The sequence below is a fragment of the Salmo salar genome, chromosome ssa20 (genome assembly GCF_905237065.1).
Source record: "Salmo salar chromosome ssa20, Ssal_v3.1, whole genome shotgun sequence".
NCBI lineage: Eukaryota > Metazoa > Chordata > Actinopteri > Salmoniformes > Salmonidae > Salmo > Salmo salar.
In genome coordinates this window covers 1,575,258-1,719,436 of record NC_059461.1, presented here as the reverse complement: position 1 = coordinate 1,719,436, position 144,179 = coordinate 1,575,258, and the positions used below count along the sequence as shown (strand labels likewise).

The following is a 144,179-nucleotide window of genomic DNA, read 5'->3' as shown; positions in this document are numbered from 1 at the left end:
TGTGTCTGTGAGCCCGGCCATCGGAACAACCTTACTGCTCTCTAGCGCTATACAGTGCATTCGGAAAGTGAAAGGCTGGTCATGGCTCACATCAACACCATCATACCAGAAACCCTAGACCCACTCCAATTTGCATACCGTCCCAACAGATCCACAGATGATGTAATCTCTATTGCACTCCACACTGCCCTTTCCCACCTGGACAAAAGGAACACCTACATGAGAATGCCATTCATTGACTACAGCTCAGCGTTCAACACCATAGTGCCCTCAAAGCTCATTGCTAAGCTAAGGACCCTGGGATTAAAGACCACCCTCTGCGACTGGATCCTGGACTTCCTGACGGGCCGCCCCCAGTTGGTAAGGGTAGGTAACAACACATCTTCCATGCTGATCCTCAACACAGGGGGCCCTTGGGGGTGCGTGCTCAGTCCCCTCCTGTACTCCCTGTTCACCCATGACTCCAACACCATCATTAAGTTTGCCGATGACCCAACAGCGGTAGGCCTGATCACCGACAACGATGAGACAACCAGAGAACTGTCAGTGTGGTGACAGGATAACAACCTCTCCCTCAATGTGATCAAGACAAAGGAGATGATCGTGGACTACAGGAAAAGGAGGGCCGAGCACGCCCCCATTCTCATCGACTGAGCTGTAGTGGAGCAAGTTGAGAGCTTTAAGTTCCTTGGTGTCCACATTACCAACGAGCTGTCATGGTCCAAACACACCAAGACAGTCGTGAAGAGGGCACAACAATGCCTATTCCCCCTGAAAAGATTTGGCATGGGTCCTCAGATCCTCAAAACGTTCTACAGCTGCACCATCGAGAGCAAACTGACTTGTTGCATCACCGCCTGGTATGGCAACTGCTTGGCCTCCGACTGCAAGCTACTACAGAGGGTAGTGCGTACGGCCCAGTACGTCACTGGGGCCAAGCTTCCTGCCATCCAGGACCTTGTTGGGGTAGGTTCCTTGTTCCTTGTAAATCATTGGTTTATTGGTGAAATCAGCAATCAGACAATATCTTCAAGTAAATAAATCAAACCTTTATTAATAGTGATGCAACTGCCTACGTCAACACCTTCTACTCATGAGACCAAGCCCATGCATATACAGTTATACAAACTTGCAGGAGAGAACAATAGTCCAGTGTTTTCTAAGGGCTCAGCAGTACTTTTCCACTCCTGTGTGGCTTACAGTGGTATGTCTGACTTGCTTCTTATCTCTTTTACTCCCCTGCAGGGTTCTGTGTCTATGAATCTCTTTTAGCCTTGAGGTGCTTTCTCACAGACACCCTGTTTTGACTGCAATAACTCACACATCTCTCAGACCGTTTCTTATAAGAGGCAGAGACTAGAAAAGAACTGTGGAACAGTATTTAAACCTTATAAAGCATACAATGCTAATCTGTGGTCCAGGACCCTATAAATGTAGTGGGGGAGGGATCTTATAGCCCTTCCCCTTCTATTAATACAACATAAGCATAATCAATTATTATAACGCTTCAATCATTTGTTGCAGCCCCTATCATGACCCCAAGGTGGCCCCATCATTTCCCCTTTGAGACTAATTAGTCTCACAGCTTCAATCATAATATTCTCCTCTGAAATCAAACAGATTTAGCAAATCTCCGGGATCCATTTGATCCCAGGGATGGCCTGCTAAAGGGAGAAACAACTCCTGAGGTTCCTGGAATGCTGGTGGGGATGGGGTGAGTCTGTCTTTATCCCTATTCCTCTGAGTCCTGGGAAGAACCACACGAGTTGGATAGACAATGGGATTAATAGAAACCAGAAATGCACCAGTCTCACTTTCAGCACAATTTGTATCAGCTTCCACCAACACCATCACTCCAGCATGTCAAGAGCAGTTAGTCATTTTCATACAAATATAAACAGAGACTAGAAAAGAACTGTGGAACAGTATTTAAACTTCATAATGCATATATTGCTAATGTGTGGTCCATGACCCTAAAAATGTAGTGGGACAGGGGTCTTACAGCCCCCCCTTCTATTAATACAACATAAGCATTATCAATTATTATAATACATCAATCATTTGGTGCAGCCCCTATCATGACCCCAAGGTGACCCCATCAACCTCTATAACAGGCGATGTCAGAGGAAGGCCCTAAAAATAGCCAAAGACTCCAGCCACCCTAGTCATAGACTGAACTCTGCTACCGCACGGCAAGTGGTTCCGGGGTGCCAAGTCTAGGTCCAAAAGGCTTTTTATCAGCTTCTACCTCCAAGCCATAAGTCTCCTGAACAGCTAACCAAATGACTACCCGGATTACTTGCACTCCCCCCCCCCCCCCTATTTTTATGCTGCTGCTACTCTCTGTTTATTATCTATGCATATTCACTTTACCTCTACCTACATGTACATGTTACCTTGATTACTTCTGACTAACCTGTGCCTCTGCACATTGACTCTGTACCAGTACCCCCTGTATATAGCCTCGTTACTGTTATTTTATTGTTGCTCTGTTAACTATTTGTTGTTTTTCTTATTTAAATTGAAAATAAATTGTTGATGAAAACCTGCTCCAGAGCACTCATGACCCCAGACTGGGGTGAAGGTTCACCTTCCAACAGGACAACGACCCTAAGCACACAGCCAAGGTAACGCAGGAGTGTGTCACGATTCCTACCGACGGTGGCGCCCCCTCCTGCTCGGGTGGCGCTCGGCGGTCGTCGTCACCGGCCTATTAGCTACCACCGATTCCCTTTTTGTTTTTCCCTTTTTTTATGTTTTCTCACCTGCCCTGAGTTAGGCAATTAAGAGGGCTATTTAGTTCAGCTGGCCCGCACCCTATTGTGCGGGATTGTTTTTCTGTGTGTCGACTGCGTTTGTTCGACTGTGCTTGTCTATTGTATTTTTCCCTGTTGTTGGGAGACCTTTTATTTTGTACAGGTGGTTCCATTAAAATGACCACACAGTGTTCGCTGCTTCCTGCGCTTCTTTCCGTCACACTACAGACAAGACATTACAGAATCCCGCACCACCAGAAGGAGCATGGAATCAGCGGGAGCAGCAGGCACTCCACTACCCTCAATGGAGGAACGTGTCCAGCACAATACATCGGTCCTGCATCGCATCGGATCCGCCATGGACCAGATGATGGAGAGGATGGACCGATGGGAGAGGAGTGGTATCCTCTCTCCACCTACACCCCCCCCGATACAACCATCTCCTCCTCCTACGACGTCTGGCTCTGGCGCGCTTCGCCTGGCACTCCCGAGGGAGTACGATGGGACGGCGGCTGGGTGCAAGGGGTTTCTTCTCCAGCTAGAGTTGTACCTGGCCACCGTCAGACCTGCTCCTACAGGAGAGGAGAGCGTGAGTGCCCTCGTTTCCTGCCTGACGGGCCGAGCTCTGGAGTGGGCTAATGCGGTCTGGAACGCTCCTAACTCGGCGAGGGACCACTACCCAGAGTTCACCCGCCGCTTTCGGGCTGTTTTCGACCACCCCCCCGAAGGTAGAGCGGCGGGTGAACGGCTGTTCCACCTCAGGCAGGAGACGAGGAGCGCTCAAGACTTCGCGCTGGAGTTTAGGACCTTGGCTGCTGGAGCGGGGTGGAATGACAGGGCCCTCATAGACCACTACCGGTGTAGTCTCCGGGCGGACGTCCGCAGGGAGCTGGCCTGTAGGGACACCAATCTATCCCTGGACGAACTCATTGACATGTCCATACGGTTGGACAATTTGCTGGCTGCCCGCGGGCGTTCGGAGAGGGTCCTGCCCGTTCCACCCCCGTGCACCCCCGCCCCTACCCCTATGGAGGTAGGGGGGCCGTGCCAAGGGGCACCGGAGGAGGTGGCTCCTCCTGCACCAGCTGTGGTCGGAGAGGACACACGGCCGACCGGTGCTGGAGGAGCCAGTCTGGGAGTCGAGAAGGCAGGCAGAACACTTCTCGGTCACCTCAGGTGAGTCAGCACCAGATTCGCCCAGAAACCCCTGTTGGTCATGTGTTTTTGCCTGTTTCATTTTCTAAATTTTTTCCCTCTTCCCAGCATAGGGCGCTAGTCGATTCAGGCGCAGCTGGGAACTTTATGGACCGTGGACTTGCCATTAAGCTGGGCATTCCACGGGTGCCGATAGATTCCCCCTTCCCCGTGCACTCCTTAGATAGCCGACCATTAGGGTCAGGGCTAGTCAGGGAGTCTACGGTGCCGCTGGACATGGTAACGCTGGGGAATCATAAGGAAAGCATTAACTTTTTCCTTATTCATTCACCTGCGTTTCCAGTGGTGCTGGGGGTCCCCTGGCTGGCTGGCTGGTCACAATCCCCTCATTTCATGGAAACAGGGGGTTCTCCAGGGGTGGTCGGAGGAGTGTTCAGGGAGGTGTCTAGGAGTTTCCATAGGTGCCACGTCGGTGGAGAGTCCAGACCAGGTGTCCACCGTGCGCATTCCCCCTGAATACGCCGATTTGGCGATCGCTTTTTGTAAAAAGAGAGCGACTAAATTACCACCTCATCGACAAGGGGATTGTGCGATAGATCTCCAGGTTAACACTGCGCTTCCCAGGAGTCACGTGTACCCCTTGTCACAAGAGGAGACGGCGGCTATGGAGACATACGTCACGGAATCCTTGGGACAGGGGTACATTCGGCCCTCCATCTCACCCGCTTCCTCGAGTTTCTTTTTTGTGAAGAAAAAGGAGGGAGGTCTGTGTCCGTGCATTGATTATAGAGGTCTAAACGCGATCACGGTGGGGTTTAGTTACCCACTACCTCTTATCGCTACGGCGGTGGAATCATTTCACGGAGCACAGTTCTTCACAAAATTGGATCTCAGGAGCGCGTATAACCTGGTGCGTATCAAGAAGGGAGATGAGTGGAAAACCGCCTTTAGTACCACATCAGGCCATTATGAGTACCTCGTCATGCCGTATGGGTTGAAAAATGCTCCAGCCGTCTTTCAATCCTTTGTTGACGAGATTCTCAGGGACCTGCACGGGCAGGGGGTGATTGTCTATATCGATGACATTCTGATATATTCCGCTACCCGCTCCGCGCATGTGTCCCTGGTGCGCAAGGTGCTTGGTAGACTGCTGGAGCATGACCTATACGTTAAGGCTGAGAAGTGTGAGTTTTTCAAACGAGCCGTCTCCTTTCTGGGTTATCGCATTTCCACCACGGGGGTGGTGATGGAGTGTGACCGCGTTAAGGCCGTGCGTAATTGGCCGACTCCAACCACGGTGAAGGAAGTGCAGCGGTTCTTGGGCTTTGCCAACTACTACCGGAGGTTTATCCGGGGGTTTGGCCAGGTAGCGGCTCCCATTACCTCACTGCTGAAGGGGGGGCCGGCGCGTTTGAGATGGTCGACGGAGGCGGACGGAGCCTTCAAGAAGTTGAAGACCCTGTTCACCGACGCGCCCGTGTTGGCGCACCCGGACCCGTCTTTAGCGTTCGTAGTAGAGGTGGACGCATCCGAGGCTGGGGTGGGTGCCGTGCTAGCTCAGTTCGGCGGAGCGTAACTACGATGTGGGGGACAGGGAGTTGCTAGCGGTAGTCAAAGCCTTGAGGGTGTGGCGACACTGGCTTGAGGGGGCTAAGCACCCCTTTCTCATCTGGACCGACCACCGAAACCTGGAGTACATCCGGGCAGCGAGGAGACTGAATCCACGTCAGGCAAGGTGGGCCATGTTCTTCGCCCGGTTTAGGTTTACCATCTCATATAGACCGGGTTCCCTTAATACTAAAGCCGACGCGCTGTCCCGTCTGTATGACACGGATGACCGCCCCATCGATCCAACTCCCATCATTCCAGCGTCTAGGCTGGTGGCACCAGTGGTGTGGGAGGTGGACGCGGACATCGAGCGGGCACTGGTGTTGGATCCTGCGCCTGCGCAGGTGCCCGTGGGGCGCATGTATGTGCCGCTCGATGTTCGCGATCGGTTGATTCGGTGGGCGCACACGCTACCTGCGGCGGGTCATCCTGGTGTAGAGAGGACAGTGCGGAGTCTAAGGGGGAAGTATTGGTGGCCCACCTTGGCTAAGGACGTGAGGTCATATGTCTCTTCCTGTTCGGTGTGTGCCCAGAGTAAGGCTCCTAGGCATTTACCGAGAGGGAAGTTACAGCCCCTCCCCGTTCCGCAACGGCCATGGTCGCACCTGTCTATCGACTTCCTGACAGATCTTCCCCCCTCTCAGGGGAACACTGCGATTCTGGTGGTTGTGGATCGGTTTTCTAAGTCCTGCCGTCTCCTCCCCTTGCCCGGTCTCCCTACGGCCCTGCAGACTGCGGAGGCCCTATTTACCCACGTCTTCCGGCACTACGGGGTGCCGGAGGATATTGTCTCTGATCGGGGTTCCCAGTTCACATCCAGGGTCTGGAAGGCGTTTATGGAGCGGCTGGGGGTCTCGGTCAGTTTAACCTCCGGTTATCACCCCGAGAGCAATGGGCAGGTGGAGAGGGTGAACCAGGAGGTGGGCAGGTTCCTGAGGTCGTATTGCCGGGACCGGCCAGGGGAGTGGGCGAGGTATATTCCTTGGGCAGAGTTAGCCCAGAACTCACTTCGCCACTCCTCTACTAACATGTCACCCTTCCAGTGTGTGCTAGGGTACCAGCCGGTCCTGGCCCCATGGCACCAGAGCCAGACCGAGGCTCCTGCGGTGGAGGACTGGGTTCAGCACTCCAAGGAGACCTGGAAAGCAGTACAGGACTCACTGAAGGAGGCCAGTGCTAGGCAGAAAAGGAGTGCTGACCGCCACCGCAGTGAGGCGCCGGTGTTCGCACCGGGTGACAGGGTCTGGCTCTCGACCCGGAACCTGTCTCTCCGCGTGCCCTGCCGGAAGCTGGGGCCGCAGTGTGTGGGGCCCTTCAAAGTCCTGAGGAGCATAAACGAGGTGTGTTATCGGTTGCAACTCCCTTCCTATTACCGTATTAACCCCTCGTTTCATGTGTCTCTCCTCAGGCCGGTGGTGGCTGGTCCCCTACAAGAAGATGAGGTGCCGGAGGTCCCTCCACCCCCCCTGGACATCGGGGGTCCCCGGCGTACAGCGTAAGGGCCATTCTGGACTCGAGACGCCGGGCGGGGGGCCTGCAGTACCTTGTGGACTGGGAGGGGTACGGTCCGGAGGAGAGGTGCTGGGTGCCGGCGGAGAACGTCTTGGACCCATCCATGTTGAAGGAGTTCCACCGCCTCCGTCCGGATCGCCCTGCGCCTCGTCCTCCGGGTCGGCCTCGAGGCCGGTGTCGGCGCGCTGCAGGGGCCGCGCGTCAGGAGGGGGGTACTGTCACGATTCCTACCGACGGTGGCGCCCCCTCCTGCTCGGGTGGCGCTCGGCGGTCGTCGTCACCGGCCTATTAGCTACCACCGATTCCCTTTTTGTTTTTCCCTTTTTTTATGTTTTCTCACCTGCCCTGAGTTAGGCAATTAAGAGGGCTATTTAGTTCAGCTGGCCCGCACCCTATTGTGCGGGATTGTTTTTCTGTGTGTCGACTGCGTTTGTTCGACTGTGCTTGTCTATTGTATTTTTCCCTGTTGTTGGGAGACCTTTTATTTTGTACAGGTGGTTCCATTAAAATGACCACACAGTGTTCGCTGCTTCCTGCGCTTCTTTCCGTCACACTACAGACAAGACATTACAGAGTGGCTTCCGTACAAGTCTCTGAATGTCCTTGATTGGCCCAGCCAGAGCCCGGACTTGAACCCGATCGAACATCTCTGGAGAAACCTGAAAATAGCTGTGCAGCGATGCACCCATCCTACCTGACAGAGCTTGAAAGGATCTGCAGAGAAGAATGAGAGAAACTGTCACGACTTCTGCCGAAGTTGGTGCTTCTCCTTGTTCGGCGGTATTCGTCACCGGCTTTCTAGCTGCCACCGATCCATGTTTCTTTGTCGATTGGTTATGTCTTGATTGTTCACACCTGGTTCCCATTTTGTTATGATTACTTCCCTATTTAAACCCTCTGGTCATCGTGATGTTTTGTGCGTCATTGTTTTACTGTTGGTATTGTTCGTTGTGTTTGTGGTTCTTGTTTTCCCTGCGTGGATTTTGTATGCTGTATTTTTATTTGAGTTAATTACTTATGTTTTACTCAGTTTGGTGTCCTGCGATTGACCCCCTTTATGGAGTCAGCAGGCGCATCGGTTCTTCCGGACCCAGTCGAGGAACAAGTCCAGCAGCACGCGACAATGTTACACCAGCTCGGATCAGTACCTCGTGGATTGGGAGGGGTACGGTCCGGAGGAGAGAAGCTGGGTGTCGGAGGATGACATACTGGACCCTTCCTTACTGCAGGATTTCCACCGTCGCCGCCCAGATCGCCCTGCGCCTCGTCCTCCGGGTCGTCCCCGAAGCCGGTGTCGTCGCACTGCTGGAGCCGTGCGTCAGGGGGGGAGGTATTGGCACGACTTCCGCCGAAGTTGGTGCCTCTCCTTGTTCGGGCGGCGTTCGGCGGTCATCGTCACCGGCTTTCTAGCTGCCACCGATCCATGTTTCTTTGTAGATTGGTTATGTCTTGATTGTTCACACCTGGTTCCCATTTTGTTATGATTACTTCCCTATTTAAACCCTCTGGTCATCGTGATGTTTTGTGCGTTATTGTTTTACTGTTGGTATTGTTCGTTGTGTTTGTAGTTCTTGTTTTCCCTGCGTGGATTTTGTATGCTGTATTTTTATTTGAGTAAATTACTTATGTTTTACTCAGTTCGGTGTCCTGCGATTGACTCCTTTTCCTCATCACCTGTACACCACTCTCCAATCCCCCATGATCTCTCTCCCTCTGTTTAATACCTCCTTCCTCTTCTCTCCCCTCTCTATCCCTTCTTTCTTCTCTAGCTCTCTATGTGAGCTAGAGTGTTTGATGGCTCTGCAGCAGTAGAGGGGAAATGCTGCAGCCATTGAGATCCCTGATGTATTAATGTTGAGAGGAGGCTGAAAGAGACCCTGTCTCATTTTGAGCTCTCTATATCTCTCCTCTTTCCACACACACGCACTTAAGCACATACTCCAGTACATGCTTTCTACATGCTATTTAGTTGTAATATATGTACTTTTATTATAATTTACATTGGCCTGGGATTCCCTAATCGTGAGGGCCGTCATACAAAAGGTTGCTTTCTATTGGAACATTGGCGTGTTCTGTGCTGTGTGATGCACAGTGCTATTCATCACATGATTGATAGTATACTCCCATGTGGCCTCCCCATGCAGTCCAATAGATAAACAATTTAAGGTGCACAGCCATGCAGTCCTGCATAGCCATTCTCTCTCTCGCTCTCCCTCTGTGCAGAGTAATGATGAGTGTATGAGTGTGCGACTGAATGGTGGTGCTAAGTAGACCTCTTAATTATTTACAGAGCTCTGCAAATGGACTCGCTCACATGGGGGAGAGCAGGATGGCTGCGCTCTGCCTCAAATACTCCCTCCATCCCAGTTGGAAGTGGGTCTATCTTCACCCCGGTCTGATAAAAAAGTTTCAAAAACTCTTTCCTATACTAATTTGTCTCTTCGTTTTACCAATAATCAATGGAAATCTTAAAGTGGCAATCAGCAGTTGAAACAACAACAAAGTGAACACTCTGCACTGTTTTGGTTAAAAGGTGAGGGATAGGGCTGGAGAATTGTAACCACTCAAATTCATAGACAGAGTTATAGATGCAAGGACTGACCATCCTTGATATCAAAATTATAGTTTTAACCATGTTTTGAGGCTACATTTACTTTGTTTACAAACATTGGAGTAAACAAGTAGATTTTTTGGGTTCTGATGGGGTACGACAGTTGAAATAAGCTCATGAGTCATTTATAAGTTATATTCTTCAAGAATCAATGGGTACATATCATTAATTTATAAGTCCAAATATAGCAACTGCTGACTGACCCTATAAAGGACTATTGTTTTCTTGATAAATCTATGGCACAAATCCTCTACTCCAGTTGTTAATTTTTCTTATATTGTTTTTGTCTCAATATAATTTTCACCTGGGAGTGTTAGTAGGACTCCCACTAAACAAATTTTGGAGAATGGCAAACACGCAAATAAATATTTACACTTGACCTATGATTCATTCTGATTACGCATACAACAACACCCACGTTAGGCCCTCCTGCAGCACTAAGTATGATTAGTTGCAACCAGTGGCGACCCGTCATTCAGGGCAGGTGGCTGTTGTTGTATGCGTAATCACAATGAATCATAGGTCAAGTGTAAGTATTTATTTGCGTGTTTGTCATTGTCCAGAATTTGTTTAGTAGAAGTCCTACTAACACTTCCAGGTGAAAATTATATTGAGGCAAATACAATTACATTTTTGGGGGGAGGGGGGTGGGGACTTGCCAGTTTTGCATGTTATTTTGGTATTAATAAGTGTCACAAATCAGTTTGCAAACAATGTAAAAAAATATATCATTGAGTTAATAAAGCTTCATATTTTTGTTTTGAGTTAAGCAGCTTCAAAATGCAGGTGTTTCAGCCTAGCTCAGTGCTTTCTGTGGGGGTAGGGCAAGCCAGCAGAAAATACAGAGCGTTGCGCCGTGATTGCCTCAGTGTTCTGTCACTCATGGGGACACTACGTCACTACGAAGTCTAAGGGGAGATCGGGAAAATTCTAGCCCTTTGGGTGCTGCCATAGTGTTACATTAGAAGTGCCCATCCATGAAGGCTCAAGGTCATTGGCCACAGATAAAATTACGTCAAATCATGTTATATGTACAGTAGCTTTGATTGGACTGATCATGTCAACATTATACTTTCAAAATCTTAGCTAGCAGTCATCATCATGAATCAAGTCGGCAATCTACTGGCAAATCCATTTTAATCCCTGTCGTATGAAGATAAATAATTAAGAGAAATTATAGATAAAACTAATCGGTGCTCATCAGCCATTGGACATAAACATTACACAAGAAGTTGGAAATTGCAAATTCAACAATGAGTGGTTTGGAAGCAAGTGAGCACAGCACAACAAGGTGAGTCCAAAAATGTCTTGTATGCTGCTGCATAAATGATGTAATATGCCAGGGAGATATGTATACTGTAGCTAAGAAAGTAATACTAAGTGTATGTTGTGTAGTAAGCTGTTAGTAGCCCATGTGACTCACAATAATAATTTGGTCCCTTTTCCCCTCTTACTTTCGCCTACTGTTCTGACTTGGTGGTGCACATGTAGCTTATAGCCTGTTTTAGAGAAATGTAATCATCGAATATTTTAAGAGCTTTCATTGTCTGCTTATATGCCCCCGTTATTTATCCTATGGTTCTGACTTGGTGTACAGGGAGAATGCTGTAAGAACGGCCCATGTTCTGAATTTTGTCGCTGTACATTTCAAAAGTGCTGTACAAATAGTTATATTGACAACGTCCATCCTAGCTCGCTAATTAAGCTCATTAATGTCTTAATCGAAATTACGGATTGCCTCTTATCCGCTCGTTGTTCCCTTATGCCATAGTTTGTACATCTCAATTGTCAGTAGAAACCACATTTGTTTAAACAAGTCAGCCACATCAGCTATGTTTTTTAAAAAGGCAGGAAATGAGGCTGAATTAACTGTTTCACTGGCCAGCTGTAGCAGTGGTAAGATATTGGGATTGGGTCTGTAAAAAAGCCCTTTTGTGGGGAAAAACTCATGCTGATTGGCTGGGCCTGGCGCCCCTGCTCATGTGAAATCCATAGAATCATTTATTTCAATGGACTGAATTCCTTATATGAACTGTAACTCAGTAAAATCCTTGAAATTGTTGCATATTGTGTATATATTTTTGTTCAGTATATATTTCATGCAGCTGTCTATTACAGTGCATTCGGAAAAGTATTCAGACCCCATGACTTTTTCCACATTTTGTTACGTCACAGCCTTACTCTAAAATGGATGTAATCAAAATATTATTCATCAATCTACATACAATACAACCGAATGACAAGCGAAAATAGTTTAATTAAATTTTTTTATTTAACTTGGCAAGTCAGTTAAAAGAACAAATTCTTATTTACAATGACGGCCTAGGAACAGTGGGTTAACTGCCTTGTTCAGGGGCAGAATGACAGATTTTTACCTTGTCAGTTCGGGGATTGAAACTTGCAACCTTTTGGTTACTAGTCCAACGCTCTAACCACTAGGCTACCTGCCACCACTGTATTAAAAATATTGTATTAAAAATATTACTTTTTTTTTTTAAACAGACATATCTTATTTGCATACAGTACCAGTCAAAAGTTTGGACATACCCTACTCATTCAAGGGCTTTTCTTTATTTTTACTATTTTATACATTGCAGAATAATAGTGAAGACATCAAAACTATGAAATAACACATATGGAATCATGTAGTAATCAAAAAAGTGTTAAACAAATCAAAACATATTTTATATTCTTCAAAGTAGCCAACCTTTGACTTGATGACAGCTTTGCACACTCCTGGCATTTTCTCAATCAGCTTAACCTGGAATTATTTTCCAACAGTCTTGAACATTCCCACATTTGCAGAGCACTTGTTGGTAGCTTATCCTTCACTCTGCGGTCCAACTCATCCCAAACCATCTCAATTGGGTTGAGGTCGGGTGATTGTGGAGGCCAAGTCATCTGATGCAGCACTCCACCACTCCTTCCTGGTCAAGTAGCCGTTAAACAGCCTGGTTGGATCATTGGTTGGGTCATTGTCCTGTTGAAAAACAAATGATAGTCCCACTAAGTGCAAACCAGATGGGATGGCGTATCGCTGTAGAATGCTGTGGTAGCCATGCTGGTTAAGTGTGCCTTGAATTCTAAATAAATCCCAGACAGTGTCACCAGCAAAGCACCCCTACACCATCACACCTCCTCCTCCATGCTTCACGGTGGTAACCACACATGCAGACATCATCCGTTCACCTACTCTGCGTCTCACAAAGACACAGCAGTTGGAACCAAAAATGTCAAATCTGGACTCATCAGACCAAAGGCCAAATTTCCACTGGTCTATTGTCCATTGCTCGTGTTTCTTGGCCCAAGCAAGTCTCTTCTTCTTATTGGTGTCCTTTAGTAGTGGTTTCTTCGCAGCAATTTGACCATGAAGGCCTGATTCACGCAGTCTCCTCTGAACAGTTGATGTTGAGATGTGTCTGTTACTTGAACTCTGAAGCATTTATTTGGGCTGCAATTTCTGAGGCTGGTAACTCTAATGAACTTGTCCTCTACAGCAGAGGTAACTCTGGGTCTTCCTTTCCTGTGGTGGTCCTCATGAGAGCCAGTTTCATCATAGCGATTGATGGTTTTTGCGACTGCACTTGAAATTTTCCGTATTGACTGAACTTCATGTCTAAAAATAATGATGGAGTGATGGATTTCTCTTTGCTTATTTGAGCTGTTCTTGTCATAATATGGACTTGTTCTTTTACCAAATAGGGCTATCTTCTGTATACCACCCCTACCTTGTCACAACACAACTGATTGGCTCAAACGCATTAAGAAGGAAAGAAATGCCACAAATTAACTCTAAACAAGGCACACCTGTTAATTGAAACACATTCCAGGTGACTACCTAATGAAGCTGTTTGAGAGAATGCCAAGAGTGTGCAAACCTTTCATCAAGGCAAAGGGTGGCTACTTTGAATAATCTCAAATACAAAATGTATTTTAAATTAACATTTTTTTGTTACTACGTGATTCATAGTTTTGATGTCTTCACTATTATTCTACAATGTAGAAAATAGTAAAACAAAAGAAAAACCCTGGAATGAGTAGGTGTGTCCAAACTTTTGACTGGCACTGTATGTATTCAGAACTTTTGCTATGAGACTTGAAATTGAGCTCCGGTGCATCCTGTTTCAATTGATAATCCTTGAGATATTTCTACAACTTGATTGGAGTCCACCTGTGGTAAATTCAATTGATTGGACATGATTTTGGAAAGGCACAAACATCTCTATATGAGATGCCACAGTTGACAGTGCATGTCAGAGCAGAAACCAAGCCATGAGGTTGAAGGAATTGTCCGTAGAACTCCGAGACAGGATTGTGTCGAGGTACAGACCTGGGAAAGGGGACCAAAAAATGTCTGCAGCATTGAAGGTCCCCAAGAACACAGTAGCCTCCATCATTCTTAATTTGATAAAGTTTGGAACCACCAACTCTTTTCCTAGACCTGGCTGCCTGGCCAAACTGCGCAATCGAGAGAGAAGGGCCTTGGTCAGGGAGGTGACCAAGAACCCAATGGTTACTCTAACAGAGCTCCAGAGATCCTCTGTGGAGATGGGAGAACCTTGTTGAAGGACAACCGTCTCTGCAGCACTCCACCAAATCAGGCCTTTATGGTAGAGTAGCCTGACAGAAGCCACTCCTCAGTAAAAAGCACATGATACCCTGCTTGGAGTTTGCCAAAAGGCACCTAACGGACTCTCAGACCATGAGAAACAAGATTCTCTGGTCTGATGAAACCAAGATTGAACTCTTTGGCCTAAATGCCAAGCGTCACATCTGGAGGAAACCGGGCACCATCCCTACTGTGAAGCATGGTGGTGGTAGCATCATGCTGTGGGGATGTTTTTCAGCGGCAGGGACTGGGAGACTTGTAAGCATCGAGGGAAAGAAATGGAACAGAGAGATCCTTGATGAAAACCTGCTCCAGAGCGCTCCGGACTTCCGACTGGGATGATGGTTCACCTTCCAACAGGACAACTACGCTAAGTACACAGCCAAGACAATGCAGGAATGGCTTCGGGACAAATCAAATCAAAATCAAATCAAATGTATTTATATAGCCCTTCGTACATCAGCTGATATCTCAAAGTGCTGTACAGAAACCCAGCCTAAAACCCCAAACAGCAAGCAATGCATGTGAAAGAAGCACAGTGGCGAGGAAAAACTCCCTAGGAAAAACTCCCTAGAAAGGCCAAAAACCTAGGAAGAAACCTAGAGAGGAACCAGGCTATGAGGGGTGGCCAGTCCTCTTCTGGCTGTGCCGGGTGGATATTATAACAGAACATGGTCAAGATGTTAAAATGTTCATAAATGACCAGCATGGTCAAATAATAATAATCATAGTAGTTGTCGAGGGTGCAACAAGCACGTCCGGTGAACAGGTCAGGGATCCATAGCCGCAGGCAGAACAGTTGAAACTGAAGCAGCAGCACGGCCAGGTGGACTGGGGACAGCAAGGAGTCATCATGCCAGGTAGTCCTGAGGCATGGTCCTAGGGCTCAGGTCCTCTGAGAGAAAGAAAGAAAGAAAGAAAGAAAGAAAGAAAGAAAGAAAGAAAGAGAGAAAGAGAGAATTAGAGAGAGCATATTTAAATTCACACAGGACACCGGATAAGACAAGAGAAATACTCCAGATGTAACAGACTGACCCTAGCCCCCCGACACATAAACTACTGCAGCATAAATACTGGAGGCTGAGACAGGAGGGATCAGAAGACACTGTGGCCCCATCCGATGATACCCCCGGACAGGGCCAAACAGGCAGGATATAACCCCACCCACTTTGCCGAAGCACAGCCCCCACACCACTAGAGGGATGTCTCCAACCACCAACTTACCGTCCTAAGACAAGGCCGAGTATAGCCCACAAAGATCTCCGCCACGGCACAAACCAAGGGGGGGGGGGCCAACCCAGACAGGAAGACCACGTCAGTGACTCAACCCACTCAAGTGACGCACCCCTCCCATGGACGGCACGGAAGAACACCAGTAAGCCAGTGACTCAGCCCCTGTAATAGGGTTAGAGGCAGAGAATCCCAGTGGAGAGAGGGGAACTGGCAAGGCAGAGACAGCAAGGGCGGTTCGTTGCTCCAGCCTTTCCGTTCACCTTCACACTCCTGGGCCAGACTATACTTAATCATAGGACCTACTGAAGAGATAAGTCTTCAGTAAAGACTTAAAGGTTGAGACTGAGTCTGCGTCTCTCACATGGGTAGGCAGACCATTCCATAAAAATGGAGCTCTATAGGAGAAAGCCCTACCTCCAGCCGTTTCCTTAGAAATTCTAGGGACAATTAGGAGGCCTGCGTCTTGTGACCGTAGCGTATGTGTAGGTATGTACGGCAGGACCAAATCGGAAAGATAGGTAGGAGCAAGCCCATGTAATGCTTTGAAGGTTAGCAGTAAAACCTTGAAATCAGCCCTTGCCTTAACAGGAAGCCAGTGTAGGGAGGCTAGCACTGGAGTAATATGATCAAATTTTTGGGTTCTAGTCAGGATTCTAGCAGCCGTATTTAGCACTAACTGAAGTTTGTTTAGTGCTTTACCCGGGTAGCCGGAAAGTAGAGCATTGCAGTAGTCCAGCCTAGAAGTAACAAAAGCATGGATTAATTTTCTGCATCATTTTTGGACAGAAAGTTTCAGATTTTTGCAATGTTATGTAGATGGAAAAAAGCTGTCCTTGAAACAGTCTTGATATGTTCTTCAAAAGAGAGATCAGGGTCCAGAGTAACGCCGAGGTCCTTCACAGTTTTATTTGAGACGACTGTACAACCATCAAGATTAATTGTCAGATTCAACAAAAGATCTCTGTTTCTTGGGACCTAGAACAAGCATCTCTGTTTCGTCCGAGTTTAAAAGTAGAACGTTTGCAGCCATCCACTTCCTTATGTCTGAAACACAGGCTTCTAGCGAGGGCAATTTTGGGGCTTCACCATGTTTCATTGAAATGTACAGCTGTGTGTCATCCACATAGCAGTGAAAGTTAACATTATGTTTTCGAATGACATCCCCAAGAGGTAAAATATATAGTGAAAACAATAGTGGTCCTAAAACGGAACCTTGAGGAACGCCCGAAATTTACAGTTGATTTGTCAGAGGACAAACTGATATCATTCCGACAGATAAGATCTAAACCAGGCCAGAACTTGTCCGTGTAGACCAATGTGGGTGTCCAATCTCTCCAAAAGAATGTGGTGATCGATGGTATCAAAAGCAGCACTAAGGTCTAGGAGCACGAGGACAGATGCAGAGCCTCGGTCTGACGCCATTAAAAGGTAATTTACCACATTCACAAGTGCAGTGTCAGTGCTATGATGGGGTCTAAAACCAGACTGAAGCGTTTCGTATACATTGTTTGTCTTCAGGAAGGCAGTGAGTTGCTGCGCAACAGCTTTTTCAATTTTTTTTGAGAGGAATGGAAGATTCGATATAGGCCGATAGTTTTTTATAATTTCTGGGTCAAGATTCGGCTTTTTCAAGAGAGGCTTTATTACTGCCACTTTTAGTGAGCTTGGTACACATCCGGTGGATAGAGAGCCGTTTATTATGTTCAACATAGGAGGGCCAAGCACAGGAAGCAGCTCTTTCAGTAGTTTAGTTGGAATAGGGTCCAGTATGCAGCTTGAGGGTTTAGAGGCCATGATTATTTTCATCATTGTGTCAAGAGATATAGTACTAAAACACTTTAGTATCTCCCTTGATCCTAGGTCCTGGCAGAGTTGTGCAGACTCAGGACAATGGAGCTTTGGAGGAATACACAGATTTAAAGAGGAGTCCGTAATTTGCTTTCTAATGATCATGATCTTTTCCTCAAAGAAGTTCATAAATTTATTACTGCTGAAGTGAAAGCCATCCTCCATTTGCGAATGCTGCTTTTTAGTTAGCTTTGCGATAGTATCAAAAAGACAAGTATCTGAATGTCCTTGAGTGGCCCAGCCAGAGCCCGGACTTGAACCCAATCAAATATCTCTGGGGAGACCTGAAAATAGATCTGCAGCGACGCTCCCCATCTAACCTGACAGAGCTTGAGAGGATCTGCAGAGAAGGATGGGAACAACTCCTCAAATACAGGTGTGCCAAGCTTGTAGCTTCATACCCAAGAAGACTCAAGGCTGTAATAGCTGCCAAAGGTGCTTCAACAGAGTACTGAGTAAAGGGTCTGAACACTTATGTAAATGTGATATTTCTGTTTTGTATTTTTAATACACTGACAAAAATGTCCAAAACAATGCTTTGTCATTTTGGGGTATTGATGTAAATGAGGGAATAAAACAATTTAATCAATTTAAACATAAACAATTTAAACATAACAAAATGTGGACATTCCTCAACAAGCTGTATGGTGCCATGAGCAGAAATAAATAAATGCACAGCCGGAGGCAGCGCTTCTCGTGGCCGGTGATTTTATTGCAAGGAAGCTAAAGTCTGTTTTAACTGATTTTTACCAGTATGTCACCTGTGCAACTAGAGGCGACAAAACTCCTGATCACCTTTACTCCACACCCAGACACGGATACAAGACTCTCCCTCCCTCTTCCTTTGGCAAATCTGACCATAAGTCCTGCTTACAAGAAACACAAGCAAGAAGTACCAGTGATGCGCTCAATAACGAAGTGGTTCGATGAAGCGGATGTTAAACTACAGGACTGTTTCACTAGCACAGACTGGAATGCAGTTGAAGTCGGAAGTTTACATTTACATTTACATTACATTTAAGTCATTTAGCAGACGCTCTTATCCAGAGCGACTTACAAAATGGTGCATTCACCTTATGATATCCAGTGGAACAACCACTTTACAATAGTGCATCTAAATCTTTTAAGGGGGGGGTAGAAGGATTAATTTATCCTATCCTAGGTATTCCTTAAAGAGGTGGGGTTTCAGGTGTCTCCGGAAGGTGGTGATTGACTCCGCTGTCCTGGCGTCGTGAGGGAGCTTGTTCCACCATTGGGGTGCCAGAGCAGCGGACAGTTTTGACTGGGCTGAGCGGGAACTGTGCTTCCTCAGAGGTAGGGGGCCAGCAGGCCAGTGGTGGATGAACGCAGTGCCCTTGTTTGGGTGTAGGGCCTGATCAGAGCCTGAAGGTATGGAGGTGCCGTTCCCTTCACAGCTCCGTAGGCAATCACCATGGTCTTGTAGCGGATGCGAGCTTCAACTGGAAGCCAGTGGAGAGAGCGGAGGAGCGGGGTGACGTGAGAGAACTTGGGAAGGTTGAACACTAGACGGGCTGCGGCGTTCTGGATGAGTTGTAGGGGTTTAATGGCACAGGCAGGGAGCCCAGCCAACAGCGAGTTGCAGTAATCCAGACGGAATAGATACACCTTAGCCAAATACATTTAAACTCAGTTTTTCACAATTCCTGACATTTAATCCTAGTAAAAATTCCCTGTCTTAGGTCAGTTAGGATCACCACTTTATTTTAAGAATGTGAAATGTCAGAATAATGGTAGAGTGATTTATTCCAGCTTTTATTTCTTTCATCACATTCCCAGTGGGTCAGAAGTTTACATACACTCAATTAGTATTTGGTAGCATTGCCTTTAAATTGTTTAACTTGGGTCACAGGTTTCGGGTAGACTTCCACAAGCTTCCCACAATAAGTTGGGTGAATTTTGGTATTTTCCTCCTGACAGAGCTGGTGTAACTGAGTCAGGTTTGTAAGCCTCCTTGCTCGCACACGCTTTTTCAGTTCTGCCCACACATTTTCTATGGGATTGAGGTCAGGGTTTTGTGATGGCCACTTCAATACCTTGACTTTGTTGTCCTTAAGCCATTTTGCCACAACTTTGGAAGTATGCTTGGGGTCATTGTCCATTTGGAAGACCCATTTGTGACCAAGCTTTAACTTCATGACTGATGTCTTGTAATGTTGCTTCAATATATCCACATATTTTCCATCCTCATGATGCCATCTATTTTGTGAAGTGCACCAGTCCCTCCTGCAGCAAAGCACCCCACAACATGATGCTGCACCCCCGCGCTTCACGGTTGGGATGGTGTTTTTCGGCTTGCAAGCCTTCCCCTTTTTCCTCCAAACATAACGATGGTCATTATGGCCAAACAGTTGTATTTTTGTTTCATCAGATCAGAAGACATTTCTCCAAAAAGTACGATCTTTGTCCCCATGTGCAGTTGCAAACCGTTGTCTGGCTTTTTTATGGTGGTTTTGGAGCAGTGGCTTCTTCCTTGCTGAGCGGCCGTTCAGGTTATGTTGATATAGGACTCGTTTTACTGTGGATATAGAGGTCCTTTGCTGTTGTTCTGGGATTGATGTGCACTTTTTGCACCAAAGTACGTTCATCTCTAGGAGACAGAACACGTCTCCTTCCTGAGCGGTATGACGGCTGCGTGGTCCCACGATGTTTATACTTGCGTACTATTGTTTGTACAGATGAACGTGGTATCTTCTTTTGATTTTCCCATGATGTCAAGCAAAGAGGCACTGAGTTTGAAGGTAGGCCTTGATATACATCCACAGGTACACCTCCAATTGACTCAAATGATTGCAATTAGCCTATCAGAAGCTTCTAAAGCCTTGACATCATTTTCTGGAATTTTCCAAGCTGTTTAAAGGCACAGTCAACTTAGTGTATGTAAACTTCTGACCCACTGGAATTGTGATACAGTGAATTATAAGTGAAATAATCTGTCTGTAAACAATTGTTGGAAAAATTACTTTTGTCATGCACAAAGTAGATGTCCTAACCGACTTGCCAAAACTATAGTTTGTTTACAAGAAATTTGTGTAGTGGTTTAAAAACGAGTTTTAGTGACTCCATCCTAAGTGTATGTAAACGTCCGACTTCAACTGTGTGTTCTGGGATTCATCCAATAACATTGAGGAGTTTACCACATCAGTCACCGGCTTTCATTAATACATTGAGGATGTCGTCCCCACAGTGAAAGTACGTACATATCCCCACTAGAAGCCATGGATTACAGACAAAATCAGCACTGAGCTAAAGGTGAGAGCTGCCGCTTTCAAGGTGCGGGACACTAATCCGGACTCATATAAGAAATCCTTCTCCAATCAACAGCGAGCCATCAAACAGGCAAAGCGTCAATACAATACTAAAATCGAATCCTACTATGCTGGCTCTGACGCTCTTCAGATGTGTCAGGGCTTGCAAACTATCACAGACTACAAATAGAAACCAAGCCACAAGGTGCCCAGTGACGCAAACCTACCAGACAATGTAAATGTCTTCTATGCTCGTTTCGAGGCAAGCAAACCTGAACCATGCATGAGAGCACTAGGCGTTCCGGAAGACTGTGTGATCTCGCTCTCCATAGCTGATGTGAGTTAGATCTTAAAATTCACAAAGCCACAGGGCCAGACGGATTACCGGTACACATACTCAGAGCATGCGTTGACCAGCTGACAAGTGTCTTCACTGGCATTTTCAACCTCTTCCTGACCCAGTCTGTGATACCTTCATGTTTCAAGCAGACCACCATAGTCCCTGTGCCCATGAACGCCAAGTTAACCTGTTTAACTGACTATCGCACCATCTGTAGCCATGAAATGCTTTGAATGGCTGGTTAAGGGTCGTATCAACACCATCATCCCAGACACCCTAGACCCACTCCAATTCGCATACCGCTCTAACAGAGAGGGCAGCATCCCACGCTGCCCTCTCCCACCTGGACAAGAGGAACACCTGTGTGAGAATTATGTTCATTGACTACAGCTCATTGACTACAGCTCACAATTGTTCCCTCCAAGTTCATCACTAAGCTCAGGTCCCTGGGACTGAACACCTTCATCTGCAACTGGATGCTGGACTACCTGACGGGCCACCCCAGGTGGTGAGGGTAGGCAACAACCTCAACACGGGGGCCTTCATGAGGTATGTGCTTAGTCCCCTCCTGTACTCCCTGTTCACCCACGACTGCGTGGGTGCACACGACTCCAACACCATCATTACGTTTGCTGATGACACGACAGTGGTAGGCCTGATCACCGACGACGATGAGACAGCCTATAGGGAGGAGGTCAGAGACCTGGCAGTGTGGTGCCAGGACAACAACCTCTCCCTCAACATCAGCAAGAGAAAGGAGCTGATTGTGGACTACAGGATACTGAGGGCCCGAGCACGCCCCCATCCACATCGACTGGGCTATTATGGAGCGGGTCTAGAGCTTCAAGTTCCTTGGTGTCCACATCACTAAGGAATTAACATGGTCCACAGACACCAACACAAGGCACAGCAATGCCTCTTCCCCCTCAGGATGTTGCACCATTGAGAGCATCTTGACTGGCAGCATCACCGCTTCGTATGGCAACTGCTTGGCATCCAACCGCAGGGCGCTACAGAGGGTAGTGTATACGGCCCAATACATCACTGAGGCCGAGCTCCCTGTCATCCATGACCTCTATTTCAAGCAGTATCAGATGAAGGCCCTAAAAATTGTACCAATGCACCAAGTCTGGAACCAACAGGACCCTGAACAGCTTCTACCCCCAAGCCATAAGACTGCTAAATAGTTAACCAAATAGCAACCCAGACTATCTACATTGACCCCCTTTTGCACTAACCCTTTTGACTCATTGCATACGTTGCTGCTACTGCTTATCATCTATCCTGTTGCCATATATAGCTCAATTACCTCCTACCCATGGCACATCGACTCGGTACTGGTACCCTGTGTATATATAGCAAAGTTATTGTTACTCATTGTGTATTTATTCCTTGCGTTATTAATTTTCTATTATTTTTCTATATCATTACATTTAACACAATTGAAAAAGAGTCACTGGTCTTAATCGGCATTACCCTGTATAGATAAAGGTTAAATAATTAATTTAAAAGTCCAAAAATAGATATGCCAATCTCTACTGCAATATTTACTGCTGTCTACTGGTCCTTTTAAATTACAGTAATACAGTTCCTTCAGAAAGTACTCACACCCCTTGACTTTTTCCACATTTTGTTGTTGTCACGTCTACTCCCGTTCCCTCCGTGGCCGGTCTACTAACCACCGGTCCTGGCAACCAACATTATGTTGTCCTGGCAACCCACATTACACACTCCTGGCAACCCACTTTTTGCACACCCTGGCAACCATCATTACGCACACCTGCTCCCCATCGTTATGCACACCTGGACTTCATCATTAGATTGATTATTTTCCATTTATTTAGCCCGCTGTAGCCTCAGTCTTTAGGCAGTATTGGTTTTGTTCAGGTTCAGTACATGGCTCCTGTTGTGTTTATCTGCTTATTCTCATTATTAAACTCACCTTCTGCACCTGACTCCTAGTATATACTTTACAGTTGTGTTACAAGGTAAGATTAAAATGGATTTAATTGTCATTTATTGTCAACGATCTATACAAAATACTAGAGATATCTTTTTGCATTGGCAGCGTCTCAATCCACCACTGCCTATGTAATACTTTTGCATCTGCTGTGAAAGGTGACAGAGCTAGAGCGGTGTTTGTCAGGCCATGAGACATCCCGAAAATTGGTCTTCTCACAAAGTCATCTGTGACTTCCGGTCTACAAACTATTATGACCCCTCTATGGAAAGATGAGACTCTAGCAAACACAACGTTCTGCTCTGCGACCCCCACAAGCGTCTTGGGACTCGTCTGAAGTCAGTATAGCCGATCTGCCAACTTCTGTCTGTAGCGTCCGAATGGTTTGGGCTACACGCTAATATGACCCCTCTGTGTAAAGGTGAGACTCTCACTAACACGTACATGTCGGTTGTTTTACTCTAGAATACATTTCCTTTAGATTTCTTTTGGCGGGGGACTATCTGTTGTTCCATGTAGTGAATCTGTTATTCAATGCGTTTCTATGGAAAATGATTATTTAATTAAATGTTTTATCTAACTAGGCAAGTTAGACAACGCTGGGCCAATTGTGCGCCGCCCTATGGGACTCCCAATCACAGCCGGATGTGATACAGCCTAATAGCTGTAAGGACAAATAAAATCGTTCCATCAAATAATTGGTTTATATATTTTGGGGGTACTTCAAGGGGTCTTAAAATACTAAATCAAATAGCAAAATGATCCTTGGTATAGCTTAGTAGTCCCTTTGAGCATGGTGAAGTTATTAATTACACTTTCGATGGTGTATCAATACACCCAGTCACGACAAAGATACAAACGTCATTTTGTTTTAATTGACTGCATTATGTATCTTAATGTGTATTTCGTCTAGATGTATGTTTATCTATAATGACCTGTTGTACAGTATGTGCTGTATTTTGGGTTGTGCAGGACTCATTTGTAAAACAGACTTTAGTCTCAATATGACTTCCCTGTTGAAATAAAGGTAAATAAATAATAATAAAGTAAAACTGTCAAAATAAAATGTGCCAAAGAAATGTACTTTATGTCCTGAATAAAAAAAGCGTTATGTTTGGGGCAAATCCAACACAACACATCACTGAGTACAGAGTTTCATATTTTCAAGCATGGTGGTGGCTGCATCATGTTATGGTTATGATTGTCATCGGCTAGGACTAAGGGATTTTTTTATGGAGCTAAGCACAGGCAAAATCCTAGAGGAAAACCTGGTCCAATCTGCTTTAGGACAGACACTGGGAGACAAATTCAGCAGGACAATAAACTAAAACGCAAGGCCAAATATACACTGGAGTTGCTTACCAAGACAACATTGAATGTTCCTGAGTGGCCTAGTTAAGATTTTGACTTAAATAGGCTTGAAAATGACAAGACTTGAAAATAGCTGTCTAGCAATGATCAATTTGACAGAGCTTGAAGAATAAAAAAAAAATATTGTGCAAATATTGTATAATCCAGGTCTGCAAAAGCTCGTAGAGACTTACCCAGAAAGACTCACAGCTGTAATCGATGTCAAAGGTGATTGGAACATGTATTCATGGTTGGGGAGTAATGGATTACATGTAATCCGTTACATGTAAGGGATTACAAAAATGGAACTGTAATCCATTTTGCTACCAGAAAAAATATTGTAATCAGATTACAGATACGTTTGAAAAACTAGATGATTAAATCTGACACTTCTGTTTTCTCAATGACATTCAAATCAGCATTGAAAAAAGGCATACATTTAAATTTGCTCAACGTGAGCAAGTCTGACCATAAATCAGAGACCTCTATAATGACACAACAAATATGTTTGATGGATCGCGGGAAAAGAGCAGGAATAGGCTTTTGTAGGCTACAGTCCAAGCTATGTCTTCCAATGGTGCGACAGCTGTCAGCATCCAAAGATTATCCAACTTGAATAAACTCTTGGAGGTAAGGATGACAGCAGTGGTGTAGTCTACGGCGACACGGTAATCACTTATTATTATTGGCTCCTGAGTGGCGGAGTGGTCTAAGGCACTGCATCTCACTGCTAGAGGCGTCACTACAGACCCTGGTTCGATCCTGGGCTGTATCACAACCGGCCGTGATCGGGAGTCCCATAGGGTGGCGCACAATTGGCCCAGCGTCATCCGGGTTAGGGGAGGATTTGTCCAGACTAGCCTAGTTACATAAAGGTTAAATAAAAATATCTACATAGTGCATTGATGTGAATCACACTGCTGCGCTCTCATTTAGCTATTTGCGCCTTACGAATTGTGGTTGTTGTGGATGGCTGTGCACAAATCTAAATGTGTATTTGAATCCAATAATGGTTGAATTCAAGAAGTTTAAGCTGCCTATAAATTGTTGTTTTTGAAACCAGTGGACAGCAGGTGAAAAAAGCGCTCTTGCAAAAGCTGCATAGTGTGGATCCCGGCCTATGGAATAAAAGTGAGGCTTTTATTGCTCAATCTAATTCATGATGATAAAAATAAATTCATTGGCCTAATGGACACATGCTCAAACTCGCACACTTTTGATAGACTTAAATGGGTAATCTGTAGTTGCTACATCCATTTTTGAATTTATAAATTATATATACACTACCGGTCAAAAGTTTAAGAACACCTAGAATGATAGTGAAGACATCAAAACTATGAAATAACACATGGAATCATGTAGTAACCAAAAATATATTTTATATTTTAGTTTCTTCAAATAGCCACCCCTTGCCTTGATGACAACTTTGCACACCCTTGGCATTCTCTAAACCAGCTTCACCTGGAATGTTTTTCCAGCAGTCTTGAAGGAGTTAACATTTACATTACATTTAAGTCATTTAGCAGACGCTCTTATCCAGAGCGACTTACAAAATGGTGCATTCACCTTATGATATCCAGTGGAACAACCACTTTACAATAGTGCATCTAAATCTTTTAAGGGGGGGTTAGAAGGATTACTTTATCCTATCCTAGGTATTCCTTAAAGAGGTGGGGTTTCAGGTGTCTCCGGAAGGTGGTGATTGACTCCGCTGTCCTGGCGTCGTGAGGGAGCTTGTTCCACCATTGGGGTGCCAGAGCAGCGAACAGTTTTGACTGGGCTGAGCGGGAACTGTGCTTCCTCAGAGGTAGGGGGGCCAGCAGGCCAGTGGTGGATGAACGCAGTGCCCTTGTTTGGGTGTAGGGCCTGATCAGAGCCTGAAGGTATGGAGGTGCCGTTCCCTTCACAGCTCCGTAGGCAATCACCATGGTCTTGTAGCGGATGCGAGCTTCAACTGGAAGCCAGTGGAGAGAGCGGAGGAGCGGGGTGACGTGAGAGAACTTGGGAAGGTTGAACACCAGACGGGCTGCGGCGTTCTGGATGAGTTGTAGGGGTTTAATGGCACAGGCAGGGAGCCCAGCCAACAGCGAGTTGCAGTAATCCAGACGGGAGATGACAAGTGCCTGGATTAGGACCTGCGCCGCTTCCTGTGTGAGGCAGGGTCGTACTCTGCGAATGTTGTAGAGCATGAACCTACAGGATCGGGTCACCGCCTTGATGTTAGTGGAGAACGACAGGTTGTTGTCCAGGATCACGCCAAGGTTCTTAGCACTCTGGGAGGAGGACACAAGGGAGTTGTCAACCGTGATGGCGAGATCATGGAAGGGGCAGTCCTTCCCCGGGAGGAAGAGCAGCTCCGTCTTGCCGAGGTTCAGCTTGAGCTGGTGATCCGTCATCCACACTGATATGTCTGACAGACATGCAGAGATGCGATTCGCCGCCTGGTTATCAGAAGGGGGAAAGGAGAAGATTAATTGTGTGTCGTCTGCATAGCAATGATAGGAGAGAGCATGTGAGGATATGACAGAGCCAAGTGACTTGGTGTATAGCGAGAATAGGAGAGGGCCTAGAACAGAGCCCTGGGGGACACCAGTGGTGAGAGCGCATGGTGCGGAGACAGATTCTCGCCACGCCACCTGGTAGGAGCGACCTGTCAGGTAGGACGCAATCCAAGCGTGGGCCGCGCCGGAGATGCCCAACTCGGAGAGGGTGGAGAGGAGGATCTGATGGTTCACAGTATCAAAGGCAGCAGATAGGTCTAGAAGGATGAGAGCAGAGGAGAGAGAGTTAGCTTTAGCAGTGCGGAGAGCCTCCGTGACACAGAGAAGAGCAGTCTCAGTTGAATGCCCAGTCTTGAAACCTGACTGATTAGGATCAAGAAGGTCATTCTGAGAGAGATAGCAGGAGAGCTGGCCAAGGACGGCACGTTCAAGAGTTTTGGAGAGAAAAGAAAGAAGGGATACTGGTCTGTAGTTGTTGACATCGGAGGGATCGAGTGTAGGTTTTTTCAGAAGGGGTGCAACTCTCGCTCTCTTGAAGACGGAAGGGACGTAGCCAGCGGTCAAGGATGAGTTGATGAGCGAGGTGAGGAAGGGGAGAAGGTCTCCGGAAATGGTCTGGAGAAGAGAGGAGGGGATAGGGTCAAGTGGGCAGGTTGTTGGGCGGCCGGCCGTCACAAGACGCGAGATTTCATCTGGAGAGAGAGGGGAGAAAGAGGTCAAAGCACAGGGTAGGGCAGTGTGAGCAGGACCAGCGGTGTCGTTTGACTTAGCAAACGAGGATCGGATATCGTCAACCTTCTTTTCAAAATGGTTGACGAAGTCATCCGCAGAGAGGGAGGAGGGGGGGGGAGGGGGAGGAGGATTCAGGAGGGAGGAGAAGGTAGCAAAGAGCTTCCTAGGGTTAGAGGCAGATGCTTGGAATTTAGAGTGGTAGAAAGTGGCTTTAGCAGCAGAGACAGAAGAGTTCACACATATGCTAAGCAATTGTTGGCTGCTTTTCCTTCACTCTGCTGTCCGACTCATCCCAAACCATCTCAATTTGGTTGAGGTCGGGGGATTGGGGAGGCCAGGTCATCTGATGCAGCATAACTACAATCAATATATATTTACGCTCAGTGTGTCATTGGGATCTCTGTTGGAATCGTCCATCTGTCTGTTGGAGAGTTCATCCGAGCGTCTCTCTCTGCTTCCCTGAAGATCAAAGTCGTTCGTGGTTAGAATGGATACTTCAGAGTACCATTCACAAATGTTCTCATAGAATAGATGTTTCGGTGGTTGACGGTCTTCGCATCCCAGGTTGACATAATTTCGATAGTCTCAGAGTTGAACCATTTCCCGCCGTGTAGCCAATGCTCCACGTGGTATGGTTAGGAATTCAACAACCATTGCACCCTTAGCTTACGCTGAGGTTTTTATGGTCTAAACTCAAACCTTTGTCCCCTCAGCTGACCGTGGTACGCATGGTCTCAGGAGGGTTTTTTATTTGTAACAATAGAAAAGGCGGGTCTATGACGCCAGATCATGTCTGTGCTCACGGGGGCAGGCCAATGACTTAGTTCAACTTTAAGGGGAATACAATTCTCTTTCATTAAAGGTTTAACATCACCTTTCATTTCACAAATAGTTTCATCTTTACACATTAATTTTATACAAGAATTAGATGCAAACCCCATATTTGAGAAATGTACATATTCAGAGATATAGTTATGTGGGTTTCCTGTCATCTCTGAGGTCACCAAATGAAACACACTCGTCATACCCGTCCTTTAAGAGTCCACAGAGTCCCACCCTCTCACAAATTGACCTTTTGTATCAAATTCCCATTTTGGGGATTTAGGAGTTCACCATGTGAAATCCTTTGTTCTCTCTATGTGTCTCTCTTTCTGCATGGCGAGGGGGAGAAAGTCTCCTCCAGGAATTTACGACCTGAGATAACAGAACCTGGGTGTAGGAGAGAGGGGGGGATGCCACGAGCTACACCAAGAAAGGGCCACGTCATGACACCTCTGAACAGTTGATGTTGAGATGTCTGTTTTTATTTTTATTTCATTTTATTTAAACTTTATTTAACTAGGAAACTGTTACTTTAACTCTGTGAAGCATTTATTTCAGCTGCAATTTCTGAGGTGCAGTGAACTAATGAACTTATCATCTGCAGCAGAAGTAACTCTGGGTCTTCCATTCCTGTGGCGGTTCTCATGAGAGACAGTTTCATCATAGCGCTTGATGGTTTTTGCAACTGCACTTGAAGAAACTTTCAAAGTTCTTGACATTTTCCGGATTGACTGACCTTCACATCTTAAAGTAATGATGGACTGTCGTTTCTCTTTGCTTATTTGAGCTGTTCTTGCCATAATATGGACTTGGTCTTTAACCAAATAGGGCCCCCTACCTTGTCACAACACAACTGATTGTCTCAAACGCATTAAGAACGAATTCCACAAATTAACTTTTAACAAGGCACACCTGTTAACTGAAATGCATTCCAGGTGACTACCTCATGAAGTTGGTTGAGAGAATGCCAAGAGTGTGCAAAGCTGTCATCAAGACAAAGGGGGGCTATTTGAAGAATCTCAAATATAAAATATATTTTGATTTATTTAACACTTTTGTGGTTACTACATGATTCCATTTGTGTTATTTCGTAGTTTTGATGTCTTCACTATTATTCAACAATGTAGAAAATAGTAAAAATAAAGAAAAACCCTTGAATGAGTAGGTGTTCTTAAACTTTTGACCGGTAGTGTATATCCATTGATTCATGAAGAATATAAGTTATAAATGACTCATGAGATTTGCTCCTCAACTCTCACACTCCATGAGAACCCAAAATATAAGCTTATTTTTCTCCAATGTTTGTAAACATTGTAAATGTAAACAAACACTGTAAAGCCTCATAACTTGGTTAAAACAATCATTTTGATATCATGGACGGTCAGTCCTTGCATCAATAGCTCTGTCAATTAATCTGAGAGTGGTTACATTTTGCCAGGCCCATCCCTCAGCTTATTACCAAAACAGAGGCGGGGCGAACTTTTTCTTATTGTTTCATCTGTGGTTTTACCCTTTAAACAGCTGCATATGATCAAAGTGTCACTAACAAATGGTTATTTCACGACGAAAAGTCAAAAAAATTATATTTACGTTCGTTGAAACATGTCAAACGTTGTATAGCATCAATCTTTAGGGCCTTTTTAACATAAAACTTCAATAATATTCCAACCGGACGATTCCAATGTCTTGAAAAACGTTATGGAACACAGCTACCTCATCATGTGAATGCGCGCTACAAAACTCATGTCATTTTCTGAGTCACCAACTTCCCGGCCTTCTTGTTCACTCTGTGTTCACCGCAAAAGCCTGAAACTAGGTTCTAAAGACTGTTGACATCTAGTGGAAACAAAATGAACCCTAAGTCACTGTGTGTTAGATGGGCAATGACTTGAAAAGACTACAAGCATCAGACTTCCCACTTCCTGGTTGGATTTTTCTCAGGTTTTTGCCTGCCATATGAGTCCTGTTATACTCACAGACATCATTCAAACAGTTTTAGAAACTTCAGAGTGGTTTCTATCCAAATCTACTAATAATATGCAAATATTTGACTCTGGGCCCGAGTATTAGGCAGTTTACTCTGGGCACGTTTTTAATCCGAAATCGAAAATACTGCCCCCTATACCTTGACAGGTTAAGAGCAGTTAGAGGCCACGGAAGGAGTGTCGTGTGGCATTGAAGCTCGTTTTGAGGTTAGTTAACACAGTGTCCAAAGAAGGGCCAGATGTATACAGAATGGTGTCGTCTGCGTAGAGGTGGATCAGTGAATCACCCCCAGCTAGAGCGACATCATTTATGTATACAGAGAAAAGAGTCGGCCCGAGAATTGAACCCTGTGGTACCCCCATAGAGACTGCCAGAGGTCCGGACAACAGGCCCTCCGATTTGACACACTGATCTCTGTCTGCGAAGTAGTTGGTGAACCAGGCGAGGCAGTCATTTGAGAAACCAAGGCTACTGAGTCTGCCGATAAGAATACGGTGATTGACAGAGTCGAAAGCCTTGGCCAGGTCGATGAAGACGGCTGCACAGTATTGTCTTTTATTGATGGCGGGTATGATATCGTTTAGTACCTTGAGCGTGGCTGAGGTGCACCCGTGACCAGCTCGGAAACTGGATTGCACAGCGGAGAAGGTATGGTGGGATTCGAAATGGTCAGTGATCTGTTTATAAACTTGGCTTTCGAAAACTTTAGAGAGGCAGGGCAGGATTGATATAGGTCTTGTGGCGTACAGCAGGTCAGCCACCAGGGGGAGACTCCCCTATGGGGGCACGAATTGAGGAAGAAGGTACGAGCCGGCCAAAGAAGAGAGCGGGGACGACCAATAGCCTGTGCGGCCCAGAAGCAACCGGTTAACCAGCATGTGTCTACGGCTCCGGAGTCGGAGGGGGCGCCGGAACCCGATCCTCCTGGGGAACCCCTGGAGGAGGAGCCCATCCTCCCCCTCCTTGATTTCGAGGGGCCAGTAGAGACCCCCACTGGGGGTCAACTGAGGGGACAATTCGGAACGGCCCAGTGGGAGAATCCGAACTTGAAAGCTGCCGCCGCCCAAGTGATAGCGGTGGATGGACAGCTACTTCCGGGGGTGAGTGACTGGCGATACCCCCATTTTCAAATTAAGAATAACCTTTTGTATCAGGTGTCGCGCCAACAGGGGGAACTTTGAGAGATTGTTGCTGCCCCGACGGTACGTAGGAACTGTTCTTCAGCTGGCCCACACCCACCTGTTGGGGGCACACCTGGGAATGGAGAAGACCCGGGAATGGATTGCCGCCCAGTTCCAATGGCCCGGGATGAGGAGGGCCGTGGAAGACTACTGTTGCAGCTGCCCGGAGTGTCAACTCACTGCCCCGAAAGCAAACTTCCATAACCCTCTGGTCCCCCTGCCAATAATCGGGGTGCCCTTTGAATGCATTGCCATGGACATAGTGGGACCCCTGGTAAAGACTGCACGAGGACACAGGTACATCTCGGTAATAGTGGACTACGCCACCCGGTATCCCGAGACCATTCCCCTACGGGCGGCGGTGTCCAAGGGAATCGCCCGGGAGCTGTTTCACCTCTTTAGCCGGGTGGGCATCCCGAACAAGATCCTAACAGACCAAGGTACGGAGTTTATGTCAGGCCTCATGAAAGAGTTGTGTGCCCTCCTGCAGATCAAGCCAATCCGGACCTCCGTTTTTCACCCGCAGTCCGCAGTCTGATGGGCTCGTCGAGCGCTTTAATAAAACGCTCAAACAGATGCTGCGGAAGGTCATCGAGCAGGACGGGAAGAACTGGGACCAGCTACTACCCCACCTAATGTTCCCAAACCTCCATTGGGTTTTCCCCGTTCGAACTCCTCTATGGGAGGAGGCCATGCGGCCTACTGGACCTCGCCAAGGAGGTGTGGGAAGCCCAACTGACCCCCTTACGCAGCGTGGTAGAGCACGTGGAGACGATGTGGGAGCGGATAACAGCCATGTGGCCAGTCGTGAGGGAACATATGGTGAAGCCCCAACACGCCCAAGCCCAGGTCTACAATAGCCTTCCCTGTAGCTCAGTTGGTAGAGCGTGGTGTTTGCAACACCAGGGTTGGTGGTTCGATTCCCACGGGGGGCCAGCAAAAAAAAATTATGAAATGTATGCATTCACTACTGTAAGTCGCTCTGGATAAGAGCGTCTGCTAAATGACAAAAATGTAAATGTAAAAATGTTAACAATAGGTCTATAGCAAATACAGCATATGGCATTCATTTTTCACATGTAAATAGCACTTTTCAGTAGTGCTCAAAGCATGCCATTCCATGAGGGCAGCATTTATTTTTCAACTCTAATCAATGAGCCCAATCAGTCCTCCATGACAACAAAATCATAAACAACAGAGTAGGGCTGGCTAATAAGTCCTTAGTTTTGGGGTTATGATCAGGTAAAGCAATTTGGTTAATCTATACTTCCATATTTCCAAGTCTTATTTTTGAAGATCAAGGGGTATAACATTTATTGGAATGACTGGAATTCTGATAGACTTTGGTTTTTAATGTAAATATATAATTTAAAATTATTATTATATGTAGTAGAAAGCGATGGGTTATAAGAAGCCTACGTAACCAAACCATAAAGTAAAATTTAACATCGATATATGGCCAGCTATGTACACTTTAACATTGATTTATCCTGCAATAGATGTCGTTCAATTGGTAACATACATTTTTGTCTTCTTCTAATGCCTCTTAAGGGGAAAGTAATTTAAAAGTAACTGAATGTAATCAGATTACATTACTGAGTTTGGGTAATCCAAAAGTTACATTACTGATTACAATTTTGGACAGGTAACTAGCAATGGATTACATTTAGAAAGTAACCTACCCAACCCTGCATTTATTGACTCAGGGGTTGAATACTTATCTAATCAATATATATAAATGTTTTTAACTTCATAAATCTTTTGCAAATGTTATCATTTTTCTTCCACTTTGACATGATTATTTAGAGTATTTTAGAGTATTTTGCATCCGATGACGGTGCCACGTTGAAAGTCGCTGAGCTCTTCAGTAAGGCCATTCTACTGCCAATGTTTGTCTATGGAGATTGCATGGCGGTGTGCTCGATTTTATACACCTGTCAGAAACAGGTGTGTCTGAAATAGCCGAATCCGCTAATATGAAAGGGTGTCCACATACTTTTGTATATATTTTGTAAATAGGCAATATTCCAAGCATTGCTTTGTACACAAAGATGAACCAGTGCTTCAGCCTTCTCATAGAAAGGGAGGGCCATTTCACCAAGTCTTATTGATCACAATGATGGGTGAGTGATCACAGTGTACAGTATTTTAGGATGCTGGCTGGGGCATGCATATAAACAATATCACCATAATCTAGCACAGATTTTTTTTTATCCTGACTGACAAAAAAACATGATTTATTCCTGAAATAGTAAACCAATTTCAGCTTTTTTGATAAAATGTCAACGTGCTGTTTAGAACTCAGCTTTTTATCTATCCAGATACCAAGATACTTATACAATCTGAAAGTGGCTTCATTTGTCTGCTTTGAGACTGGAAAAAACATTAACTGTGACTTTCTGGCATTCAGCACAAGTTTCAGTTGTTGAAGTTGTTTCTGAATGTCATCAAATGCTTGTTGTAAGTTCTGAAAAGCATCCTCAATTTTGGCAGCACAGGAATAAACTGTTGTGTCATGAGCATACAAATGGAGATCTTACATTACTATCAATCTAATTTACAGTGGGGTCCAAAATTATTGATGCTCTTGATAAATATGAGTAAAAATGATTGTATGATTGTACCCTGAACAAGGTACAGTGAGACCGAAACTTTGGTAATTTACCATAAATAACTGGGAGTTTATACATGGCGTGTGCGACTCTCTTTATTCTTTTTATAGCTTATAGTTTATTCGCCGTTAGTCAGCACCTCTACATCAAATAATTTTCTCTGGGTGTACGCCAGCTCATGTTTTTTATAAAAAAATTATTGTATAAAATAAATAATTAAAATACTGAGCTATATTGTATGCTAAAAATAACTGGGTTGGAAAACACATTGGAGGGATCTTAGACCATTCCTCTGTACAGAATCCTTCCAGATCCTTGATATCCTTCATCTGCGCTCAATTCAACCCACAGGTCCAGAGACTGAGATGGCCATTGCAAAATGTTGATTTTGTGGACAATTAACAATTTCTTTGTGGATTTTGTTGTGCTTGGGGTTATTGTCTTTCTGGAATATCCACTTGTGAGCAAGTTTCAGCCTCCTGGCAGAGGCAACCAGATTTTTGGCTAAAATATCCTGGTACTGGGTAAAGTTCATGATGCCGTTGACCTTAACAAGGGCCCCAGGACCAGTGGAAACAAAATAGCCCCATAACATCAGAGATTCACCACCCTATTTTACAGTCGGTATGAGGTTATTTTCTGCTTATGCATTCTCATTTCGACAACAAACCCACCGCTGATGTGTATCGCTAAAGAGTTCTATTTTTAAGAATAAGTTGAGTATTTCAGAGCTTGCCCCGAAAGACCTCATCCTGCTGAGAAAGTACATGCGCTGTTGCAGCTTAGCACACATATAGTCCACATGGACAGTCAATCTCAGGGCACGGTCAACATGTACTCCCTGTTCACTGTGAATGACGACCGGACTACGGTCAACCACTAACCTGGGTTCTGTCACGGATCCCTCCGGAACTGTGTCATTATGCAGACCAGGTCCCCATTCCCACTGATTGTAATTGTATAAATGTGCCCTATGGTTCACCATTGGGCTGTCGCTTATTGTTCCATTGTCCGTTGGTCGTGTGAGGACCTGTGCTGTGTTTGTTTTGGCTCTCATGCTGCGTGTTGTGCGCTTGTGTTTTCGGGTCTCGTCCCGTGTATTTATTACGGGTCTCGCCCCGTGTATGTATTCAAGGTACTCCTCGCTCTTTTGTTTGGGTTCAACCCTGTGTTTTGTATACGTGTTTGTTTGGTCTTTGTCCCCATGCCTTTACATGGCACGCTGTAATTTGGGTTAAATTTTGGCTCTCATGCTGCGTGTTGTGCGCTTGTGTTTTCGGGTCTCGTCACGTGTATTTATTACGGGTCTCGCCCCGTGTATGTATTCAAGGTACTCCTCGCTCTTTTGTTTGGGTTCAACCCTGTGTTTTGTATACGTGTTTGTTTGGTCTTCGTCCCCATGCCTTTACATGGCACGCTGTAATTTGGGTTAAATTAAAAAAACTATTACGCATTCCTACGCCTGTCTCCCGACCCTTTATACCAACGTGACAGGTTCAAAGATAATTTCTTGTGTTTTTGTGACATTCAGGACCAGAGAGTTTGCATTACATCATATACCCATTGATCTTTGAAGAATATAACTCATGAGCTTAGTATAACTGTCTGTACCCATCATAACCCAAAATATATGGTTGTTTTACTCAATTTATTGTTTGTAGGACCATGTTGGTCCCACTTTTAAACAAACTACAAATTATAAAGACTTTATAGAGCATTCATAAAGTCTTCATAAACACATCAGAGATGCTTCAAAAATCCTTCATAGAAAACAATTGGATGACTTCTGTTTCTGAATGGTCAGTAGCATCTATATGCTTTGTAAAGTGTTTATGAAGGATTCATTAAGTAGTTTGTTTGATAGATAGCTTGCTAGATAGTTTAATAGTCATGTACAGGGTTACAGATATAATTACAGGGTACAAGGCCTCCCAAGTGGCGCAGTGGTCTAAGGCACCACAGCCTGGGGTTCGATCACAACCGGCCGTGACCGGGACTCCCATAGGACGGCACACAATTGGCCCAGCGTCGTCCTAGTTAGAGGAGGGTTTGGCTTGGGGGGGCTTTACTTGGCTCATCTCACTCTAGCGACTCCTTGTGGTGGGCCGGGCGCCTGGAGGCTGACTTCGGTCACTAGATGAATGGTGTTTCCTCCGACACGTTGGTGCAGCTGGCTTCCGGGTTAAGCGAGCGGGAGTTAAGAAGTGCGGTTTGGCGGGTCATGTTTTAGAGGACTCATGGCTCGACCTTCACCTCTCCCGAGCCCGTTGGGGAGTTGCAGCGATGAGACAAGCTCGTAATCACGAAATTGGGGTGAAAAAGGGGAAAAAAAATAAAAACACAATTATAATTACAGGGTACAATGAAATTCTTGCGCTCCGAGCTTCAACAAAGCAGGATAAATGTAACAAAAATATCATAAAAATAGATAATAAAAAAATACAAATAATAATATCAACATGTACAATGATAAAAGTCCATTGGGGTGGGGGCAGGGTAAATGTAGGGCTTTCATCACAAATATTGACCTGCAAGACCTCTCTGCCTAAACACACACACACATACAAACTCGCTCATGCACACAAACACACGTACACATACACAAACTTGCACGCACACACACACACACACACACACACACACACACACACACACACACACACACACACACACACACACACACACACACACACACACACACACACAAACCCCAAAAATGTCTGTTTATGAAGGCTTCATTAAGTAGTTTGTTTTTTGTAAACAAACAATGGAATAAAGATAGAAATAAAACTATAATTTCTATGTCATGAATTTTGTTGAGTGGCTACATTTTTCCAGCACCATTCCTCAGCTTGAAAGTGAACTATGTGGCAGGTCTGCCATTTGGCTGAAAAGTTCATTAAGGATTGTGCCTACCTGTGTGTGTGTGTGTGTGTGTGTGTGTGTGTGTGTGTGTGTGTGTGTGTGTGTGTGTGTGTGTGTGTGTGTGTGTGTGTGTGTGTGTGTGTGTGTGTGTGTGTGTGTGTGTGTACGTGCCTGTGTGTGTAGGTAGAGAGGTCTTGCAGGTCAATATTTGTGATGAAAGCCCTGCTACTATGAGGCTCTTCAGCTGTCCATAATACAGTCCAGGGCCCGGTTTCCCAAAAGTATCTTAAGGCTAAGTTCATCGTTAGAACCTTCGTAGGAGCATCGTTAAGTCTCCAAGTTGTTTCCTAAAAGCATCGTTATAAAGTTGCGCTTAAAAACGCTCATAGTCTAACACCTGCCTCAGATCGTATGCTATAGGCCTATTTTGTTCAATCAATTGAGTTATATTTTGCTACTTGTAGACTACTGTCTCAATATATTTCATGATGTGTAGTCTAACATGTGCGCAATGATGTGCCAAATTGGTGATTTTGTGCATTTTTATTTTGTATGCGTTAGCATAAGCCACGTCAATATTTGCAGCCATAGGTGGTAATACCTATCTAGTAGCTGATCCGTTGTCAGTATTGTGGAATAATTCTAAAGTTAAGGTAAGATTTGAATTGAGAAAGCTGACCTGAGAGCAGCCCTGCCTTTCTTTCAATCAGTTTGCGACCGTTCTCTGCGTGGTGTTTTGGGAAACACATGTTACATCTTTGGCAGTTGTAGGAAAGATGCATGTTAAAACCTGATTTTAATGTCTATGATTAAAACAGTCATAAGGCTAAATTGCATCGCTATCAGAAAACCAGGCCCTGACCTGAATTGGAAGGAGACTGGAGTTATTTGCCATCATCATAACCAGTGTTGCTTGTGTCATCAGTTGCTATATAGGGCCCTCTGCTGGCCAATAGGAGACTTGCATCACAGTCTGCAGGATGTATTTTTTATTTTATTTAACCTTTATTTAACTAGGCTGAGTTGTAGCCAATCACAGGCGAGCTTACATATTAATTCACAAGGAGACCATCTAATATAAGACCAAAGTATAACTAATAGATCCAAATAATGGGAACAGAAACATAATGATGTTCTGGTCAGTTTTTTTTATGTGCCTACAAACATGTCTACACACAAAAGTGCATATGCATTCATTCACACAGAAACTATTCAGACAAACAGTCACAATAACTGTAGCAATTTACAACCTTGATGCAACCTTTACTGAAACTCTTATTAATAAATTGGCACTCACACCCATGCACACGAACGCACGTGCACGTACACACACACATTTTTTAACATTGCTCTTGTAATGAAAAGGCCTGAGTTAAACATATCAATGAATAAAAAAATGTCATTTTGAAATTTAGTCATTACCGTAACACAACCTATTTGAATATTTTTGTTGTTGTCATAATCCCTTTTGTATACAGTCGTGGCCAAAAGTTTTGAGGTTGACATAAATATTAATTTCCACAAAGTTTGCTGCTTCAGTGTCTTTAGATATTTTTGTCAGATGTTAGTATGGAATACTGAAGTATAATTACAAGCATTTCACGTGTCAAAGGCTTTAATTGACAATTACATGAAGTTGATGCAAAGAGTCAATATTTGCAGTGTTGACCCTTCGTTTTCAAGACCTCTGTAATTCACCATGGCATGCTGTCAATTAACTTCTGGGCCACATCCTGACTGATGGCAGCCCATTCTTGCATAATCAATGCTTGGAGTTTGTCAGAATTTGTGGGGTTTTGTTTGTCCACACGCCTCTTGAGGATTGACCACAAGTTCTCAATGGGATTAAGGTCTGGGGAATTTCCTGGCCATGGACCAAAAATATTGATGTTTTGTTCCCCGAGCCACTTAGTTATCACTTTTGCCTTATGGCAAGGTGCTCCATCATGCTGGAAAATGCATTGTTAGTCACCAAACTGTTCCTGGATGGTTGGGAGAAGTTGCTCTCGGAGGATGTGTTGGTACCATTCTTTATTCATGGCTGTGTTCTTGGGCAAAATTGTGAGTGAGCCCACTCCCTTGGCTGAGAAGCAAACCCACACATGAATGGTCTCAGGATGCTTTACTGTTGATATGACACAGGACTGATGGTAGCGCTCACCTTGTCTTCTCCAGACAAGCTTTTTCCGGATGCCCCAAACAATCGGAAAGGGGATTCATTAGAGAAAACGACTTTACCCCAGTCCTCAGCAGTTCAATCCCTGTACCTTTTGCAGAATATCAGTCTGTCCCTGATGTTTTCTCCTGGAGAGAAGTGGCTTCTTTGCTGCCCTTCTTGACACCAGGCCATCCTCCAAAAGTATTCGCCTCACTGTGTGTGCAGATGCACTCACACCTGCCTGCTGACATTCCTGAGCAAGCTCTGTACTGGTGGTGCCCCGATCCCGCAGCGGAATCAACTTTAGGAGACGGTCCTGACGCTTGCTGGACTTTCTTGGGCGCCCTGAAGCCTTCTTCAAAACAACTGAACCACTCTCCTTGAAGTTCTTGATGATCCGATAAATGGTTGATTTAGGGGCAATCTTACTGGCAGCAATATCCTTGCCTGTGAAGCCCTTTTTGTGCAAAGCAATGATGACGGCACATTTTTCCTTGCAGGTAACCATGATTGACAGAGGAAGAACAATGATTCCAAGCACCACCCTCCTTTTGAAGCTTCCAGTCTGAATTACCTAAAAATTCGCTCATTTTTGCAGATGCATGAAATTGCTAAAGACAGTTTTGCTACTGAACTTGCCCCTCCCCCCCACACACAAGCATACTCGAAGACCAATCATAGAAAAAAAGTGTTAAAAAATACACTGAGTTGCATACTTACCCACCCACACCCTGATTACCTAATGAAGACATTCTCTCTTTAATATGTCCCTAGTGTCTCCGATGTCTTGCCTCTGTCATTGCTCACTGGGAATTTCCTCTCCCAGCACTTTCACCACGTAAACACAGATATAAATAGTTCCCACCATGCAGTGACGCTCATTTACACTCTCAGAATAGACTTTCCATTTCTATTGCATGGCTTGCCGGGGCCAAGGGATCACATATCCACATAGTTAAACCGTTCGAATAACTCCTAATTGTGTTTGACGAATGGCGTCAATCACTGGACAGGGAGGCATGCAGCTGTCCCACTTGACAAAGGTGAAAAGGTTGACTCCGGTGTCTCATTGCAGTGTTAGATAACCTGCTTGTTAATCCAAGGTGTGTATGGACGCAAGCGTGTGTGTGTGCTGCAGGAGCCTAGAGAGAGTGGTGGTGGTGGTGGTGAGGTGGAGGGTGGGGATTTAGTGAGTTAGAGTTTTAGTGTCAACAGGAGCGGGACAAGGACAGCCAGGGCTAAATACGGTGAGACAGACACACACCGAGTGGACAAGGAATGGTCAGCTTAACTAACTCTTTACAAGTGACACGGACAACTGACTTATACAGGGGAAGAGGGGTTGTGTAAGCAGGGGCATAGGGGGGCAAAAGCAGATTAAGGGGTACAGGGGGGCTCTGCATTTTACGGACTGTGTTTTTGGACGTCTCAGAGAGCGTTGGAGAGCCAGACATGACTCGTTCACTTGGTAGCCTGTTCCGACGACTGCTGTCCAAGGACAGTAAGGGAGAGGAGGAAGATGAGGAGGAAGGAACAGCAAAACCAGACAGCGATGAGCAGGGTGAGTTCTCTTTACTCCAAGCCAGGGGTGTCAAACTCCTTCCATGGAGGGCCGAGTGTCGGCGGGTTTTTGTTTTTTCCTTTCAATTAAGACCTAGACAACTAGGTGAGGGAAGTTCCTTACTAATTAGTGACTTTAATTCATCAATCAAGTACAAGGGTGGAGCGAAAACCCACAGACACTCGGCCCTCCGTGGAATGAGTTTGACACGTGCTCCGAGCCCTCCGCATAGGTTTGGTATTTTTGGGGTATTTTATTAGGATCATATTAGCTGTTGCAAAAGCAGCATCTACTCTTCCTGGGGTCCACACAAACATGAAACACGACATAATACAGAACATTAATACACAAGAGCATCTCAAGGACAGAACTACATGTAAAACATTTTAAAGGCACACGTAGCCTACATATCAATACATACACAAACTATCTAGGTCAAATAGGGGAGAGACGTTGTGCTGTGAGGTGTTGCTTTATCTGTTTAACCTGTTATGGCTAGGGGGCAGTATTTTCACAGCCGGATAAAAAGCGTGCCCGATTTAATCTGATTATTACTCCTGCCCAGAAACTAGAATATGCATATAATTATTAGCTTTGGATAGAAAACACTCCAATGTTTCTAAAACTGTTTGAATGGTGTCTGTGAGTATAACAGAACTCATTTGGCAGGCCAAAACCTGAGAAGATTCCATGCAGGAAGTGGCCTGTCTGACAATTTCTTGCCTTTCTTCATTATCTCTATCTATTACAGAGGATCTCTGCTGTTACGTGACACTTCCTACGGCTCCCATGGGCTCTCAGAAGGCGGCAAAAAGCTGAATCGTGGCTTTGCAGGCTCTGGTTGAAAGAAAGTAGCGCGTTTGGGTAGTGGCTGGTTACAGTACTGTGAGACTCAGGCTCGTGCCCGCGTCGACCCCATGCTATGTTTTCTTTCGTCTGTTTACCTAAACGCAGATTCCCGGTCGGAATATTATCGCTTTTTTACGAGAAAAATGGCATAAAAATCGATTTTAAACAGCGGTTGACATGCTTCGAAGTACGGTAATGGAATATTTAGAAATCTTTTGTCACGAATTGCGCCATGCTCGTGACCCTTATTTACACTTCGGATAGTGTCTTGAACGCACGAACAAAACGCCGCTATTTGGATATAACGATGGATTATTTTGGACCAAACCAACATTTGTTATTGAAGTAGCAGTCCTGGGAGTGCATTCTGACGAAGACAACAAAGGTAATCAAACTTTTGTAATAGTAAATCGGAGTTTGGTCAGGGCTAAACTTGGTCGGTGTCTAAATGGCTAGCCGTGATGGCTGGGCTATCTACTGAGAATATTGCAAAATGTGCTTTCACCGAACATATCGAGTGCATAGAGGAGTTCTGTATCTATAATTCTTAAAATAATTGTTATGTTTTTTGTGAACGTTTATCGTGAGTAATTTAGTAAATTCACCGGATGTTTGCGGGGGGTATGCTAGTTCTGAACGTCACATGCTAATGTAAAAAAGCTGTTTTTTGATATAAATATGAACTTGATTGAACAAAACATGCATGCATTGTGTAACATAATGTCCTAGGTTTGTCATCTGATGAAGATCATCAAAGGTTAGTGCTGCATTTAGCTGTGGTTTTGTTTTTTATTATTTCTGGCTGGGTACTCTGCTGACATAATGTAATGTTTTGCTTTCGCTGTAAAGCCTTTTTGAAATCGGACAGTGTGGTTAGATTAACGAGAGTCTTGTCTTTAAAATGCTGTAAAATAGTCATATGTTTGAAAAATGGAAGTTTTCGGATTTTAGAGGAGTTTGTATTTCGCGCCACGCCCATCATTGGATATTGGAGCAGGTGTTCCGCTAGCGGAACGTCTAGATGTAACAAGGTTTGCTGTTCATTTGAGCTATATGAGATGGAATGGAGTTCCATGCAATAATGGCTCTATATAATACTGTACGCTTTCTTGAATTTGTTCTGGATTTGGGGACTGTGAAAAGACCCCTGGTGGCATGTCTGGTGGGGTAAGTATGTGTGTCAGAGCTGTGTGTAAGTTGACTATGCAAACAATTCAGGATTTTCAACACATTCATTTTTCTTATAAAAAGAAGTGATGCAGTCAGTCTTTCCTCAACTCTTAGCCAAAAGAGACTGGTATGCATAGTATTTGTATTTATATCAGCCCTCTGAGTACATTGAAGAGCAAGATGTGCCTCTCTGTTCTGGGCCAGCTGCAGCTTAACCTGTTAGGGCTAGGGGGCAGTATTTGCACGGCTGGATAAAAAAAATGTACCCGATTTAATCTGGTTACTAATCCTACCCAGTAACTAGAATATGCATATACTTATTATATATGGATAGAAAACACCCTAAAGTTTCTAAAACTGTTTGAATGGTGTCTGTGAGTATAACAGAACTCATTTGGCAGGCAAAACCCTGAGACAGATTCTGACAGGAAGTGGATACCTGATGTGTTGTATTACCTTTAAACCTATGCCATTGAAAAACACAGGGGCTGAGGAATATTTTGGCACTTCCTATTGCTTCCACTAGATGTCACCAGCCTTTACAAAGTGTTTTGAGTCTTCTGGAGGGAGATCTGACCGAACAAGAGCCATGGAACGATGATGGCCCATTAGACACCTGGCGCGCGAGTTCATGTTGGGTACCCTCGTTCCAATACGTTATAAAAGAGAATGCATTCGTCCACCTTGAATATTATTCATGTTCTGGTTAAAAAAGGCCCTAATGATTTATGCTATACAGCGTTTGTCATGTTTGAACGAACGTAAATATATTTTTTCCCCTCGTTCATGAAGTGAAGTCCGGTGGGCTTAGATCATGTGCTAACAAGACGGAGATTTTTGGACATAAATGATGAGCTTTTTTGAACAAAACTACATTCGTTATGGACCTGTGATACCTGGAAGTGACATATGATGAAGAGAATCAAAGGTAATGGATTATTTACATAGTATTTTCGATTTTAGATCTCCCCAACATGACGACTAGTCTGTATCGCAACGCGTATTTTTCTGGGCGCAGTGCTCAGATTATTGCAAAGTGTGATTTCCCAGTAAGGTTATTTTTAAATCTGGCAACTTGATTGCGTTCAAGAGATGTAAATCTATAATTCTTTAAATGACAATATAATATTTTACCAATGTTTTCTAATTTTAATTATTTAATTTGTGGTGCTGACTTGAATGCCGGTTATTGGAGGGAAACGATTTCCTGAACATCAACGCCACAGTAAAACGCTGTTTTTGGATATAAATATGAACTTGATAGAACTAAAAATGCATGCATTGTCTAACATAATGTCCTAGGAGTGTCATCTGTTGGAGATTGTAAAAGGTTAGTGCATAATTTTAGCTGATTTTATGGTTTTGGTGACGCCTGTCTTTGAATTGGCACAACATTACACACAACTCTTGTAAATGTACTGTCCTAACATACTCTAAATGTATGCTTTCGCCGTAAAACCTTTTTGAAATCGGAAAACGTGGTTAGATTAAGGAGATGTTTATCTTTCAAAGGGTGTAAAATAGTTGTATGTTTGAAAAATTTGAATTTTGAAATTTATTTGGATTCAAATTTGCCGCTCTTGAAATGCACCTGCTGTTGATGGAGTGCACCACGGGTGGGACGCTTGCGTCCCACCTAGCCCATAGAGGTTAACTAAACATGCTTTGTTTAATGCCAGTGGCAAGTCATTGGTAAAAATAGAAAAGAGTAGAGGGCATAGGGAGCTGCCCTGCGGTACACCACACTTTACATGTTTGACATTAGAGAAGCTTCCATGAACGATAACCTTTTAAGGTCTATTAGATACAGCGCCTTCGGAAAGTATTCAGACCCCTTGACTTTTCTCACATTTTGTTACGTTACAGCCTTGTTCTAAAATGAAATAAAACATTTTCCTCAGCAATCTACACACAATACCCCATAATGACAAAGCAAATCGTTTTTTTGAAATTTTTGCTAATTTATTAAAATTAAAAAACAGAAATACCTTATTTACATTAGTATTCAGACCCTTTGCTATGCGACTCGAAATTGACCTCCGGTGCATCCTGTTTCAATTGATCATCCTTGAGATGTTTCTACAACTTGACTGGAGTCCACCTGTGGTAAATTCAATTGATTGGACATGATTTGGAAAAGCACACACTTTTCTATATATGTGATATTTCTGTTTTGTATTTTTAATACACTTACAAACATTTCTAAAAACCTTGCTTTGTGATTTTGGGGTATTGTTGTTCAGTAGATTGATGAGGGAAAAAAATATTTAATCCTTTTTATCATTCACACACACAACTGATGTCCTCTCTCAATGACTTACAGATTGATGTCATCTTGCCGTTCTCCATTCTGCAAACTGTTCTTCAGGTCCTGGACCTCTTTGGTCAGGTCGTACATTCTTTTATTAGTTGAATCCACTAGTATTTGGACAAAACACTTGAAGCTATTTTATTGTTGTCACATCTGCTTGTAGAACTATTTTTGATTGTTAAAAAAATCCTTCACCTGTGATAGAGAGACACCACTGTCCTCAATGGTACTCCCGCCGGCTTTGGTCTTTGTCATGGTAGTTAGCAACGTAGGTTATGCTGTTATTCCTTGCAGTTCCAGACAGGGCAGGTCACAGGGATCTAGACAGCTAAAAACACGGGACAATCCACGGTCCCAGCCACAATGGCTAACCGCGTCATGGGCTGCGTTCAAGCCCTCAAGAAAACTCCTCTAGCTTGATAGGTAGCTAGCTTGGAGCTAGGGTAGCTGCTACGCCAAATAGCTCATCAGACCCAGCCTTGGATGACTGGACAGAGAGTAGCAGTCCCAGCAACTGATGCCAACTGCGTCACGGGATCCAAACTCAAAAGTTAGCTACAGTTGAAGTCGGAAGTTTACATACACTTAGGTTGGAGTCATTAAAACTCATTTTTCAACCAATCCACACATTTCATGTTAACAAACTATAGTTTTGGCAAGTCATATAGGACATCTACTTTGTGCATGACACAAGTCATTTTTCCAACAATTGTTTACAAACAGATTATTTCACTTATAATTCACTGTATCACAATTCCAGTGGGTCAGAAGTGTACATACACTAAGTTGACTGTGCCTTTAAACAATTTGGAAAATTCCAGAAAAGGATGTCATGGCTTTAGAAGCTTCTGATAGGCTAATTGACATCATTTGAGTCAATTGGAGGTATTTCAAGTCCTACCTTCAAACGCAGTGCCTCTTTGCTTGACATCATGTGAAAATCAAAAGAAATCAGCCAAGACCTCTGAATTTTTTTTTAGATCTCCACAAGTCTGGTTCATCATTGGGAGCAATTTCCAAATGCCTGAAGGTACCACGTTCATCTGTACAAACAATAGTACGCATGTATAAATACCATGGGACCACGCAGCCGTCATACCGCCCAGGAAGGAGACGTGTTCTGTCTCCTAGAGATTAACGTACTTTGGTGTGAAAAGTGCAAATCAATCCCAGAACAACAGCAAAGGACCTTGTGAAGATGCTGGAGGAAACGGGTACAAAAGTATCTAAAAAGTACGTGGAAATATTGAAGCAACATCTCAAGACATCAGTCAGGAAGTTAAAGCTTGGATCAAATATGTCTTCCAAATGGACAATGACCCCAAGCATACTTCCAAAGTTGTGGCAAAATGGCTTAAGGACAACAAATCAAGGTATTGGAGTGGCCATCACAAAGCCCTGACCTCAAACCTATAGAAGATTTGTGGGCAGAACTGAAAAAGCGTGTGCGAGCAAGGAGCCCTACAAACCTGACTCATTTACACCAGCTCTGTCAGGAGGAATGGGCCAAAATTCACCCAACTTATTGTGGGAAGCTTGTGGAAGGCTACCCGAAACGTTTGACCAAAGTTAAACAAGGCAATGCTACCAAATACTAATTGAGTGTCTGTAAACTTCTGACCCACTGGGAAGGTGATTAAATAAATAAAAGCTGAAATAAGTAATTCTCTTCTATTATTCTGATATTTCACATTCTTAAAATAAAGTGGTGATCCTAATTGACCTAGGACAGGGAATTTTTACTAGGATTAAATGTCAGGAATGTATTTGGCTAAGATGTATGTGAACTTCCGACTTGAACTGTAGGTTTAGACTGAGGACAAACAGAGGGCAAACATACTTGCATAAAATATGCACGCACCCAAGCATGCACAAACACACACACACAAACACAACATTTGTATTTCTCATACTTTTTATGAGAGTATTCTGTGAGTGGCAATAGTCTGCACGTCTGTTCACTGGTAGACCTATGTGTTGGATCCATAAAAAAAGGGGGGGGCAGAAATGATTAGCCATATATGAAATCCAGGGGAGCCACTTTGGTTTTAGAAGTGGGGGGGACATTAAATATGTTTAAGTGACATTAAATATGTTTAAGTGATTAATAAGACTGAACTAGATCAAAGGTAATTCAGTAATAAATATTGTGTTGCACCTTTAACCAATAGCCTAACAAATGAACATCTCTTGAAAAAAGACAAAGATTTTTGATTGTTTTTATTTAAGTCATCCTCCATATCAAATTTCAGCCAGACCGACCAGCCAGCCCGGGCTGCCTGCACGCCTGACCCCCACCAGTCTAGTCAATAACTCAACTCCCTTCCCAGTTCCCACCTTTAAAAAAAAATGTGTTACCAAGGAAAAGGTTTGGAAACAGGAAAACACACAAAAAAAACACATACATCTTAAATACACTGTAACACACAGAAACAGCAAATCCTCCATGTAATTAATCTCCCAGGACTAATAGAAGGTAGAGCTCTTTTTACTTGCACACAATATGGCTGGGTCGCCCTGTCCTGTCCTGTCCCTAGGGGTCCACCACCCTGCAGCGCCCCCAACCCACACACCCCACACAGCTTTAGGATCTTAGTGAAACATTCATTATTGGTTTCAGGTGTGTTAGGCCAAGGCCAGAGTGACAACCCACAGGACGGCAGACCACCAGGACCAGGACTAAGCAGCCCAGCAGCTAGGGATTGCCTAAATAGGTATATCCGCTGGCGTGGGCATGTTTTCAATACAGACTCCTTTAGTTGAACTGTATTCCATATAAGGTCTCCAGACCTTATGAAAGTTGCCCAGTATACCCTTAATCTGGTAATAAATCAAAGCTTTTATTACCAACCTTCAATTTAATGGCAATGCATTTCTTAGCCGCTATAAATGCTTGGTTACACAGTATCTTCAGATAACAGTCTCCGGTATCAACATTTCCAAGCAAACAAAAACGAGGAGAAGGGAGAATCTGTAGACATGCAGAGATAAAAGAACATACTGTTTGCCAGAATTCAGACAGCTTTCGCAAGACCATAACATATGCAAATGTCTCCCCTTTTGTGTTTTACACTTCCTGCAGAGGAATTGCATAGTTGAGTGCATGTCATTCAGTTTCACTGGCATATAGTACTTTCTATGGATGGTCTTAAACTGTAGTAATTTATGTCTGAGATGATAGGAACATGACTGGGCATTCAAACATATCTGTACCCATTCATCATCATCAATAGCTTCTACCAGGTCTTCCTCACATTTTTGTTTTACATATTTGTGTCATCAGAAAAAGCTTATATAAACCCTTGATACAGTTTGTAAATCAACTTTGGAGGTTTGTCAGACTGCCTTAAAATAGCATCTGACTTGTCAAGTGTTTGCTGCACAGAGAGAATGAAGTGTTGTGTCTGCAAAAATTCACCTCTTCCCTGGCTGCCTGACCCTGCTGAGACCCCGTCACCATCTGATCCTCCTAAGACGAGGCATGACAAAGAATTACCTTGGTGTACATTTATACATGATTTTATCCTAAAATAGAATCAATAGTTCAATAATTGAAATGACCATTATTCCCAGATCCCAGACTGTAGCTTTAAGCTGAGTCTGCTGTCCTGTAGCTACTGTAGATCTACCCATCAATTTAAGATGGAACTTTGTATTATTCCCTGATATTGTTAATATACTGCAAAATTCACCTGACCTCTGTAGACTGGTCTTCCCTGGCTGTCTGACCCTGCTGGGACCCCTGTCACCATCTGATCCTGCTAAGACATGTTGAGCATAGTCTTGTGTACTGACTATACTAGAGTGGCTGCATTTCTGCGGGATGCCTGCGGAACCTACAGTACCAACAGAGATCATTGTGGCACGGTCTGCGGGCGAGAGCGGGTGGTCAGACAGATGACTTTGGGATTCAAATATTTTTGTTGTCCCACAGATTATTTGGAAACGGTCCACTTTCTGCTTTGTATGGGTTAGCCTACCTATTATATTAAAATAACATTTTTTTGCACATTGTTCACACACTCAGAATTCACTGCTTCAACTTCAGTAGCCTAGCTATCGCTGCTAGATGGGCTTGAGAGTTCAAGCGCACCTAGTTTGTGTGATGTCATTGAAATAGAGTATGCTGCCTACATGGGACGGAGAATCACTTGGCAGTTAACTTAAATATGATTAGACTGTAGTTTACAACAGTGTCTGTATATAAATATTGATAATGGAAAAAAAGTGGAGGGAGTTTATCCAACGTGAGTCGGTTAATAATATTTGTCTCTGCCTGTCACAGAAAATGTCATACTCCTCACAGAAAATGTCGTATGGGAGAGAATAGGACCAAGGCGCAGCAGGTTTGTGGATACTCATGCTTTTAATGGTAAAACAGAAGGGCATCCACAGGAAAAACAAAATAATAGCCAGTACTCACGACACGAACCATTTTGCAGGCTCACAAACGCAGTGCAAAAACAACTACCCACAAAACCAAGTGACAAACATACTCCTACATATATGACTCCCAATCAGGAACAACGATCCCCAGCTGTTCCTGATCAGGAGTCACAAGACCAACACAGAACATTCACACACACAAGACTGCCACGTCCTGACCCCAAAACTACTACAACAGCTCCATCAGCTGGTCAGGACGTGACACTGCCTGCAAATCGGTCTCCTAAAAGGTAGGCTATATCCTATAGGCCTATGCAAAACGTAGTAAGTGTCGTTGTCATCATTCTTGCTGCTTCAAGTTCAGTAGCCATACCTGCGCGATCAAGTATTCGTGTAGTCTAAATTAAATAGAGTAGGCTATATCCTATACATAGACGGAGAAGCATGTGGCAGTTATCTTTCCAAGGAAATATACTTATGCCTATGATTAGGCTTTAGTTTAAATTATGTACATCAAGAGAAAGTGCAAGTCTCTCCATTGCCTACAAAGGCCCAAATATTGATCACCCATACTTCTCTGTCTGAAAATCTTCCCACTCCTAAAATGAAGGCTATAAAATACTATAGCTCAAGAGAAAGTGCAAGTCTCTCCAACTCTGCTCTCTTCAAACTATGTCTAACATATTGGCTGATCTAGCCCAGTAACAAGCCTAATGTAAGGACCATGTGAGAATGCAATTTCAGAATGTGGGGGGCCCCCCGTCCCCAGTGAAAGTTGCGCCCCTGATGAAATCCATATATAAAAGCCATACGAGATTATAAGGTGCATGTGATAGGCAGAGAAAAATAACCGGAGGGTTGTACAGTGATGTGAAAAGCGTGGGGTGCAATGTCAATTTGGCATTAACGTCTGTCTGCCTAATGTGTATGTGTGAGGCTGTGTTTGCTGCTCTTTGTGTGTTAGTGAGCGTGTGTGTGTCTGTGAGAGAGCTGATTGTTTGTTGCCTATTCTCCCTGTGTGTGTGTGTGTGTGTGTGTGTGTGTGTGTGTGTGTGCCTCCCTGCGTGCATGCGTTTGTGTGTGTGTGTGTATCAACGGACCTTGACCATGAAGACTGTAATGTATTTGTAGCAGTAGCAGCAGCAGTATAGGTCTTTTATCTAACTAATTTCAACACTCAGGTCAGAGATTTCATCACCCAGTAGATCTAGTGTGTCCTGTATGATGTGTTGTTTGTAAATGGAGGAATCTATGGGCGTTGATAAAGACATAAAACTATGTAAATATTGATGGCTATTTTCTAGTGCTATGATGATACAAAATACATGTTTGAGGTTGTCATCATGCAGACATGAAAAAACAACAGGGTACTCAGTGTGGCACAATGTGTACAATAGGACCACAATGAAACTGTACGCAAAATGTAATTAATACGTTTTGTACTGTATCATACTTAGCAAACAAGCATTGATTTCATACTTTTCAATATTATGCAATCATGAAATGACTCTGCAGTGGGAATGAAGATAATGTAGTACCCTATGAAGAAAGCCGTGTGTTGTGTTTGGTGTTTAGGTGCATTGACTGTACGTGTACGCAAGTACGTAAGAGAGCGTTGACGTCCCACCCTTTGACGTAAATGGATGTGATGGGGATCCAGGGTTCCCGTGACAGCTGGATTCGCCTCTGTCCTCTGCATACTACCGCCTCCTTTTGGTGAAATTATTACCTTGCATGGAACTGTGAGCACATTCACCTGTATAGACTTTAGTAGCCAGTAATAGGCATATATGGGGCAGGTTGACATTTATTGAGTCTTCTTGTCCTGGAGCTGTAAAGTCAAAATTGTGTATATCGTAGAAATTCATGAAAACAAAAATGTGCTAAATTTAAGGTTAGGGTTAGCCATTAGGGTTAGCAGTGGGGTTAAGGTTAGGGTTAGGTTTAGAATCAGATTTGATTAAAGGAGGTTCCTCTAAGTTTGATTCTACTATCTACTATGTCTGCTTCACTCTTCTAAAATAACCAGATATCATAGTCTTATGATCTTCTCATGATATTATCATCTTGTTTAGCTGTTCCAACAATTCACCCGATTTGACTATAACCCCATGGCCACATTGAAAGGTAACCTGCAGGTAGCCTGCAATGTAAAAAACTCAACATTCCTAGAAACAATTGATCTAATATTATAACTTGGCATACTTAATGTTGCCTATAGTATAGAAAAATCTAAACGGGATCTCATATTCAATGCATTACTTGGGCAGTGAAATATAATATCACTACAAGGCTAGTTGTTTTTTCAGACTGGAAAACACACACTCTTAGGCAGTGGACCCACTCCTAGCAGAGGCAATGCTTTGTCTATAAAATCATCAAACCCACCCGCTGACGTCGGCGGTACTGTAACCGCGCTCTCCCCTTTCCCCGTGGCCACACATACAGTGCATTCAGAAAGCATTCAGACCCCTTCACTTTTTCCACATTTTGTTAAGTTAGAGCCTTATTATAAAATGTATTAAATTTAAAAAAAAAATCCTCATCATGCTACACACAATACCCCATAATGACAAAGCGACCCTTTGCTACGAGACTCAAAATTGAGCTCAGGTACATCCTGTCTCCATTGATCATCCTTGGGATGTTTCTACAACTTGATTGGAGTCCACCTGTGGTAAATTCAATTGATTGGACATGATTTGGAAAGGCACACACCGGTCTATATAAGGTCCCACAGCTAACAGTGCATGTCAGAGCAAAAACCAAGCCATGAGGTCGAAGGGACTGTCCGTAGAGCTCCGAGACATTATTGTGTCGAGGCACAGATCTGGGAAAAAGTACCAAAAATGTTCTGCAGTAGCCTCCATCATTCTTAAATAGAAGAAGTTTGCAACCACCAAGACTCTTCCTAGACCTGGTCGCCCGGCCAAGCTGAGCAATCGGGTGACCAAGAACCCGATGGTCACTCTGACAGACCTTCAGAGATCCTCTGTGGAGATCGGAGAACCTTCCATTCCAATTTTAGTCATTCAGCAGACGCTCTTATCCAGAGCGACTTACAGTAGTGAATGCATACATTTCATGCACTTTTTTTGTACTAGCCCCCCGTGGGAATCGAACCCACAACCCTGGCATTGCACACACCATGCTGGCGCTGCAAACACCATGCTCTACCAACTGAGCCACAGGGAAAGCTTCCAGAAGGACAACCATCTTTGGCAGCACTCCACCAATCAGGCCTTTATGGTAGAGTGGCCAGACGGAAGCCACTCCTCAGTAAAATGACACCCCGCTTGGAGTTTGCCAAAAGGCACCTAAAGTACTCTCAGACCATGAGAAACAAGATTCTCTGGTGTGATGAAACCAAGATTGAACGCTTTGGCCTGAATGCCTAGCGTCAGGTGAAGCATGGTGGTGGCAGCATCATGCGGCAGGGACTGGTAGTCTAGTCAGGATCGAGGGAAAGATGAACGGAGCAAAGTACAGAGAGATCCTTGACAAAAACCTGCTCCAGAGCGCTTAGGACTTCAGACTGTGGCGAAGGTTCACCTTCCAACAGGACAACGACCCTAAGCACAAGACGGTGCAGGAGTGGCTTCGGGACACGTTTATGAATGTCCTAGAGTGGCCCAGCCAGAGCCCAGTCTTGAACCCGATTGAACATCTCTGGAAAGACCTGAAAATAGCTGTGCAGTGACGCTCCCCATCCAACCTGACAGAGCTTGAGAGGATCTGCAAAGAAGAATGGGAGAAACTTCCCAAATACAGGTGTGCCAAGCTTGTAGCGTCATACCCAAGAAGACTTTAGGCTGTAATCGCTGCCAAATGTGCTTCAACAAAGTACTGAGTAAAGGGTATGAATACTTATGTAAATGTGATATTTCAATTTTGAATAAATTTGATAACATTTCTAAAAACCTGTTTTTTTCTTCGTCATTATGGAGTATTGTGTGTGTGGATTTATGAAGGGAAAAAAAACAATTTCATCCATTTTAGAATAAGGCTGTAACATAACAAAAGTCAAAGGGTCTTAATTCATCCCGAATGCACTGTATTATCAAGAGTTTTCGCACCCGCCCCTCTGGAAACCTCTTTCTCAAAGCTACGGATCAAGTTCAGTGTATGTGTTATTTTACGCACACGCGTTTCTCTCTTTACTCACCTTCTTCTGAACCATGATTATGTAGCCTATGTCTCTGCCTCATAATTCTGAACAGCTGAAATAAAAACCTTCAGAGATTTGAATGAACAAGCATTCAAGGCCATTATGAAGGCTACAACCTTCTCTGTCTGTTGTAACAGATATTGCAGTTATATATGCAGGACACAGCCCTACATACTGCATTGGAGCAAAAACGATCTGCGTTTTCTGTGATGATGTAGGCTAATCTTTGTAGTTGCTGCCATATCATAGTCACTAGCCAGAGTTGCTGAAAAATAACACTACTAATCTGACTTCTTGTCTGGCTCCTGCTTAGCCAATGTCTGCAATGATTATTAAAAAAGTAACATGAAATCGCTAATTAGACTGTGCGTCTGTTTCTTGCTTGTGTTTGATACAGTTGAAGTCGATAGTTTACATACACTTAGGTTGGAGTAATTAAAACTTGTTTTTCAACCACTCCACACATTTCTTGTTAACAAACTATAGTTTTGGCAAGTCGGTTAGGACATCTACTTTGTGCATGACACAAGTTATTTTTCCAACAATTGCTTACAGACAGATTATTTCACTTATAATTCACAGTATCACAATTCCAGTGGGTCAGAAGTTTACATACACTAAGTTGACTGTGCCTTTAAACAGCTTTCAAAAATTCCAGAAAATTGTGTTTTGGCTTTAGAAGCTTCTGATAGGCTAATTGACATCATTTGAGTCAATTGGAGGTGTACCTGTGAATGTATATCAAGGCCTACCTTCAAACTCAGTGCCTCTTTGCTTGACATCATGGGAAAATCAAAACAAATCAGCGAAGACCGCAGAAAAATAATTGTAGACCTCCACAAGCCTGGTTCATCCTTGGGAGCAATTTCCAAACACCTGAAGATACCACGTTCATCTGTACAAACAATAGTACGCAAGTATAAACACCATGGGACCACGCAGCCATCATACTGCTCAGGAAGGAGATGCATTCTGTCTCCTAGGGATGAACATACTTTGGTGCGAAAAGTGCAAATCAATCTCAGAACAACAGCAACAGACCTTGTGAAGATGCTGGGGGAAATGGGTACAAAAGTATCTATATTCACAGTCAAACGAGTCCTATATCGACATAACCTGAAAGGCCGCCCAGCAAGGAAGAAACCACTGCTCCAAAACCGCCATAATAAACCAGACTACGGTTTGCAACTGCACATGGGGACAAAGATCGTACTTTTTGGAGAAATGCCCTCTGGTCTGATGAAACAAAAATAGAACTGTTTGGCCATAATGACCATCGTTATGTTTGGAGGAAAAAGGGGGAGGCTTGCAAGCTGAAGAACACCATCCCAACCGTGAAGCACGGTGGTGGCAGCATAATTTTGTGGGGGTGTTTTGCTGCAGGAGGGACTGGTGCACTTCACAAAATAGATGGCATCATGAGGAGGGAAATTATGTGGACATATTGAAGCAACATCTCAAGACATCAGTCAGGAAGTTAAAGCTTGGTTGCAAATGGGTCTTCCAAATGGACAATGACCCCAAGCATACTTCCAAAGTTGTGGCAAAATGGCTTAAGGACAACAAAGTCAAGGTATTGGAGTGGCCATCACAAAGCCCTTACCTCAATCCTATAGAAGATTTGTGGGCAGAACTGAAAAAGCGTGTGCGCGCAAGGAGGCCTACAAACCTGACTCAGTTACACCAGCTCTGTCAGGAGGAATGGGCCAAAATTCCTCCAACTTATTGTGGGAAGCTTGTGGAAGTCTACCCAAAACATTTGACCCAAGTTAAATAATTTAAGGGCAATGCTACCAAATACTAATTGAGTGTATGTAAACTTCTGACCAACTGGGATGAAAAGAAATAAAAGCTGAAATAAATAATTCTCTCTGCTATTACTCTGACATTTCACATTCTTAAAATAAAGTGGTGATCCTAACTGACCTAAAACAGGGAATTTTTACTAGGATTAAATGTCAGGAATTGTGAAAAACTGAGTTTAAATGTATTTGGCTAAGGTGTATGTAAACTTCTGACTTCAACTGTATGCTGCCTAGATAGCTTCATGCCCCAATGCAAAACTCCCGACTTGAGGTTTGTATTGGGGCAAAATACTATCTGTGAGTTTGTATGAACATGTTGATCATGTCTTTTGTGAACAACATGTAAATAGCTGCATGTAGCCTAACTAACTTCCTGAAAAAATAACATGAAATTGAGCTCATGCTTAATAGCGTACTGAGACATGGAATGCAATAGTTCAAACATGTACAACATAAAGTTTGTAGGCCTCAACAGACAAAGGCGTTAGTTGGGGAAACGAAAGTGGAGTATTGAGCAGCAGCAACGCAGGCAGCGAAGAGTGCAGCAACTAAGAGAAATAAACACCGCACATGCGCAGAAAACTCCTTATCTTTAGCCACGGCAAATCAAAGTTTCCAGAAAATCCGGAACAGCAGCCACTCCTATAGTCAACAGCTTCTCTTTCTCACTCTGACATGCCCTTGTATCCCTCGCGCCCCACGCTTTTTGCACCACTGTAGCCTACCACCAAGGATGAACAAGGCGCATTACCTCATCCACGGCGATGCTGTCACTCTACCCTGCGGTTTAACTTTAGCGTGCGCGCTTGAACCAGAGGACACCTCGTTTTACGTCCGCTAGTAAAACCGAGGCATAGACTATAGGAAATTATTCTGAAGTCCTTGTGGCATAGCTTGCAATTCATGGATCCATGGGTGTTTTTGTTGGAATTCTCATCAATGAAAAATATATCAGGATGTGTCGGTGTAATGTTCCGCGTCGCTTTGTTAAGGCTTTTCTGTGGTTTTCGAACTGCTGAGGGAAGCCAGGGATCTGGATAGTACGGTGATCGACCTGAGGTGGCTGTACTTCAATAACCTCCATCATAATAGTGTCAGATTGCGTGAATTGACAAAGAAACACTAGAACTCAAATCAATGAAGATTCTGAGGCTTTTCCTGAAGAAAGGTGTGCATATGCTGCAGTGTCTCTGTGGAAAGCGATCGAAGTCGACTACAACCACGAGCGGTGAGACATCTTGCGTGCTTCTTTCTTTCAGTGCGAGGTCTGTTCTCTGTTGTGGCGTGGGGGGATTCGCCTCTGCAGCGGTGTGCTTTCAGCAGTCTCCGTTTCTCAATGGGAAAAACAGTGAGAGACATACATTTTGAAAACAAAACAATTCGGCATTATTGTAGAATCATTAACTTTGAGACAAAATGCCCCCATCAGTATTTTTGATTCAATTACTGCGAACAGTTAGACATATGAAAGTCCCTATATTCAAACCAGTGGAGTCGCTTAAGTGGGCCACTGAGAGGCAGTCATTTCATACTGAGTGAGCATCTATCTACATTAGCCATGACACTTATATGATCATCTTTCATCATCTTCTACTTTGTGTGTAAGTCATGGTGATTTATCAGAAGACGTGTTTGTGTTTTGGAGTATGTATGTCTGTGTGATGCAGTGTGTAGATACATTAATGGGTGTATATAGGCCTAGACTGTCAAGTGCAAAGTTTCAGAAGTAGCAATACGTGTCTTATGTGTAGGATAGATTGCTCATAACAGTGAAAGAAAGTAATTGTATTCTGCAGCGCTGGTATCCCACCCAGAGAAAATGTTCAAACAAAATCTAAACTGCTCTGCCGGTGAGTTTTGCGCCCCAAGACTGATTCAGCACAATGGACAGCACATAACCTTAACCACTGACTTTTATCGGCAAACCAGTAACATAAAAGTAGACCACTACACTCGACTTACCAAAGTTAACGACAACACAGTACTGCTACTACTAATTATTCACAATATTTTTCAAAAATGAATCAACCGAATGTCTCCCTAAGACTGTGTTCACAGTGTGGTGGCTATGTATCTTTGTGAAAGTGTTTGGGCTCTCCTCTGACATTGTATTTGTGGAGTTACGCTGTGCTTGCAGTTCTCTGGGGCAGGATGCCATGCCTCTCAGGAATTCTATGTGGCCCTGGCCTTCACAATGCAGAGGACAGTAGAAGGGGTGCAGAGGCTTCAGCACTGGGGCAGATGCACATGCAGGGTGAAAAAATGTATCTAATTTGACTAATAAAAGCAGGGCATTTTCCACATGGTGATCGACTGAGTTAGTGGTCTTTGTCCACAAGAGCTAATGAATCAAACTCAGTTCTGGGTTCGAATAGTATCTTTGAGCATTTGCTTGAGAGTGGGGTGGGGTTTGGACTTTGAGGACTATTCCATTGGTCCCATTGTTCCAGGCAAGCTCAATTAAGCACAGCTAAAGTATTTGAGTGATTTCAAATACTATACTGAACAAAAATATCAACGCAACATGCAACAATTTCAACAATTTCCTGAGTTACAGTTCATATAAGGAAATCAGTCAATTGAAATAAATTAATTAGGCCCTAATCTATGGATTTCACATGACTGGGCAGGGGCGCAGCCATGGGTGGGCCTGGGATGGCATATTGTAGGTCCACCATCTGGGGAGCCAGGCCCAGCCAATCAGTATGAGTTTTTCCTCACAAAAGGGCATTATTAAACAGAAATACTCCTCAGTTTCATCAGCATTTTGGGTGGCTGGTCTCAGACAATCCCGTGGGTGAAGAAGCCGGATGTGGAGTTCCTGGATTGGCGTGGTTACACGTGGTCTGCGGTTGTGAGGCCAGTTGGACGTACTGCCAAATTCTATAAAATGACTTTGGAGGCAGCTTATGGTAGAGAAATTAACATTAAATTCTCTGGCAACAGCTCTGGTGGACATTCCTAGAGTCAGCATGCCAGTTGTACGCTCCCTTAAAACTCGAGACATCTGGGACATTGTGTTTTGTGACAAAACAGCACAATTTAGATTGGCCTTTTATTGTTGCCAGCACAAAGTGCACCTGTGTAATGATCATGCTGTTTAATCAGCTTCTTGATATGCCACACCTATCTTGGCAAAGGAGAAATGCTCTCTAACAGGGACATAAACAAATTTGTGCACAACATTTTAGAGAAATATGCTTTTTGTGAGTATGGAAAATGTCTGGGATCTTTTATTTCAGTTCATGAAACATGGGACCAACACTTTACATGTTGTGTTTATATTTTTGTTCAGTATATTTAAACCCAGGTATGAGTCAAATACGGGTCTAGTGAGTTAAAGAGAATATTTGAGCCAAATAGTTAGCAAGGGTATATCATCATCTTCAGTGAGTCAGACACTGAGGCCCTGTTTGAATAATTTAAGAATGCATCCTTTGTAATCTAAACTGATATGACTAGATACAGTGCATTCGGAAAGTATTCAGACCTCTTGACAGCCTTATTCAAAAATAAAAAGCATTTCCTCATCATTCTACACACAATACCCCATAATGACGAAGTGAAAACAGCTTTGTAGATATTTTTGCATATGTATTCAAAATAAAAAACAGATAACTTATGAATATAGGGTTTCAGACCATTTGCTATGAGACTCAAAATTGAGTTCAAGTGCATCCTGTTTCCATTGATAATTCTTGAGCTGTTTCTACAACTTGATTGGAGTCTACCTGTGGTAAATTAAATTGATTGGGCAGGATTTGGAAAGACACACACCTGTTTATATAAGGTCCCACAGTTGAAAGTGCATGTCAGAGCAATAACCAAGCCATGAGGTCGAAGGAATTGTCCATAGTGCTCCAAGACAGGATTATGTCGGCACAGATCTGGGGAAGGGTACCAAAACATTTCTCCAGCATTGAAGGTCCCCAAGAACACAGTGGCCTCCATCATTCTTAAATGGAAGAAGTTTGGAACCACCAAGACTCTTCTAAGCCACTCCTCAGTAAAAGGCACATGACAGCCAGCTTGGGGTTTGCCAAAAGGCACCTAAAGACTCTCAGACCATGAGAAACAAAGTATAGGTATTGGAGTGGCCATCACAAAGCCCTGACCTCAAACCTATAGAAGATTTGTGGGCAGAACTGAAAAGGCGTGTGCGAGCAAGGAGGCCTACAAACCTGACTCAGTTACACCAGCTCTGTCAGGAGGAATGGGCCAAAATTCACCCAACTTATTGTGGGAAGCTTGTGGAAGGCTACCCGAAACATTTGACCCAAGTTAAATCATTTAAGGGCAATGCTACCAAATACTAATTGAGTGTATGTAAACTTCTGACCCACTGGGAATGTGATGAAAGAAATCAAAGCTGAAATAAATCATTCTCTTTACTATTATTCTGACATTTCACATTCTTAAAATAAAGTGGTGATCCTAACTGACCTAAGACAGGACATTTTACTAGGATTAAATGTCAGGAATTGTGAAAAACTGAGTTTAAATGTATTTGGCTAAGGTGTATGTAAACTTCCGACTTCAACTGTTGGTGTTCCTTTTGTCCGGGTGTGAAAGGGCAGTGTGGAGTGCAATAGAGATTGCATCATCTGTGGATTTTTTTGGGCGGTATCCAAATTGGAGTGGGTCTAGGGTTTCTGGGATAATGGTGTTGATGTGAGCCATTACCTGCCTTTCAAAGGACTTCATGGCTACGCACGTGAGTGCTACGGGTCTGTAGTCATTTAGACAGGTTACTTTCGTGTTCTTGGGCACAGGGACTATGGTGGTCTACTTGAAACATGTTGGTATTACAGACTCAATCAGGGACATGTTGAAAATGTCAGTGAAGACACCTACCAGTTGGTCAGCACATGCCCGGAGCACACGTCCTGGTAATCCGTCTAGCCCTGCAGCCTTGTGAATGTTGACCTGTTTAAAGGTCTTACTCACATCGGCTGCGGAGAGCGTGATCACACAGTCGTCCGGAACAGCTGATGCTTTCATGCATTCCTCAGTGTTGCTTGCCTCGAAGCGAGCATAGAAGTGATTTAGATTGTCTGGTAGGCTCGTGTCACTGGGCAGCTCGCGGTTGAGCTTCCCTTTGTAGTCTGTAATAGTTTGCAAGCCCTGCCACATAAGACGAGCGTCGGAGCCGGTGTAGTACGATTCAATCTTAGCCCTGTATTGACACTTTGCCTGTTTGATGGTTCGTCGCAGGGCATAGCACGATTTCTTATACTCTTCTGGGTTAGAATCCCACACCTTGAAAGTGTCAGCTCTACCCTTTTGGTCAGTGCGAATGTTGCCTGTAATCCATGGCTTCTGGTTGGGGTATGTACGTACAGTCACTGTGGGGATGACGTCCTCGATGCACTTATGGATAAAGCCAGTGACTGATGTGGTGTGCTCCTCAATGCCAACGGAAGAATCCCGGAACACGTTCCAGTCTGTGATAGCAAAACAGTCCTGTAGTTTAGCATCTGCTTCATCTGACCACTTTTTTATAGACCGAGTCACTGGTGCTTCCTGCTTTAATTTTTGCTTGTAAGCAGGAATCAGGAGGATAGAGTTGTGGTCGGATTTACCAAATGGAGGGAGAGGGAGAGCTTTGTACACGTCTCTGTTTGTGGAGTACAGGTGATCTAGAATTGTTTTCCCTCTGGTTGCACATTTAACATGTTGATAGAAATTAGGTAGAACTGATTTAAGTTTCTTTGCATTAAAGTCTCCGGCCACTCTGGGTGAGTGGTTTCCTGTTTGCTTATTTCCTTAGACAGCTGACTGAGTGCGGTCTTAGTGCCAGCATCTGTCTGTGGTGGTAAATAAACAGCCACGAAAAGTATAGCTGAAAACTCTCTAGGCAAGTAGTGTGGCCTGCGATTTATCACAAGATACTCTACTTGAGGCGAGCAAAATCTAGAGACTTCCATAGATTTCGTGCACCAGCTGTTTTTTACAAATATGCACAGACCGCTCCCCTTCGTCTTACCGGAGTGTGCTGTTCTATCTTGCCGGTGCAGCGTATATCCCACTAGCTGAATATTCATGCCATCATTCAGCCACGATTTCGTGAAACATAGGATATTACAGTTTTTGATGTCCCATTGGTAGGATATTCATGATCGTACCTCGTCTAATTTATTGTCCAATGATTGCACTTTGGTGAGTAATATTGACGGTAACGGAAGCTTTCCCACTTGCCTTCTGCGGATCCTCACGAGGCATCCCGCTCTGTGTCCTCTGTACCTGCGTCTCTTCCTCTTGCAAATTACTGGGATGTTGGCCTGGTCGGGTGTTCGGAGAATGTCCTGTGCACCCTGCTCGTCCCAACTTTGCTATATAGTGACTTTATTCGTGTTTATCTGAACTCTTTTTGTACAGAAAGTTCATACTGTTATCACATATGACCGTCAAGCACTTCTGGACATCAGATCGACAGTTACTAACCTCGATTTCGACTTCAAATATGACTTAAACTCAGAATCAGCTGTTCCACTGTTCATACCGAACCCTATTCCTTTTCCATGTGCTACCGACTTCAGTGCAACTTTTGACATTATCGATCATAGTCTGCAGCTGGAAAAACATATGTGTTATGGCTTTACACCCCCTGGTATATTGTGGATAAAGAGTTACCTGTCCAACAGAACACAGAGGGTGTTCTTTAATGGAAGCCTATCCAACATAGAACCAGGAATTCCCCAGGGCAGCTGCTTAGGCCCCTTACTTTTTTCAATCTTTACTAATGACATGCCACTGTGTGTCTATGCATGCAGATGACTCAATACTGTACACGTCAGCTACAACAGCGACTGAAATGACTGCAACACTTAACAAAGAGCTCCAGTTAGTTTCAGAATGGATGGCAAGGAATAAGTTAGTCCTAAATATGTTACTTACCACCTGGATTTGGGCCTTATGTAGCAAAATTAGAAATATTATTTTTTACATAGGATAAAAGTAAAGAACTACAAAATGGTATATCATACACTGCATATGAGGAACAATGGGAAAGTAATTCTGCTTTGAAAGTTGATCAACTTGTAAACTCACTTTTGAGACAATTGCCTTTGAATGTTTTGGTATCTAGTGAAGAGCTCTTCTTTTGTCTACACCCATTTAGCATCGTTCACACCCTCTTAAGCTTTAGCCCCACCCATCTCGTTTTGCTCTCGGAGCGCACACTTGACGCTCTGGCCGATGATTTATTTACCTCTGGATAACATGAAAACAGCCTAACCAGCCCTGCTGGCAACAATTTCATTACGTTTTTTGCAGACGTTTACTGACACCGGCCATATTCAACGGGTGTTGTACATACGTCACGTAATGTTATCTAACAAGCCAGCCAGCTAACGTTAGCTAGTTAAACAACAATGAACAAAGTGCCAACAATGCCACAGTGCTGGGAGCTAACCAACCAGGTTCAATGTTAGCTAGCTAACATTAGGCTCTAACTAGAAAGCAAACGGCTCTGGGAAGCAAATAATGTCAGCTAGGGAAACAGCCAGCTAACGTTAATTAGCTAGCTATCAGTACACTTTAGCTTGAAATGAAACCACTTTCTGTCAAAATTAGAAATGTATAATATCTGAAAATGTAGCTAGCTATCTTACCTGTATACATCATCATGCATGATGGACTCGTCTCCCTATCAGGAATGCCATACCACGGTTGCTTTAGTTTGAAGATGTAATCCGGAGACGGGTTTTCTCCATCTCCTAAGCTATCATACTCTAATTCCACTGATTTCAAAACTTGATCCTCCAGAAAGTGGAGAGCAACACTTATGCAGCTCCACTACAAAATACATTTAAGCACCAGCTGTCAGAGCAGCTCACAGATCACTGCACCTGTACATAGCTCATCTGTAAATAGCCCATCCAATCTACCTCATCCCCATACTGTATTTATTTATTTATTTGGCTCCTTTGCACCCCAGTATCTCGACTTGCCCATTCATCTTCTGCACATCCTACCAGTCCAGGGTTTAATTGCTATATTGTAATTACTTTGCCACCATGGCCTATTTATTGCTTTACCTCTCTTATCCTACCTCATTTGCACATGCTGTATATAGATTTTTCTACTGTATTATTGATTGTATGTTTGTTTATTCCATGTGTAACTCTGTGTTGTTGTATGTGTCGAACTGCTTTGCTTTATCTGGGCCAGGTCGCAGTTGCAAATGAGAACTTGTTCTCAACTAGCCTACCTGGTTAAATAAAGGTGAAATAAAATAAATACAAAAATTACGATTGTTAGGTGAGACAACCACATATCACATTCCATTCCAGCTAAACAGTGGATTTACATTTTAATACACACTTAAAATCTCTGAATTAAAATCTGAGAACAGTAATATTTTACACACAACACAGAGGAGGGTACCCATAAGCGATCATTTCTGGTGAAAAAACACAAATGTGGTTATAGCGTTTTGGAAATTAGCTCTTCATATGATCTTCAGTTATGATGACGATGATACAGTACATTGGGAAAGTATTCAACCCCTTTTGTTTTTCCACATTTTGTTACATTACAGCCTTATTCTAAAATGGATTACATATTTTTTTACTCATCAATCTACACACAATACCCAATTTTTGCAAATGTATTAAAAATAAAAACAGATATACCTTATTTACGTAGGTATTCAGACTTATTGCTATGAGAATCGAAATTGAGCTCAGGTGCATCCTGTTTCCATTGATCATCCATTGATCATCCTTGTTTCTAGATTTTGATTGGAGTACACCTGTGGCGAATTCAAATGATTGGACATGATTTGGAAAGACGCACACCTGTCTATATAAGGTCCCACAGTTGACAGTGCATGTCAGAGCAAAAACCAAGCCACGAGGTCGAAGGAATTGTCCATAGAGCTCCGAGACAGGATTGTGTCGAGGCACAGATCTGGGGAAGGGTACCAAAACATTTCTCCAGCATTGAAGGTCCCCAAGAACGTAGTGGCCTACATCATTCTTAAATGGAAGGAGTTTGGAACCGCCAAGACTCTTCCTATAGCTGACCGCCCGGCCAAAGTGAGCAATCGAGGGAGAAGGGTCTTGGTCAGGGCGATGACCAAAAAACTCAGAGTTCTCTGTGGAGATGGGAGAACCTTGTAGAAGGACAACCATCTCTGCAGCACTCCACCAATCAGGCCTTAATAGTAGAGTGGCCAGATGGAAGCCACTTCTCAGTAAAAGGCACATGACAGCCCACTTGGAGTTTGCCAAAAGCCAGCTAAAGACTCTGACTATGTGAAACAAGATTTTCTGGTCTGATAAAACCAAGATTGAACTCTTTGGCCTGAATGCCAAGTGTCATATCTGGAGGAAACCTGGCACCATCCCTATGGTGAAGCATGGTGGTGGCAGCATCATGCTGTGTGGATATTTTTCAGCGGCAGGGCCTGGGAGACTAGTCAGGGTCAAGGCAAAGATGAATTGAGCAAAGTACAGAGAGATCCTTGATGAAAATCTGCTCCAGTGTGCTCAGGATCTCAAGACTGGGGTGAAGGTTCACCTTCCAACAGGACAACGACCCTAAGCACACAGCCAAGACAAAGCAGGCTTCGGGACAGGTCTCAATGTCCTTGAGTGACCTAGCCAGAGCCCGAACTTCTCTGGAGAGACCTGAAAATAGCTGTGCAGCGACGCTCCCCATCCAACTTGACAGAGCTTGAGAGGATCTTCAGAGAAGAATGGGAGATGCCAAGCTTGTAGCGTCATACCCAAGAAGACTCGAGTCTGTAATCGCTGCCAAAGGTGCTTCAACAAAGTACTTATGTAAATTTGATATTTCCATTTTTTTAATTTTAAACATTTGCAAAAATGTCTGTAAACTTGGTTTTGCTTTGTCATTAAGGGGTATTGTGTGTAGATTGAGGAGGATACATTTTTTTTTGAATATGGCTGCAACATAACAATATGTGGATAAAGTCAAGGGGTCTCAATACTTCCCGAATGCACTATATAAACAAAAAAAAAGAAACGTCCTCTCACTGTCAACTGTGTTTAATTTCAGCAAACTTAACATGTGTAAATATTTGAATGAACATAAGATTCAACAACTGAGACATAAACAGAACAAGATCCACAGACGTGACTAACAGAAATTGAATAATGTGTCCCTGGACAAAGGGGGGAGGGAGGGGGGGGTCAAAATGAAAAGTAATAGTCAGTATCTGGTGTGGCCACCAGCTACATTAAGTACTGCAGTGCATCTCCTCCTCATGTACTGCACCAGATTTGCCAGTTCGTACTGTGAGGTGTTACCCCACTCTTCCACCAAGGCACCTGCAAGTTCACAGACATTTCTGGGGGGAATGGCCCCAGCCCTCACCCTCCGATCCAACAGGTCCCAGACGTGCTCAATGGATTGAGATCCAGTGTCTTCGCTGGCAATGGCAGAACACTGACATTCCTGTCTTGCAGGAAATCCCGCACAGAACGTGCAGTATGGCTGGTGGCATTGTCATGCTGGAGGGTCATGTCAGGATGAGCCTGTAGGAAGGGTACCACATGAGGAGGATGTCTTCCCTGTAACGCACAGCGTTGAGATTGCCTGCAATGGCAACAAGCTCAGTCCGATGATGCTGTGACACACCGTCCCAGACCATGACGGACCCTCCACCTCCAAATCGATCCCGCTCCAGAGTACAGGCCTCGGTGCAACGCTCATTCCTTCGACGATAAACGCAAATCCGACCATCACCCCTGGTGAGACAAAACCGCGACTCGTCAGTGAAGAGCACTTTTTGCCAGTCCTGTCTGGTCCAGCGACGGTGGGTTTGTGCCCATAGGCGACGTTGTTGCCGGTGATGTCTGGTGAGGACCTGCCTTACAACAGGCCTACAAGCCCTCAGTCCAGCCTCTCTCAGCCTATTGCAGACAGTCTGAGCACTGATGGAGGGATTGTGCGTTCCTGGTGTAACTCGGGCAGTTGTTGTTGCCATCCTGTACCTGCTGAATTTATGAGCTCTAAGGCTTGTCTTATTTGATGATGTATCACAGTTAAACATTTTTATATGCAAAGACGCCCCTTTTCCTCTTTATTTTGTCATAGGATTATTACAAATATATTATGATAACTGGGACAGTTAGTATTGACTTCAGGCGTTGTTATTTGGATAGAAAAAAAGACCCCCCCCAAAAAATAGATTTTTTTGTTGTTGTTGAAAAAAAACCTTGACTCTCTTTTCTTTTTTTTTACCAACCATGAATCCAGTTCAGACCTGGGTTCAAATTGTATTCAAAATATTTTTCACCGTGCTTGATTAAGCTTACCTGGTGCAGTAGAACTAATCTTAAATCTCAGCGAGAGAGGGAGAGACCCAGTTCTCTATTACCATGGCACATTTCAGTCACAGCAGCCCCTGACCGAGCATTCTGTCCGTCATCATCAGGAACATGACACCTGTCCGACAGAGTGACTGACTGTGCCTTTCACGCCTTCACTGCCTTTATGTTCATTATGTAATCAATGCAATAGTCTGCAGTCTCACTGGAATGTTTTTACTGCTCCAGCTGAGGTTTTGATATTTTCGAACATCGGCTTGGCAGACTGATGTAAGTCATTCAAGCCACGTCTTGTTTTGGTTTCTCATACATGTTTCGAGGAGGGGAAAAGAGGGGAGAGAAGGTGTGGGAGGAGGACAGAAAACAGGAGTAGGGGGATAGAGAGAGACCGAGAGACATGCTTTGCTGATGTTCACTGATGTGCTGGCCCGCAGAAATAATTCATACATCGAGCTGCTGTTCTGAACAACAGACGTTCTAAAGAGCAAGAATGAAATAATGTTAACCAAAGCACCCTGTGACATTGTTGCGAGGGAGAGATAGATAGAGAGAGACAGGAGGGGGTTGTGAGTATACTGTAAGCTGTGAAATTCAACACTGCAAGGAATATAGAGGGGTACACATGGATAATGGATTTAGAGTTAGAGGGTTTTAATTATACACTGAGTGTACAAAACATTAAGAACACCTTCCTAATATTGAGTTGCACCCTCCCTTTTGTCCTCTGAACAGCCTCAATTTGTCGGGGCATGGCCTCCACAGGAAGGCTGGGCCATGTTGACTCCATTGCTTCCCACAGTTGTCTCCAGTTGGCTGGATGTCTTTTTGGTGGTGTACCATTCTTAATACACATGGGGCGCTGTTGAGCGTGAAAAACCCTGCAGCGTTGCAGTTCTTGACACAAACTGGTGCTCTTGGCACCTACGACCATACGCTGTTCAAAGGCACTTCAATATTTTGACTTGCCCATTCACCCTCTGAATGGCACACATACATAATCCATGTCTCAATTGTCTCAAGGTTTAAAAATCCTTCTTTAACTGGTCTCCTCCCCTTCATCTACACTGATTGAAGGGGATTTAACAAGTGACATCAATAAAGGATCATAGCGCTCACCTGGATTCACCTGGTCAGTCTATGTCATGGAAAGACATACTGTTTTGTACACTCAAAGTATTTTTCTACATTTAGTTGTTACAAACTGGGATTAAAATGGATTTAATTGTAATTTTTTTGTCAACACACAAAATACTCTTTAATGTCAAAGTGGAAGTAAAATAAATACAAAAAAGAAACTTATTAATGGAAAATTAAACACAAATATATAGTACCAGTCAAAAGTTTGGACACACCTACTCATTCAAGAGAGAATGCCAAGAGTGTGCAAAGCTGTCATGAAGGCAAATGGTGGCTACTTTGAAGAATCTCAAATATAACACTTTTTTGGATACTACATGATTCCATATGTGCTATTTCATAGTTTTGATGTCTTCACTATTATTCTACAATGTAGAAAATAGTAAAGATAAAGACAAACCACCACAGCCCTACACATGGACCCCATAATATTACTTTCATTGACTGTCTAATGGGAAAACACAATTCATGTCCTAACATTTACAGAAATTGATCACAGGTTTATTGGATATTGTACGCATTTGCAGCTAAATTGCAGTATGGTGGATGATGGTGGTCCTATAGTCATATATGATGGACAGGTAGCCCACTGCTTGACATTGATGTGTCACTGAAGTGTATGCGAAATGTATGGCTCAGCATAGAGCAGCCACACAGCTGAGGCAGTCCAGCTGACTCTTCTCTAGAGAGAAACCATGCAGCTGATCTCTGTGTTTGTGTGTGCGTGTGATGCAGGGGACAGTTTGACTAGCTGTTTTATCTCTGTCTGTCTGTCTTTCATGTGACCTCAGCAGGAACATCTTTTGACCCTAATCATTATGATATATCATCATCACATGTAAAGCAAGATAGAAAGACTAAATATGTATGAGAAACATTCCTGTGTGTGTAAGATTGTGTAGTCTAAGCTTGTGTGTGTTTTACTATTTCAGACCATACACTTCTGCCCCCCTGCAACTGTCTGTCCATCGCGCCTTCTGTGTTCATGTCTGTGTGCGTCTCTGCATGGGTGTATATAATGGCTGGTTTAAATGTTTGATTTTAACATAAGCACATTTTGAGGATTTTAGATGTACGTTTGTATGTGGACAGAATTAGTTTAGTTACAGTATGAGTTTTTGTGATGGCGGCAGTTGTTTAGAGGTTGATTTCAGTGAGTCTCTTCCAGCATTAGCTAAGAGCTGGACCCATCTGTCCTTCAGCTAGCTCTCTATGGCATTGAGAATGAGCCATTACTGGGCCAAAAGGGTGAGGAGAGGACAGACACTGTAGCTTTGCTCCCATGGTAGCCTCTGGTGGAGGATTGAAGTACGACAGGCATTTCAACAACATTTTACATTTACATTTTGGTCATTTAGCAGAGGCTCTTATTATCCCGAGCAATTTACAGTTAGTACATTCAACTTAAGGTAGCTAGGTAAGACAACCACATATCCCAATCATTGTAAGTCAAACTTTCCTCAATAGAATAGGGGTCAGACACACAAGTATGTAGAGTAACACTGTTATTTTACAGGTGGGAAGCTGTTGTTTATCGTCTGTACATTGATGTTGGGGTAATAAAGTATGTTCAAGCTGAACACATACGCATCTTTATTTGGCTCAGTCAGCTGAGAAATAGTTTAAAATAATTGACTCTGACCTCTTTATCAATCAACAAACTATTCACCAGTTATTTTAAGTCTATAGTCTTCGAATAAAGCTATGTGAAACAATCTGGGCCAATTGATGGCCACTAGATTTCCAGCTTATCTCTCATTAAAGCATCAATACGAACTCAAATCCCCCGAACAGCTGATCTCAATTGCAACAATCATCCACCACCGATTTACCTCTCTATAATGCGGATGTCGGAGTTATCCTATAGTCCTGATTGCAACCAACATTTTTCAAGATGATTTTGCCCTCTGGTGGGTATTATCATCGTGACCTTTTAATTTCACGAGTTGAGCAGACTAAGGGCAATTTATCTATTTGCCAATCATTCTGTACAACTGAAATGAAGCATTTCCTCGTAACAGTGTTGGTTATGTTTCCACTTGCCACTGCAGAAATATATGTAGTCGATGTTTATGTATTCCTATTGATTGGTTTAATTTACATAGTATTAAGGTGTTATGCCATTGGTCATGTTTGCAGATAGGGGGAGATCGCGCATTGTTGTAAAGTACCACTTAAGTCGTTTTTTGGGGCATCTGTACTTTACTATTTATATTTTTGACAACTTTTACTTCACTACATTCCTAAAGAAAGTAATGTACTTTTTACTCCATATATTTTCCCTGACACCCAAAAGTACTCGTTACATTTTGAATGCTTAACAGGACAGGAAGATGGTCCAATTCACACACTTATCAAGAGAACATCCCTGGTAATCCCTACTGCCTCTGATTTGGCGGACTCACTCAACACAAATACTTCATTTGTAAATGACGTCTGAGTGTTGGAGAGTGCCCCTGGCTATCCGTAATTGTAAAAAAACAAGAACAATGTGCCATCTGGTTTGCTTAATATAAGGAATTATAAATGATTTATATTTTTACTTTTGATAGTTAGATATATTTGACCAATTCCATTTACTTTTGATACTAAAGTATATTTAAAACCGAATACTTTGACTTTTACTCAAGTAGTATTTTACTGGGCAGCTTTCACTTTTACTCAAGTATGACAATTGGGTACTTTTTCCACCACTGAAATCGCAAACGTCAATTCTTCCCACTCTGACATTGACATTCAAGTGGTAGTGTAGTGGAAGAATGAGAGAAAGTGATACTCGCGTCTAGCGACTTGCTGGTGCCGAGTCACAGCGCAATTACTCAATCACGATTCATGACATTGTTTGGATGGCTGACTATCTTTGGGCTATCACAGGGGTCAAACACACCTTATTGGTGGATATCTTGAGGAAGAAACATTCCCAAGGAAGTCCTGGGGTCACAGGAGAGTTGTGAAGACTGATGCAACTTGAATCAACAAAAATGAATGTTCCTGTGTGAATTAAATTGTCATGTTTGGATAGTTTTAAGAGTTCAGAAAGAGCTATGAATTTTGACATGTTTTATTGTACTGTAAGTGCTATGGATGTATTGTTACAGGGAAACTGTTATTATTTTTCGCACTGCAGCTAGTTCAAAGAGGTGACACAGGGGTGCGCCCCTATCATTTACATTGAGTTGATTAAACTAGAATCTGGGTGTGTTATGTATTTTGTTTTTACTAGTGAAGTGCAAATGCATTTTAATTTAGGTTGGGGGTGAGTTTCTTTTTGAATTTGGTTAAAAATACATGAATTTGTTCATAATTTTAGAACTTGCTACCAAGCTCATGTGTGGCTCAGTTGGTATAGCATGGTGCTTGCAATGCCAGGGTTATGCGTCCGATTCTCATGGGGGACCAGTACGGTGAAAATGTATGTACTCACTACTGTATGTCGCACTTGATAAGAACGTCTGCTAAATGACTAAAATGTATCACAGTTTTCTCTTAGAGATTGTTCTGAACTGGAATCTTAGCCTATTGATGATAGTGACTTTTTTCTGAATAGTCTAATGTACCATGTATTTCATGAACACTAATTGTTTAGATGTTAATTATTTAGTGATTAATATATTCTATTAGTTGAACTGAGTAAATGCATTCCTCGTTTTACAGAGTAATTTGTGGCGGTTTCGGCGCCAAGGTCTTTGTAAGGCAGGGTTTACACATACAAACACACACGACCAGTCCAAGTGAAGGGTTAAACCGGTTTATTACTATCAGGTTTTGGCAGCGTTCCTGATATACAAAACTCAAAACAGAGTAAACACTTCATCACCAGTGGAAGGTCCTCCAATCTTAGTCTTTGGGGGTTCAATCCTTGTTGAAATTATACATTTTTTTCATTACATTTGAGTCATTTAGCAGATGCTCTTATCCAGAGCGACTTACAGTAGTGAATACATACATTTCATGCATTTCTTTTTTGTACTGGCCCCCCGTGGGAATCGAACCCACAACCCTGGCGTTGCACACACCATGCTGGCGTTGCAAACACCATGCTCTACCAACTGAGCCACAGGGAAGGCCTGTTCCATTCTTCTGTTAAAGCTCCTTCTCCACCGTACGCACTCTCTTCCCAGTTTGGCTATGATTACAACTGGAGACAGGTGTGGCTGTGCAGCTGCAGTCTAGAAGTTTTCCCCTGAGCTGTCCATGGCCCTGCCTCTGGGGAATACTTCACATTGCTGTCCGTGGTCTTGGCAGCCAGAAAACAAAGAAACATTGCAGGCACATACCATCCATCCACCACACAACCCCTGAAACCGCGACAAATTGTTTGATTGACTATACACTTACAATTTAGCAGGTCTATTGGTAGTTGTTATATACACATAGCACATGCTTGGGTACCACCTTGACATCTCTGAGCTGCTTGCCTCAATAAATTAATGCTATTGGTTTCCAGGATTAGCTATTTGTATGAACATTGGTTGCCAGGATTAGCTATTTGTATGAACATTGGTTGCCAGGATTAGCTATTTGAATCTAGTCTCGTAATAATTGCATAACGGTGCAAGTTAGACACGCACTAGCGGTTCTGGGGGGGTGGGGGGGCAGTGCCCCTGTGACAACAATTTTGGACCCCCTTGTGGCCCCCCTAAATGTGGAGTATGAAATAATTTTTACATAACTAATTTTTGCTATCGTTTTTTTTTTTTACATCCGTTATTAGACAGTGGCAACGCGGAACATGGTCTTCTGCCTGCTAATGCCTGCAATGAGGTGAAGAAAACGATATGACAACAATAACGTCTAATGTAACTGGCCCCTCTAACAGTACAACTGGCCCCAGCTTGGCCCCCCTAGTTGAAATGGTCTAGAACCGCCACTGTAGACACATGTTCGTTATTGTTATACTGAGAGGTGATGCAAGGCTCGCTACCTTGACTAGATTCTTCTAGAGACGTACAGGGCCTGTTGTATTTATTCACATAATATTGGAGTCAGATTGATAAATGTAGTTTATTATTATTTTCAACATAATTTTGACATAATGGTTGGATAATGTCCATCCAACTACAGAATGGTGACTCATCCTCAGTTGATGGGGATTTCCACCAAACTACAATAGGTCACGTTCTGGAATAGTGCATTCTATTTATGTATTGACAATGTGTACGAGTTCACTATGTACATTTCCTGAGATATACAGTTGAAGTAGGAAGTTTACATACACCTTAGCCAAATACATTTAAACTCAGTTTCACAATTATTGACATTTTAACCATTAATTCCCTGTCTTAGGCCAGTTAGGATCACTACTTTATTTTAAGAATGTGAAACGTCAGAATAATAGTAGAGAGAATGATTTATTTTAGCTTTTATTTCTTTCATCACATTCCCAGTGGGGCAGAAGTTTACATACAGTAAATTTGTATTTGGTAGCATTGCCTTTAAATTGTTTAACTTGGGTCAAATGTTTCGGGTAGCCTTCCGCAAGCTTCCCACAATAAGTTGGGTGAATTTTGGCCCATTCCCCCTGTCAGAGCTGGTGTAACTGAGTCAGGTTTGTAGGCCTCCTTGCTCGCACACACTTTTTCAGTTCTGCCCACAAATTTTCTATGGGATTGAGGTCAGGGCTTTGTGATGGCCACTCCAATACCTTGACTTTGTTGTCCTTAAGCCATTTTGCCACAACTTTGGAAGTATCCTTGGGGTCATTGTCCATTTGGAAGTCCCATTTGCGACCAAGCTTTAACTTCCTGACTGATGTCTTGAGATGTTGTTTCAATATATCCACATAATTTTCTTTCCTCATGATGCCATCTATTTTGTGAAATGCACCAGTCCCTCCTGCAGCGAAGCACCCCCACAACTTGATGCTGCCACCCCCATGCTTCACGGTTGGGATGGTGTTCTTCAGCTTGCAAGCGTCTCCCTTTTTCCTCCAAACATAACGATGGTCATTATGGCCAAACAGTTCTATTTTTGTTTCATCAGACCAGAGGACATTTCTCCAAAAATTACGATCTTTCTCCCCATGCGCAGTTGCAAACCATAGTCTGGCTTTTTTTATGGCGGTTTTGGAGCAGTGGCTTCTTCCTTGCTGAGCGGCCTTTCAGGTTATGTCGATATAGGACTCATTTTACTGTGGATATAGATACTTTTGTACCTGTTACCTCCAGCATCTTCACAAGGTCCTTTACTGTTGTTCTGGGATTGATTTGCACTTTTCACACCAAAGTATGTTCATCTCTAGGAGACAGAACGCGTCTCCTTCCTGAGCGGTATGAAGGCTGTGTGGTCCCATGGTGTTTATCCTTGCTTATTATTGTTTGTACAGATGAACGTGGTACCTTCAGGTGTTTGGAAATTGCTCCCAAGGATGAACCAGACTTGTGGAGGTCTGCAATTTTGTTTCTGAGGTCATGGCTGATTTCTTTTGATTTTCCCATGATGTCAAGCAAAGAGGCACTGAGTCGGAAGGTAGGCCTTGATATACATCCACAGGTACACCTCCAATTGACTCAAATTATGTCAATTAGCCTAACAGAAGCTTCTAAAGCCATGACATCATTTTCTGGAATTTTCCAAGCTATTTGAAAAGGCACAGTCAACTTAGTGTATGTAAACTTCTGACCCACTGGAATTGTGATACAGTGAATTATAAGTGAAATAATCTGTCTGTAAATAATTGTTGGAAAAATTACTTGTGTCATGCACAAAGTAGATGTCCTAACCGACTTGCCAAAACTATAGTTTGTTAACAAGAAATTTGGGGAGTGGTTGAAAAACGAGTTTTAATGACTTTAACCTAAGTCTATGTAAACTTCCAACATCAACTATATATGTGTTCACATGCTAGTCGGAACTGGTAAACTGAAATTTCCGACTTGATAACTGATTGAACGAGGCACGTGTATACCTACAACCAGTTATCAAGTCAGACATTTGAGTTTCCTAGTTCCGACTAGCACTTGAACATGGCATTTGTTGTAAAACGTTTTACAACAGATGAAACGAAACTACACTGCTCAAAAAAATAAAGGGAACACTAAAATAACACATCCTAGATCTGAATGAATGAAATAATCTTATTAAACACTTTTTTCTTTACATAGTTGAATGTGCTGACAACAAAATCACACAAAAATAATCAATGGAAATTCAATTTATCAACCCATGGAGGTCTGGATTTGGAGTCACACTCAAAATAACAGTGGAAAACCACACTACGGCTGATCCAACTTTGATGTAATGTCCTTAAAACAAGTCAAAATGAGGCTCAGTAGTGTGTGTGGCCTCCACGCGCCTGTATGACCTCCCTACAACGCCTGGGCATGCTCCTGATGAGGTGGCGGATGGTCTCCTGAGGGATCTCCTCCCAGACCTGGACTAAAGCATCCGCCAACTCCTGGACAGTCTGTGGTGCAACGTGGGGTTGGTGGATGGAGCGAGACATGATGTCCCAGATGTGCTCAATTGGATTCAGGTCTGGGGAACGGTCGGGCCAGTCCATAGCATCAATGCCTTCCTCTTGCAGGAACTGCTGACACACTCCAGCCACATGAGGTCTAGCATTGTCTTGCATTAGGAGGAACCCAGGGCCAACCACACCAGCATATGGTCTCACAAGGGGTCTGAGGATCTCATCTCGGTACCTAATGGCAGTCAGGCTACCTCTGGCGAGCAAATGGAGGGCTGTGCGGCCCCCAAAGAAATGCCACCCCACACCATGACTGACCCACCGCCAAACCGGTCATGCTGGAGGACGTTGCAGATAGCAGAACGTTCTCCACGGCGTCTCCAGACTCTGTCACGTCTGTCACATGAGCTCAGTGTGAACCTGCTTTCATCTGTGAAGAGCACAGGGCGCCAGTGGCGAATTTGCCAATCTTGGTGTTCTCTGGCAAATGCCAAACGTCCTGCACGGTGTTGGGCAGGACGTTTGGCCCTCATACCCATCATACCACCCTCATGGAGTCTGTTTCTGACCGTTTGAGCAGATGCATGCACATTTGTGGCCTGCTGGAGGTCATTTTGCAGGGCTCTGGTGCTCCTCCTGCTCCTCCTTGCACAAAGGCGGAGGTAGCGGTCCTGCTGCTGGGTTGTTGCCCTCCTACGGCCTCCTCCACGTCTCCTGATGTACTGGCCTGTCTCCTGGTAGCGCCTCCATGCTCTGAACACTACGCTGACAGACACAGCAAACCTTCTTGCCACAGCTCGCATTGATGTGCCATCCTGGATGAGCTGCACTACCTGAGCCACTTGTGTGGGTTGTAGACTCCGTCTCATGCTACCACTAGAGTGAAAGCACCGCCAGCATTCAAAAGTGACCAAAACATCAGCCAGGAAGCATAGGAACTGAGAAGTGGTCTGTGGTCACCACCTGCAGAACCACTCCTTTATTGGGGGTGTCTTGCTAATTGCCTATAATTTCCACCTGTTGTCTATTCCATTTGCACAACAGCATGTGAAATTGTGTGATTGACTTGGAGTTACATTGTGTTGTTTAAGTGTTCCCTTTATTTTTTTGAGCAGTGTATAAAGTTTTGTTTCGAAACTATAAAGTGAGTACTAAGAGTACTCACTTTATAAAAAAACATGTAAAAACTTTTTACAAAGCTGTTACGAGATACAAAGATTAATTTGAGTATAGTATAAGTATTAGTATATGTTTTTTTTTACATTCATTAACCTTGGTTTCCGGTGCTCCGGATTGGTCGCTATTTAATTGTGGCGAGAGTAGAGATTCTAGACCAGCTGTCTGGTATCATAATCACTTGAAGTGGTAACATCGAGAGATCAACTGGGGAGTATTCATTACGCTGATTCTGTGGCAAAACGCTTCGTCTGTTGTAAAACGTTTTGCAACAAACCGTTTATACCAAACTGAAAACGTTTTGCAATGAAAACGAGAGTTTCTATTGGACACATTCGGGTAGGTCCCACAGTGTTTTCTTCCATTTGGTTCTTAAACATTAAATGGTTTTCTTAATGAATACACCCCTGATCTGCTGTTTTATTGTTGTGGGTTTTTCGTTGCTATCAAGCTTAGTTTAGCCCGAAGGTTCATGTAATCTCCCGTTAATAGCGTTTTAAGAAAACCAGCGCTAACCTCCAGGATCACGTTAAATTCTGTTGCTTGTCAACACTCAGCTTGTCACAACATCATAATGGTTGACATGAGCACCCCCACCTGGCTAGATTGTGCAGAGTGTAGCTAGAAGTTTCCCCTCAACTGGTCCTAGGTCTGGGGTTATGGGAAACTTCACCCTCAACACATGATGTGAAGATGAGCCTAGATATGGCTCATTATCTGTCTTACAGCCATGGCTCAAAACAAGAGACTAGCTCAGACATGGTAAAAGAGAGGGACACGGTATATATTATGTAATATTGCTCAATCATAAAAGGTTGGTGGAATGCTCAAGAGATGGTGCCAGTAGCCCAGGGTCGGAAATCCTGGGGGGGACGGGGGGACACGACCCCCCCATCCTGGGAAAAATATGATTTGTCCCCCCCAATATATCACTGAAAAAAAACTATGTAATTAAAATAATATTAATAATACGCAATGAAAGCAATTGTGCTGATTATAGACACTTAATAGGGCGTTTTTAAGTTTCAAAAGATTGCGACCCCCCCACCCTTTGCATCACAATGGTTTGATCCACTGCCAGTTCCTTAGCTTGCTAGGTAACAGAGAGGTCGTATCTACTGTCTGAAAGGCACTCAATGCACGTAACTGACATGAGGTTAATCCAGTCAATCGTGCACACACACTAGCTGAATATGCAGAGCTAGCGCGCAAATATTAACTATTAAGCTAGCTAGTACCTATTCCATTTATGTGGCGTCGTCAAAGATGAAATCTTTGCTATCGTCAATTTATTCCAAGATCAGCATGCAGATGATATAAATTAGTGCTTCAAAGTCCCTGTGATAAGGTTAGCGATAAACTGAAATCCAAACTGAAAGGAACTACACTCTCTTCTACCATTGTCTTAAATATATTTAACTTCTCTAGGGCCAGTGGGACGATTTCGTCCCACCTACGTAACAGCCAGTGAAATCCCGTGGTGCGTTATTCAAATACCTTAGAAATGCTATTACTTCAATTTCTCAAACATATGACTATTTTACACCATTTTAAAGACAAGACTCTCGTTAATCTAACCACACTGTCCGATTTCAAAAAGGCTTTACAACGAAAGCAAAATATTACATTATGTCAGCAGAGTACCAAGCCAGAAATAAATCAGACACCCACTTTTCAAGCTAGCATATAATGTCACAAAAACCCAGAAGACAGCTAAATGCAGCACTAACCTTTGATGATCTTCATCAGATGACAACCCTAGGACATTATGTTATACAATACATGCATGTTTTGTTCAATCAAGTTCATATTTATATCAAAAAACAGCTTTTTACATTAGCATGTGACGTTCAGAACTAGCATACCCCTCGCAAACTTCCGGTGAATTTACAAAAAATTTACTAAATTACTCACGATAAACGTTCACAAAAAGCATAACAATTATTTTAAGAATTATAGATACAGAACTCCTCTATGCACTCGATATGTCCGATTTTAAAATAGCTTTTCGGTGAAAGCACATTTTGCAATATTCTAAGTAGATAGCCCGGCATCACAGGGCTAGCTATTTAGACACCCAGCAAGTTTAGCCTTCACCAAACTCCGATTTACTATTAGAAAAGTTTGATTACCTTTGGTGTTCTTCATCAGAATGCACTCCCAGGACTTCTACTTCAATAACAAATGTTGGTTTGGTCCCAAATAATCCATAGTTATATCCAAACAGCGGCGTTTTGTTCGTGCGTTCAAGACACTATCCGAAAGGGTAAAGAAGGGTGACGAGCACGGTGCATTTCGTGACGAAACATTTCTAAATATTCCATTACCGTACTTCGAAGCATGTCAACCGCTGTTTAAAATCAATTTTTATGCAATTTGATAATATTCCGACCGGGAATCTGCATTTAGGTAAAAAGACGAAAGAAAATAAAGCACGGGGTCGACTCGTGCACGCGCCTAAGCCCATTGTCCTCTGATCGGCCACTTGCCAAAAGCGATAATGTGTTTCAGCCTGGGGCTGCCTCGATATCATTCAGCTTTTTCCCGGGCTCTGAGAGCCTATGGGAGCCGTAGGAAGTGTCACGTTACAGCAAAGATCCTCAGTCTTCAATAAACAGAGACAAGAAGAACAAGATCTTGTCAGAGAGGGCACTTCCTGTAAGGAATCTTCTCAGGTTTTTGCCTGCCATATGAGTTCTGTTATACTCACAGACACCATTCAAACAGTTTTAGAAACTTTAGGGTGTTTTCTATCCAAAGCCAATAATTATATGCATATTCTAGTTACTGGGCAGGAGTAGTAACCAGATTAAATCGGGTACGTTTTTTATCCAGCCGTGTCAATACTGCCTCCTACCCCCAACAGGTTAATGGTCTCGTTGCAAAAGCTAAATTGTCGCAAGGGAACTTTTATTTATTTATTTTATTTCACCTTTATTTAACCCGGGTAGCAAAGATTATAGCAGACACCACTGAAACTGAATTGGTGCTCGCTAGCTTTGCAAATTCAGCTATTGTTGGAAGCCAGCCAATATGAAACAAACTATTAAAATTACAAAAGGTTGCAGCATATGTTGTGTAAATGGTGAACTCATAGAGCTGTCAACTCTTGTCATTTTAATCCGTTTCACATTTGCTAGCTACCTTTTAGATCGAAGCCCAAATAGAATGATTGAAGATGATAGAAGCCCATCTCCTACTGTAAATAACCTACACACTGTGTGTGTAGCCAGCCAGCCAGGTAGAAAAATGGCAGAAAAATAAGACGGACATCAGAGTATTTTTTCAATACACCAAAACGCATAGTAAGAACCCTAGTAGCCTAATATCTCAAAGACTAGTTGATAAAATGTTCATAAGAAAGAAATGAAATTCTAATGGAAATGTTTCACAATGATGTCATTAGGCAGAGCAGGCAACAGATGGCACACAGACAGCAGAGTTGGGGACAGATATGCAGGGACAGACTGGCAGAGACAGGGAGTCTCAGGTAAGTTTGTTGAGTCTTTGTTTGGCAACATTATGAAAGGTTCTCAATTTTTTTGACTTGTAAAATAGGAACATAATTGGAAAATGCCATGGATACCCCCACTCTCAACTTAAACTGGTGACTGAACTAAGATTTGTTAAAGGCAATGGTATTGCTGTTGTGATTAGTTGTGTAGTTTTGGGTACCGGTAGTTAGGAGTACGGCAAACACCTTATTTCTTTGGTTCCTCAATATACATTTACCATATTACAATGTAGGCTATGTGTTACAGCACTACTGTTGGTGTCCCCTTCAGGAATTGCTCTTGAGAAAATGTCATGTAATTGTCCCCGCCAAAGTTGATATCAGATTTTCGCCCCTGCAGTAGCCAAAGGGACAGAGAGCAATCTGGTGCAAATCTCATGTACCAGCTACTGCCGTTGTGCCCTTGAGCAAGGCACCTAACCGGCTCTAGGGGTGCTGCTCAGCAGCTGACCCTGTGTTGGTTCCCGCCTCTTGTATGTGTGGTTTTTGGGGGGGTTGGGAATATACGATAACATTTTATTCTTGACTGTTTGGTAAAATTAGAGATGGTCATTATTTAAGCATAAAGAAAGCAGTAAGAGTACAGTGATTTACTTACTTTTAGGATACTGATGGGAGAGTGCAGCACACTCTTGAAAAAAAGTGACCAGTGAATTTTATTTGACCACAGAATCTAAATTTGACCATATGTAACCGGTGGCTAATATATCCCACTACCCTCGTACCTTACAGCTGCTGTGTGTGCATGAGGCGCCTGGATGTTTTTAGATTCCGTTTAAAAGCCAGTTGTGTTTCAGATTCATACATTTTACAGAAGCCAAATTTCTAAATTAGTCACTAGTTGTGGAATGGAGCTCAGAAATGTGGACACATCAAACATTTAACACGTGTGTGTGTGTGTTAGAGAAACAGAGGAGGAATATAGGCCATATAAAGTAAGAGTATATCTATGCGTGGGTGCCGGCTAAAATAGCAAGGCTATCTTTCAGTGCAATCTCTTAGAATATACAAAGAGATGTATCTTTGTAAACTACAGGATAAAATACTGTGTTTAGGGTTTAAGATCACAGTCATTCATCCTTCAGATATGATCAGACAGTGCTGATGTTAATTGTAGTGGAGTAGAGTTCTCACGAACATACACTAGATGGCAATGTCTCATGGATAACTCACCTATCAACATACACAGTATTTGCTTTCTATGCTGCAAGGATTCATCGTACAGTAGCCTCATTATGTGCTCATATTATTTGCATTTGTGTGTCTTCACAGCTATTTATCCACAGACACTTAATATACACACCTGTGCAACAGACCTGGGTTCAAATACTATTTGAAATCTTTCAAATACTTTTAGCGTTTGCTTTAGCCTACCTGGAGTGCCAGATGGGCAGAAGTTTGCATTCCTTGGTTCCATTGTGTCAGGAATGCTCAATTCTTTTACATTTTAAAAAAATGTAACCTTTATTTAACTAGGCAAGTCAGTTAAGAACAAATTCTTATTTACAATGACGGCCTATCCCGTCAATCAAGCCCAGATAATATTTGAAATGATCTCAAATACTTTATTTGCTGTGCAGATGCTTTTCGAGCAGAGAGAACTGCACTAGAATAGATTCAGGGGACTGGGGAGTGTTGACTCTGGGCCAGAGCGTCCTCGTAGTGTTCTCAGAGTTATGACAATAAGAAGAACAAGACACTTGCTGACATTCACGTTGACTTGAATGTTTAATGCCGATAGCTTGCAGGCCGGCGGGCAAGAGGGTTTTCGTGTACCTAGTAACACTTTAAAAACACACTGCACTCGTTGCCTCCCTCCTTATCCCACGGGAGATAAGACCGTATAAGTCTTTATCATCATCATAATCTCCTCCTGCCTCTACTGTGTGCTGTAGTTTGACTCAGCCAGATGCACACAGAGTGTGCAAGTTGTATGAAAGTTGTCCTATTCACTCACACTTCAAGAACGAGTTGGACGCATGCAACATAAAATGAGTGAGTTTAAGAAAAAAATATAGAAAAAAAAGAGTAGTATGAATTTTAGTCATCTGACATTTTGTATTTAACTTGTATTTTATCAGGGAGTCATACTGAGACCAAAGTCTGTTTTACAGATAAGCCCTGAATTACAGAAATTACAGAAATACACACATCAAAATACAAATACAAAATGCAAGCAGAAAGAAAACACGCTCATAAAAAACAACCCCATTCATCAGTAATAAGGTCCTGAAATCAGTTTTATGAATTGCCCTAGAGGCACCAAAACTTCACATTTAAGAACAGTTTTAAGATCGATCCACAAATAAGGTGCAAAAAAACTAAAAGCTGACTTAGTAGAGACCGAAGGAATTTCCAGAGACGGGTGTGGTAACTAAAGGTTAGTAATGATGTTAGGTACAGTGGGAGTTTTTGTGCTTTATGAAAACATAGCAATGTATCAACGTACGTGACATCAGAGGGCCAACCAACTTTCTGGGTGAGAACCGCATCTAACTGCTTTAATGAAGTGGTAGCTGCGTTCATATAAATGATGTCATCATAGTCTTGGACCGGTAGGAACGTCGACTGAATGTGCTTTCTACTATTTAGCGAGAGGCACAACCTATTTGTATAGATGGAGCCCATTTTTATTCTCAGCTTCTTAACTAACTAATCAATGTTTTTTAAATTACAGATTTTTGTTTTTCCAGATGCCGAAGATATTTGTATTTATTAAGGATCCCCATTAGCTGATGCCAAGGCAGCAGCTACTCTTCCTGGGGTCCAGCAACATTAAGGCAGTTTAAAATATTACATGGCATTACATTTCATAACACTTTTCATGACACAATAAGTGTGTTCCCTCAGGCCACTACTCTACTACCACATATCTACAATACAAAATCCATGTGTACGTGTGTGTATAGTGCGTATGTTATCGTATGATAGTACTTTGACCTAATCTAAAACTCGACTGATGTACGTTATTGTTATGTAATTTTGTGTTACTTTTTATATTTTCCATTAGTTTATTTAGTAAATATTTTCTTAACTCTATTTCTTGAACTGCATTGTTGGTAAAGGGCTTGTAAGTAAGCATTTCATGGTAAGGGCTACACCTGTTGTATTCGGCGCATGTGACAAAAAACATTTTATTTTAGAATACATTTCATAGATAACCTGTTATGGCTAGGGGGCAGTATTTTCACAGCCGGATAAAAAAAACGTACCCGATTTAATCTGATTATTACTCCTGCCCAGAAACTAGAATATGCATATAATTATTAGCTTTGGATAGAAAACACTCCAACGTTTCTAAAACTGTTTGAATGGTGTCTGTGAGTATAACAGAACTCATTTGGCAGGCCAAAACCTGAGAAGATTCCATGCAGGAAGTGCCCTGTCTGACAATTTCTTGCCCTTCTTGATTATCTCTATCCATTACAGAGGATCTCTGCTGTTACGTGACACTTCCTACGGCTCCATGGGCTCTCAGAAGGCGGCAAAAAGCTGAATCGTGGCTTTGCAGGCTCTGGCTGAAAAAAGTAGCGCGTTTGGGTAGTGGCTGCTCACAGTACTGTGAGACTCAGGCTTGTTCCCGCGTCGACCGAATGCTTTGTTTTCTTTCGTCTGTTTACCTAAACGCAGATTCCCGGTCGGAATATTATCGCTTTTTTACGAGAAAAATGGATTTTAAACAGCGGTTGACATGCTTCGAAGTACGGTAATGGAATATTTAGAAATCTTTTGTCACGAATTGCGCCATGCTCGTGACCCTTATTTACACTTCGGATAGTGTCTTGAACGCACAAAAAAAAATGCCGCTATTTGGATATAACGATGGATTATTTTGAACCAAACCAACATTTGTTATTGAAGTAGCAGTCCTGGGACTGCATTCTGACGAAGAACACCAAAGGTAATCAAACTTTTGTAATAGTAAATCGGAGTTTGGTCAGGGCTAAACTTGGTCGGTGTCTAAATGGCTAGCCGATCTACTTAGAATATTGCAAAATGTGCTTTCACCGAAAAGCTATTTTAAAATCGGACATATCGAGTGCATAGAGGAGTTCTGTATCTATAATTCTTAAAATAATTGTTATGTTTTTTGTGAACGTTTATCGTGAGTAATTTAGTAAATTCACCGGATGTTTGCGGGGGGTATGCTAGTTCTGAACGTCACATGCTAATGTAAAAAAGCTGTTTTTTGATATAAATATGAACTTGATTGAACAAAACATGCATGCATTGTATAACATAATGTCCTAAGGTTGTCATCTGATGAAGATCATCAAAGGTTAGTGCTGCATTTAGCTGTGGTTTTGTTTTTTGTGACATTATATGCTAGCTTGAAAAATGGGTGTCTGATTATTTCTGGCTGGGTACTCTGCTGACATAATGTAATGTTTTGCTTTCGCTGTAAAGCCTTTTTGAAATCGGACAGTGTGGTTAGATTAACGTGAGTCTTGTCTTTAAAATGCTGTAAAATAGTCATATGTTTGAAAAATGGAAGTTTTCGGATTTTAGAGGAGTTTGTATTTCGCGCCACGCCCATCATTGGATATTGGAGCAGGTGTTCCGCTAGCGGAACGTCTAGATGTAAGACGATAAGAAAGATCTTGGCTGAAAAGAAAATTTTAGCCAGGTAAGAAAGTTTTAAAATAGGGTGATTAGTTATTTAGGTCACCTTCCAAACCTTGGGGATAGTACCAGATATAATCGTCAGGTTAATAATTCTGCAAACAGGGGGGCAGAGAGCTGAAGCAAAATTGGACCACGCATATAAGCCTTAAGCAAGGCATCTAGTACATCACAGGTAGTAGATTGTTGAAAATGAAAACAAAGATTCATTAAAAGAAGATGGGTTAACCACAGAGTCAGCTAGAGGCTGGGAGAGGGAAGAGCAGTCAACCAGGGGAAAACACACCACCGTTTCTCTCAAATAAAAAAACTGCCGAGATGATAAAATGCTGGTTAAAAGTATCACATTCTTCTCACGTAATGATGCCAGGGTCAGACAGAACTTGCTTAAGCATGGAAGAAGAGAAATTCGTACGCTTTAGTGCATTAAGGATCAGCAGCAGAGTCACAGATGGAGCTTAAAATGTAGCTTGATTTAGCTTTCTTTATCAAAATAAAGTTTCTCAGTTGTCTGAAAGAATGCCAATCCACTACAGTCAGTTATCCTTGCTTTGTCCAGGCCTGGTCTGAATGAGCTCAGATAGCTCCGAAGAGCTAACCCTCCATATCTTTAACTCTGAATTGTTTAAAAGGGGCAAGTTTATCTGCCAGAGGAATAAATATGGAGGCTACAATTTCTAGAGCCAACTCAGGGTCAAGAATAGAGGAGACAGTGGATCATTTAGAGTAGAACATTTCTTCTAAAAATCCTTGAGGAGAAAATATCATAACATAAAACTCTCCTTGAGGACAGCAAAAACGTCACCCCCACGGCAGGCAGCGAGTGGATCGATCCACCTGTCCATTGACACTCAGCTGCAGCCCTGATGTTTTCCCAATCGATAGGGAAAGTGCACCATCAGAGGTCACGGAAATGACAGCATGGTGATTGTGAAGGCAAGCCATGCAACACACACACGCGCACACACACACACACACACACACACACACACACACACACACACACACACAGTGTGTTCTCCGAACTGTTGAATCAGCAATGGAGTTGAAGTTCTAATTTAAGTATGCTAAAACAAGGTTTGAAGGAAGTTGAAGGTAGTTTCTGGAGCCATTGCTAACTAACGTTAGCTGACTGAAAGTCTACAGGAACAGCTACCATGCAGAAACATAAAATGTTAGCTGTTCCTGTAGACTTCCAGTCATAGCGCTAGTTAGCAATGGCTCCTGATACTACCTTAAATTTCCTTCAAACTGCATGCAGAGACATACAAATGGTATCAATGAGTTCATGAATAGAAAGAGGTACATTTACAAAATGTCGCACTATTCCTTTAAAGCCATGTGTAAGTCAATAAAAGGAGGGAACAGTTACTGTATATTCTGTGTTAGGATTCACTAGTGGCTTGAAACAGGCGGATGAACCTCCTTATTGGCCAAAGAATGGGTGTCTAAGACTGAAAAAGAGTTGTGATTGGGTGGTAGGTGCTGACTTGCGGGAGGATAGGTCATACATGTCACTTTATAGATTGGATGATCTGCTTGGTCAAATGGTTTTGGAGGTTATTGCCTGAAATTTCATCAAGCAAACTTTCATAGAACATTTTAATTGCATTTTATTTCTGCAGCATTTTCTAATTATGACATGTTGGTAGCACTTTTGTTACGCTACAAAAACAAATCTGGAATTTATTTCCAAATTACATAGTAAAATGGTCATAACACAATAGTAAGAGTAATTATGTAAGAGATAATCGCCTCCGTTCTTTACATTACCTTGGAAATAATGGACGACAAAGCAGGACAAGGCGGAGCCGAGTCCTTTTGCGGAGTTCATTTTTCTAATGTAATGTACACAACGGAGGTGTAGATCCCACTTGTACCACAGTTGCCAAAGCAAACAATACTAAAGCACACATTTACCGGTATAAATAAACGTTTTCCACTATTTCCATCATGATTGCAACGTGTCCCGATATCCTTTCCAACTATCCCCATATATTTTCCAACTGTCCCGATATAAGAAGTTTATTTATTTATAGCGGACAATGCACATTAATCAACATCAATATTAGAATAATGCAACATCCATGTAAATGTGCCGGGGTTAGCCAAAAGCTAATTTGCACCAGTAGTCCCAGGGCAGGTAAGGGCAATACACAGCCACAATAGAAATACTCACTTAAAATACAAATACATTACATCCAATAATATATAATTCTAACAACAACACTATCATCAACTGTCGTCTTACATATGAGGAACCACTGATAACTCATGTGTACAGGTTTGGATAGATTTGAGCCATGTTTTCAATTAAAATTTTAAAAGTACAACAATCAGTGCCGTTTCTCAAGTCCATGGGCATTGCATTACAGTATATTGTAGCTCTAACAGAGAAGGCCGATTGACCGAATTTACTGTGTCGAAAAGGGACAACGCAATCCCCTCTAGTTACTGCTCTTGTTATTCTGGAGGTGCTTTCCTTGAGCATGATATTTTACATTTAATTTAACTAGGCAAGTCAGTTAATAACACATTCTTATTTACAATGACGGTCAACCCCGGCCAAACCCAGACGATGCTGGGCCAATCGTGCGCCGCCCTATGGGACTCCCAATCACGGCCAGATGTGATGCAGCCTGGATTTGAACCAGGTACTGCAGTGACGCCTCTTGTACTGAGATGCAGTGTCTTAGACCAGTGTCTTAGATATGCTGGCAGAGGGGTGGAGAGGCAAGACCATGCAAGATATTAAAGACGAGGCTTGCATTTACATACTAAGCTATCCAGACTGAATAAATTATATTTGTGAACTATGTGACAATGGTGGTAACTGTTTGGTTTGTTAGAAAAAATCTTAAGTGTTTGCTTGTAGAGTGATTCAATTGGTTTCAGAATCGTAGCTCCTGCTTATGACCAGCATGTGAGGCAATATCTCAGATGTGAGAAGAGCATAGCACACATACACTACCATTCAAAGGTTTAGGGTCACTTAGAAATGTCCTTGTTTTTCAAAGTAAAGCACATTTTTCGTCCTTTAAAATAACATCAAATTGATCAGAAATACAGTATAGACACTGTTAATGTTGTAAATGACTATTGCAGCTGGAAACGGCAGATTTTTTATGGAATATCTAAATAGGCATACAGAGGCCTATTATCAGCAACCACCACTCCTGTGTTCCAATGGCACGTTGTGTAAGCTAATCCAAGTTTATCATTTTAAAAGGCTAATTGATCATTAGAAAACCCTTTTGCAATCATGTTAGCACAGCTGAAAACTGGTGTCCTGATTAAAGAAGCAATAAAACTGTCCGCCTTTAGACTAGTTGAGTATCTGGAGCATCAGCATTTTTGGGTTCGATTACAGGCTCAAAATGGCCAGAAACAAATGACTTTCTTCTGAAACGCATCAGTCTATACTTGTTCTGAGAAATGAAGGCTATACCATGCGAGAAATTGCCAAGAAACTGAAGATCTCGTACAACGCTGTGTACTACTCCCTTCACAGAACAGCGCAAACTGTCTCTAACCAGAATAGAAAGAGGAGTGGGAGGCCCTGGTGCCCAACTGAGCAAGAGGACAAGTACATTAGAGTGTCTAGTTTGAGAAACAGACGCCTCACAAGTCCTCAACTGGCAGCAACATTAAATAGTACCTGTAAAACACCAGTCTCAACGTCAACAGTGAAGAGGCGAATCCGGGATGCTGGCCTTCTAGGCAGAGTTGCAAAGAAAAAGCCATATCTCAGACTGGCCAATGAAAAGATAGATGGGCAAAAGAACACAGACACTGGACAGAGGAACTCTGCCTAGAAGGCCAGTTTAAAAAGGACTCTCTCCTCCTCACCAGTGTCATGATCAAAGATATTTTTAAAAATTTTAATTTCACCTTTATTTAACCAGGTAAGCTAGTTGAGAACAAGTTCTCATTTACAACTGTGACCTGGCCAAGATAAAGCAAAGCAGTGCGACAGAAACAACAACACAGAGTTACATGGAATAAACAAGCGTACAGTCAATAACACAATAGAAAAAAAAGAAAGTCTATATACAGTGTGTGCAAATGGCATGAGGAGGTATGGCAATAAATAGGCCATAGTAGCAAAGTAATTACAATTTAGCAGATTAACACTGGAGTGATAGATGAGCAGATGATAATGAGCAGATGATGGTGTGTAAGTAGTGATACTGGTGTGCAAAAGAGCAGCAAAGTAAATAAAAACAATATGGGGATGAGGTAGGTAGATTGGGTGGGCTATTTACAGATGGACTATGTACAGCTGCAGCGATCGGTTAGCTGCTCAGATAGCTGATGTTTAAAGTTAGTGAGGGAATTGTAAGTCTTCAGCTTCAGCGATTTTTGCAATTAGTTCCAGTCACTGGCAGCAGAGAACTGGAAGGAAAGGCGGCCAAAGCAGGTGTTGGCTTTGGGGATGATCAGTGAGATATACCTGCTGGAGCGCGTGCTACGGGTGGGTGTTGTTAACGTGACCAGTGAGCTGAGATAAGGCGGAGCTTTACCTAGAATAGACTTGTAGATGACCTGGAGCCAGTGGGTCTGGCGACGAATATGTAGCGAAGGGCCAGCCGACTAGAGCATACAGGTCGCAGTGGTGGGTGGTATAAGGTGCTTTGGTAACAAAACTGATGGCACTGTGATCGACTGCATCGAATTTGCTGAGTAGAGTATTGGAAGCTATTTTGTAGATGACATCGCCGAAGTCGAGGATCGGTAGGATAGTCAGTTTTACTAGGGTAAGTTTGGCGGCGTGAGTGAAGGAGGCTTTGTTGTGAAATAGAAAGCCGATTTTAGATTTTATTTTGGATTGGAGATGTTTGATATGAGTCTGGAAGGAAAGTTTTCAGTCTAGCCAGACACCTAGGTATTTGTAGTTGTCCACGTATTCTAGGTCAGAACCGTCCAGAGTAGTGATGCTAGTCAGGTGGGCGGGTGCGGGCAGCGAACGGTTGAAAAGCATGCATTTGGTTTTGCTTGCGTTTAAGAGCAGTTGGAGGCCACGGAAGGAGTGTTGTATGCCATTGAATCTCGTTTGGAGGTTAGTTAACAGTGTCCAAAGAAGGGCCAGATGTATACAGAATGGTGTCGTCAGCGTAGAGGTGGATCAGGGAATCACCCGCAGCAAGAGCGACAACGTTGATATATACAAAGAAAAGAGTCGGCCCGAGAATTGAACCCTGTGGTACCCCCATAGACTGCCAGTGGTCCGGACAACAGGCCCTCCGATTTTACACACTGAACTCTATCTGCGAAGTAGTTGGTGAACCAGGCGAGGCAGTCATTTGAGAAACCAAGGCTATTGAGTCTGCCAATAAGAATACGGTGATTGACAGAGTCGAAAGCCTTGGCCAGGTCGATGAAGACGGCTGCACAGTACTGTCTTTTATCGATGGCGGTTATGATATCGATCAAGATTTGATCAAGAGCCTCACATACGGTTATGATATCGATCAAGATATGATCAAGAGCCTCACATACAGTATATCGTTTGGTCATTGTGCTGCCACAGAATGAATTGTGAGCAAGGCCTCAAAAAAGCTTTATATACCAGAGCTGCAAGAAAAGTTCTATATATTATTGAAACAATGTTGTGATTGTTTGCGAGAATGCCAACGGGTGTGGTTCCCGTTGGGGAAAGATTCTATTGGGGAAAGGTTCCCGTGGGGGTTGCCATGGAAGCCAAGAAGGGCAGTGAGGTGTGTGTGTGCTCAAACACACATGCATGTGGGGGTCTGGGAGAGGAAGTGTGCCCATCTGATGAATGGGCATGTGCCTGAACTCAATTTTATACACTAATTGTAGTCTCACCCATTCAAATCTAATGACCGGTCATTTTTGACAGGTGTACAAAAGTTAAATAAAACACCCAAAATGTAATGAAATCATCAAAATGTATTTTGTGTGTTCAGATGCCCTGTGTGGACAAAGTCATGGAACCTTATGACAATCAGATTAAATGAACTACATTTTTCAGAGAGAATTCGGCCGGAACACAGCAGGACGGTTAAGGGAGGATAGATTGGATAGGAGGACTTCATGATTCACAGTATCAAAGGCCTTTTTAAGATCCAAAAAGACTTCGCCGACTTCACCTACAGTGGAAGTCGGAAGTTTACATAGACTTAGGTTGGAGTCATTAAAACTCGTTTTTCAACCACTCCACAAATTAACAAACTGTAGTTTTGGCAAGTCGGTTAGGACATCTACTTTGTGCATGACACAAGTCATTCTTCCAACAATTGTTTACAGACAGATTATTTCACTTAACTCACTGTATCACAATTCCAGTGGGTCGGAAGTTTACATACACTAAGTTGACTGTGCCTTTAAACAGCTTGGAAAATTCCAGAAAATGAAAATGATGGCTTTAGAAGCTTCTGATCGGCTAATTGACATCATTTGAGTCAATTGGAGGTGTACCTGTGGATGTATAACAAGGCCTACCTTCAAACTCTGTGCCTCTTTGCTTGACATCATGGGAAAATCAAAAGAAATCATCCAAGACCTCAGAAAAAAAATTGTGGACCTCCACAAGTCTGGTTCATCATTGAGAGCAATTTCCAAACGCCTGAAGGTACCACGTTCATCTGTACAAACAATAGTACACAAGTATAAACACCATGGGACCACGCAGCCGTCATACCGCTCAGGAAGGAGACGCGTTCTCTCTCCTAGAGGTGTAAGTAGTTTGGTACGAGAAGTGCACATCAATCCCAGAACCACAGCAAAGGACCTTGTGAAGATGCTGGAGGAAACAGGTACAAAAGTCGCAAATGGGTCTTCCAAAGTTGTGGCAAAATGGCTTAAGGACAACAAAGTCAAGGTATTGGAGTGGCCATCACAAAGCCCTGACCTCAATCCTATAGAACATTTGTGGGCAGAACTGAAAAAGTGTGTGCGAGCAAGGAGGCCTACAAACCTGACTCAGTTACACCAGCTCTGTCAAGAGGAATGGGCCAAAATTCACCCAACTTATTGTGGGAAGCTTGCGGAATGCTACCCGAAACATTTGTCCCAAGTTAAACAATTTAAAGGCAATGCTACCAAATAGTAATTGAGTGTATGAAAACTTCTAACCCACTGGAAATGTGATGAAAGAAATAAAAGCTGAAATAAATCATTCTCTCTACTATAATTCTGACATTTCACACTCTTAAAATAAAGAGGTGATCCTAAAACCGGGAATTTTTACTAGGATTAAATGTCAGGAATTGTGAAAAACTGAGTTTAAATGTATTTGGCTAAGGTGTATTTAAACTTCCGACTTCAACTGTATGTCCAGTTTAGATTTAATGCACCCTAGAAAATAGCAATTGGCTGTTTCGGTAGAATGGTAAGTTGATTGAGGTGATCAGTCAGATGATCAGCCACCCATCTTTCAGCTACTTTTGATAGCACTGGAAGATTGCTTATAGGTCGATCATTTTCCACCAGTGTTGGGTCACCAGATTTTAAAACAAGTATCACTGCAGCAGACTTCCAAGCATTGGGGAAGAACCCATATTTGATGGACAGATTAACTAGATGTACAATAGGGGCAATCATAGAATATTTGTATCTCTTCAGGAATACAGTGTCTAGACCAAATACATATTTTGTTCTAGAGCTCCTGAAGAAGAAGAAGATAATAATAATAATAATAATAATAATAATAATAATCTCACTGCTGACGCTGAGATTTCAGGAATTCTGAATATTGGCTTATTATTATCTATGGGAGTGAGAACTGTGGTCTTGGTTGAAAATCTTTGAGCCAGTTCCCTTACGGAGCCAACAAAAAAAGTGTTAAAGGTGGTGGATATGAAATTGGAGTCTTGAATTAGAATCCCATTAACCTTTAAATCAGGATGTTTCTTTGACTTTTCAGCTCCTCTCCCTGTTAGTTTAAGATTTTCCAAATCCCTTTGCCATTTCCTTTTACTTCATTGATCACTCTGAAGAACTCTGATTTTGCTATTTGTTTTAATATGCCTTACCACCTTATTTCTCAGTGATGTAAATAGACATCTGTCATCATTCTGAACAGACTTCAGTGCTTTTTTCAAGGAAAACGAGGACCTCTCATCTACCTCCAGAGGTCCTCGTTGAGCCATGATAGAGAGGTTTTCCGTCTTGGCTTATGTAGAACTTTCCTGGTAAAAGAGGTATCCACTTTGTCAATAGCTGACAGAAATGTTCTGAATCCAGACTCTGGTCTTCATTGCTTAACAGATCAGACCAGTCAATTTGACGTATAGCTTAGTTAGTTATAACTTAGTTATTTATTCGATCAGGTCTGTTAGTAAACACCAGATCAATTTGAGTCTGGGATGTCTGTGTTAATCTGGTTGGTCCTTGTATTATTTGAGTCAGGTTGAAATAGTCTGATCTCTTAGAGTTTTCCTGCAAGTTTTGTTTTCCCAGTTTATATTGAAATCGCCCATGAAGATGATCTCGTTATGATCACATTCTTTAAGCATGGCATTTAGATGGTCATAAAACGATCCAATATAATCCAATAATAGTGAGACATATGAGGGGAGAGGAAAACATTCAGCCCCATATATTCAAGGTCATTGGCATGTTTCCAAATGATACGATTGCATTTAAAGTTATTTTTCATGTACATAAGCAATCCACCCCCTCTGTCTTCTCACCTGTCCCTCTTGAATATGGAATATCCAGGGACATTAAAGGCAGAAATAGGAGAAGATTTATCAGCCATGTTGCAGAGAAACAAATTCAATAAATGTTCTACCTGTTCACTCTTAGAAATAATACTACGAATATTCAGATGACCTTCTAATGTTCCTCAATGGTCCCAGAGTAATTTAGACTGATTAACGGTTTGAAAAAGTTTAATGGTACAATGTTTTCTAATAGCTGGTTTTAATGTCCATTCTAGAATGCCTTTCTAACCAATCAGATACAAGTATTCAACAATGCTGTGGTATAATATTAATTAGTTTGCACCATTTGGTACCAGGTAATTACGAATTTTGAAAAATTATTTTATGTACCAGCTAAAATACCCATTGATTCCTCATAAACTCATGGTTTTAACTCCAGTCTTAAGGTACGTATAGTATAACAACATATGCAATTTATCCAAATTGTCTTTCAGTCATGCGTTTGGGTGGCCCCAGTGGGAATAAAACCCACAACCTCTGGCTTTGCAAGCACCACACTCAATCAACTGAGCCACTCACGACCACAGTATCAGCAGCCAACTGTAGGCCTACCACTGCTGATTCGCTGAAGCAGGTCAGTGAGAAAACTAATCATGGCATCCTCTCTGTGAGTCACATGGGTCCTCTACTCTCAGCTCTGAGGTGATCAGAGCTGGGGGGGTTGAGTGGCAATCAGGAGAATTATAGAGAACGAGGTTGGCAGCCAAACCAAGCTCCATGCAGTCTAAAGGTTTACATGCCCTCTATCCATTCTGTCCCATCACTGTGTATCACGCAGAGCCTGTATAGATCATATCTTCTCAGTCTGTAGAATAATCAGAAATAGATTACAAGAAGAGAAGCCTACTTTTGCATGTTTCATTGATTTCCAGAAAACTTTCGATTTTGTAAATAGGGATATTTTAGTCTACAGTTTGTTAAAGACAGGAGTTGATGGGAAATTGTATCACGCAATCCAGTCTCTTTACAAAGTACCAATTGCTTGTGTGCGAATTAATGTTCCGATAGCGAAATTGTTCCGATTGGCTTCCCACACCCTCGGGTGTAAAAACAAAGATATGCCTTATCACCGACTGTTTGCTATGTTTATAAATGATTTTGCAAAATATATTAAATAGTTAAATACTGGAGTAAGATATGATGAAATGCTAAGTATCCTTTTATATACTGATGATATTATTTTGATGGCAGAAACTGAGTTCAGTAACAATTAGAAATTATTATTATTATTATTCTTTTTTTTTAATGAACTTATTACCTTTCTATACGGAACATATGCCCTGTCCGAATCAGCAAGTAGAGCTCTTGGGGGAGTTATAGGAAAAACAAAAACACAAAGATATTTGTTACGCTCTGTATTCCAAACTATACCAAACATGCATGTGTCCTGTTCTATTCAGCAGGAGTGTGGGGTGCAAAGAGGTATCTCAAAAATGAACATGTCCATAACAGAGCAGAACATTACTTTTTAGGTGTCCACAAGTTTGCACCTATACTTGCAATAACTGGGGACATGGGCTGGGAACCCTGTGAAGTGAGATGGAAGGTGTGTATGGTGAGACTTTGCAATAGACTGTTGGATATGCCAACTGCCAGAATAGCTAGTAAAGTTTTTCAATGGGATCTATCCAAAGGGGGAACCTGGGCAACTGAAATGTCTGACCTTTTTCAACAGTCTGACTGTGAACATCCTGTACAAAAACCAAATTAAACCTCTTACATCTAGACGTTCCGCTAGCGGAACACCTGCTCCAATATCCAATGATAGGCGTGGCGCGAATTACAAATTCCTCAAAAATACAAAAACTTAAATTTTTCAAACATATGACTATTTCACAGCATTTTAAAGACAAGACGCTCCTTTATCTAACCACACTGTCCGATTTCAAAAAGGCTTTACAGCGAAAGCAAAACATTAGATTATGTCAGCAGAGTACCAAGCCAGAAATAATCAGACACCCATTTTTCAAGCTAGCATATAATGTCACAAAAACCCAGAAGACAGCTAAATGCAGCACTAACCTTTGATGATCTTCATCAGATGACACACCTAGGACATTATGTTATACAATACATGCATGTTTTGTTCAATCAAGTTCATATTTATATCAAAAAACAGCTTTTTACATTAGCATGTGACGTTCAGAACTAGCACTAAACTTCCTGGGAATTTGCTAACAATTTACTAAATTACTCACGATAAACGTTCACAAAAAGCATAACAATTATTTTAAGAATTATAGATACAGAACTCCTCTATGCACTCGATATGTCCGATTTTAAAATAGCTTTTTGGTGAAAGCACATTTTGCAATATTCTAAGTACATAGCCCAGCCATCACGGGCTAGCTATTTAGACACCCGGCAAGTTTAGCACTCACCAATATCAGATTTACTATTATAAAAGTTTGATTACCTTTTGTTGTCTTCGTCAGAATGCACTCCCAGGACTGCTACTTCAATAACAAATGTTGGTTTGGTCCAAAATAATCCATCGTTATATCCGAATAGCGGCGTTTTGTTCGTGCGTCCCAGACACTATCCGAAATGGTAAATCAGGGTCGCGCGCATGGCGCAATTCGTGACAAAAAAAATCGAAATATTCCATTACCGTACTTCGAAGCATGTCAACCGCTGTTTAAAATCCATTTTTATGCCATTTTTCTCGTAAAAAGCGATAATATTCCGACCGGGAATGTCCATTTAGCTAAACAGAGGAAAGAAAACAAAGCTTTCGGTCGACGCGGGCACGAGCCTGAGTCTCACAGTACTGTAACCAGCCACTACCCAAACGCGCTACTTTGTTTCAGCCAGAGCCTGCAAAGCCACGATTCAGTGTTTTGCCGCCTTCTGAGAGCCTATGGCAGCCGTAGGAAGTGTCACGGGACAGCTAAGATCCTCACTCTTCAATAAACAGAGACAAGAAGAACGACACCTTGTCAGACAGGCCACTTCCTGCATGAAATCTTCTCAGGTTTTTGCCTGCCATATGAGTTCTGTTATACTCACAGACACCATTCAAACAGTTTTAGAAACTTTAGGGTGTTTTCTATCCAAAGCCAATAATTATATGCATATTCTAGTTACTGGGCAGGAGTAGTAACCAGATTAAATCGGGTACGTTTTTTATCCAGCCGTGAAAATACTGCCCCCTAGCCATAACAGGTTAAGGGAGACAAAGAAGACCTCTCCAGTGGGTACCAAAACATTCAAGGGCCATTTTCTCAAGTTATTAGGGCTATCTTCTGTATACCACCCCTACCTTGTCACAGCACAACTGATTGGCTCAAATGCATTAAGAAGGAAAGAACTCCACAAATTAACTTTTAACAAGGCAAACCTGTTAATTTAAATGCATTCCAGGTGACTAACTCATGAAGCTGGTTGAGAGAATGCCAAGATTATGCTAAGAGTCTTGGTGGTTCCAAACATCTTCCATTTAAGAATGATGGAGGCCACTGTGTCTTGGTTTCATCAGACCCGATAATCTTGTTTCTCATGGTCTGAGAGTCTTTAGGTGTCTTTTGGCAAACTCCAAGCTGGCTGTCATGTGTCTTTTACTGAGGAGTTGCTTAGGAAGAATCTTGGTGGTTCCAAACTTCTTCCATTTAAGAATGATGAAGGCCACTGTGTTCTTGGCGACCTTCAATGCTGCAGAAATGTTTTGGTACCCTTCCCCAGATCTGTGCCTCAACACAATCTTGTCTCGGAGCTCTACGGACAATTCCTTCGACCTCATGGCTTGGTTTTTTTCTCTGACATGCACTGTCAACTGTGGGAACTTAGACAGGTGTGTGCCTTTCCAAATCATGTCTAATCAATTGAATTTACCACAGGTGGACACCAATCAAGTTGTAGAAACATCTCAAGGATGATCAATGGAAACAGGATGCACCTGAGCTCAATTTCGAGTCTCATTGCATAGGGGCTGAATATTTATGTAAATAAGATATGTTTTTTATTTAAATGTAATACATTTGCAAAAAATTCTAAAAACCTGTTTTCACTTTGTCATTATGGGGTATTGTGTGTAGATTGCTGAGGATAACAAAACATATATATTTTAGAATAAGGCTGTAATGTAACAAAATGTTGAAAAAGTGAAGGGGTCTGAATACTTTCTGAAGGCACTGTATATGTATGTATGTATGTATGTATGTATGTATGTATGTATGTATGTATGTACAGTGCCTTCAGAAAGTATTCAGACCCCTTGACTTTTTCAACATTTTGTTACAGTACAGCCTTATTCTAAAATGCATAAAAAAATATCCATATGAATTCCCATTCAGTCGCTGAGCGATAAATCTCCGGTCGTCGCCGCTATTAGGCCTACTGATTGATCAACTTTTACTTGTGACAAAGTCAGCAAAGGACATCACTGCATTTGGAATGCATTTGCAGCCCAAATGGACTCAACCAGAAAAATTATACGACACAACTTAGCCCAGTGGGCATGCGTCATGATGTAGCCCAGGGATGAACTCATCATTTTGTATTTTTATTTATTATGGATACCCGGCAGCAGCTACTCTTCCTGGGGTCCAGCAAAATTAAGGCAGTTTATGCAGTTTTAAAACATTACAATACATTCACAGAATTCACAACACACTGTGTGCCCTCAGGCCACTACTCTACCACTACCACATATCTACAGTACAAAACCCACTTGTATGTGTATGTATAGTGCGTATGTTATCGTGTGTGTGTGTGTATGTGCCTATGTTTGTGTTGCATCACAGTCCATAAGGTGTATTTTTATCTGTTTTTAAATTGAATTTTACTGCTTGCATCAGTTACTTGATGTGGAATAGTTTCATGTAGTCATGGCTCTATGTAGTACTGTGCGCCTCCCATTGTCTGTTCTGGACATGGGGAATGTGAAGAGACCTGGGTATGCGCCAGTAGTTCAAACAGACAGCTCAACACCTCTCATAAATACAAGTAGTGATGAAGTTAATCTCTTCTCCACTTTCAGCCAGGAAAGATTGACATGCATATTATTATTATTATTATTATTATTATCTCTGTACATCCAAGGACCTTAGTGGCTCCCGGCTCTGCGTACCCACATCCATACCCACACATTTGTATTTTTTATTTTACCTTTATTTAACTAGGCAAGTCAGTTAAGAACAAATTCTTATTTTCAACGACGGCCTAGAAACGGTGGGTTAACTGCCTTGTTCAGGGGCAGAACGACAGATTATTACCTTGTCAGCTCAGGGATTCGATCTTGCAACCTTTCGGTCACTAGTCCAACGCTCGAACCACTAGGCTACCTGCCTCCCCGTGCGGTCAGAGCCGGCCCTAAGCAACATTTTGTTGGCCCATCCCCAGTCTTTAATATGATATCTGGTGAGAGTCCCTAACAAAATCAATGGGGGCCCCCTTTCGGTAATTCAACCATGATTACTACAAGTATAAAACACGTTAGCTGACATGGGCTAATTGAGTGACTGTCAGTGAAAAACTGCTGATCCACATTTCGAAATTGACCTTGTGTATTCTATTATTCTAACTATCAACAGTAAGTTGAGAACCTGACTAAGTTCCCCCCAAAAAAATTCCCTGTGCCACATGGAACAAGAAACTTTTAACCTGAGAGATGCACAGTGAGGAGTATCCTGAGTGAATAATTTGCGCTTGACACGACAGAGGGGTTTGGAGAGAGAGAGAGAGAGAGAGAGAGAGGCCCGCTCGGTGATCCATTTTAGAATAGCATGAGTGTGTGACTTGTTCACGGTGGAGGATTCACTTGCGTGCGTGTCACTCGCTGTAACCTAAAAAAAAGCTACACTGGATCGAATTGTCTCAGTTGCTAGAACATGAGAATCACCAAAACACTCCACAACTGCACTATCATTCCGGACAAATGAGAGATGGGAATATTAAGTGATGGGCTATGACAAGAGATCACCCTTTTTATGGAAGTGTCCTAAAGCCATTTCTCAGCACAATGTGGTATAGGATAGCCATGAATGATCAGACCATTAGACCTTCATTGCTGATATCATCTGTTTCAATGTGCCTATGGTCATCAATCAAAGCGAATCGAATTACTTTATTGCCCCCCCTGCTGCATCTACTTACTTGGACTAATCGGATACCATACATTTTTTTATTTAACCTTTATTTACCTAGGCAAGTCAGTTAAGAACAAATTCTTATTTACAATGACTGCCTACCAAAAGGCAAACGGCCTCCTACTGGGGCTCGGATTAAAAAAAGAATATTAGCATATAGTAGCATGCGCTCCAGCAGGTATATTTCACTGGTCACCCCCAAAGCCAATTCCTCCTTTCCTGCCAGTTCTCTGCTGCCAATGACTGGAACGAATTGCCAAAATCACTGAAGCTGGAGACTCCCTCACTAACTTTAAGCACCAGCTGTCAGAGCAGCTTACAGATCATTGCACCTGTACATAGCCCATCCAACTACCTCATCCCCATATTGTTATTTATTTCTTTTTTTTGCTCCTTTGCACCCCAGTATCTCTACTTGCACATTCCTCTTCTGCACATCAATCACTCCAGTGTTTAATTGTTAAATTGTAATTACTTCGCCACTACGGTCTATTTATTGCCTTACCTCTCTAATCTTACCTCATTTGCACACACTGTATATAGACTTTTCTATTGTGTTATTGACTGTACGTTTGTTTATCCCATGTGTAACTCTGTGTTGTTGTTTGTATCGCACTGCTTTGCTTTATCTTGGCCAGGTCGCAGTTGTAAATGAGAACTTGTTCTCAACTGGCCTACCTGGTCAAATATAGGCTACTAGCCTAGGGACTAGGTTTGCGTTACCTCGCCCCCAGTCCATGGGCTATATTGCGCGCAGGAAGTATGTCTGGTGCGCGAGATCGGTTTGTGTAATGGAGACCTGCCTTTCTCATAGCCTTTGGTGAAATTATGTTAAATTACGGAATTGCACTGCTGCTGGCGCACCTACTGCCAAGCAGCCCACCATCACTTTCGTTTACAATGCACCCCCACCACTTCTCTCTCTCCCCCCTCCTGCTCTTTCTCCCTCCCTCTCTCACAACCAGACACACTCGCTAAAGCCCGCTTCCTCGCTCTCGCTGGTTTCCTCTCCCTCTCTTTCTCTCAGCCTCCGAGAAACCCTCACCCTCAATCACGTAGGATTGCATAGAGCGAAAAAGAAAGTCTGTTTGCAAACCAGGCAAAGAAGAGTGGACTTCACTGGTTGTTTTGATAGTTCTTTTCACCACAGGCTGCAAGTGAGATTTGTGCTTCGATTTTTCCCACTGGGCACAGACGTCAACTCAACGACTATTCCACGTTGGTTGAAAGTCATTTTTAAGAAATCACGTGGAAACAACATTGATTTAACTAGTGTGTACCCAATGTGTTCGAATGATGTCAGTTTAGAATGCTCATTACCTGTCATGGCAACATATATTTTCCGACTGTTCTCCAACTTGTTGTAACTCTCCGTCTTCCAGAGAACATTGAGGTTTCGAATTTGGATTATTGTTTTACCTGCGGCTCGAGTGTGGAGCCCGTAGTAGTCCAAAAGGCAATGCCGTCCGCGGCTGGTGAACAGTGTGTCCGCGTACATGAACAGTCAACTCAGAAAGTTGTGCAATGTCGTGCACTAGAAATTGACGAGGAGTGAAAACGATGGATAATGAAACTATTTACGGGACATTTTATCAGGATAACTGGGAATAATCTGGACTGGAGATAAAGAGGAGTACCTTGGAGAAATGTGCACAATGTGCTGAATGTAAAATACAAATTAGTTTATTTAGAGATATAGTAGCCTACCTATTTGTAAAGACTGCCTTTGCAATATTTCATATGTATATCGATGTTGTTACCAATAATTTAGATCGCAAATATGTTTGATTTCACCATTCAGCAAGTTCAGTCATTTTATGCACCTTACCTAACGTTACATGTTTATCATTATGGCGCACTTATGCAACCTTATGCATTGGACCAGCCATAATCAGCACCCTCAGCAATATCTTGACAACATCTCGCTCATAGTAGATGCGGAGACGACTCAAGTGGTCTACACTAAGGTTAGTCTACCCGGGGAGATGGCGGCGGCGCTCGCCAGCTCCCTGATACGACAGAAACGTCAAGCAAGAGAGGCAAACAGCGAAAATGTCGCTACTTCGAAACGGCGCACCAGCCCCAACAAAGATCCCCGCTCCTTGTGTGAGAGGCATATATTTACTGTCTTCAACAAAATTCGGTTCTGCAGCGGCAAGAAAAGACCAGTCCGCAGGAAGCCAGGTCAGTGACCTCAGAGCAGGGCTGCGTTCAGTACATTAAAACGTAATAGAACGTTCAATTTAACGGAAACGGCGCTGTACTGAACGACCAGGGAAAAACGGGGAGGGGTTGTGTTGGGGCTTCAAAATATATCGCTTCCCTTTAATTGGGTCAATCATTGCTTCAAGCCACACCCTGCACATCCACTAAGCGGAGCAAACATATCTCAAAGTCTGTTCAAGAATAAACAAAAACGTTTTAGGAAAACGTGTTGTTCAGTACAAATCATTCCGCAATTTAGCAAACGATTAATCGCAAATTCAGAATTTGCTCAAATTGAGCTGTACGTTTTAATCAAATTGAGCTGTACGTTTAAAAAAAAAAATGATACAAAAACCATTAGAACAATATTAGCATCTTGATTTTTGTCCAAAGTAACAGTTAGCAAAATCAGGTAAATTGATGAATGCACACTTTGTTTAACCTCAATGTCAACTTGTTTTCACATTGGATTGTTGTTTTAAGCTGTATAGATAATATATTTTAAATGTTTTCATTGTATTTTGAACGCTTTCAGACTGAGCATTTGAAATGTTTCAAGCACTTTTGGGGGTCAGGGAAAATGTATGGGAGTAAAAAGTACATATATTTAGGAATTTAGTGGAGTAAAAATAGAAGTTGTCAAAAATATGAATAGTAAAGTACAGATACTGAAAAAAGTACAGACTTAAGTAGTACTTCAAAGTATTTTTACTTAGTTACTTTACACCACCGAGTGTGCCACCATCAGAGTCAAATTCAAACTTTTTGCATGTTCTTATGTTGGCATAATACATAATTTTAAAGAAATCCATAACTGAACATTGATATACACATTTGTAAGCAACCTCTCTCCCCTCTTCATTTCACCTCGGGGACATCAGATTTTTTAAATCCAGGTAGCATACTGGTCAAGTGAGTTACAACAGCAATGCAGTAAGGGCTATTTAGTCTGGTTGTCTACAGGTAAATGTTTATTAGTTAGGGGGGTTGCTGCACTGAGTGCCCTTAAAACAACAAAAAACATGAAAAATCACATGACAAAACACAGTTTTAACAAGTCACGTGAAAAAAATGTCTCGTGAAAACAAAAAATGCACGGACCAGACTTGGTTTTTGGACACGCAAAGTTTTACATGGATTTTTCACATGACTCAGACTAGTGATTTTCCAACATTTCACATGTGATATTCTAAACCAGCATGTGCTTTTGAAACTGGTGGGATTAGATCCCAGGTCTCCCATGGGAGAAGCCAATGTCTTGACCATGCATATTTATTATCAATTTCTCTATCTCAGAATATTGAGTGTTCAATTCAAAATAGGGCTGTCAAATGTATAAAAAAAAAAACATGACTATCATTCATGTGATGACATGCTATTTATAGAATAATTAACTATATTTAATTATTATGTAATTTAAATTAATCATGTAACAATTAACTAACTAGTACCTTGGGGCACCATGGGAAAAGTTTGTTTAATATGTTACCATTTCCCGAATTAACTCAAGAATATATCGGAATATCTTGACATCTTAACAGTCAATAATTAATCATTTCCTCATATCAGTCTCATTCTGAATGTTGTTGACCTCGTAAATCTGCACGAACCCTAGCCAAGATGATGAATCAGCGATACACAAATTGGCTTAATTATTTACTAACTAAATAATCACGCAGAATTACATAAACACACACAGTATAGATTATCGATTACTAACATAATGCAATTTAAAGTCCCTAGTGGACTAACCTGATATGACCGTTTGGTTACACAATGAGACGGGAGGGGAAAGATAAAGAGAGTGGGAGAGACGTGGAAGCTATGCTCATGAGAATGAATACTTTGCACATGAACGATCGCTCATTCAAAAATAATTGCAATGTACACTACCGTTCAAAAGTTTGGGTCACTTAGAAATGTCCTTGTTTATTAAATATCAGCACATTTTTTGTCCATTAAAATAACATCAAATTGATCCGAAATACAGTGTAGACATTGTTAATGTTGTAAATGACTATTGTAGCTGGAAACGGCTGATTTAAAAAAAATATGAATATCTACATAGGCGTACAGAGGCCCATTATCAGCAACCATCACTCCTGTGTTCCAATGGCATGTTGTGTTAGCTAATCCAAATTTCTAATTTTAAAAGGCTAATTGATCATTAGAAAACCCTTTTGCAATCATGTTAGCACAGCTGAAAACTGTTGTTCTAACTGTTGTTTAGACTGGTTGAGTATCTGGAGCATCAGCATTTCTGGGTTCCATTACAGGCTCAAAATGGCCAGAAACAAATAACTTTCTTCTGAAACTCGTCAGTCTATTCTTGTTCTGAGAAATTAAGGCTATTCCATGCGAGAAATTGCCAAGAAACTGAAGATCTCATACAATGCTGTGTACTACTCCCTTCACAGAACAGCGCAAACTGTCTCTAACCAGAATAGAAAGAGGAGTAGGAGGCCCCGGTGCACAACTGAGCAAGAGGTCAAGTACATTAGAGTGTCTATTTTGAGAAACAGACGCCTCACAAGTCCTCAACCGGCAGCTTCATTAAATAGTACCTGCAAAACACCAGTCTCAACATCAACAGTCAAGAGGTGACTCCGGGATGCTGGCCTTCTAAGCAGAGTTGCAAAGAAAAAGCCATATCGCAGACTGGCCAATAAAAATAAAAGATTAAGATGGGCAAAAGAACACAGACACTAGACAGAGGAACTCTGCCTAGAAGGCCAGCATCCCGGAGTCACCTTTTCACTGTTGATGTTGAGACTGGTGTTTTGCAGGTACTATTAAATGAAGCTGCCAGTTGAGGACTACTAAAATATTGTCTTCTTGATTATGTCCAAAGTATCTGTTAGCAGAATCAGGTAAATTGATAAAGCACACTTACTTTATCCTCAATGTCAACTTGTTTTGACATCACATTGTTTTTAGCTGTATACATAATGTATTTAGGATGTTTTCATTGTATTTTGAACGCTTTCAGACAATGTGATTAATCACCATAAAAAAAACGTGTGCACTAAAATTACAAAAGCTACCTCGAGTAGCCTAGTGGGGGGCGGCAGGTAATCTAGTGGTTAGAGCGTTGGGCCAGTAACCGAAAAGTTGCAGGATCGAGTCCCCGAGCTGACAAGATAAAAATCGGTTGTTCTGCCCCTGAACAAGGCAGTTAACCCACTGTTCCCCGGTAGGCTGTCATTGTAGATAAGAATTTGTTCTTAACTGACTTGCCTAGTTAAAAATAACTGATTAATTCAGACAGCTCTAATTCAAAATCATCTCTTTGTAGGAAAGTGTCTGTTTATATTCATTCCAAAAGAAAACAAATTCACACATTTTCAAATGCATCCTATTTAAGCCTGTTTATTAAATGTAACAAAAACCAATGGACAGCTAACAATAACATAAGCCAAAAATGGCTAGCTAGGATGAAATGGAAGGCTAATAATAGAGTGGATAGCTCAGAAATAAGAAATAATTATTTTTATGCTCAGGTAGGTAGGCTATGTAACCTTTTTATAGAATGGGGTTACAGAATTTGCAATTCCACATTTGGAACATTACTACTGCAACACATTAACACCTTTTCACATGTGAGGAGAATAACACTATTTCACCCCCACATGTGAACTTACAATGGTTGTGACGTTTCTTACATTTGAAACTGCAAATGTGATTTTCACTTGATTGTTTTTCAATTCACATGTAAGGTGAAAACATGTTATTCTCCTCACGTGAAAAGGTGTTGTTAACATGTAAACTATACATTTAATACATGTGAAAATATGGTTTCACATATGAAATCTAAGCTCAACAAGTGAAAACATATATTTATCATGTGAGAATGCGATTTTCACATATTTTTGTTGTTGTTGTGCGGGTTCCTCCAGTACTTGAAGTGAAGGAAGGCACACTAATGAACTGGACCAGAGCTATTAGTGTCCAGGGTAAGGTGAAGCATTTTTGGTGAAGAATGCTTTATTGATCCACCCATGGGCCACTTCTCACAGTAAGGCTACAAGTTAGTTAGAGGTCTGAGAGTATCATATCTATCACCGATGGATGAGAGGAGGTGGACCACACATTTCTGCATCATATTTAACGTGTCTCTCCACCTTTCAGGGTTTCTATCAGCCACTGGGTCCACCTCATCATCAGCATTTAACTGGCACACCGACTTGCTCTAAATAGTGCTGTATTTTAGTCTTTTTCTGTCTCTTCCTGCATAATTTGGGTGTTAGGCGGCTGTAGTGCCAAGTTTATCTGTCCCATATTGTGTGCCCAGTTCATGATCTGCAGGTGGCTTCTTAGACCGTTTATTTTTCAGTTCAGTTTTGACCCACCAAACTGAAACTTTTTTTTTAATCTACAAGACTGGGAGATGGTTTAGATTGTTTTCCACTGATTATTGTTATGCTGGTATCTGCATGTTCTGAATGGCCTTAGTACAATTAGCTGTTGCGATTTAAAAGCCTCTTGTTCCTCTTATTCTCTTTACCATTGAGTGATGGTCTGAGGAGATGGTGAGAGGGGATCTGTCTGCCTCTGTCATGATGGGAGGCATTGTTTACTTGTGTGTCATCACATGTATTACATGACAATTCATTCATTATGTAGCCTATCACATGGTACTGCACTAATGGGCTTACACTATAAGTTTTTTCTGATTATGCGTCCTGATCCGACCAGGAAGAACTCTGGGCCCTAGTTATAGTTTATAGTTATTCCTGGTGAGACCCTAGTCATTGAAATGGGTACTAAGGGTATGAGGGCATGGCATTCAAGTGTTTTGGTGCCTAAGTGACCTGGGCCGTGGTCATTTCAATGGAAAACTAAAATGAGCTATTCTTATTGGACACATTCAGGTAGTTCCTCCCTGTTTCAGTCCATTTGATTATGATTGGTGCTTAATGAACATGACCCAAGCAGCTAGCTAACTCTTATCCCTGTTGTGTTATATTGCAGAGCCGCAGCTGAAGGGCATTGTGACGCGACTGTTCAGCGAGCAGGGCTTCTACCTGCAGATGAAGCCGGATGGCACTATAAATGGGACCAAGGATGAGAACAGCGACTACAGTGAGTTTATATGACACACATTACAATTCCCAACATGTACATCTCCTATCATATAATCTTAAAGTACAATACACTTTGTCCTGGTGAGGTCACGTGGGTCCGACAAACTGCCTAGCCCTTACGATAACAAATGCCATTTCATCATGATAGTGTACATGGATATTGACACACCGTAATCTAGAATTCCACAGATATCACCTGTGCAAGCCTCAACACTCCACGCACACCCGTCTGCATTACCTTCACACACCTGTTGAACAGGGTTACGTTTGTGTCACTTTCACAAACACAAACAACTCTGTGTTTGACCAGCGAAATCTGTGCAGACACAACGGAAGGAGTGGAGTTGAATAGAGAGGACGGATGCATTGCTCGCACTCTGCCACTGTATTTCTCAGCTAGGCGAGCCAGTTCACCCCAACTATCAGTGTCATCGTTCTCCGCTCTGTTTTCTCAAACAATCTGTTAACAGTCAGGCCAGGAGCATTCCCGTCCATCTGTCTGGTGGGAAGGGGATCTGTCCCCTCCTTGACTTACATGCAGTATCGGCCTAGAGGTACGCAAGTTACGTGCACACCATGGCTTGTGTTCCTTGTGTGTGCACACACACTAAAGGGACAGTTTAATAGATACAGGAGTCACTTGATAGAGTTGAAGTCCAGAGCAAAGTGTTGGCCTTATAAGTCACTTTTATCAAAAGCGACTTAGTCATACAGTGCTTGCATACATTTTTGTATGGTGGGTGATCCCACCTATCGAACCCACAATCCTGGCATTGCAAGTGCCGGGCTCTACCAACTGAGCCACAGTGTGCCACTCATCCAACCTGTGTGCTCTTGGAGTGAGGCACAACATGTTGCCAAGGACAGAATGAAGTGGAGGGAGCTCATTGTGTCTCAATAGTGATGAAGAGTATTAAGTAAGTAGTTAACCTGTGCTTGGTTGATTCACACTACGACTATTTCCCTATCTATTTGATAGCAGAGTGTGTGTGTTAGCGCTGCAGCACACACTGTATTGCAGGGGTGAGATTACCTACTGTACCTGGCAGTCGTGAAATGGTAGAGAAGAGTGGGCGGCGGCAGCCGCAGTTCCCACAGTAACTCAATTCACAACTCTGCTGAACAAAAAAACGAAGGAAAGTCAAACTTCCTCTTCCCTTCTCCACTGCTGTACCAGCGGGAGAGAAAAAGAAGACCTCTCATTGAATCAGAACGAAAATATCATAGCATATGAGTCTCCAGAGCTTCAGGGGAAGGAGAATAGAAGAATCAACAGCTGGCAAGATGTTAAGCTTATTTCGTTCACATCTCCTACTCATATTGAAGAGATAGAGCTCATTGGGCTTACTTCTAGCTTCTCTATCAAATAGAGGAGAGAAGAAGAGAGGAGAGGAGAGAGGAAAGCTGATAAGAGGAGGATGGGAGAGGAGGGGAAAAGAGTTAAAGATGGGTGAAATAGAAGAGAGGAGGAAAACAGGGCTGAGGAGAGGAGAAGAGGGGCAAGGAAAGGAAAGGAGAGGTTGGAGACGGACCAAAAACGATCTTGTTTCCCAGCCCAAAACAACTGGCAGTCGCCTGCCCAGTTGTGCTCTTTCAGAGTGGATGGATGGTGGGTACAGTACAGTATGTGTTTTCGTGGAGAGAGAGAAGATTAATGCCTGGTGAGCTGTGTAGCCGGAGGACTCCTTCTTCATACAGGAGCTCAGTTGCACCCACTCATGATGCTGGAGTATTTTTGCCCCCTCCTTATCCCTTTGTATTTGTGTCCTTGCGGATTATTTCACCTATCCCTCTCCGTTAAAAAAGTATAACTTTTATCTTCCTAGCCCACATCAAAGCATCTCGAAAGGCTTAGCGTTGTTATGTGATCCTTGAAAGATCTTCGAAGCTCTTATTTGTGAGTTTTGGCATTATGGAGCTCCAAGAGGTTTATGGGCTGCCCAAATTACAGTACAGTGCTTTTTTTCTGGGCTTTAGCTCAGAATCCACTGTCAACTTCAATATAAGCTTTCTTAACTCAATTGTTTGTAAACAATGTAATTGTCAACAAACACTGTATAGCTTAAAAACATGATTATGGCCTGGACTCTATCCATAGCACAGCACTTTGGACAGCTGACAATTCCGTTTTCAATGGAGGCACATACAGTGGGGGTAAACAGTATTTGATCCCCTGCTGATTTTGTACGTTTGCCCACTGACAAAGAAAGGATCAGTCTATAATTGTAATGGTAGGTTTACACAAAAGAACTGTCAATATCCCTCGGCCTGGGGCTCCATGCAAGATCTCACCTCGTGGAGTTGCAATGATCATGAGAACGGTGAGGAATGAGCCCAGAACTACACGGGAGGATCTTGTCAATGATCTCAAGACAGCTGGGACCTTAGTCACCAAGAAAACAATTGGTAACACACTACGCCGTGAAGGACTGAAATCCTGCAGCGCCCGCAAGGTCCCCCTGCTCAAGAATACATATTCATGCCCGTCTGAAGTTTGAACATCTGAATGACTCAGAGGACAACTGGTGAAAGTGTTGTGATCAGATGAGACCAAAATGGAGCTCTTTGGCATCAACTCAACTCGCCGTGTTTGGAAGAGGAGGAATGCTGCCTATGACCCCAAGAACACTATCTCCACCGTCAAACATGGAGGTGGAAACATTATGCTTTGGGGGTGTTTTTCTGCTAAAGGGACAGGACAACTTCACCGCATCAAAGGACGGGGCCATGTACTGTCAAATCTTGGGTGAGAACCTCCTTCCCTCAGCCAGGGCATTGAAAATGGGTCGTGGATGGGTATTCCAGCATGACAATGACCCAAAACACACGGCCAAGGCAGCAAAGGAGTGGCTCAAGAAGAAGCACATTAAGGTCCTGGAGTGACCTAGCCAGTCTCCAGACCTTAATCCCATAGAAAATCTGTGGAGGGAGCTGAAGGTTCGAGTTGCCAAATGTCAGCCTCGAAACCTTAATGACTTGGAGAAGATCTGTGAAGAGGAGTGGGACAAAATCCCTCCTGAGATGTGTGCAAACCTGGTGGCCAACTACAAGAAACGTCTGACCTCTGTGATTGCCAACAAGGGTTTTGCCACCAAATACTAAGTCATGTTTTGCAGAGGGGTCAAATACTTATTTCCCTCATTAAAATGCAAATCATTTTATAACATTTTTGACATGTGTTTTTCTGCATTTTTTGTTATTCTGTCTCTCACTGTTCAAATAAACCTACTATTAAAATTATAGACTGATAATTTCTTTGTAAGTGGGCAAACATACAAAATCAGCAGGGGATCAAATACTTTTTTCCCCCACTGTATCATGGGATCATAACAAATACACAAATATCATGATATTATCATAAGGTGCAAGATTACATTTAAAGTAAGTATTCTGCTAAAATTTGGGTAAGACATTTAAAGGATTGTGAGTCTTATTCAGTACATTTAGTAATTGCTTTATTTTCTAAAGTCTAGCAACCCAGTTGCCAGCAGGCATGCCAGCTACAGGTAATTACCAAAATAGGGGAAACACTTGAGTAAATGATGGATACAAAGTACACTGAGTGTACAAAACATTAGGAACACCTTCCTAATATTAAGTTGCACTCCTTTTTGCCCTCAGAACAGCCACAATTCATCGGACATGGACTCTACAAGCTGTCTAAAGTGTTCCACAGGGATGCTGGCCCATGTTGTCTCCAGTGCTTCCCGCAGTTGTGTCGAGTTGGCTGGATGTCCTTTGCGAAGTGGACCATTCTTGATACACAGTGTTGCAGCTCTTGACACACTCAAATCTGTGCGCTTGGCATCTACTACCATACCCTGTTCAAAGGCACTTAAATATTTTGTCTTGCCCATTCACCTACTGAATGGCACACATACACAATCCATGTCTCAATTGTCTCAAGGCTTAAAAATGATTATTTAACCTGTCTCCTCCCCTTCATCTACACTGATTGAAGTGGATTTAACAAGTGACATCAATAAGGGATCATATCTTTCACCTGGTCAGTCTGTCATGAAACACGCAGGTGTTCCTAATGTTTTGTATACTCAGTGTATATTGAAAGCAGGTGCTTCCACACAGGTGTGGTTCCTGAGTTAATTAAACAATTAACATCCCATCATGTATAAAAATGTTGGGCAGGCCATTATTCTGGCCACAATGGCTATATCCCCATAGGATGACTATTCCCCCATCAGCGGGCATGATTGGTCATTGAATGGTTTGATGAGCTTGAAAACGATGTAAACCTTATGCCATGGCTGTCTTAGTCACCAGATCTCAACCCAATTGAACACTTATGGGAGATTCTGGAGCGGCAGCTGAGACAGTGTTTTCCATCAACAAAATACCAAATACCAAACCATCCCTCCAGACACTTGTAGAATCTATGCCAAGGTGCATTGAAGCTGTTCTGGCTCGCCCTATTAAGACTCATTATGTTGGTGTTTCCTTTTTGGCAGTTACCTGTAGTTAGACAAACTACTATAACTTGATTGATAGCATGACATGGCTTGGTAGCTAGTTATGAGGTTGGGAGATTGGGAACCTATCTAGCTGGCTAGCTAAAGCCAACTTCATAAAATGGTAGGGGCTAGTATTATCACCGGCAGCTAAACTCAAATCAAACGCTGTTTGTGTGACTCTACAGTCTCTCTCCTCCACTGGCCTATGGGCATGACGCCCCTGCACAAAGTACACACACACACATGTTCACATTGGTTCAGTCTCTTTATCCCACACATACACTCACACTGACTCCACTTCACTCTCCCTCATGCATTTATTTTGATCCACCCCCATCGTGCTTAGACATCCACACACATGCATGCACAATCACACGCACATACACATCATTTCTGGACTCTTGCTTCACTGCTCTCCTGGCCTCTGGTATGCATTACTCTTTTCTGCCTACAAAGGCAATTTGTTGGCCAACCAAGGAGCCTGTCGATTTTCACTGAGTGAAATTGAATCAGTGCATCTGACAAGGGAGTGTTGGCACATTCCCCCCCAAACCTGGGGTTCATATCTGATTCGCTTATTACCTTTTCCCTTATTCCCTCAAAGATCCACCATAGATCACTTTCCTTCCACAGCCTACCTTACTCAATACAATGACCCCCAGAGAACACTGAACCTGGTTTCCATTCAGTCAACACCCTTCCGAAATGTGAAAGTCACAGTGCTGTGATGTTGCTCTACTGCTGTACTGTATTTAAATAGTAAGGTGGGTAGGAATAAACTATGACCTTTATTATACCTGTGTTTGTTCTCCCTATCCCTTCCTGTCTCTCTCTCTTTCTCTCTCTCTCTCTGTCTCTCTCTCCCTCTCGGTCTCTTTCTCCATGTATCTCTTCATGTATCTCTTTTTTCCTCCCCCTGTCTCTCTCTCTCCCTCCTCTCTCTCCTCAGCTCTGTTTAACCTCATCCCGGTGGGGCTGCGGGTGGTGGCCATCCAGGGGGGTGAAGGCCGGCCTTTATGCAGCCATGAATGGAGAGGGCTTCCTCTACACCTCGGTAAGTCCTGCCTCTGCTACACTAAAACTTGACTGACTATGAGTGTGTTTTTTGTGTGTTTTTTTTTTGTGTTTGTTTTTTTGTGTGTGTGTGATTATATTCTAGATATATTAAAACGTGTTCTAGAAAAACTCTTTAGTAACTGGCACTTTTGTTGTACTGAATAATACGGATTTAGTACTGTGGACCAAGTCAGTTTAGATTCACTGTAGGTCTGCATTTGAACAGGTCTGCATTTGTTTGTCCCAAATGGCACCCTATTCCCTACATACACTCTTAGAAAAAAGGGTTCCAAAAGCATTTTGAGGCTGTCCCCATAGGATAACCCTTTTTGGTTCCAGGTGAGAACCCTCTCCAAAAGGGGTTCTTCAAATGGTTCTCGTATGCGGACAGCCAAATAACCCTTTTTGGTTCTAGATAGCACCCATAGGGCTCTGGTCGAAAGTAGTGCACTGCATAGGGAATAGGGTGCCATTTGGGATGCAGCCTTTGTCTCTTCGGTTATTTATGGATAATAGCTATTTAGTGTCTACCCCAGTGAAGTCCTATTCTCTTTCCATCCCTCATTTCTATCTGTTCCCTCCTCTTCCTCTTCTTCTTCCTTCCTTCCTTTCCCTCCCTCCTCTTCTCATGTTCCCTATTTCTCCACCTACGTTACCTTTTCTTCCTCCAGTCTGGTGATATATAATCCTCTCTTCAGGTCCCATATTCATCAAGTGTCCCAGAGTACGAATGCTGATCTATGATCAGTTTTGCTTTTAGATCATAAGGAATCAGATTATTATGGACAGGGAGAACCTGATCCTAGATCAGCACTCCTACTCTGAGATACTTGATAAATACTGGCCCATATTTTCCCAGTTTGTTTTTGGGTCATCCTCCGGGGACCATGAGAAATAGTACAGTACACACACACATAACAACCACTCTCCAAATTGAGATTTTATGAATGCTCTCTGACCATAATACACTCACTGCGTAATACACTCACTAAATGTTTCCTAGATGTTTGAAAATACCCTTACCCCCATTATTTTGGAGCACTATAATGTATCTTGGGACCATGCTTATAGAGAGGGGAGGGGGGTACTTTATTTCTTGGGTATTTTTCTGGCCAAGATCAACAGCAGATTTCAAAGGGGAAGGACAAAGAATGGAATTGCAGAGGTTGGAGCCATTCGTTTGTTTGACATACCGACATAAAGCACAGTCTTGCTACACTCTTAGAAAAAAGGGTTCCAAAGGAGTTCTTAGGCTGTCCCCATAAGAGAACCATTTTTGGTTCCAGATTGAACCCTCTGTGTAAAGGGTTCTACCTGGAACCAAAAGGGTTCTACCTGGAACCAAAAAGTGTTCTTCAAAGGCGCTATGGGGACAGCCGAAGAACACTTTTAGGTTCTAGATAGCACCTTCTACGAGTGTACAACAGGCCTCTTAGCAGTTATATCTCTGTGTGGCTCTTAGAGAAGGGAAGAGTGGGGCCACTGACTTTGGATGCCGCTGTGCTGTGGGTCCATCCCTAATAAGTTATTGATGCCTCCATCTATAAAAGTTTAAAATGCAATTCTTGATTTTTTATATGCAGAGAAGGGGGGATGGGGGGTTCTTTCAGTGTCAACAAACAACCATTATTTTATGAACAAACCACTGTCATTGGTCTACTCCACCGTCAGTGTTTTCTCAGATCAAGGTCAAACATGTTTTTTTGAGTTGCCCACGATGTGAATTTTATAAATACCCGACACATAATAGTCAAATCTTCAAATTAATCAATGTTAAAACTTACTTGACTGTCTTGCATATTTCTTGGGAGCAGTACTATGACAAAAAAATCTATTAAAATGTCAGTCAAACTTTCCACAGCCCCCCTCATCTCCCCACCTCACCAAACGGCTTACACTCATTAATGCTCTACGCCAGGGATCATCAACTAGATTCAGCCGCGGGACGATTTTTTCTTGAGCGGATGGTCAGGGGGCCGGAATATAAATACAATGATGATCTGTGCCTTGACTTGTTATATTTCATCACTGAAAATGTCTGTTCACATAAACTCAGCAAAAAAAGAAACGCCCCTTTTTTAGGACCCTATCTTTCAAAGATAATTCATAAAAATCCAAATAACTTCACAGATCTTCATTGTAAAGGGTTTAAACACTGTTTCCCATGCTTGTTCAATGAACCATAAACAATTAATGAACATGCACCTGTTGAACGGTCATTAAGACACTAACAGCTTACAGACGGTAGGCAATTAAGGTCACAGTTATGAAAACTTAGGACACTAAAGAGGCCTTTCTACTGACTCTGAAAAACACCAAATGAAAGATGCCCAGGGTCCCTGCTCATCTGTGTGAACATGCCTTAGGCATGCTGCAAGGAGGCATGAGGACTGCAGATGTGGCCAGTGCAATACATTTCAATGTCCGTACTGTGAGACGCCTAAGACAGCGCTACAGGGAGACAGGACAGACAGCTGATCGTCCTCGCAGTGGCAGACCACGTGTAACAACGCCTGCACAGGATCGGTACATCCGAACATCACACCTGCGGGACAGGTACAGGATGGCAACAACAACTGCCCGAGTTACACCAGGAATGCACAATCCCTCCATCAGTGTCAGACTGTCCGCAATAGGCTGAGAGAGGCTGGACTGAGGGCTTGTAGGCCTGTTGTAAGACAGGTCCTCACCAGACATCACCGGCAACAACGTCGCCTATGGGCACAAACCCACCGTCGCTGGACCAGACAGGACTGGCAAAAAGTGCTCTTCACTGACGAGTCGCGGTTTTGTCTCACCAGGGGTGATGGTCGGATTTGTGTTTATCTTCAAAGGAATGAGCGTTACACCGAGGCCTGTACTCTGGAGCGGGATCGATTTGGAGGTGGAGGGTCCATCATGGTCTGGGGCGGTGTGTCACAGCATCATCGGACTGAGCTTGTTGTCATTGCGGGCAATCTCAACGCTGTGCGTTACAGGGAAGACATCCTCCTCCCTCATGTGGTACCCTTCCTGCAGGCTCCTCCTGACATGACCCTCCAGCATGACAATGCCACCAGCCATACTGCTCGTTCTGTGCGTGATTTCCTGCAAGACAGGAATGTCAGTGTTCTGTTATGGCCAGCGTAGAGCCCGGATCTCAATCCCATTGAGCACGTCTGGAACCTGTTGGATCGGAGGGTGAGGACTAGGGCCATTCCACCCAGAAATGTCTGTGAACTTGCAGATGCCTTGGTGGAAGATTGGGGTAACATCTTACAGCAAGAACTGGCAAATCTGGTGCAGTCCATGAGGAGGAGATGCACTGCAGTACTTAATGCAGCTGGTGGCCACACCAGATACTGACTGTTACTTTTGATTTTGACCCCCCCCTTTGTTCAGGGACATATTATTCCATGTCTGTGGAACTTGTTCATTTTATGTCTCAGTTGTTGAATCTTATATTCATTCAAATATTTACACATGTTAAGTTTGCTGAAAATAAACGCAGTTGACAGTGAGAGGACGTTTCTTTTTTTGCTGAGTTTACATAGGTTGACCAAAACAGTACAAACATCTTCTGAGCATGACTCCTAATCTTTGGAATGATTTGTTCATCGAGAGATGTATAGTACCTCGTCAGTGTCATTGTTTTGAATAGTTCTCCAATCGCTGCATCAGACTGAAGATCGATAAGCTCAAGTTGCAGGTCAGTGTGAGCGTTATCCACATTGAAGGTGAAGGAGAGGAAACCAACAGCATGTCATTCCAACACCTTGAAAATCCTCAAAACGACGAGAAAACTCACCGTTCAAAGCACGCAGCAGCAATGTATACTTCTCCCGCTGGTCTTCTGATAGGAAACGTACTAGTAGTGTCAGAAGGTGAGTGAGATTGTTGGCTTCTACTTGGCGGGTCAGGAGTAGTCATTTTCTCTTGAAGACTTTGACAAGGCTGTACATCTGATGTGCAAAAAGGCCCTTCCCTTGTAGTTTGGGATTCAGTTCATTCATGAGGGCCATGATGTCCATGGTGAAGGAAAAATCTGCCAACCATTTTTTATCTTGCATTTGAGGGAAATCCACATATTTTCCTTTTAATTTGCAAAAACTCAGCAATCTCCGACTTCAGGTCCCACCCTTCTAAGCACTTTCCCCAAACTCAGCCTTACCTTGTCTTTCAATTATTTTCTGCAATGTCCTCAACACACCGTGTACCTGTTCGTCTTGACAGGGAAACATTTTGAAACAGCTCTTTCTTGTCGTGGCAAATTATTGCTGCAGGGTCAATTAAACTTTGTTTAATGAATTCGCCCTCAGCGAATGGCTTGCTATGTTTAGCAATGTTGTGGGACAGTACATAGCTAGCTCTCACAATTCCGTCGTTTGCTGAATGCAGTTTTGTGAAAAGTCCTTGTTGCTTTTGTAACTGAGAAAGCAACTCTTTCGATGCACTTGCCCTCTGCTCAGACGACATATTCCTATATTTCTTGCATGCTTCGTCAGGAAGTGTCGGGACAGCGATGCTCTCTTTGCACACTAAGCACACAGCTTTCCCTGATACCTCAATGAATAAATATTTAAATGTCCACTCTTGCTGGAACACCCTACATTCATTGTCTACTTTCATTTTCTTTGAAATATATGAAAAACTCATTTTCAAGCAATTTCTAGCTAGCTACTATTTTTAACTGTGACGTGTGTCAGACTGTCAGTCACTGTCTGTCCTCGTGCAGTTGTTATTTATACGTGCCTTCAAAATAAATGTCCCACAAGTGGTGAGAGTTAAATCATTACACAAAGGTGAGTATTCATTGGGCTTTTAAAACTTTACTAATGCAAATTCTTTGTGATATGAGCATGATTCCGCGGGCCGTATTGAATCAGGTCGCGGGCCCCATACGGCCCCCGGGCCGCCCTTTGCCCAGGCCTGGTCTAGCAGGTTGACGTTTATTGTCATGAATCTTGCCCTGGAGGCATAACTGACAGATTTTTGCTAGATGGGCCAGCTGAAATTCATGATTCTTTTTTTGTTGCTTTTTGGTCTTATTTTAAGGTTAGGGTTATGCATTAGGGTTAAGGTTAGGTTTCGATTTTATGACTTTATGGCTGTGCCAGCTAGTGACCACTCTGCAGAAACTCTAGGGCAAGATTCATGACAATCAATTTTTATCCTGCGTTTATCTATGGGGATCGTGTTATGCTCAACGTGCTATGCTCAACCTGCTCAGTTTTCCACCACAAAACACCAGAAAATGGCCAAAAAGAGTAGAACCAGCTCACCTGCTTTTACTCTGTGATTTGACTATTAGATGTTCAATGTTGTTTTTGTAAAAAATATTTTTAAAGGAATATTTAAACCAAATTGAAATAAGAGTTCAGTTCACGCTTTTGTCAAAGCAACAAAATAAACTATATAAACTACAATGATGGTGAGAACTCTGAGAAATGTTGGGGTTAAGTGGTTTAAAATCTTCCTCAGCCAGTCTTTATTCATAGTAAAAATTTAATTGTCCATGTGGACTGTATGAAAGGGCACTAATATACCATGATTTTAAAATTGGTGCACAATTTCTACTTAAAATATCAAACGGATGCAAAAGACACTCTTTTAGTGGAATGACCCAGGAACCAAAAGGAAAAAGTGTGATCGTGGGGTGATCCTGTTGTTTGCTGTCTTGCTTGTTATACTGAGGTGTTGTTGTCGGGGTATTCGTTTTTTTGTCGTTTTGCTTAATCAAGATCTGTGGCTGATGAAAATAACCTACAGTTTCCTACCGCTACATTTGCGTTATATAATGTCATAAGTGTGACAGTGTTATCAGGAGGAGGAGACATTTGTTGCTGTAGTTGATGATGATGGTTGGTGATGAGAGTGTAATAAGGAGGCTCTGGCTGAGATTCCCTCCTCCATTTCAGAAATCGATCGATGGCAACCATGACGGTTAAACAGTGGAAGATGATGTCCTCTAATCTTGATAGTACGGGTATCACAGCACAATAAATTGAGTGGCCTCCATTTTTGAGGTGTACTGCGTCATTTATCTTCCTGCTTCAATAATAATGTTTAATGTTATCAACCATTTATTTTGCATCGTTCTTTAGTTTCTGTAAAAAAATAATAATAATAGTATTTGGAGCTAGCACAGAATATTTGATTCTGGCTTCCGAGATTAATTCCATTGTATTCTATTGTTTCCAGAACAGGGACTGAGATATTATGACATAAAATACTCCCTCTTATTGGAGAGACTAGTGACCAATGACTCCAGCCAACTGATCTGATACTATAGCCTGCATTGTATCTCTCATCCCACCTTCCCCTGGCTCAGCCTTTATTAGCCCCTATTAGCCTAGCTGTCTCTATGGAGTGGTCTCCCTGTTGATTTACTAAGCCTTAATCTGCTAACGTGGCTGTGGAGAGGGATGGGAGAAGGGGGAGCATCTCCCCGTCCCCCAAATCCAGTGAGATGTGTTGGGTGGAGAGCTGTCTTCAGCTTGCCCTGCGCTGCTTGGAACTGAACCTTATTACTTAGTCAGTGTTCTTCTTTGGTATAAAGTGAGCTTGGTAACACAGCCTGCAAGTATAATGCTTCAAGTTATAATATCTGTTATTTACTCAGGAATTATAAAGGGGGCCATACATGATTTGCAGAAGTGAATGTTAACATCCAGTGGAAGCAGCCTAAGGCGGGCAATTGGGGTTATTAAACCTTAGAGGAAGAACTGCTTTCATTGAAGGAGATAGATATATATAAAGAAGTGAAATGTTTGGATTGGATATAATAAGTTCATTAGAAATAGACAATCAGTGGAGCTTCCTCAGAGGAGGAAGGGGAAGGCCATCCTCAGTGAATTTCAGAAAAATGTAAATAGTGAAACAGTAAAAAAGTTCTCGTTTTTAGATACAACTATACTAAATATATTCACGTCACCAAATAATTGATTAAAACACACTGTTTTGCAATGAAGGTCTACCGTAGCCTCAACAGCACTTTCTGGGGTAGCACCATGGTGTAGCCGGAGAAAAGCTAGTTTCCATCCTCCTCTGGGTACATTGACTTCAATACAAAACATAGGAGGCTCATTGTGCTTACCCCCTTCCATAGACTTACACAGTAAGAATGACAACTTTCGGAGGATGTTCTCCAACCAATCAGAGCTCTTGCAGTATGAACTGACATGTCGACCTAATCAAAGGGTCAGAGAATGAATCTAGTACAAAAGCATAAGCTACAGCTAGCTAACACTGCAGTGCATAAAATGTGGTGAGAATATGACTCAAAGAGAGAGGAAGACAATTGTTGAACAGATTTGAACAAATTAATTTAATAAAAAATGAATTAGAAGCAAGAGAGAGAGAGGAGAGATATATATATATATATATATATGCAGCTAGCTATTTTAACCTACTCAAACACCCGGCTAAAACATAGAGGGATGCTATGTTAGCTAGCTGGCTATGGAAATCCAACATTGGAACTCTTCCAAGTCAAGGTAAGTTTTTGTTTTTATTGATTTAGTTCCCCGTGGCCTGCCGGTGTAACTGCCAAACTGCTTGCTGTACACTCTGGTGCATCATTGTAGCAGGTTTATTAATGCGTTAGTTCTAGTAGATAGCTATGTTGACCAGGGGCGCAACTTTGGTTTTAGAAGTGGGGGGGACATAACCTGGCGGTGGGTCTGGGGGTCCTCCCTCAGAATTTTTTGGGGTATTTGAAGCTCATTTCCTTCATTTCTACTAGGGCTGTTCACGACAAAAAAAATAAACCAATCAATTGGTGAACATTTTCTTACGTTTATTTTTCCATGTATAGACATGTGTTTTAATAAAATCAACTAGGCTATATCTACTGCACTGGTCTGATGCTTTAAGCATGCTGTTTGATTAAATAATCAAGACACACAAATGACTCAAGAGGGAGCCAGAGATCAAGATAGCCTAACCAGAAGAAAGAAAAACTGTTCCTGACCATCCTCCCTCTGCTGCTGGCCTTTGCAGATTCTGCTGTTAAGCTCCTGAAGTTGCCGGTAATAGGCTACACCAGCGGTCGGCAACCTTTTCCATTTAGAGTGCCAATTTATCTTACCATTTCTACCAATCTGTGTGCCAGTTATGATTTTGATTTCTACATTTTTGTGGAACAGTTTCATTTAATTTATAATAGTCTTTGTGTCTCAAAATCATTGTCTGGGGTTAATCTACGTTCTATCTAAATGAAAATTATACAAATACAAAATGTACTTTTATTGCCATTGCCAACTATGTAAAAATAGCCTACATAAAGCTAACGTAAAAACATTGCAGCCTGCAAATTAATATCCTATAAATCACATTTGCTACTCATGTCCTGTCTGCAACGAAATTGAAACATTGTATCAACTAGGTCGCCGAAACTCGCACTAGCAAACTTGAAACATTGTATGAAATATTCTGGGCCCTCAGAGTTTCCCGAGCCAGTGAGCTCGGTACAGACACAGCTGTAGGCTATTTGTGCAAGGGATAAGAAGTAATCAGGTGTCACGCCCTGACCATAGAGATCCTTATTATTCCCTATATTTGGTTAGGTCAGGGTGTGACTCGGGTGGGAAAATCTATGTTTTCTGTTTCTTTGTTTTTGGGCGAGTGTGGTTCCCAATCAGAGGCAGCTGTCTATCATTGTCTCTGATTGGGAATCATACTTAGGCAGCCTGTTTTCTTCCTGTGTTTGTGGGAGGTTGTTTTCTGTTTAGCATCTGTTGCCTGACAGAACTGTACGCTTTCATTTTTTGCCTTTTGTTATTTTGTTTGAGTGTGTTTGTGAAAATAAAGAATCATGAACACTTACCACGCTGCACCTTGGTCCACTTCTCATCATTCCAACGACAGGCGTTACAGAACCTCCCACCAAAAACGGACCAAGCAGCGTGGCCAGGATAAGAGGACATCCTGGATGGCAAAGGATCCTGGACGTGGGAGGAGATCCAGGCCGGATGGGATCGCCTCCCATGGGAACAGGTGGAAGCAGCGAGGGAGGAATGGCGATGAGATCGGGAGTCACGGCAACGACGGAAGCCCGAGAGGCAGCTCCAATTTTTTTGGGGGGGGGGGTCACACGGGGAAATTAGCGGAGTCAGGGTTGACACCTGAGCCAACTCTCCGTGGTTACCGTGGGGAGCGTGTGACCAGTCAGGCACCGTGTTATGCGGTGATGCGCACTGGAGATACGGTGCGCATTCACAGCCCGGTGTGCATTCACAGCCCGGTGTGCTCGTTGCCGGCTCCCCGCATTTGCTGGGCTAAAGTGAGCATTCTGCCAGGACGGATTGTGCCGGCTCAGCACTCCTGGTCTCCGGTGCGTCTCCTCGGTCCAGGATATCCTGTGCCAGCTCTACGCACTGTGTCGCCAGTGCGCCTTCACAGCCTAGTTCGTCCTGTGCCAGCGCCCCGCACTTGCCGGGCTAAAGTGAGCATCCAGCCAGGACGGGTTGTGCCAGCCCTACGCTCCAGACCTCCAGTGCGCCTCCACGGCCCAGTATATCCTGCGCCAGCTCCGCGCACCCGGTCTCCAGTGTGTCTCTTCAGCCTGGTACGCCCTGTGCCTGCTCTGCGCACCCGGCCTCCAGTGCATCTCCCCAGTCCGGTGAGACCTGTTCCGGCTCCACGTACGAAGCCTCCAGTGATGATCCATGGCCCGAAGCCTCCAATGATGATCCATGGCCCGGAGCCTCCTTTGATAATCCATGGCTCGAAGCCTCCAGTGATGATCCATGGCCCAGAGCCTGCGGCGACGGTCCCCAGTCCGGAGCCTCCGGTGACGGTCCCCAGTCCGGAGCCTCCGGCGATGAACAGTAACTCAGTAAAATTGTGGCATGTTGCGTTTATATTTTTGGTCAGTATAGTATGCTCTATGGATGGTCTTAACCTCTATGGGCTAGGTGGGACGCTAGCGTGCCACCCGTGGTGCACTCCATCAACAGCAGGTGCATTTCAAGAGCGGCAAATTTGAATCCAAATAAATGTCAAAATTCAAATTTTTCAAAAATACAACTATTTTACACCATTTGAAAGATAAACATCTCCTTAAACTGCATTAATTTATGTCTGAGATTACATGAACATGAATTCAAACGTATCTGTGTCCATTCATCATCATCAATAGTGTCTCCCAGGTGTATCCAAGGTCTTTTGTTTGACATGTTTTGTGTCATCAGGAAAAGCCTCTATCAACCTTGGATACAGTTTTGAAATCAACTTGAGGTTTGTCAGACCGCCTTCAAATAGTTTCATTCTTTTAAGCTTCTTGCTTGTCCGGTGTTTGCTGCACAGAGAGAATAAAGTGTTGTATCTGCAAAAGTTCACCTCAGCGCCATCACAGACTGGACTTCCCTGGTTGCCTGACCCTGATGAGACCCCTGTCACCATCGGATCCTGCTCAGATGAGGCATGATAAAGAATTACCTTGGTGTACATTTATACATTATATTATCCAAGAATAGAATCAATGGTTCATTAATTGAAATGACCATTATTCCCAGATCCCAGACCGTAGTCTATCCATCAATTAAAGATGGAACTTTGTATCCATTCACTGATTGTTATAGCTAATATACTGCAAAATTCACCTGAACTCCGTAGACTGGTCTTTCTTTGCTGTCTGACCCTGCTGGGACACCTGCCACCACCTGATCCTGCTAAGACATGATGAGCATAGTATTGTGTACTTACTGTGCACCATGACAGTATAGCCTGTAGAGCTGTTTATACCATGTAAATGTGAAAAGTAGGGAATTTGCTAGGGAAACTGACCGATCAATAACGTTACATTGCTATACTGACTAATAAAAACTCACATTGTGCTGTCAAAAAAACATCAGAATATTGATCTTCAATCATTTGGCCTCTGGTTTCATTGTTTAATTCAGGTCTAGTGTGATTGAGGCAAAAATAATAGCTAAAGTTAATGAGCTAGCTAGCTAACGTTTGGCAGATTTTGGCTAGCTCTAATGGTACCTTAACCGATGAAAACTATCCAAGTTAATTTACTTCTGTTGAAACGGGACAAAAAGGCTAGAAAACATTTCCATACACATAACAGCTGTTAGATACAGCTACGTGACAGATAACTAGAGACTAGAGCTGAACTGGCTGTGGTAGCTACTAGGTAGCTAGTTCATTCTCTTCAGACAGATCTTCAGTCGAGAGGGGATGTTACTGTAGCTAACGTTACATGTCAGTTACACTACTAGCTCAGCACTGGGAATAAATACTTTTTTTCTGCTAAGTCAAACAGAAGTTACCTTGCCAGCTACATCAGTCAATTAAATTATAGCGAGTTGTGTCTCTGCTTGCTTTTACATCTCAGAGACAAAGCACAACACACAAAGACAGCTGTTGCAGACAGCAGCACCATGCCTTTCAGAAGCTTTGCCTTCACACAGCCTGTCCGCACGCTCTGTGGTGTCCGTGCGGTCCTAAATCCAGCCGGCTGAAACTTCCAAACAGCCTACCCGACTGCTCTGAGGTGTCCGCATGGTCGGATGCCGCTTTTAGTATTACAGTGCAATGATAAAATTGGGGGGACAAAAATGCTATTTTAGAATGTGGGGGGGTCATGCCCACCCAGTCCCAAGTGAAAGTTGCGCCCTTGATGTTGACTATGATGTTAGCTAATATGGTGACAACGATGTAGGCTGTGTGTAGAGATTAGCGGTTATGGTATGGCATGGTCACAGACAGCTGTTGTATTGTGTACTGAAAAGGTGAGAGGAGGAGAGTGCGTAGGTGCGAGAACAAATTATACAATGAACAAATGATCATGGTGTTTGTATGTGACTGCTATGAAAGTGAACTGTGTTTGCAGGGATGTATTCATTCTGCCAATTCTGTTGAAAAACTTTTCTTAAACGGAAGCAAAGGTAACGAAACAGGGATAAACATACCTGAATTTGTCCAATAGAAACTCTTGTTTGCAACTGTTGGACTAATTATTACACCATAGATCAGCTTGATGCAGGCAAGAGTATGTCAGGTGGTATTGAATGTGTCACTGACTGTCACCTTGATTACTCAATATTTTCTCTCGCCCTTTGCACCTAGGTTGTAAACTTTCATTCGTAGGGTAAATTGTAGCAACCTCCAATATGCTGTAATAGAAATAAGGCCATGCTCCTAAAAAAAAAAAATCGGCATCCCTCATCTTAAACGTCACCGACCGCCACTGTAGACAATGTACGTTTTTATTAATTAATGTGAATTTATCTGAATAGAGTGATCAAATCAAATGTATTTGTCACATACACATGGTTCGCAGGTGTTAATGCAAGTGTAGCGAAATGCTTGTGCTTCTAGTTCCGACCATGCAGTAATATCTAACAAGTAATCTACCAATTCCACAACAACTACCTTGTACACACAAGTGTAAAGGAATAAAGACGAATATGTACATAAAAATATATAAATGAGTGATAGCCGAACGGCATAGGCAATATGTAATAGATGGTATGGAGTACAGTATATACATATGAGATGAGTAATGTAGGTTATGAAAACATTATATACAGTGGCATTGTTTAAAGTGGCTAGTGATACATCTATCTAATTACATCAAGATGGCAAGATGCAGTAGATGGTATGGCATACAGTATATACATATGAGATGAATAATGTAGGTTAAGTAAACATTATCTAATATAAATAATATAAAGTGGCAAGTGATAAATAGATTACATACATTTTCCCATTATTTAAGTGGCTTGAGTTGAGTCAGTATGTTGGCAGCAGCCACTCAATGTTAGTGATGGCTGTTTAACAGTCTGATGGCCCTGAGATAGAAGCTGTTTTTCAGTCTCTCGGTTCCAGCTTTGATGCACCTGTACTGACCTCGCCTTCTGGATGTTAGCGGGGTGAACAGGCAGTGGCTCAGGTGGTTGCTGTCCTTGATGATCTTTTTGGCCTTCCTGTGACATCGGGTGGTGTAGGTGTCCTGGAGGGCAGGTAGTTTGCAACCGGTGATGTGTTGTGCAGACCTCACTACCCTCTGGAGAGCCTTCCGGTTATGGGCGGAGCAGCTGCCGTACCAGGCGGTGATACAGCCCGACAGGATGCTCTCGATTGTGCATCTGTAAAAGTTTGTGAGTGTTTTTGGTGACAAGCCGAATTTCTTCAGCCTCCTGAGGAACAATGGTGGCCCTCTTGAAGCATGTGGGGATTGAATATGTCTGTAAACACACCAGCCAGCTGGTCTGCGCATGCTCTGAGGACGCGGCCGGGGATGCCGTCTGGGCCTGCAGCCTTGCGAGGGTTAACACGTTTAAATGTTTTACTCACGTTGGCTGCAGTGAAGGAGAGCCCGCAGGTTTTGGTAGCGAGCCATGTTAGTGGCACTGTATTGTCCTCAAAGCGAGCAAAAAAATTGTTTAGTCTGTCTGGGAGCAAGGCATTGTGATCCGCGATGGGGCTGATTTTTCTTTTGTAGTCCATGATTGACTGTAGACTCTGTCACGTGTCTGAGCCGTTGAATTGCGACTCCACTTTGTCTCTGTACTGACGCTTAGCTTGTTTGATTGCCTTGCGGAGGGAATAGCTACACTGTTTGTATTCGGTCATGTTTCCGGTCACTTTCCCTGATTAACTTCTTGGGGCTATGTGGGACGCTAGCGTGCCACCCGTGGTGCACCCTATCAACAGCAGGTGCATTTCAAGAGCGGCAAATTTGAAACCAAATAAATGTCAAAATTCAAATTTTTCAAACATACAACTATCTTACACCCTTTGAAAGATAAACATCTCCTTAATCTAACCACGTTGTCTGATTTCAAAAAGGTTTTACGGCGAAAGCATGAAGTTAGATTATGTTAGGAGAGTACATTGACAATAGCTGTGTGTAATGTTTTGTCAATTCAAAGACAGGCGTCACCAAAACCATAAAACCAGCTAAAATGATGCACTAACCTTTAACAATCTCCATCAGATGACACTCCTAGGACATTATGTTAGACAATAAATTCATTTTTAGTTCTATCAAGTTCATATTTATATCCAAAAACAGCGGTTTACTATGGCGTTGATGTTCAGGAAATCGTTTCCCTCCAATAACCGGCAGTCAAGTCAGCACCACAAATTAAATAATTAAAATTAGAAAACATTGGTAAAATATTATATTGTCATTTAAAGAATTATAGATTTACATCTCTTGAACGCAATCAACTTGCCAGATTTAAAAATAACCTTACTGGGAAATCACACTTTGCAATAATCTGAGCACTGCGCCCAGAAAAATACGCTTTGCTATACAGACAAATGGCCATGTTGGAGAGATCTAAAATCGAAAATACTATGTAAATAATCCATTACCTTTGATTCTCTTCATCAGATGTCACTTCCAGGAATCCCAGGTCCATAACGAATGTAGTTTTGTTCAAAAAAGCTCATCATTTATGTCCAAAAAGCTCCGTATTGTTAGCACATGATCTAAGCCAGCCGGACTTCTCGTCATGAACGAGGGGAAAAAATATATTTACGTTCGTTCAAACATGTCAAACGTTGTATAGCATAAATCATTAGTGCCTTTTTTAACCAGAACATGAATAATATTCAAGGTGGACGAATGCATTCTCTTTTATAACGTATTGGAACGAGGGTACCCAACATGAACTCGCGCGCCAGAGTCTAATCGGCCATCACCGTTCCATGGCTCTTGTTCGGTCAGATCTCACAGTAAAAGACTCAAAACACTTTGTAAAGGCTGGTGACATCTAGTGGAAGCAATAGGAAGTGCCAAAACATTAATCAGCCCCTGTGTGTTTCAATGGCATAGGCTTAAAGGTCATTCAACACATCAGGTATCCACTTCCTGTCAGAAAATGTCTCAGGGTTTTGCCTGCCAAATGAGTTCTGTTATACTCACAGACACCATTCAAACAGTTTTAGAAACTTTAGGGTGTTTTCTATCCATATATAATAAGTATATGCATATTCTAGCTACTGGGTAGGATTAGTAACCAGATTAAATCGGGTACGTTTTTTTATCCAGCCGTGAAAATACTGCCCCCTAGCCCCAACAGGTTAAAAGCAGTGGTTCGCGCTTTCAGTTTTGTGAGAATGCTGCCATCAAATCCACGTTTTCTGGTTGGGGAATGTTTTAATAGACGCTGTTGGTACGACATCACCGATGCACATGTTAATGAACTCGCACACCGAGTCAGCGTATTCGTCAATGTTGTTGTTCGCAGCATTGCGGAACATATCCCAGTCCACGTGATCGAAGCAATCTTGAAGCGTGGAATCCGATTGGTCGGACCAGCGTTGAACAGACCTGAGGGCGGGAGCTTCCTGTTTTAGCTTCTGTCTATAGGCTGGGAGCAACAAAATGGAGTCGTGGTCAGCTTTTCCAAAGGGAGGGCGGGGGAGGGCCTTATATGCGTCGCAGAAGTTAGAATAACAGTGGTCTAGGGTTTGGCCCGCCCAGGTAGCACAACCGATATGCTGATAGAATTTGGGGAGCCTTGTTTTCAGCTTAGCCTTGTTAACCTCTCTGGGGTCGGTGGGACGAAATCATCCCACCTACGTAACAGCCAGTGGAATCCTGTGGCGTGTTATTCAAATACCTTAGAAATGCTATTACTTCAATTTCTCAAACATATGACTATTTTACACCATTTTAAAGACAAGACTCTCGTTAACCTGTTAGGGCTAGGGGGCAGCATTGACACGGCTGGATAAAAAACATACCCGATTTAATCTGGTTACCACTCCTACTCAGTAACTAGAATATGCATATACTTATTACATATGGATAGAAAACACCCTAAATTTTCTAAAACTGTTTGAATGGTGTCTGTGAGTATAACAGAACTCAAATGGCAGGTCAAAACCTGAGAGATTCCTTTACAGGAAGTGGCCTGTCTGACCATTTCTGGAACTTCTTTGCCATCTCTATCATTTACTAAGGATCTCTGCTCTAACGTGACACTTCCCACGGCTCCAATAGGCTCTCAGAGCCCGGGAAAAAAGAGAATGTCGTCATTCCAGCCCCAGGCTGAAACACATTATCGCCTTTCTCAAGTGGCCCATCAAGAGACACTAGCTTATGCGCGTGACCCCGACCGCCCCCGCCTTTGGGATTTTTTCCTCTGTTTGCCGAAAAGGAGATTCCCTGTCGGAATATTATCGCTTTTCTACGAGAAAAATGACGTAAAAATTGATTTTAAACAGCGGTTGACATGCTTCGACGTACGGCAATGGAATACTTTGAATTTTATTGTCAGGAATTGCGCCAAGCGCGCGACACTTCTTTACTATTTCGGATAGTGTCTGGAACGCATCGAACAAAAACGCCGCTATTCGGATATAACGATGGATTATTTTGGACCAAACCAACATTTGTTATTGAAGTAGACGTCCTGGGTGTGCATTCTGACGAAGACAACAAAAGGTAATGACATTTTTATAATAGTAAATATGATTATGGTGAGTGCTAAACTTGCCGGGTGTCTAAATAGCGAGCCCGTGATGCCTGGGCTATGTACTTAGAATATTGCAAAATGTGCTTTCACCAAAAGCTATTTTAAAATCGGACATATCGAGTGCATAGAGGAGGTCTGTATCTATAATTCTTAAAATAATTGTTATGCTTTTTGTGAACGTTTATCGTGAGTAATTTAGTAAAATGTTAGCGAATTCCCCGTAAGTTTGCGGGGGGTATGCTAGTTCTGAACGTCACATGCTAATGTAAAAAGCTGGTTTTTGATATAAATATGAACTTGATTGAACAAAACATGCATGTATTGTATAACATAATGTCCTAGGGTTGTCATCTGATGAAGATCATCAAAGGTGAGTGCTGCATTTAGCTGTCTTCTGGGTTTTGGTGACATTATATGCTGGCTTGAAAAATGGGTGTCTGATTATTTCTGGCTTGGTACTCTGCTGACATAATCTAATGTTTTGCTTTCGTTGTAAAGCCTTTTTGAAATCGGACAGTGTGGTTAGATTAACGAGAGTCTTATCTTTAAATGGCTGTAAAATAGTCATATGTTTGAGAAATTGAAGTAATAGGATTTTGAAGATTTTGAAAATCGCGCCACAGGCTGGCAGTGGCTGTTACGTAGGTGGGACGAATTCGTCCCGCCGGTCCCATAGAGGTTAATCTAACCACACTGTCCGATTTCAAAAAGGCTTTACAACGAAAGCAAAACATTAGATTATGTCAGCAGAGTACCCAGACAGAAATAATCAGACACCCATTTTTCAAGCTAGCATATAATGTCACATAAATCCAAACCACAGCTAAATGCAGCACTAACCTTTGATGATCTTCATCAGATGACACTTCTAGGACATTATGTTATACAATACATGCATGTTTTGTTCAATCAAGTTCATATTTATATCAAAAAACAGCTTTTTTACATTAGCATGTGACGTTCAGAACTAGCATACCCACCGCAAACTTCCGGTGAATTTACTAAATTACTCACGATAAACGTTCACAAAAAACATAACAATTATTTTAAGAATTATAGATACAGAACTCCTCTATGCACTCGCTATGTCCGATTTTAAAATAGCTTTTCGGTGAAAGCACATTTTGCAATATTCTAAGTAGATAGCCCGGCATCACACGCCTAGCTATTTACACACCCACCAAGTTTAGCCCTCACCAAAGTCAGATTTACTATAAGAAAAATGTTATTACCTTTGCTGTTCTTCGTCAGAATGCACTCCCAGGACTTCTACTTCAATAACAAATGTTGGTTTGGTCCCAAATAATCCATAGTTATATCCAAATAGCGGTGTTTTGTTCGTGCGTTCAAGACACTATCCGAAAGGGTAAATAAGGGTTACGCGCCCGACGCGTTTCGTGACAAAAAAATTCTAAATATTCCATTACCGTACTTCGAAGCATGTCAACCGCTGTTTAAAATCAATTTTTATGCCATTTTTCTCGTAAAAAAGCGATAATATTCCAACCGGGAATCTGTGTTTTAGTACAAAGAGAGAGAAACTAAAAACATGGTGTCGCCCGTGCACGCGCCTCAGCTCATTGTCCTCTGATAGACCACTTAACCAAAGGCGCTAAAGTTTTTCAGCCAGCGGCTGGAATTACATCATTCAGCTTTTTCCCGGGTTCTGGGAGCCCATCGGAGCCGTAGGAAGTGTCACGTTACAGCAAAGATCCTAAATTTTCAATAAACAGAGCCAAGAAGACAAAGGAATGGTCAGAGAGGGTACTTCCTGTACAGAATCTTCTCAGGTTTTTGCCTGCCATATGAGTTCTGTTATACTCACAGACACCATTCAAACAGTTTTAGAAACTTTAGGGTGTTTTCTATCAAAAGCCAATAATTATATGCATATTCTAGTTTCTGGGCAGTAGTAATAACCAGATTAAATCGGGTACGTTTTTTATCCGGCCGTGTAAATACTGCCCCCTAGCCCTAACAGGTTAAAATCCCCGGCTACAATAAATGCAGCCTCAGGATATGTGGTTTCCAGTTTACATAGAGTCCAATGAAGTTCATTCAGGGCCGTCGATGTGTCTGCTTGGGGGGGATATACACGGCTGTGATTATAATCGAAGAGAATTCTCTTGGTAGATAATGCGGTCGGCATTTGATAGTGAGGAATTCTAAATCAGGTGAACGAAATGACTTGAGTTCTTGTATGTTGTTATGATCACACCACATCTCATTAATCATAAGGCATACACCCACACCCTTCTTCTTACCAGAGAGATGCTTGTTTCTGTCAGCGCGATGCGTGAAGAAACCAGGTGGCTGTACCGACTCAGATAGCGTGTCTCTAGTGAGCCATGTTTCCGTGAAACGAAGAACGTTACAGTCTCGGATGTCTCTCTGGAATGCTACCCTTGCTCGGATTTCGTCTACCTTGTTGTCAAGAGACTGGACATTGGCGAGTAGTATGCTCGGGAGCGGTGCGCGATGTGCTCGTCTACGGAGCCTGACCAGAAGACCGCTCCGTCTGCCCCTTCTTCTGCGGCGCCGTTCTTTTGGCTCGCCGGCTGGGATCCGATCCATTGTCCTGGGTGGTGGGCCAAACAGTGGACCCGCTTCGGGAAAGGCGTATTTCTGGTCGTAATGTTGGTGAGTTGACGTTGCTCTTATATCCAATAGTTCCTCCCGAATATATGTAGTAAAACCTAAGATTACCTGGGGTAAGAATGTAAGAAATAACACATAGAAAAGCAAAATACTGCATAGTTTCCTTGGAACACGAAGCGAGGCAGCCATCTTTGTCGGCGCTGGAAGTAAGATACGCCGGATAGTAAGATGATCTGGGTTGGGTGGTCAGATGGTGATATAAAAAGCCATGACCCTTGACTAAAGTTCACTGTCTATTTCGTTGCATGTAGCCTTCTACTATATTCTCTACTTTTTCTTTTCCATTCCTCAATTTCCCACTGCTCTCCCTCCCTCTCTTCTCCCACTGTCCTCCATGCTGTCTTCCTCACAAAAACATCCCTTGGAGCTCAAGGAAACATTACCATCTGCTGAAATAATGGAGGGGTGATGGTAGAGATAATGTTGTCAAATTGAATTTCAGGAAACATTAAACAGGGCTATCTCTGTCTTTTCGTCCATGTCTACAGCATGTGTCAGTGTGTGTGTGTGTGTGTGTGTGTGTGTGTGTGTGTGTGTGTGTGTGTGTGTGTACACACTACTTGAGGTGTTTTGTGCTCTGATTAATCACATTCTCCACCCTGTCCACCTGTGCACAGCTCGAGGGTACTATGACACAATGGCAGTTTCATCCAATTCCAAGGCCTGAAAAAAAGGAAAAATCTAGACCAAATGTTACTCTATGTAGTAAGACGTACACTCTTAGAAAACAATCGTTCCAAAAGGGTTCTTTGGCTGTCCCAATAGGATAACCCTTTTTGGGTCCAGGTTGAACTATTTTGGGTTCCATGTAGAACCTTTTCTGAAAAGGGTCCTACATGGAACCCAAAAGGGTTCTACCTGGAACCAAAGAGGGTTTCTTCAAATGGGGACAGCCGAAGTACCCTTTTAGGTTCCAGATAGCACCTTTTTTTCTAAGAGTGTAGGATCTTCTAGAGGTCGACTTGAAACTATTCTGCTAAAATTCCACCATTGTATTGGATTTTATACATAACCAACCTTTAATACCCAGTGGATGGGGATGTGGGGAGGATGTGCTCATTGTGATGTCTGGATGTAATGTAATGTAATCATAGCAAACACCCATAGCCCATCCTCCTAATTTCTTACATCAACAGCCTCCACTGGTAACACCCTTCAGGCATAAACCTGACATACAGTGCATTAGGAAAGTATTCAGACCAGTTTTTCTTATTTTAAAATTAATCAAATAATTTTTTTCCCTCATTCATCTACACACAATACCCCATAATGACAAAGCAAAAACTTTTCTTTTTTTTTTTTACATTTTGCAAGTGTATTACAGATAAAAAACGGAAATATCACATTTACATAAGTATTCAGACCCTTTACTCAGGACTTTGTTGAAGCACCATTGGGAGCGATTACAGCCTCGAGTCTTCTTGGGTATGACGCTGCAAGCTTGGCACACCTGTATTTGGGGAGTTTCTCCAATTCTTCTCTGCAGATCCTCTCAAGCTCTGTCAGGTTGGATGGGGAGCGTCGCTGCACAGCTATTTTCAGGTCTCTCTAGAAATGTTTGATCGGGTTCTAGTCTGGGCTCTGGCTGGGGCACTCAAGGACATTCAGAGACTTGTCCCCGAAGCCACTCCTGCGTTGTCTTGACTGTGTGCTTAGTGTTGTTGTCCCGTTGGAAGGTGAACCTTCGCCCCAGTCTGAAGTCCTGAGCGTTCTGGAGCAGGTTTTCATCAACATTCTCTCTGTACTTTGCTCCGTTCATCTTTCCCTCGATCCTGACTAGTCTCCCGCTGAAAAACATCCCCACAGCATGATGCTGCCACCACCATCCTTCACCGTAGGGATGGTACCAGGTTTCCTCCAGACGTGACGCTTGGCATTCAGGCCAAATAGTTCAATCTTGATTTCATCAGACCAGAGAATCTTGTATCTCATAGTCTGAGAGTTCTTTAGGTGCCTTTTTGCAAATACCAAGCGGGCCGTCATTTGCCTTTTTACTGAGGAGTGGCTTCCGTCTGGCCACTCTACCATAAAGGCTTGATTGGTGGAATGCTGCAGAGATGGTTGTCATTCTGGAAGGTTCTCGCACTTCCACAAAGGAACTCTGGAGCTCTGTCAGAGTGACCATCAAGTTCTTAGTCACCCCCCCGACCAAGGCCCTTCTCCCCCGATTGCTCAGTTTGGCCGGGCAGCCAGCTCGCCTTTGTATGTGCGAGCTGGCTGCCCGAACTGGTGGTACCGAACTCCTTCCATTTAAGAATGACGGAGGTCACTGTGTTCTTGGGGACCTTCAATGCTACAGACATTTGTGGTACCCTTCCCCAGATCTCTGTCTCAACACAATCCTGACTCAGAGCTCTACGGACAATTCCTTCGACCTCATGTCATGGTTTTTGCTCTGACATGCACTGTCAACTGTGGGACCTTATATAGACAGGTGTGTGCCCTTCCAAATTATGTCCAATCAATTGAATTTACCACAGGTGGACTCCAATCAAGTTGTAGAAACATCTCAAGGATGATCAATGGAAACAGGATGTACCTGAGCTCAATTTCGAGTCTCATAACAAATGGTCTGAATACTTATGTAAATAAGATATTTTTTATATAAATTTTAATACATTTGCTAAAATTAATAAAAACCTGTTTTCACTTTGACATTATGGGGTACTGTGTGTAGATTGATGAGGAAACACGTTTATTTAATCAATTTTAGAACAAGGATGTAACGAAACAAAATGTGGAAATGAACAAGGGGTCTGAATACTTTCCGAATGCACTGCAACTTAAAATCAATGTCCATTTTTGGTTAATATTCATTTTAGTTGTCAAAAAAACGTGAATTCTACTTGAAATAAACAAAACCTTGAAATCCTGTCACTGATTGGTTAAAATTAGTGTTCGTTGACAAGTTTTTGCCTTTTCAACTAAGAATTCCATTGATGTTCGACGAATTTTAAACCGGCGGGCTAGATCTTTGAACACTGTACTACCTGATCTCAAGCGTTGTCTCTTTGTTCCTCAGGACTTGTTCACAGTAGAGGCGAAATTCAAGGAGTCTGTGTTTGAGAACTACTATGTCATCTACTCATCGACGCTGTTCCGGCAGCACGAGTCTGGCAGGGCCTGGTACCTGGGCCTCAACAAGGACGGCGTTGTTATGAAGGGCAACCGGGTGAAGAAGACCAAGCCTTCCTCACACTTTGTGCCCAGACCCATCGAAGGTGAGACCGAAACACCGTCTGGCTGCCAGCCAGCCACACTCAGGGCTGGATTCAAATGCAACACCTGCCATAAGTCAAGTCAAGGTTTATTTAAAGTGCATTTAATAGGAGTCATAACACACTTTTCAAGCCATAGCTATGTTTGTATCTGTTTATAAATGACCCAGCAGGCCAAAATTGTCATGGGACATTATAATGACATATTCTGTTTGGAGTAATGTCAGATTGCCAGATTACAAGAATTCTGTTTGTTTGAGAAGACCTCAATGTGCCTTTGATAGATTTGAGTCCTCAGACACAGGTACCCAGATAATCCATTCAAGTTTGAGAATGAATTACAAAATGAATTACACCTGAAACCCCACCTCTTTAAAGGATAGGATAAAGTAATCCACCCCCCCCCCCTTAAAAGATTTAGATGCACTATTGTAAAGTGGTTGTTCCACTGGATATCATAAGGTGAATGCACCATTTTGTAAGTCGCTCTGGATAAGAGCGTCTGCTAAATGACTTAAATGTAAAATGTAAATGTAAATGAGAAGCTAAATTACTTCCTCGGTACTGGGAGGCAGGGTTAGGGTCAATTCATGCAATTCAGCAAGTGATCTGAATTTTAACTGTTTTAAATAAATAGGTTCTTATTTTCAGTTTATTGAGAAAATTGAAAATGGATTTTTTTAAATTAAATTATCGAATTGGAATTTCAGTTTATTTTTTGAGTTGACTGACTTCAATTCAAATTGACCCCAACCCTGCTGGAGGGCAAATAGGTTCTAATGTTGTGTGTGTTTGAACTAAACTAACTCTAAACTAATGCTTAATCTCTCAATTCATCTCCTCTGTTTTTTGTCTCTCTCGCTTACCTCCTTTATCTCCCCTGCTCTCTCTCTTTCTCTCTCTCTTGTCTTGTCTCTCTCCCCTCCCTTCTCTCCCCTCCTGCTCTCTCCTATATCTCTTTACTGTATAAATATTCCATCTCTCTCTCCCTCCTCTTCACTCTACCTCCATCTCTCTCTTTTTTTCTCACTTGCCCCCCTCCCCCGCCCTTTCTTCAGTTTGCATGTACAAAGAGCCATCGCTGCATGACATTGAGGAGAAGGGACGCTCACGAAAAAACTCAGGGACTGAGGCTCCCGCTCTCCTGAACGGAGGAGAAAAAGTGGTGGGGCAGAACTCCACAGAGCAGGATGGTGGCTCATAGCCTGCACATCGCCCCACGTATTTCTTACACCTTGTTCAACGACAACAACAACGACGATAAACAACAACAACAAACAACAACAACAAAAATAGAAGAAAATAAATACAATTATGAAATTCTTGCCTGTGAAATATTTTAGAAAAAAAGGGAGAAAATATTTTTAAATCAGGACATTGAATTGACATTTTATGCAAAAGCCTGATATGAGTGTGGCACCAGGGAGTTCGTCCTCCTCATCATGACAATGTCAATGTTTCAAAGTCAAGCTCTAAAATAAGCTTTAAACCATGGTAGTTCACACGTTGATTTTATGAATGCAACAGCACTTTCACTTACTACTTTGTGTTGTTAGAATCATGAATAAGCATTGTATTGTAATTGATTTAGGACTTTATTCAAAAAGATCAGCTTTAGTCGACATCCTCATAGCAGTTGTTTTGGCGGTGTCGGAGGTGGAACTGCGTTAGAGCTGTCAAATCGACAAGAGGCTCCTGGCATTATACCTAAAACAGACATTGCCGTTTAAGAGAAACGTTCGAACACTGGAATGTGAGATGTAATTTACACCTCGATTAGGCTGATCCTCATCATTTTGTTTTAAATTTGAGCGTCATTATATCTATATAGCCTACACTTTCTCGTTCTAAACTTGGGTGTGGCTTCGTGACAATGATCAAGAGCAGCTGCTCACCGATTTGACAGCTCCAATGCAGTTACACCTCAGAGACCGCCAAAACATTAGCTATGCGGGTGTTGGCTATCGCCAGTTAACGCTTGATCTGATTGAATCTAGGCCTAAGACTCTTTCCCCTCTCCCTCCTATCATTACTATAGTTTTCCTTTTGGGTTGGGGAAGGGGGGTCATGGATGGGGTAAAGGCAGGGGTTTGGCACGGGGAGGTTCGAGGGTCTCTTCTGCAGACACTGCCGTCAGAGGGGAATAGGCGTGTATCACGAATCCTGCTCTCTGATTTGCTATGATGCTCTCATGGGGAAGGGGATGGGCAAGGGGTATCACTGGGGTAGGGGGGGTCACTGTACTTCACAGTACCAGTCATCTGTTGGGCTTGATGGAGTTAGCTACCTTTACAACATTAGGCTGGTCACATGGTACAGTTTAACATTATTGTTAGCCACTTGAGCTGATAGTGCAGCCACTGTTCTCCTGCACTCACAGAGCAGTCACATGCCGTGGTCAAGATGTCTGGGGTGCGGTCACGCTGTCCAGAATCTTTCTGTGAGACGGACATGTAGAGTTCTGATACTGCACATTGTACAGTAGTGAAGGGGTACACAGATGTTTTTTTACGCCAAGAAACATTGTATGAAATTCTGAAAAGGAAGTATTGTTATTGGTGTGCTCCTTTTTAAAAATAGTTTGCTACACTTAAAAGCATTTGATCAAAAGACCCAGACAATGATTTGAATGTGAGAGATGTGATGGACACACTTGAAGGATCCTGAATGAGGGGACAGCTAGGGCTAACGAGAGCGGTCAAAGGTCAAACCCTGATGTCATGATACTTACTGCTGTCATCATAACCTGAGTTCCACACCCAGGTATACCTTCAGACATCATCCAGGAAGTCCTTCATATTTCAGTGGGACTTATTATAGCAATCTAGATTTTTGTGAGTTCTGCTAAAAGCACAGACTGCTTTCTCGACCATCCAAATCATACAATGTGTCATTGTATAAACATCAGCATTCCTGTGTGATAAGTTGCACTACTGGGAATCTGTTATACACTGCCCTGATTCATTGTAGACTCTGGATCCACTGCTGGGAATATCTATACGCACTGCCCTATATCCTATTGTCTTATTATCTCTTTACTTATCACAGTTAAACTCATCATGACTCGGGTCAACCAACACTGGAGGAGAATTTTTAGATATGTTTAAATTAGCCAATCAAGGAATCATGAGGTCTAAGAAGTCTCTGATTGGCTGCTGTGCTGAAGGAGGCCCGGCCTGAAAGCGGGTTCCCCCCTGAATTTTCTTTGTGTAAATTGGTGATTTTGCATTTAATTGGAGTACTACTCCACAAAGGAGAGAAATTATCCATCACTCCTCTGATAAGTCTTCCTTTGGGGAAAATGACACCAGCACTAGGACTAGTTGTGCTGGAGAGTTGGGTCATTGATATGAGGTCAGGTCCATGGCATACAGGCAATGAATGGTATGGGGGCAAAAAGAGCCCTGACTAAATGTGTACCGGTGTGTTTGGATATCTCATCAAGGAGGTAGGCCCTTTGTCGATCTCAACCTGACCATGTAGGGTAAAACTGAAGGGTGCGATTAATGCCATATTTACGGTAAATGGTCTTTCTATGTGTTTGCTAATGTTTGCACCTTTATTGAAACACCTTCATATGCATAATATAATAGAAAAACATTGCAAATAAACAGCAGGATGAAAAATATAACTGAACAATAAAAAAGAATGATACCAAACCTCAGTCTCTTTGGCATTTTATTGCTCCTGTAGTTTAAACAGGAGTCTGACTATTGAATGCCTTTGATCTGACACACCCACTGGATTTGATGAATATACACTATGGAAGTTTAATTGCTAAATGTTCACGTAAAATGTCTTGAATGTTGATTCATGAATATAATGTAATATTAATCTTTCCTATCATGAAACTACTCTACTACAAGTCATTAGTTTTAGGCAAACAAGGTAATTGGGTAATATGCAGTAGTGAAGTAATATTGTAGTGAAGTAATATTTTATATGTATGCATATTATACAGTGCCTTCGGAAAGTATTCAGACCCCCTTGACTTTTTCCACATTTTGTTACGCTACAGCCTTATTCTAAATGTATTAAATAAAAACAAATCCAATCTACACACAATACCCCATAATGACAACGCGACAACAGGTTTTTATACATTTTTGCAAATGTATAAAAAAATAAATAACAGAATATATAATTTACATAAATAATCAGACCATTTGCTATGAGACTTGAAATTGAGCTCCGGTGCATCCTGTTTCCATTGATCATCCTTGATTTGAGTCCACATGTGGTATATTCAATTGATTTATATGATCCCGTGTGGCTCAGTTGGTAGAGCATGGTGTTTGCAACGCCAGGGTTGTGGGTTCGATTCCCACGGGGAACCAGTACGGAGAAAAAAATGTATGAAATGTATGCATTCACTACTGTAAGTTGCTCTGGATAAGAGTGTTTGCTAAATGACTAAAATGGACATGATTTGGAAAGGCACACACCTGTCTATATAAGGTCCCACAGATGACAGTGCATGTCAGTGCAAAAACCAAGCCATGAGGTCGAAGGAATTGTCCGCAGAGCTATGTCGAGGCACAAATCTGGGGAAGGGTATCAAAAAAGGTCTGCAGCATTGAAGGTCCCCAAGAACACAGTGGCCTCCGTCATTCTTAAATGGAAAAAACCATGAAGACTCTTCCTAGAGCTGGCCGCCCAGCCAAACTGAGCAATCGGAGGAGAAGGGCCTTGGTCGGGAAGGTGACCAAGAACCTGATGGTCACTCTAACAGAGCTCTAGAGTTCCTCTGTGGAGATGGGAGAACCTTCCAGAAGTTCAACCATCTCTGCAGTATTCCACCAATCGGGCCGTAACGGTAGAGTGGCCAGACGGAAGCCACTCCTCAGTAAAAGGCACATGACAGCCCGCTTGGAGTTTGCCAAAAGGGACCTAAAGACTCTCATACCATGAGAAACAAGATTCTCTGGTCTGATGAAACCAAGATTGAAATCTTTGGCCTGAATGCCAAGCGTCACGTCTGGAGGAAACCTGGCACCATCCCTACGGTGAAGCATGGTGGTGGCAGCATCATGCTGTGGGGATATTTTTCAGCGGCAGGGACTGGGAGACTAGTCAGGATCGAGGAAAAGATTAACGGAGCAAAGTACAGAGAGATCCATGATGAAAACCTATTCCAAAGCGCTCAGGACCTCAGACTGGAGCGAAGGTCCACCTTCCAACAGGACAACGACCCTAAGCACACAGCCAAGACAACGCAGGAGTGACTTCAGGACAAGTCTCTGAATGTCCTTGAGTGGCCCAGCCAGAGCCTGGACTTGAACCCAATCTAACATCTCTGGAGAGACCTGAAAACAGCCGTGCAGCAACGCTCCCCATCCATCCTGACATAGTTTGAGAGGATCTGCAGAGAAGAATGGGAGAAACTCCCCAAATACAGGTGTGCCAAGCTTGTAGCATCATACCCAAGAAGACTCGATGCTGTAATCGCTGCCAAAGATGCTTCAACAAAGAACTGAGTAAAAAGGGTCTGAATACTTATGTACTTTTTAAAATAAGGCTGTAACGTAACAAAATGTGGAAAAAGTTAAGGGGTCTGAAAGACTTTCTGAAGTTACTGTATACTCCTCACATGCGACTTGTAAGAAGACTAAACAATTAGCCCATTAAATTAATTATCTTTCTCCATAAAGATAATTCAGCAATATGCCAGAGGCTATATTTAACCATGTGCAATCAAGTATTATGTGTTTAGCTGACTAAGATCAAGGAATGGTCATGAGGATTGTCTATATCAAAGGCACAAAGCTTAGGTTTACAAGGCTTTAAAAAACATTATTCTAAGCATGACCAGAGAGGGAGAGAGAGAGAGAGTCAAAGAAACCATGGCTTGTGCCATGGCCAATAGCTCAGAGAGGGAGAGAGATAGAGAGTGTAGGTATCTCACCAGTGCAGGTTAGGAACAAAAAAGAGAAAATTAATATAAGACTCTATAACATTTGAGTTGATTGGATTCCAAATCTGAGATGTTTACCAATAGCATTACTGTAAAGTTAACCTCCAATCAGATATCAGAACTACAGACCTGTAAAGAATTTTGCTACCCAAAAGTGTGACGAGGGTGTTGGCAAGACAACACAAAGGATATCCTTGCATACAGTTGATTAGAGTCATTTCAGGGGCTCCAATTGGAGTCACTACAATATTAGGGGAGTCCTTTTGGCTCAAGAACACACCAAGAGGCAAAAATGATGTGTAGTTTCTTTAATATTACACTCCAAAGTTGTAAAATGTCCCAGGCCTATTTTTTCGTAGAGCCACAGGATGACTGATTTAAGGAATATAAATATATATATATATATATATATCTGCCTCTCTTAAAGGCCAATTTAATGATCTGTCTACCAACGAAATGGAATAATCCTGTTTACAGGGGCAATCAACACTTGCTACATCCATTTTTGGACTTGATATGTACCCATTGATTCTTGGAGAATATAACATATAAATGCCTCATGAGCTTCGTTCAACTGTTTTTTGCTTGGGCTACGTCTCAATATGCTGCATCCGCCTATGTCGGCCTTCCGAATCTGCAGTGGAAAGTGGAAGAACTACAGGGCTGTTTGTTAGACCATGAGACATCCCGAAAATCGGTCTTCTCACGAAAATGTCTGTGGTGTTAATATGACTACTCTATGGAAAGGTGAGATTCGACACCCACAAGTGTCACGGGACTCATCTGAAGGTACCCCACACAATTGAATGGAAGTATGGAGGTACAGTGCCTTCAGAAAGTATTCATATCCCCCTTGACTTTTTCCACATTTTGTTGTTACAGCCTGAATTCAAAATGGATGAAATTGTTTTGTTTTTTTCTCACCCACACAATACACCATAATGACAAAGTGAAAACATGTTTTGCAAATGTATTGAGCTCTGTCAAATTGGTTGTTGATCATTGCTAGACAACCATTTTTAGATCTTGCCATAGATTTTCAAGGTGAGTCAAGCGCAGGAGACTGAGGTCCGTTGGAACAAACTTGATTTAATAAATCCAAAGGCAAAATCCATATACGGCTGGGAGCACAACAGTCAAAAAGACTAAAAGAAGCTCCGCTCAAAAGGGCAGACGGGGCGCAGCCCGGCAACCCTACTGCCTATACAATAAGTCCTAACCCAAACAATATAACACCACACGTAACAAAGAACAATCCCGCACGAATCCTAACTAAACACAGACAGACTAAATACCCCCCCACTAATGACAAACACGAAACAGGTGCAATCAAAAAACAGACATAACTAACAGACACTGAAACACAGATCGGTGGCAGCTAGTAGGCCGGCGACAACGAACGCCGAGCACCGCCCGACCGAGGAGAGGCGCCACCTTCTGTGGACGTTGTGACATCTACCAATAAGTGCCCTTCTTTGCAAGGCATTAGAAAACCTCCCTGGTTTTTGAGGTTGAATCTGTGTTTGAAATGCACTGCTCGAATTGAGGGACTTTACAGATAATTGTATGTGTGGTGTACAAAGATGAGGTAGTCATTCAAAAATCCTTTAAACTCTATTATTGCACACAGAGTAAGTCCATGCAACTTATTATGTGACTTGTTAGGCAAATTCCAAATCAAATAGATAAATGGTCCATGATATGACCATCTTAAAGCAATTCCCAAAGGATTAGACTTTTAGGGGTTTTAAGAAAGAGTGAGATAATGCAAGGAATGGGGCAGATGATGGAGCTTCTGTACTATTTGTTTGCAATTAGTTCATAGAGGAAATGGAAAGAACTGTAAAATACTAGTCGTACATTCAGTGTACAAAACATTAGGAACACCTTCCTAATATTGAGTTGCTCCCCTTTGTCCCTCAGAACAGCTTCAATTTGTCAGGGCATGGACTCTACAAGGTGTCGAAAGCATTCCACAGGGATGCTGGCCCATGTTGACTCCAATGCTTTCCACAGTTGTGCCAAGTTGTCTGGATGTGCTTTGGGGGGTGGACAATTCTAGACACACACAGGAAACTGTTGAGTGTGAAAAACCCAACAGCATTACAGTTCTTGACACACTCAAACCGGTGCGCTTGGGACCTACTATCATACCCTGTTCAAAGGCACTTAATATCCATGTCTCAATTGTCTCAAGGCTTAAAAATCCTTATTTAACCTGTCTTCTCCCATTCATCTACACTGATTGAAGTGGATTTTAGGGACATCAGTAAGGGATCATAACTTTCACCTGGATTCACCTGGTCAGTCTATGTCATGGAAAGAGCAGGTGTTCCTAATGTTTTCTACACTCAGTGTACATTGACCACTCAACATCTTTTCCACCAAGTGTTGTTTTAATAGTCTTCAGATAAAAACTTTTCAGATAAAAACATTATTCACCACCACCATCTACATTTTGTTACTACCTACTACATTTAGGTAACACAATAACAACACAACCTGCTCTTTAACATCATTTTCATTGCATATAATCCATCCATCATATCATACAAGGTACACACTGAGATAGAGGACTGTTGTGCAAATCTCATAATCTATGATGGATTGCCGATCTTGTCATGTGCACCTGCTCACTTTCCTAGAGTCACACACACACACACGCACACACACAAACACACATATGCATGCATACACACGGGCACTCACTCACAAACATTTATTCTACACTGTAGATACTCGCTCATACTCTCTCCCTTCCGCTATATTAACACAAAATGTTTCACATTCTCCCAGACCTCCTTAAAGCGCAGAGCACAACCACTCTGATACAGTACAGGCTGGAAGTAGGTATAAATAAACTATTCTTCAAAGATTCACTTTAGGGCCCTGTGTCTTCAATATCGTGCTGTCTTAATAGCAAGAGATGGTTTTGAAAGATGTATGAAGGCCAATACAAATACATCTCTTCTTCATGCCGTGTGACAGATAAAACAAGACTCCACGTCAAAACGACAAGAGTTTACGGTTGACAAGGCTCTCTCCACCAAAAAGTTTTTCAGGAAAAAAGAACACTCTCCGACTCTATTATAACTGAGCAGTTATTTATAAGACAATTATAAACAGATGGACACTAACTAAGAAATGCTAAGTTTCACAGCGCTGTTAAAAGTGATAACACTAATTTCTTCACACACTCCATGTCATAGCAAACAGTGAATGTTTCTAAAACGTTAGGTAACGTTCCAACGGAGTCCCAATTGACCCATTGTCAAGCCCTCCCCTTGTTACTATTCAGGTCAAAGTTTTTCCAAGAGTCCAATTCCCCCTTTGGGATCATTGTGAGAGGTTTTCTCCATTGGTTAATGGAGAAAACCTCTCACAATGATCCCAAACTGTGTTTTTAATACACAATGAAAGTAAACATAGACTACCTCTTGCTAATCAGGAGACTTTCAGGTATGTTGTTGTAGACCTTCATTACAACCTGCTAAAATGAAGTTTGTACTGTGGACACTGGATGGCTAATGCACTGTCATCATACAGTCAAGGCTACACTTTCGGAGGCTAACTTCGTTCACTCTCAAATTGTATCCTGAGGCCGACAGCAGATGAGAGTTATATTCATAATATAGCTAAGTTAGCTAGCTAACATACATTTGGAGAAAACAAGTTATATTAACTGGCTACCTAGATAGCGTTAGCAGCGTTTTCAATGGTGGTCAATGAGAGCTAGATCACAAGCGAGTAAACAAGGTACCAAAAATATAATTTTGGAGAAAAGAAATACATTTGATACTACTAATACTTTTCACACTACAACCAAATGTGCATGAATAATTTCAATGGTCATAGACTTGAA

The 144,179-nt window shown here is 42.6% G+C and overlaps 1 protein-coding gene across 1 annotated transcript; it reads left to right on the top strand.

Annotated features, from left to right (window-relative positions):
• Positions 1-40,207: 40,207 nt before the first annotated feature.
• LOC106579787 (fibroblast growth factor 12) lies at positions 40,208-138,062 on the top strand. The gene is given in 6 exon segments (XM_045704247.1): positions 40,208-40,666; positions 106,466-106,576; positions 111,997-112,043; positions 112,045-112,101; positions 134,208-134,406; positions 135,462-138,062. Coding segments are annotated over 6 exon segments (669 nt in total). The 5' UTR covers positions 40,208-40,557; the 3' UTR covers positions 135,608-138,062.
• The last annotated feature ends 6,117 nt before the right edge of the window (positions 138,063-144,179 follow it).